This window comes from Haliotis rufescens, unplaced genomic scaffold (assembly GCF_023055435.1).
Source record: "Haliotis rufescens isolate VD_foot unplaced genomic scaffold, xgHalRufe1.0.p SCAF_6, whole genome shotgun sequence".
Taxonomy (NCBI): domain Eukaryota; kingdom Metazoa; phylum Mollusca; class Gastropoda; order Lepetellida; family Haliotidae; genus Haliotis; species Haliotis rufescens.
The window spans coordinates 48,181,290-48,324,948 of NW_025964334.1; the positions used below are offsets into that span (position 1 = coordinate 48,181,290).

The 143,659-nt window shown below is 41.8% G+C and overlaps 9 protein-coding genes and 1 pseudogene across 13 annotated transcripts in view; 4 read left to right on the forward strand and 6 right to left on the reverse strand.

Annotated features, from left to right (window-relative positions):
* The window catches only part of LOC124112918, a 17,380-nt gene extending 15,700 nt beyond the window's left edge, over positions 1 to 1,680 (forward strand). For both annotated transcript variants that reach the window (XM_046473111.2, XM_046473112.2), the window contains exon 11: positions 1 to 1,680. This exon is cut by the window's left edge. The gene's annotated coding sequence lies outside the window, so the exon portion shown is untranslated.
* Positions 1,681 to 8,672: 6,992 nt separating this feature from the next.
* Positions 8,673 to 22,738, reverse strand: LOC124112917 (ADP-ribosylation factor-like protein 1). Its single transcript, XM_046473110.2, has 6 exons — positions 22,636 to 22,738; positions 19,375 to 19,509; positions 18,080 to 18,161; positions 14,234 to 14,345; positions 12,988 to 13,166; positions 8,673 to 11,979 (listed from the first exon to the last, which is right to left on the reverse strand). Exons 1-6 carry the CDS (start codon positions 22,637 to 22,639, stop codon positions 11,949 to 11,951), a joined length of 543 nt encoding a protein of 180 aa, XP_046329066.1. The 5' UTR covers positions 22,640 to 22,738; the 3' UTR covers positions 8,673 to 11,948.
* Positions 22,739 to 24,614: 1,876 nt separating this feature from the next.
* On the forward strand, positions 24,615 to 40,908 carry LOC124112916 (serine/arginine-rich splicing factor 7-like). 2 transcript variants are annotated; one of them, XM_046473109.2, is made up of 7 exons: positions 24,615 to 24,771; positions 28,835 to 28,846; positions 29,583 to 29,623; positions 33,093 to 33,179; positions 37,151 to 37,284; positions 38,395 to 38,574; positions 39,872 to 40,908. In XM_046473109.2, the coding sequence occupies exons 1-7, from the start codon at positions 24,651 to 24,653 to the stop codon at positions 40,053 to 40,055; spliced, it is 759 nt and encodes a 252-aa protein (XP_046329065.1). In that variant the 5' UTR covers positions 24,615 to 24,650; the 3' UTR covers positions 40,056 to 40,908. The 2 variants fall into 2 exon arrangements, with proteins under 2 accessions (XP_046329065.1, XP_046329063.1); XM_046473107.2 differs by having other exon boundaries at positions 24,616 to 24,771; positions 33,093 to 33,233.
* Positions 40,909 to 47,868: 6,960 nt separating this feature from the next.
* On the reverse strand, positions 47,869 to 94,148 carry LOC124112904. Its single transcript, XM_048386535.1, has 9 exons — positions 93,953 to 94,148; positions 84,110 to 88,945; positions 83,683 to 83,766; positions 79,889 to 82,912; positions 72,348 to 72,518; positions 62,874 to 63,719; positions 62,429 to 62,512; positions 58,760 to 61,634; positions 47,869 to 50,228 (listed from the first exon to the last, which is right to left on the reverse strand). Exons 2-9 carry the CDS (start codon positions 88,884 to 88,886, stop codon positions 49,406 to 49,408), a joined length of 12,684 nt encoding a protein of 4,227 aa, XP_048242492.1. The 5' UTR covers positions 88,887 to 88,945; positions 93,953 to 94,148; the 3' UTR covers positions 47,869 to 49,405.
* On the forward strand, positions 91,773 to 92,600 carry LOC125374856 (uncharacterized protein DDB_G0271670-like; the record flags this gene model as incomplete). Its single annotated transcript, XM_048386536.1, has 2 exons — positions 91,773 to 91,909; positions 92,087 to 92,600. Coding segments are annotated over 2 exons (651 nt in total), but the record flags the coding sequence as incomplete, so codon positions are not given.
* A 3,201-nt stretch (positions 94,149 to 97,349) lies between the features above and the next one.
* LOC124127498 (ankyrin repeat domain-containing protein 17-like) lies at positions 97,350 to 100,361 on the reverse strand. The gene is made up of 2 exons (XM_048386443.1): positions 99,513 to 100,361; positions 97,350 to 99,311 (listed from the first exon to the last, which is right to left on the reverse strand). Exons 1-2 carry the CDS (start codon positions 100,359 to 100,361, stop codon positions 98,454 to 98,456), a joined length of 1,707 nt encoding a protein of 568 aa, XP_048242400.1. The 3' UTR covers positions 97,350 to 98,453.
* LOC124112908 lies at positions 97,350 to 113,155 on the reverse strand. The gene is made up of 4 exons (XM_048386442.1): positions 112,999 to 113,155; positions 102,753 to 103,679; positions 102,309 to 102,392; positions 97,350 to 101,544 (listed from the first exon to the last, which is right to left on the reverse strand). The coding sequence occupies exons 2-4, from the start codon at positions 103,618 to 103,620 to the stop codon at positions 100,454 to 100,456; spliced, it is 2,043 nt and encodes a 680-aa protein (XP_048242399.1). The 5' UTR covers positions 103,621 to 103,679; positions 112,999 to 113,155; the 3' UTR covers positions 97,350 to 100,453.
* LOC125374857 (cell wall protein DAN4-like) lies at positions 105,812 to 114,260 on the reverse strand. The gene is made up of 6 exons (XM_048386537.1): positions 114,248 to 114,260; positions 107,400 to 107,562; positions 107,131 to 107,234; positions 106,958 to 107,060; positions 106,422 to 106,750; positions 105,812 to 105,978 (listed from the first exon to the last, which is right to left on the reverse strand). Exons 1-6 carry the CDS (start codon positions 114,258 to 114,260, stop codon positions 105,812 to 105,814), a joined length of 879 nt encoding a protein of 292 aa, XP_048242494.1.
* Positions 114,261 to 116,156: 1,896 nt separating this feature from the next.
* LOC124127497 (serine/threonine-protein phosphatase 6 regulatory ankyrin repeat subunit C-like) overlaps positions 116,157 to 143,659 on the reverse strand; it is a 27,872-nt gene continuing 369 nt past the window's right edge. The window contains exons 1-5 of one of the 3 annotated variants that reach the window (XM_048386434.1): positions 126,572 to 126,674; positions 123,080 to 123,182; positions 122,529 to 122,986; positions 122,091 to 122,174; positions 116,157 to 121,310 (exon numbers count right to left, since the gene is read on the reverse strand). In XM_048386434.1, coding sequence (XP_048242391.1) covers positions 117,814 to 121,310; positions 122,091 to 122,174; positions 122,529 to 122,986; positions 123,080 to 123,123 — 4,083 coding nt within the window. In that variant the 5' untranslated portion in view covers positions 123,124 to 123,182; positions 126,572 to 126,674 and the 3' untranslated portion in view covers positions 116,157 to 117,813. Of the gene's footprint in view, positions 121,311 to 122,090; positions 122,175 to 122,528; positions 123,183 to 126,571; positions 126,675 to 137,911; positions 138,089 to 143,659 lie in introns of those variants that run through there. The other 2 variants (XM_048386432.1, XM_048386433.1) reach the window with 2 other exon arrangements.
* LOC125374858 overlaps positions 142,115 to 143,659 on the forward strand; it is a 1,658-nt pseudogene continuing 113 nt past the window's right edge.

The window sequence follows — 143,659 nt, forward strand, 5'->3', positions numbered from 1 at the left end:
TTATGCTTGCTGTCATACTGTCTATTTCAGCACAATCAAGTTACAATCACAAGCCCTGACTAAGAATTGGTGGTGTCCAATGGTTAGGAACAACCTTATGAATGATCTTCATCCTGTGAATGCCAGGAATGGTACCTGTGTCATTGATTTCATTTTTTATTTTTACAAATTGTTTGACATGGATGTGTACATCTCAACCACCATATGTAGATTTGACCAACACAGTGATAACAAGGCTTCCTTATACACTTTATTGTGTGTTTTTGTGTTTGTTGCAGTGTTTACTGTGACTAATCCTGCTTATTGCAAACCAATCTTCTTTAAGTATTTATTGACTTGCTTATGGGGCAGTGGGGTAGCTAGTGGTTAAAGCGTTTGTTCGTCACACTGAAGGCCCGCGTTTGATTCCCCAAACGGGTACAATGTGTCAAGCACATTTCAGGTGTCCCTGCTGTGATAGTGCTGGAATATGCTAAAAGCAGCAAAAACCATATTCACTCACTCACTAACTGACTGATATGCTTTGATGATGATTAGAATATAGTGCTAGATTTGAATGTCAACTTGTTTTGGCTGCGCTGAAACCACATGTCTACCGTAACGAAAACATTCAATTCTTAATTTCTGTTGTTTTTGTATTGACAGTGTGTAATATGTGCCTAAAATTTCTGTCATATTTAGAAACATATTTGCTGAACATTTATCAAGACATTACATATTGCAGTATTTACTTGTTTTTTTCTACATTATCATGTCATTTCTTCTTATATTCTATTCCATATAATTCAAGATGTGATATATATTTGAATGACCCACAGGCATGACATGATATAGATTGGGAAAAAAAGAATCACATACATATGATATTTTCATATAGTGTGCCATGTCTTGTATTATTCATTATCAGTTGTCAGGAGGACATTGTCAATCCCTAACCAGCATGTAAATATTGTTACCAATGGGTCATCAAATCGTTGATGTAAATATCCGGAGTATAGATCTGATATTGGGAAAGATCTTCAGGAAATCAGCATTGCAGTAAGAGCCAAATCTTCTGGTAGCCATGGTTACATGGTTTCGATTTTTGATCAAACTTGTTATTGTTGTTACTCTGAGCTGTGCTCAGCAACCTTGTATACAAGGCTTTGAATGTGTAATGGTGTTGTCAGTTTCAGTGTTTTAATAAGTATGGTGAATTCAACATTAACACGTATATACAGTCTGTGCCAAGAGCTGTTGAGTCTTCTAGCCCTGAACATGTATTTTGGCGTTATTTTCAGTAGATTTTAGTCTTACTATATGGACTAGTACAAGCTGATCTTGCTAGACATATGAAATTTTACTTGACACAGGTTTCAGGCTAGTGGATAAAAGTGCAGACTATATATATATATACATATGTGTAACAGAGTGTAACAATGTATTTGACCCCAGTAGTTGAGATGTGTCAAATGATTAATTGTCATAGAACAGGTTTATATCTGCAGCTATATCAAACTGTTGAAAGGTTTTGTTTTAGCCAGTGACAGCAGCTCACAGTTGTGTTTTAGTGCATATGGATAACCAGATACTGTGTAGATACATAAAAACATGTTTTAGAGGACATATGGTTATGACATGTGATTAATATGGTTGATGATATTTCACAATTTACTTAAATAAACCCTACTCACAAATTTAGTTTTTCTTGTATAATCTTTTGCTGCAATGATGAATTGATGTCTGGTGATGTTTCATTCAGTAAACTGAAACATCAAGACCACAGGAAGTGCTTGTCCAGCCATCCATACTGGGTTGACAGGGATGAAACCTTAATCTCAGCCAGGGTTGACTGGGATTAAACCTTAATCTCAGCCAGGGTTGACTGGGATTAAACCTTAAACTCAGCGAGGGTTGACTGGGATTAAACCTTAAACTCAGCCAGGGTTGACTGGGATGAAAACTTTAACTCAGCCAGGGTTGACTGGGATGAAACCTTAAACTCAGCCTGTGCCAAAAACTTTGAGTCGGTAGCCCGAACATGGTTCTTTACATCATTTTAGCGTTAAATGGGCTGTTGTTATCTGAGCTTACTAGACAGAAGAGAACTTTACAAGACTCTCGGGCATTTGGACTAGTGGCTCGAGTTTCTTTGAGGTGTCTGGGTCAGAATAGGACCCTAGCACCTCATGTTTGTTGACAGAGCAGACTAAATTGGGTGGTTAGGCTCTAGAGCTGGGACGAGTTTACAACCCAGGTACTCAACCCCTATTACCCATCAGTACCCAGGTACCCACTGTAGGTCTCAAGAGTTGGTACATCATGGCCAACTGGGAATTGTTTTACCTGAAGCCCTGGCAAATGCTATTTACTTACACATATAAAACGATCAGATCATGCATACACTGAAGTCGATTGAAGTTATATCTTTACTCAAATGTATAAAAGTCAGAAACAATGCATGCATTACCAGTAAGAAATGCATCCATAAGTGACTTTTGTTGTTACTGTATTGAAACAATATATTACCTGACTAAACCCTGGTCCAGGTAGTCATGTGAGTACCCGGATCCTACTCAGAGCCAACAGGCCCGAGCACCCAAGTTTCCGATCCCAGCAATATTAGGCTCTTTCACTGGGTTGATTTGAGATGACCTAACTCTGATATAATAGATTGTTGCTTGTGTTTTCAGTGAATGTTTTGCCTGATCCAGACTGTTACTAAATTGTACTTGATATATCGTATTTGACGTAATAAGCGCCCAGGGCGCTCTCAAAATTAGAAATAGGGGGCTCTTATTAGAATATAGTTTTGGTGAGAGAAAAAACAGATTTGAAAGATCATAAATTTAGTGGTTTATGCTGACAGCCTGAAATGATACAAAAGAAACATCTGTGCGTATTATACACGACAGATATATTTTCCAGAATTTAATTGCCCACAATATACGAATAAATAAATCTTGTGTACATTGATCAATCGGAAGGGGTGCTAATTGGGATTGTTCACTAGCCAATATATTAGCAAATATCGCCATGGGTGCTTATTGGAGCAGGGCGCTTATTACGTCGAATACGGTAGGTGGTATTTCTGTTATGGATAACTTGGCATTAAGTTTATTGCCATATTCACTCGCCAAGATGAGGTCACATGTTATTTGACAGAAACACATATTAGACATTATTTTATGGCAGTTTTCATATCATACCCCATATCAGACTCCATATCAGCCTTTTTATCATATACCATAACATCAAATTGTAAAATGTATCCATTCAAAAACAACTATAAATTCTGTATATGTCTGTGAAAAACAGTAAGAAGAAAAAATCACCTTTTTTGAAAGACATTGTCACGGGAAAGCTAGCCGAGCAGACAACACACCAAGGGACCTAACTCTAAATCCTTACCACCTGGGCTGATATTGATTGCCTATTCAAAACGCATTGATAAGCCATATCAGCCCGGCAGGGGGCATGACACGGGCCTGGTTATTACACCCCCGGTGATATGACCGTCTCCATGTTGGCTCTATCGCATATGCAAAATGCCTCCTATCATTGATGGGTATATGATAATTTATGGTATTGACTTGAGTTAAGAAACTTAGAATGAGATTTACCCACAATTGGTATTCCCCAAACAATCAGATGCTTCTTGGAACCTCCTAACATTATTGTAGCTAAAATAGTTTGATATGTTGAATCTGCTGTTGTCTTTCTATTATATAATAAAACAATTATAGACTTAATGTTTCCATGTTTATAATTTGTGAAACTTCATATTGATAATAGAGACTTTTATACAAGCATGTGTGTCATACTGATTTCACGAAAAGAGTTTCAGAATTCTTGTATTTCCTGAGCAGGGGTTATTCTTACACGAGTTGTGTAAGACTAGAATGATACACGTGATGATGATTACAGTGTAATGATTTCTTTGCCTAATAGCTCCCTTTAGGAAAAATGCTCGGGTAACAAGCACCTTCTTAGAAAACCACAATTGCAATGATGTCAATAATCTTCGTCTATGACACTGTTTCTAGTGAGACGTCATTTCGACCTAAGGTCGGGGGCACGGGTGGCCCAGTCGTCTAAGGCGCCGCGATTCGCTGTGCAGAGTTGCGTCCCTTGGGCACGCCAGAAACCTATGATTGTGGGTTCGAATCCCGGTTCGCCCCAATTATATTTCTAGGTTTGTCAGCACCTTACCCGTGCTCGTGGGTTTCACCGAAGTGCTAAACGTCTGAGACCTGCATCACTTCGGGCTTTCCTCCCACATTAAGCTGACACGCCGCGATATAACTGGAATAATGTTAAAAGCGGCGTTAAACCCAACTCACTCACTCACTCGACCTAAGGTCACAATAAGATTTGAATGACAAGTGCCGTCCGGATGATGTTACAATACACTGGTGTGATATTTGCACTAGTGCACATATGATTTTTGTGAACTGGGTATTTCTAACCCTCTGGTTAATAAAGAGTGTTAGCATCTCATTAGTTTCTTAGGGTGGGGTCGTGTAGCCTAGTGGTTAAAGCGTTCACTCGTCACGCCGAAGACCCGGGTTCGATTCCCGACATGGGTACTATGTGTGAAGCCCATTTCTGGTGTCCCCCGCCGTGATATTGCTGGAATATTGCTAAAAGCGGCGTAAAACCATACTCACTCACTCACTCATTAGTTTCCTGATGAAAAAAACTGTCATAAATAATTGTCAATTTCGTAGCACTGATTATCAACATGAATATAAGTGCAAATCTGCACAAACCTGTAGTGGGAAATACACCAAATGAAAGTAGTAGGGTCAAATACAGTATCATTTATGATGAAAGCAGATATAGTTGTGTGGTAAAAGATGTGCTGGCTGAATGCAATGAACGCAACTGGCAGGTGCTGTTGGACTGAATATTTGCAAATTCTAGTTGTACTGAAACACAAGTACTGCAAAAAAAATTATGGAATGTCATTATTTTATTTATTTTGGTTTCCCATTTCCATTTTTGGTACAAGTGAATTCAACCACAGAGACTTTCTGTCACCGATCACTACAGTATTACCCTATCTCTACCAACCTGAAACAATAATGCCACTACACTGTACCCCTGTAGAACAAAGAATTCTCCTCAGTGTTAAATATTTCTGAGCGTGTTTCCTGCACATGCTCTGCTATGACTGGTTTGTCTCCTATTTTATTATTTGTGTCAGCTGAAAAGGTACACAAACATTAATTTCATGAGTTTTTAAAAAATATGATTAATCTTTGTATGAAATTGATCTGATTTTGCAGTATTGCTTCAGTGGTCGATAAAGAAAACAGATTACTGTTTTTGTTATTCTCATTATCAAATATAACAAAGGTAAGATATGTGGTTGCGTGAATGTCTTGTATGAGATTACGGAGACATGGATCTTATCGAGACAGTGTTGTAGTATAGGATACAAATCTAAAGAAATATCTACAAACAGTTGACTGTCATCAAATATGTATTGGGAGAGGGCGGGATGCCAGGTCCAAAATGCCCCTTAATTTTGAATACTGTCTCTTCTTCAAATTAGAGTCAACTGTTTGTTGATATTTCATCTTAAAAATTGCTTTTAAATTTTATTGGGGTTAAAAGATTTCTGATAGTTTAAGATTTTTCCAAATGCTTCATTGGATCAAAAGTAAACGGTACAATGGATGGTAATGAACAAGACAATGAAGGTCAAAGATGACGATCAAAGAAATGTTGGATTTCAATATTCTAGGTCATAGAATGTTTGGTCAACTTCATTATCTAGTTTCAGGGTTTGCTGTGAGGGTCTTTTACTCTGATTGGGGGCAAGGCTGTGCAAAGTTGCGCCCCATAGTCTTGTCTGGATACGTTGTTAGTAGGGCTGGGACGGGTAACTCGGGTACTCAGGTTGGGTTGGGTTGGTCCTGAGTAGGACCCGGGTACCCACAGTACTACCCCGACCCGTGATATATTGTTTAATAGCAAAAATTATCTAGAACTTCCACGGTTGCACTATAAGTGACTAATGTTCGCATTTCTTTCTGACTATGCACGCATTCCTTCTGACTTTATATGTTTGAATAGAGATAAAACTTCAGTCAACTTCAGTGTATGCATGACCAGATCGTTTTATAGGGCTACATTTTGCCAGGGCTACGGTCAAACTATTCCCAATCGGACATTTGTACCTATCTCTTGAGACCAACAGCGGGTACCCGCGTAGGGTCGGGTAATAGTGGGGTGGGTACCCGGGGAGTAAATTTGGACTCGTCCCAGCCCTAGTTAGTAGAATCCCTGTGCTCGCTTTCACCCGGAGTTAAGCTGACATGTTGTGATAGAACTGAAACACGGTTCAATGCGTGCAGCATCAAGCCATACTCATCACACATACATGATGGCTTACTCTAGACTCAAGGGGGCACGGGTAGCCCAGTCGTCGTGATTCGCTGTGCAGAGTTGCATCCATTGGGCATGCCAGGAACCCAAGATTGTGGGTTCGAATCCCGGTTCTCCCCGATTATGTTTCTAGGTTTGTCAGCACCATACCCGTGCTCGTGGAATTCACCAAAGCGGTCAACGTCTGAGACCTGCATCACTTCGGGCTTTCCACCCATATTAAGCGGACACACTGTGATATAACTGGAATACTGTTAAAAGCGGCGTTAAACCCAACTCACTCACTCACTCTAGACCCAAATGCAGGAATGGTGGGTCTGGTAAAGGCCTCTTGGACTCGTCTTGTTCTATGATATGGTATTATTCAACATACAACTGTTTTATCATTTTTGTACTAACTACCGGTAAACTTACTTATATTACATGTCAGTCTTGTATTCAAACTTTTAGCTGCAACGTCATGTTTTGAGCTTTGATGTTCCATTTCATGCTGCACATGCTGCTGTTTTTGTAGTGCAAAATAGTTTCTGTATACTGGTATATGGTCTCAGAAAAAACTCACCTACATGAAATGCTTTTATTTCTAAAAGTAAAATTCATGAAGCCCGTGTAACACTTTTCTATAGTACAATATTCATTAGTCCAGCCTAATAAGCAACAAACGATTTCTTCATGTTGTTTCAGCATGACCCTCCTGAAAGATGCGTGTGCCCCTCTGCCAGTTGTGTGGGGTCATCCACACCATCATCTTCACCATCCACGATGTGGATACATTTACTCAGGATAGGGCTCCACGTGGGCAAGCATTGTATCTTCAGTTGTTGGATAGTACTAGTTACCTTGGTGGGCCCGAGTGTCCCAGTGGTCTAGTGTTGTAGAAATCCCCTGGACAGGATCTGTGAGTGGCTTCATATCCCAGATTTACCAAGATTATAGTCCTGCAGTGTGGAATATCTTCATTTAATCAACTCAAAACCAATCTAGATTAATAAAACTCATGACCCTTTGAAAGACCACACAATTTGAACTGGGGAATGGCAGTGCAAGCAGCCTGAGGATGTTCTGGAGGGCATGTGGTTATAGATGTTGCTTCTGTCAGTGTTTTTGGTAGATCCACTGCAGACGTGTGGCTAGTGGTGCATCTGTTAATGTCTATTTTGTACAGTAACCAAGTTGAATTAAAGTAAACCTCAGGTTTTTCAACAATTATATGTCTTATGTTGTTATTGTTGTTGAAAGATGACTAAAACTTGATAAAAATAAGTCAACTAATCATGGACAATTGTGGTTGATCATCAATACGATGTGAGATCTTGATCCATTCCTGCCGGCATGAAAGGGAAAAAGAACAAGACATATTCTTCCTTTGTTACACGATTCATATGGTAGTTATGTACATTAAAACATACTACAATCTTTGTTAGGGAAAGCAACATCAGGTCAAAAGCCTTCAAGATGAAATTGGCAAACATGACAAAACAGTCGTTTTCAAGGGAATCAAGATAGCAATTAAAAGTAAAGTCATTTACTTTTGAGTGAGTATTTTTTACGCCACTTTTAGCAATATTCCAGCAATATCATGGCGGGGGACACCAGAAATGGGCTTTACACTACTTTTGAGTGATAATGTGGCTGTTGATGACGTTTCAAAAGTAATAAATCTCAAACTTTAAAAGTTGTTGCAAGTAGGTGGCTGCAGTACATTACATTAATGCTGGCATTCCAGGACTCTGTTGATACAACCCTGTCAATACATGACAGTCATACATGTTGATTTATACAGCCAGTAGATGAACAACGATTTGGCCCTTCAGAATATTTCCAGTTATATCACAACCTATCTGTTTGATGTAGGAGGAAAGCCTGAAGTGTTGCAGGTCTAAAACAAATACCATATTGCTGAACAAAGTAGACACAATTTATGGATAACTTCTTTAATACTGTAAAGGCACCATTTAGGTATAGATCAATATATCGTTGTCAAGCAAGATTTGTTGTTATCCATTAATTGTCTACTTTGTCATCCCACTAAGTAATGCCTGTCAAACAATTGATATTGGTGAAACCAACAAACATTGGCACGGTGCTGACAAACCTACAAGCAATCCTGGCTGAATCTGAGATTCGAACTCGTGATCATAGGTTTCTGTCACGACCAAAGGACACATCTCTGCAAAGCAAATTGTAGCACCTTAGACAATGGTTGGGCCTATGATGTCGACAGATTCATTTGTGTACAGAGGTTGTCTTACCACAACAACCTATAAATGTTGGCAGAAAACTGATAACAAATAATCGATCGAAGAAAGAGAATTGACTTTATTTACAAATATGAATCCCACTGTAGAACATCTCTGTACAAATCAGCCAGACTGGCCATACTGATAATATACACAGACAAACAACCTCTGACCTGTATGTGATGCTGTGCAGGATGGAGATGAGGGAGGTGCAACACAAAACATCTTGGATTACAAGCATAACTTGAACATAAACTTTACATCCGTCACTCCCAGGACCAGTCATAATCATTTTAGAATATTTCAGTCCAAACATTAAAACGGTACATGACGCATTGACTACAGCCCTTGTCATTGTATGGGCACCCACCTAACAGTGTTCGAAATTTAATGAGGCTCTAAATCACTAAGGTCTTAATATACACAGCAGGGCTACATACAGCCTCTAGTCCAACAACTAGCAGCAATCTGTAAAAAACACCTGTTTTCTTCCCACATTTAGTCTGAAATGAGCTGTGGACAAGTTGAGTTACTCACACTCTCCACCTCTGTGAAGTATCAAAATCTTTCATTTCCACACCATTATTTAATGTCAAGTACTCAGACTTTCATCCAGAATTTCGAACACTGCCATATTGGCCTATCAATACACTATTTATGGAAAGACTTAGCTGACAAAATTAACATTATCAACATGGAAGATTGAGTTTCAACTCAGACCTACTCTTTGATACAGATGACATTTTGGGACAATATCTCATCTTGAAAATCACAGGTGGAGAAGATCATTTGTCAAATAATAATAAATAAATATACACATTCTCTATATAGGGATATTTTGAAACACTTATGTTTTGAGAATGATGATCCAAGAAATTGGTATAGCATTTATTATCCCAGGTCAAATATCCCAATTAAACCACACATTAATAATATTAATGAATACTGGCGAATAACATCAATACCCAACATTCAAACTCATCTAAAACAAAACAGGATTGTATGACATGATTTTGGAATTTTCATACACAATACAATACCAAGGCTCATAATGTATTTGTCTTAAAATATTTTATTCAATTTTATCTGGTCCATTTAAGTTTTCAAGTTTTAAAAAATAAAATGTGATTTTGATATCCTCTGCTAATGTATAATTTCCGCTTCAATAAGCAAGACACTTCATTGGACAAAATGTGCTTTATTATTTTCATGCTGTGTTTGGAATGACATGTATTTGGGCAATACCAAAAATACATGCTTAGAATGAATATGAGGACAGGTTTAAAAAGACATTACTACTATGAATGATGCAAAGTACATATTTGATTCCTTACATCATAAGTAACAGTAAAATACCGAAGAAGAAATCCAGACCCAACCCTGAAACAAATATAACCAATATACAGCCCATGCAAGTCTAGCAGGCCTGGATTACTGCAGTGTCAGAAAATGAACATTCCCTGGGCTCCTTTTTCTTATATTTTAAGATAACTTACAATTGTTTTTTCTGTAAAATACTTCATTTCAGAGACTGGATGTTAGACTACCACTAGCTTTGCTCCTATCTCAACAAAACCTATCAGTTATGGTAGCAAGATAACTTGACACACCCAGATGTGGATTAACAAAATATCCAGATATGAAAGGGACGTTTCAAAATTAATTTTATCTAAATTCAGATCACTGGTTGTAACAACAATCACTTAGAATCACAAAAGTTGATGAGTTCGATGATATATGGATATTCATGCATGAATTAGATTTCAAAATGATCAAAATATGTAAACAAACTTTCTCAAGCACTATAATAAATTAATACATGTGCTCACAACACAACAGAGTCAGCAACAGTTACATGAACATATGAAATCAGCTCATCTTATATTGTACCCACAAAGCAAGCAGAGGACATAGCCTCAATGATGGAGAGGAAAAATACTACAGTGTGCTAAACATCGCACTCATATATTAAACATGTGCTGTGACTCTACAATGAACATCTTATTCCATCAACAGCTCAGATATATGTGATAATTAACCACCTTAATATATTTTGATCACATGGTACCAATTGAGTTTGAAGTTGAACACTCAGAACACTTCGTATAGTGGCTGATTTATCAGTCATTTAGTTGGGGATATTAATATTTAATGTGGCATAATTCTCACCTCAGGAATAAGGTAAGTAACAATCAAACCGTCTTTTTTGTCAACTAGCTTCAAGCTTACCTTAAATTAATCTATCATAAAAAATCTGTTATATTTAATAAAAATCGAAGTTTCTGCAAAGAAATTATAAGAAACTTTTTCATAAAATGCGGTCTATTTTTGGAGTTACCACATACAACCTAGCATAACAGGTATTTGTATGGCCACTCAAAACAATACAGGCAAGGAGCCACACTTTCCCTGGCTCAAACTCGTCAATTCCCATCATGAAACAAAGGATCCAACAATGGAGTATATATACCTTATCATGTTAATTACCTAAAATAAATAACTAATCCAAGTCAGAATGGAGAATTTCCTACACAGGGAATATCCCGTACTTAGAAATAATGATTTATCTGAGAACTAGAATTCCAGTGACAACAAACAATCTTTTAACATGCATGAGAGTAATGATGAATACCACATTAATACCCAGTATGTTTAACCAATGGCCAAGATAATCTGGCTGTATAGGTACATAGTCCCTGCACTTATTCTTCACAATTTAAACATGCCAAAGCCAGTTCTTGTTTTCAATTCAACCACAAGAAGACTTAGAGGTCATACATTTGTAGTTACTGCACATTCTGTCTTCCTAACAATGTCGTTCTACAAGAGTTGTTGTTCTCAAGTCTTGTATTGTCAGCGACATACTTTCTGGATCTGTGCACCTAAAACCCCCTTTTTGGATGGCAACAGCACCAGAGGTAATAACTTGTTCGGTCTATCTCATACATAAATAGCTTTCTAAAGCTTAATGAGTAATGTATCATTATTCCAAATGTCTTGAACTTGAAAACTGAACTTGAACCCCCAAATGTGGTTAATCCAGTCAGTATTAACTCCTCTTGGAGTTCCCCCTGTTGTATGTTTAATGATGAAGATGAAGCAATCTGTTACTTTGTCATACTCCAAACATATCCCAGGCTATGAATCCATATCCCATAGCTTGACATTAGCTACGACAGTCATATTCCCTAAAGTTAATGACAGGATTCTGATGCCTGCAGAACCAGTATCATAGTGATGGTGAAGATGACACAGTTGCATCCCCTCAATGTATCCATACTTGCGTTCCTCTTCATTCACCACATTTATACAATTTCATGCCAATGTCCAATGCTACTTCTGGTTTGTAACCGTAGTTGCCAACCTGAAAATAAAAGAGTCACCATGGAATCAATCATAGTTTATGTTAATTCAATAATTGTATGAAGCACCTTGAAGCCTGAGCTCTTGCATGGCTTATGCTAATTGTATGAAGCACCTTGATCCCTGAGCTATTGCATGGCTAATGCTAATTGTATGAAGCATCTTGATCACTAAGATCATTCATGGCTTATGCTAATTGTATGAAGCACCTTGATCCCTGAGCTATTGCATGGCTAATGCTAATTGTATGAAGCATCTTGATCACTAAGATCTTTCATGGCTAATGCTAATTGTATGAAGCACCTTGATCACTAAGATCTTTCATGGCTTATGCTCATTGTATGAAGCACCTTGATCATTAAGATTTTTCACGGCTAATGCTAATTGTATGAAGCACCTTGATCACTAAGATCTTTCACGGCTTATGCTAATTGTATGAAGCACCTTGATCACTAAGATCTTTCACTGCTTATGCTAATTGTATGAAGCACCTTGATCACTAAGATCTTTCATGGCTTATGCTAATTGTATGAAGCACCTTGATCACTAAGATCTTTCATGGCTAATGCTAATTGTATGAAACACCTTGATCACTGAGCTCTCTCACGGCTTATGCCCATTGTATGAAGCACCTTGATCACTAAGATCTTTCATGGCTTATGCTCATTGTATGAAGCACCTTGATCACTAAGATCTTTCATGGTTTATGCTAACTGTATGAAGCACCTTGATCACTGAGCTCTCTCACGGCTTATGCTCATTGTCTGAAGCATGAAGCAGTATTGTAAGCCCAATGTGGTCATAACACGAAGACTTTGATGAAACCCATATAGTATGGTGTTACAGGCCAAAGATCATGAGGAAGGATCCCCAAACCTATGGATCCTGGCATGACAAAGGGACACAACTCTGCACAGAGAAATGCAGCATCATAGACAACATGGCCAGGTGTCATGTCATGTCATGCAGAAAGAAAAAGACAAAAACAAAAAGACAATCAAGATCTTACCATTCCATGGCTTCATTCAGACCCTCTCCTTGGATTGCAGACGTTTTGAATATCTGATACTTTCTATTTTTCAAGTTACTGAGTCCTAGTGCATTGGCCACCTCTGCCACTGTCATGGCACCCTCTATGTCCTGCTTGTTGGCAAACACCACCAGCGCTGCCTTCTTCAACTCATCCTCCTGCACACAGATGTAGCATTCAAATCAAAATCTATCGTTAAAATACAAATACTGAACTGATTCATAATGGAAAATGTCGAACATCTCTTCGCTATAATTTGGGTGAATATGTGATTCAAACCCTTGAATGATCCCGGCACGATCAACAGCGCTGAAATTGGCAATTATAGACCATGCTGCAATTCGACAGAGAGGACATTACAACATTTTCATGATTTTATCAACTTTTGATAAGACATCCTTCCATCAGCATGATGGTCTATATCATTAACAAATAAATCTTCAGGTCATTTTGAAGAAACAAATGAACCAATCAAGAACCCTGTCACATCCATCTTAGTTATCATGGTAATGCCTAAGATTGCTTATTCAACATTTTCCCTTAAAGAATAAGAAAGACAATTTCAACTCAACTGGAGTAATGAAATTGCTCGTACCAACAACTGAACACAATCATGACAATAATATTTCTTTTTGCAAAATTATTCAAATGAATCGTCACATCTGCTTCCAGTAAGGAAGAAATAGCCGTGCTAGCAATTAAGAGTGAAACAATACACTTTGATACGTGGCCTTTGATATATGGTACGTAAGAGAATTATCACGATACATGACAATACAAAATACATATTTTTTACTTCCTCAATGAAAGAATAACCCTATTGAAGCTGTGTGCTGGAAGGAGTTGGAAAGGCTTTGTCACTTACTATTACCAGTGCCTGGCCTTTGTGTTGCTATCATAATGCTGGCGTATCGAGATATGTATCGTATCACGACCACATGACTTTTTTTATCATTGCACTATTATTAGCACCTGTTTCGATCACTGAAGTTCTTGTTTATTTCTTTATCATGTTTACAATTACTTTCTTCTAACCATGCCTAGCATCAAAGTTTGTTTATTGTTTATTTGTTGTTTCACGCCGCACTCAGCAATATTCCAGCTATATGACAACAGTCTGTAAATATTGAGTCTGGGAGTCTCTGAAGGTAGTTGATGAACTTGCTTAGTTTTTTAACAAGTCTAAAACACTGACATGTGCCAGAGTAAAGAAGGCACCAGTTACCTCCAACATGGATACGAGTTCCTGTTTGGAGATCCCGATACGGTCGCGATCCATACTGTCCACCACGTAGATGATAGCGTCGGTGTTTGAGTAGTAACAGCGCCAGTAAGGTCTAAAAATTAATGAAGTAAGTGAGAAAATGTTTTTTTATGTGCAGTCATCAATATTCATGTCAGCCTTTAAATGATAATCAAGGCTTGGCCAAAGACACCAGCAGCTACATACATGAACAAGCCTTGTGTTGAGGACCCAGTAAGCCAGGTGACAAACTAAAACATCCTGGTCCATTTTCTAAAACATGAAATATTCCATTTTCGGACCATCGTGATTGTAATCAGAGGCCATGAAATACACATCCTTCAAGATCAATAACCAGTCTTTGTCTGAAATGGGTTGATGATGACACATTGAGGGTAGACAACATAAGCAGTAGTCAACTAGTCCATAGTTCAGTTCACACTATATGTAACAAAGAAATTACAAAACCAGTATAATCTACATAGTTTTTTTATATTTGTATACTTATCCTGCATTACTCCTTATGCATTTACTGCTTACTTTTGACAAACGAAGCTGTGATGGGTCCAGCTGATGAGGAAAAGGTTGTTCCCTTATAGCAACTGCTCGACCAATCGTGTCCGCAGAAAGGAACGAGAGTATGAGGACGTCCAGGCAAACAAACAGGAAGACAATAGCATGCACTAGGGTCTACAAACTGGATTACCTAGCCACTGGTGGTAACAGAATAATAAGAATCAAGCATGCGAACACTGCACGAGTTGGGTAAGGCTGGCTTAAGGCTTTTAATGGCTTCACAGATTGGAGACCTGCTGGGCAAATGACCTTAACGTCGTCTAAGGCCTCGTCCCTCAGGTAGTGGCCGGACCTCCAAAAGCATCCTTCCATGATGGCTTTAATAAAACATTAATGTGTGGAGCAATTGTTGAGACAACCACCAGAATCTCGTGAGGTTTGTTAGCTCTCGATGGATCGAGGTTTGCGATCTTGAATGCCTGAAGAATGATGGCATGCAACCAGAGGGATATGTCAGGTGCTGAGCTGATGTGAGCAGTCCCAGGAGCACTTGCCATTGGTAAGGGAGCAATTTAGATAAGGCTCTCTACAAGACTGTAAAGTTGAAAAGTCAACTTCAAGAGGGTTTCTGATTGTGTCATGCCTTGACGATACATGGAAAATTGTGTTCGTCCGCGAACCAATGCCAGATCCCATGTAGACTAAATAAATGCGCTCCCCAACTGATCGCCGAGGCACAACGTAACTGTTGTAGGAAGAATGATATATTCCATGCTGTGTCCAGTAGATAAAGCTGAAAATATATAACTCATTGGTCTGAAAGATCATACCATACAAAGTAAGGTGATCATTTCTAACCCCTGGTTGTCGTATAAGCGCTCCCATTCTGTTATTGAGGTGAAGATGAAGGGAGGTGCCTCGTTACTCTGCGTGTTATCATCGGTGGTCAAAGTTACGGTTGTGGGAAGAATGATAAAATCAACGCTTATCTAGTAGCTGAATATATATAATTCGTTGGTCTGAAAGATCATACTGTACGTGGTAAGGTAATCGTTTCCTTCCCCTGAGCGTTGCATAAGCACTCCCATTCTCATATCGAGGTAACGATGAAGGGTGGTGCCTCATTGCTCAGCATGTAGACATCAGAGGCCTACTGAAATTAGAGTGATCGGGTGGTTGCAGCATTACGTGCAAGTAAGCCTGCTGACCAATGTTTAAATACACTGCACGGCTAGCGTCAGATCATATGACCTGATTCCGGTAAAGTCTGGTATGTTTACAGTCAGCGAGTTCTTGACACGTGACATTTAAATCACCCTGCGCAGTAACCACGAATCTGGCATCTTGCCGGAAATGAGGTTCAAGCTCTACACACAGACAATGCACTGTGAACTGTGTGTTAGACAGACAAGTGGTGTTTCCGAGTTCTGTGTAGAATATGTGATACAGCCTGTGTAGGAGGAAGTTGATCTCCATGATATTTGTGACACCTGGTCATGTCCTTTGAACGATGATTCCGCAACATGGGTACCCAGGTGGCACATGACAATTCTGTCAAATGTATAATCGATCATGAATTTGTGATGACCTTCAGGTTTTGGTACAGATCATGTCTACCAGCAGCCACATGAAACAAATTCTACAAGAGTACTTAGGCCCTCTCCAATGAATTGTTCACAGAACAGAACTTTCACAGAACCCTCACCATGAGTCCAGGCGCTGCCAAAGGTGCGACGGAGCTTCGGACCTCTGTTGTATGAAAGCCAATTGTGTGTCTGGTATCTGGATAATTACTGGCCTCAACGACCCCACTTAGGCCTCCCTCAAAGCACAGATCGGAACTCTTAAACTTGGGTGCCCTGAAAGCTGGAATAAGGATCAAGTGAGGAGTCCTCGTCCAGTACCCTGACTATGTCCTTAAGCAGGGATCAGATGGGATGGAAGTGGGGGGAGACAACGCGGTCTGCCATCCAATCTGGCACCTGGGCAAGGACGGGGTGAGTATCCCACTCTGATGGGTTGTCCAGTGATTCAACTAACGACTAAGGAGTTTGGTAGTGCTCTGATAGGCGTACAGAACAACGGCTCCTGGAACATCGCTGGGATGATCGTCTGAAAGACGTGCCGGGAGATACTGACTAACACAGTCGCCAAGGCCTAGTGAGCAGGAGGCGCTGCAAGTGCTGGGGTTGCTGTATTAACCTGGGGCACAAGCGGTACGTAAGGTGCCAAAGGCACCAGTGTAGACTGCTGGTAGGCAGGCGCAGGCATGTACAAAAGGGGCGATGTAGCACCTTCTGTAACATGGGTGAGGATGAGGATCTTTAGTAGATTTTTTACCACAGCAATTAGAACAAGCAAGCATAAATTCAAACCCACTTTAAGTTAAGTTTTAAATAGATTGATTACCCAATTATAGAGAACAAGTTTTTGATTAAAAAAAATAATACGCCATAATATAGGAATTGTATTACACTTTAACGACAGATTAAATGGCTTGAGTGCAAGCAGCTAGTATCAATTTACAGTGAAGTTGCAACGAGTATGATACCCAATTATTGAGAACAAAGTTTAAATTAAAAATAATGGATATACAGCATATCATAATATGTGTTTTACACTATAAACGCCAATAGACGGCTAAAGGAATATATGCAGAAAGCTCATACTGGGCCGACACGTAAATACAGAAAGTGTATCTCGAAAGTAACATTGGCCATGATGGCAATTTAAGATGGCAGAATGGAACAACAACATTTGAAACATGTGACAAACTGTCACCTTCATGAGCTAATATAAATAAATATAATATACAACATCAAACCCAGAGGCCACCTGTCACAGGAAGGAATAGACTTTGTTGAATGCAAACACGCAGACCACGGGTACAGCCAAAAACACCCCAAAACTGGGGACCACTTTATTGGTACAACTTAAAGCAAAAAGTAAAAACTGAGATTCCGTTATGTCACCACTACTGGTATGACAAGGCAGCTGGTGATTAAGGCCCTGCTGCTGTAGCGGAACAACTATTTTATCATCGGCTGGACCCATCACAGCTTCGTGTCTCAAAAGTAAGCAGTTAATACATAAAGGAGTAATGCAGGATAAGTTAAAAAATGTACAGTTTACCAGAAACCAACTAGTCATTCCACATTTTCACTAGTCTCAGACAAAGACTGGCAGCCACTGTATATTCCTGCACATTTAAAACATGATTGCAAGTACTGATATTTGTGTACTCGCTGGACTCCTGCTTCATGAGAAACCTGTAAGGACAGGCGGACATACTCAACACCATACCACACTTACCTTATACTTGTCTGGCCTCCCAGATCCCAAACTTGAAATTTCAAATTCTTGTAAGTAACTGTTTCGACATTAAATCCAATTGCTGAAAATGAAAAAGACAAAATAAAGATACAGGGATGAGACAGGGTTTTTTTCATAAAGTTAGCCGGGCCTCTTGGGACCACCATCATTTATGAGAATACTGTAATGGCAAGTATCACAATAATGACCCTTGACCATGTTGACGCAACAAATTCTGCAGGTCTGTGTAAATTCTCATCCCTGAGGATGTCCTGCCACTTCACAGAAGTCAGTGAGTTGGGTATTTTTCAACAGTATTTCAGTCATGCCCTTGTTACCCGGTCATCATCCAAAGAGCAATATTTGCTTCCAAATCAGCCTGATACCTGATAAGTTGTAGTTACAAAGTTCAGACTCAAAATACTGAATATAATCAATGAATCAAAAGGGATGCCTGTCGCTGTAATCAATTTCTTCCAAAACACTATTTGGAAAACATTGAGAGCTACTGAGCAGCCAATTTTATTACCCACTGCTGAAAGTTCTGGTCTAACTAATCCGTCTCGAACATGCTAAACCTGTTATTGTGCCACATATCGCCGTCCAAAAAGGGACCCTCCTATAAGGTGACCCCCACTGTAAAAGCCTTCCAAATCGAACTTCCAACACTGAAGTGAGAGCAACCAAATAGGTAGTAATGTTGATGCCTTTCCCTTGGTACGCAGATAAGGGAGGTATTCAGCCAAGAATTGAGGCGACTCAGTAGTGGGTTTCCTGATCCTTTCCTTTACAAAAGGCTCCACAGGAAAGCCACGTATCATCATAAAGGACTCGAGTCTAGGACAATGTGCCATAGCAATGGCCGTAAAGGGTGTGGTAACCTGCTCTGCAGATAGATGAGTAGGTTGGACCATCCTGGTAGAGGTAGAGGATCATTTCCTACAAGACTTCTGAGGTCTCTCACCAGTTACCAAGGTACCATGAAGAGCTAGGCCCTTGGTTGCCCTGATCTTCTGCATCACCCAGGGAAGAAATACTGGCGGCAGCTAAGCGTACATTCTTAGCCCTTCTCATGCTGAATGAAAGAACCAGGACATGTCGAAGGAGTGAGTGAGAGTGATTCGTCCCCTGATTGTGTAGGCATCAGGCCACATGGAGGTTGTAAGTGGAGATGGTGAGGGGAGTCTTTTAAAGAAAACATATTTGATTAAAAAGACCTACCCACCCTGACCTCATACAAATATATTTGTGTTGGGGGCCTAAAAATGTTAAGCTTTAAACAGACAGTGACCTACTTGGAATTGTAGTGACAACTTCGCCCACTTGAAGCCTGTATAAAATTGTTGTCTTTCCAGCTCCATCCAGGCCAAGGATGAGGATGCGGCGTTCTCGGGTCCCGAACAGACCTGACAAGAGGCTGAATATTCCTCCTGAAAACAAACAAATTCTCTGTCAATGACACATCAGTCACTTAGTACATTGTGTTCCTTAAACTGTTAATGTTTTGAACAGTCAGTTGTTATAAATATGGTAATATCATTCCATTGTTTGCTTCATTTGTTTGTTGTTTAGCACCACATTCAGCAATATTCCAGCTATATGACGTCGGCCTTTACATAATTGAGTCTGTACCAGACAATCCAGTGATTAACATCATGAGCATCGATCTACACAATTGGGATATGATGCATGCATAAAGTCAGCGAGTCTGACCACACGATCAGGTTAGTCTGACTGTCACCTCTTACGACAAGTATGTCTTGCTGAAGACCAATTCTAACATAGATCTTCACCATGTTCACAGGGGCGTAATATCATATACGAGTGAGTACCGGGGTCCTTTAGGTGTGCTTCTGTAGTATTTGAATCCAGAAACACTCTAAATTGATTCTTTTTACCGTATTTTCTAGAGTACAGTGCGCACCCATGTATAATGCGCTACCCCCTCTAGCGGATTCAGTATTTTGGAGGAAAAAAATTGAATATCAAGCGCAGAAAAAAGTAACACCATAGATCTACCCCTTTAGCGAATTCCAGTAAACGAACGGGTGATGAGAAATTTGGTCAGTACAAATTCGAAATTGGAGATACCCCGATAAAAAATCACCAGACATTTTGATTAACCGTTAAACATCAAAACTCAATATTTCTACCATGTTCTACATAGCTGTGTTTTTTTGGGGAAAAAAGTGCTCACTATACTAAAGAAAATATGGTAATCATGTTTATGGTTAACCAAACTGTTTAACAATATCATGGTTATCCTTGTTCGTTTCTAACCACTGAATTTCCATTTCAGGAATATTTCAAATGTTCCACAATAGTCAGAGCAGGTGTTAATATCAATCTTCAAAATAATACAGCATGGCTCATGGATGAAATTGCTATAGGCAACTAAAGCTTTTTTATTTGTACAGCGGGTCGTGCTCTCTTTGGTCTTACTTGAACATGTTGAAAACAAAAATACTGTCACTGTTAACATCTTGAATGTTGTATTGAGACGAATCAGATGACTTCTTCCTTATCCTATTCAGAGCAGACAGTTACTGTTATCACTTTTATGGCCCAGTAGTGTACATTGAGTAAGTTATCAAGTTACGGTTTAAAGAAGTTACACAGTCAACTGAAAATCATATCAATAATAAAGCAAAGAGGGTTTGTTTTTTCTCAATTAGAGAATTGTACATAAAATTGTGCACAGGTTTCGATGAGGTGTCCTTCCTATCTGTATTGACTACAGATCTGATAGGAAGAATACATGACAAACTGTACAGCCTTCATGCAGTGACTTTTACCACTGAGTCTATTAACCTTTCTATACAGATTTAATAACACGAACAAAACCATTATTTTTCAATTTTGAATTCTTATTCAAAGTTCCTTTTTGATGAAAATAATCATACATATCTGGAGGTAAGCACATCATTATTGAAGAGACTGGTGAGTAGATCATAAAAGAAAAGATTATGATTTGTAGTCAATCAGATATGTAGAAGTGTGCTGTAATTATCCCTGGATTGTCTGGTCCAGACTTGATTGTTTACAGACTGCCGTCATATAGCTGGAAAATTGCTGAGTGCGGCGTAAAACAACAAACCAACCAACAACCAACTTTTCTTTCAGGTCAATCCATGCCACCAGTAAAAACATAAACCATGAATGAATGGAGGATACAGGCTGAAGGGGTTGCGGGTACGAGTTCTACAAATATATAGCCCTGGTACCTTTTAGTTTCAGTTACACAAATTTACCCTAGCTAAACTCAGAATACAGAGCAGTACCCAGTACACTAAACAGCGGACATGTCCATATTACTCAACCTGACATACGGAAAATGCTGTGCATTGCGGAACATAAGAGTACTGAACGCAAAGGTATGCACACCACTGTGAATATCGGTTTATATAAAGCAGCTGTAGAAACTAACAGTTTTCGTCCACTAGTCCTTATAAAGATAACATATAGCAAAACCCATAAAAAGGGCTGATTTCTACTAGTCCTAGTGATACCTTAACCATTCGGCAGTTTGGCAAGGACGATAGGACTAGTGCCAATTAACGCTGAATAAAGCACGCCTTAGTGCACCTCATACAACAGCATGTCAGATCCGATCCAGAAACTGAGGAAAGTCTTCTTTGTTCAGAGTCAAGGAAATGGTTAGTGAACTGTGCAATGCACAATGAGTGAGTGAGTGAGTTGGGTTTAACGCCACTTTTAACAGTATTCCAGTCATATCACGGCGTGTCAGCTTAATGTAGGAGGAAAGCCCCAAGTGATGCAGGTCTCAGACGTTTACCACTTCGGTGAAACCCACGAGCATGGGTATGGTGCTGACAAACCTAGAAACATAATCAGGGTGAACCCACAATCATAGGTTTCTGGCATGCCCAAGGGACGCAACTCTGCACAGCGAATCGCGGCGCCTTAGACGACTGGGCCACCCGTGCCCCCCAATGCACAATTAACTCATCCTGGCATACCATTCTGTATTCTGATTTTGTCTACATACAGAAACATACTTGGGGCACATATCTGTAGTACCTACTTGTGCCAACGACCACTTCAGCGTAAATTAGACGCAACTAAGAGATATATAGCAGACTCAAGCCAAGATTAAAACATTATCTGCATTGACATCATTACAATATATGCATAGTGGAACAAGGCATCCTCATCCTGCAACACAGATTCTTGAATTGTTATGAGTGTATGAGTCATCATCATCTGCATATTGCCTACACACAATAAGCCATAAGCAAAGAGACAATGGTAGGTTGTCACCACATGTGACAGATCACTTCCATAGTTCAAGTTCATGTCAGTTCATATATGCTTCAAATGATGTGACTGACAAGTCCGAATATATCCTTCCCAAACCCCCTGATCGTTGTATAGAAGTAATGGGATCCTGTCATAACAGCGAGTTCAACAACTCCGGTTTCAGTGGTTCCAGGTCACAAAAGAGGGAAATCATTGGCCTATTTCATTGTGCATGAATACTTATGCCCAATGTGCAAAATAGTAAATCATTTACTCAACAAGAAAAACAAACTAACCCATAGTGTGTTGCTGATAATCTGTGTTATTCACCGATTTCCTCAATAGGCCGGTAGATACGTCTGTTCAGACGACGTGTCTTGTGTTTATGCGCATGCGAATGATATTCCCCATTGACTATTTATATAAGCTACATATTCTTGCATGCGTCTGCCGGAGCTCCATGACAAAGTGTAATGCGTGTGGCTGGTTATTTATATATGAGGGTGTGGTAAGTGCGGTTAATGGTTTGGGACGAAAAGGAATCAAGGGAGGCTCACACAAAAAGCACAAGGGATAGGTAATTATTTTCAGTAAATTAGAGCACACAAACAACTCTGACACACACCCGTATTAAATTACCTAACCTGAATGTTCTTTATCAAAAGGACAGAGGGTGTAGGTTAGGTGAGTGAGTGAGTGAGTGAGTGAGTCACTGAGTGCGTGGGTGGGTGAGTGAGTGAGTGAGTGAGTGAGTGAGTGAGTGAGTGAGTGAGTGAGTGAGTGAGTGAGTGAGTGAGTGGGTGGGTGGGTGGGTGGGTGAGTGAGTGAGTGAGTGAGTGAGTGAGTGAGTGAGGTTTTCACTGAAACACCTATCACTTTGGTTAACCTATGAGCACGGGTATACTGCAGACACGCTTCCATTATTAATCGGCATCGTAAGAGATTAGACCCCGCGATCGGCAACTTTTCATTTGATCCCAATTTGAAATTATATTTCCGTCCGTTCGTTGCTTAACAATGCACTGAGCAATATTCCGGCTATATGACAGCAATCTGTAAATATCAAGGCTGGACCAGACAATCCAGTGATTGATATTATGAGCAGCGATCTCAGCAATTGACTGAGTGAGTATGGTTATACGCCTCCTTATCAATATTCCAGAAATATCACAACGCCCGGGGGAACACCAGAAATGGTCTTCACACATTCGTGAACAAGACGGAAATGTTATGGCACAAGGGTAGGGGAGAAAATGGCACGAAATGGTCACACATTGCAATGAAAATGGCTACACATGGCAGTGAAAATGGCTACATATTGCAGTGAAAATGGCTACAAATTTTAGTGAGAATGGCCAAAAACAATTGAGACACGAAACTAGCACAAATCTGTTGTGACTTATTTCATTTATTGTTTATACTTTAGCATATTCTGGAATCTCACAATGTCACATGATTTCCAAGTCTATCTCCAACTCCAACTCAAACTCCAACTCCATCTGTTTTTTTGTTGTTGTTGTTGTTTTGTTTGTTTTTGGTTTTTTTGTTTTTTGGGGGGGGGTGTAAACAGAATGGTATTCATTGACTACAAAAACTAAAACGAGGGATTGAAATTAAAAAATAAAAATCTATATCAGAGATATGTACATTTAAGACGAAAATATATACCCAAAAAGTTTTACCTGTACCCCTCCACATATACGTTTAATATCTTAATGGCATCAAATAATGTAATAATCATTCAAAATCTATGCGTATTTATTTACAAAGCAATGAAACTACGTCTTGTGTAAATCACCTAAAATTTTGTATTATAATGTTTCTCTCAAACTGTATACTCTCTAATGTATAATGAGCCTGTGGCCTACAATACATAATGAATAAGTAATATATATATATCAGATATCAAAAGGAATGAATCGGTAATAGTCGATTTACAGCTGATTTAAGCTATTGGGAAAGAATAGTCTTTCCACCACGAGTTTATGCATCTCGCGAATACCATGTTATACGTCGTTCTGATAATAGTATGTAACAACGAGCCTAATTTATGTTTCGAATGTGTATAGCCTTTATTTCATCATTCGAAATCAAGAAAGACATACCATTTATTTTACTGATACACCGTGAGCGTGTCTGTCTCTATTTATGAAAAAATGAAAATGATACGAAACAAATACGGATATTCATTATAGCCATGTCAATCGGACTCACCATCTCAAATCTCGTTTATCTCGAAGACGTCAATACACCACCGGGCGGCGGCGTAGTCACCCGATTTCATTCGACTGCACACATTTGTGCAGCAGCCATGTCGAGACGAGCGGAAGGCCAGCTCTTTGTGGGTCGTCTCAGCAAGAGCACTCGAGTGCGAGATCTCGAGGATTTATTTGAGCCTTATGGCAGACTGTTAAGATGTGATGTTAAATATGGTAATATCTAGTTTAATGTTGCACGAGTTTTAGAACACAACAGTGACCCATTTTTGTGACAACACTATGCCACGAATTCAGTTTTCGATCACCCTTGACGCATTGACAGCTGTGACGGCTATGAATATCACATTCACAACGAAATAACATATTGTGGTTAGGTTAGGCCTAATGCAATTAACCGGGAGCAGCAGCGTGCAATAACTCACTCTTCACTGATATTTGTACTGTCAGTAATAATTTTATCATAGACATGTTGAATTGAACCTGCTAAAATGTCAACCATTTGATACAAGCTCTTTTTTATTATCCTTTCAAAAGTTGAAGTGAAGTGATCAGATCCATGTTCAAAGGGTTTTGTGTCATTTTCAAATGATTTTGTATCCTGATTGTTTCGTATACCAATATTTTGGTTACTCTAATATCATTTAGTTAATCTGATTACATGAATTCATTGGAGCCAAGTTCAGTGTTAAAACATGAAAAGTTCCTACTAAAAGTTTCTGCTTTCGCAGGCATGATATATGCACAGTCTGCGACACAAGCCACAAGTCCGAACCCCGTTTGTAATACTGTTCTGTGTAGTAAAATCAGCTAATAAACACCATACGAGAACAGTAAAATTTACTGAAAATAAAGGAGAGACAAGTTTGCACTAGTGGACTCAAAAAGGTTTTGGCTCAGACATGATACTGTTCCAACGTTTGCTTATGTTTAATGTTGCGATTATGTGATCCACATGTTATATTCTACAAGAACTGTAACCAATTTCTGACATAGAAAAAGTTGCACTAAATACATGACAGAAAAGGATACAAAATAACCCACAAATAGGAACCATTCTGGTTACAAAATGGCATTATGGATACAGAGCTAATGTGTCACGAAACAACCTGGATACTAAATGACCTGTTCAAAGTGTAATAAGGATTTTTTCAAGCGATCCTTGAAGTGTTACAAATCTAGGAATCTCCTAAAACTTTCATTTATAATATTATGGTTATGACAAGAACAGATTGACTTGCATGCCTAATTTATAACACTGCAACATGTCAATTAGCTGACACTTGCTAACGTCTTCAGCAACCCATACTTGCCTTAAAAGGCGACTATGCTTGTCGTAAAAGGCGACTAACGGGATCGGGTGGTCGGGCTCGCTGACTTGGTTGCTGCATGTCATTGATCCCAATTGCGTGGATCGATGCTCATGATATCAATCACTGGATTGCCTGGTCCAGTCTCGATTATTTACAGACCGCCGTCATATAGCTGTAATATTGCTGAGTGCGGCGTTAAACAACAAACCAACCAAGACACTTGCTAACATCACATGCTTATATAAACATTAAAATATAGCTCACAATTAGCAGAATATATGTGTCTGTGCATTTATGTCATTTATTTTGCTTGATATGATCACATTTCCTGATTATAAATCAAGCATTGCATAACTTGATAAGCATGGAAAAGTTATGGAGAATAGATCAACTTTATTATTGACACAGATCCAACATATGTGGTTTCCCTTTACTTTGCCCTACCAACTCCCTCATTACAACCGCAGGGCAGTCGGGTAGCCTAGTGGATAAAGACCCGGGTTCGATTCCCGACATGGGTACAATGTGTGAAGCCCATTTCTGGTGTCCCCCGCCGTGATATTGCTGGAATATTGCTAAACCGGCGTAAAACCATACTTAGTCAGTCAGTCATTACAACCGACCAAGAGCTTGAGATACAGGGTTAGAACTAAACTCAGAAGCTTGACTAGCCCGGGTATAGACAAAATGTCTTTTGTCAGGGGTGAGGATCTTCCGCGGATCCGCAAATTTCCATGAATTTTATTGACCACAAACTTCTTAAACATCCCCAATTATGGACCATGCTCCATTGAAAAGAAGTTTCAGCTGAAAAGGAAAATATTAGGCCTGGGACGAGTCCAAATTTACTACCCCATTACCCATCCCTACCCGGGTCCCGTTGTAGATATTCAGAGATAGGTACAAACTGTCCGATTTGGAAACATTTGACTGTAGCCCTAGCAAAATGTATTTAGATATACGTATAAAACGATCTGGTCATGCATACACTGAAGTTTACTGCAAGAAGTTTTATCTTTATTCAAACATATAAAAGTCATAAGGAATGGGTGCATTGTCAGAAAGAAATGGGAACATTAGTGACTTGTAGTGTGACCATAGAGTTTTAGATAATTTTTGTCATTAAACAATATATCACGTGACTAACCATGGCTCCGGGTAGTCCTGCGGGTACCCAAGTCCTACTCAGGACCCACCCGAGTTACCTGTACCGGCCCTAGTAAATATTCATACTCATCTCTGCTTTGTAAGGATAAAACAGTGGGGACGTTTGTACTAGCCCGCAGGGATTTGTACAAGCCTCAGGCTAGCAGGCTAGTGTTAAGTTCTAACGCTGCAGATATGCTGCTCATTTGTGTAAAATATGCAGACTAAGTCGTTATAACCCAGTTAATTTTGGGTTGATTGTGTACAAATACACATGAAGAAATTTGATAACCAACTTGTATAACAACACTGTTCAAAATTACCCAATGTGGCGTTTTCAACTTGCGTACAATTATGACTGTATCAGTATGCAGGCGTCACATATACCGTATTCGACGTAATTAGCGCCTCGCTCTAATAAGCGCCCACGGCAATATTTGCTAAACAATTGGCTAGTGAACAATCCAAATTAGCACCCCTTTCGATTGATCATTGTATCACAATTGATCAATGTAATATGTGTGTTATATGCACCCTTAATGATGGGACATTAAATTCTGGAAAAAATATATCTTTCGTATATAAACATTTCAGGCTGTCAACATAAACCACGAAATTTACGATCTTTGTTTTTCACCAAAATAATATTCTAGTAAGAGCCCCCTATTTCTAACTTTGAGAGCACCCTGGGCGCTTATTATATCGAATACGGTACATGCACTCTGTCATGTGTCTATTGCAGTGTATAACAGATGTGCAATTACCTGGCTCATGTGCAGTGTCGATGCAGTTTCAACGTTGCATGGGTCCTTATGGCGTGCAGTATTTATTTGTCACAATAGGCTGCAGTTTTTTAAATAAGGGCCAGAAGAGTTTAGTCTGGGCCTGCAGGGTCTGAAGACTGGGTCTTCATGGCAGCGTGGCATCTGTTTGTATTTTAAACACTGCTTATGTGACATGTGACTCACTTGGAGCAGCACATGAACACATGCTAATGAAAACTTACCTGAGACAGCAGAGATGAAGATCTTATTTTAAAAAGGTTGTCTTATCGGTTTACACAGCCCGTTAACTGGATCCAAGAGAGTAAAAATTATTGAATACACCCACCCCAAACAAACAAAACAAAACAAAAACACTATGAACACCCAATGTGATTAATAACATGTGAATAAATATTCTGATAAAAAAGGATTACAGGCAGGAAAGAGACCTTTTTTCTTAATAAACAAACATTTTGTATACACAGTGCAATGGAACAGGATCAATGTGTAACATACTTCATTTCATAATCATTTTGTCCATGACACAATTTTGTTGTCATTTCTTTTAAACTGCAACATTTGTCATTAAATGAAATACCTGTGGGTCTCTGGTTAAGAATTGGTGCCCAGCAAGCGATGCTCGCATAGAGGCGACTTAATGGATGAGTCATCAGGCTCGGTACCTTGGTTGATTTTGTCCTCATCTCTCAATTGTTTAGACCATTTCTGGTGTCCCTGCCGTGATATTGCTGGAATATTGCTTAAAGCGCCGTAAAACCATGCTCACTCAATTGCTGAGATCGCTGCTCATGATATCAATCACTGGATTGTCTGATATTTACAGATTGCTGTCATATGGCTGGAATACTCCTCAGTGCATTGTTAAGCAACACCCAAATGGAAATAAAAATTCAAATTGGGATCAAATGAAAAGTTGCTTATGACTTGTGAGGAACAGGCACTGATCATTTTAGTGTACACAAAAGTCTTCATGTACTGCATTTCAGTCTTTGTTGATGAGATCAAACTTAACACTTAAACTTTTTATATTTTCAGGTGCTGAAATGGGTGAGAATTACTCTGTTTTGAATTAACTAACAGGAAAGCATTTAGATTATTTACTGTACAGTTCTTCAACATGTAGCAATACTGGTAAGACTAAATCTACTAACGGCCTGTGAAGATCTTGGTTGGAATTGGTCTTCAGCAACCCATGATTGTCGTAAGAGGCGACTATGGTTGTCGTAAAAGTGAGTCAGTTAAAATTTAACGCTGCATAGTCATTATTTCAGCCAAATAGCAACTTGTCGTAAAATGCAACTATCGGGATCGGGTGGTCAGGCGCGCTGATTTGGTTGATGGATGTTTTCATATCCCAATTGCATAGATCGATGCTTGTGATATTAATCATAGGACTGTCTGCTCCAGGCTTGATATATTAACAGGCCTCAGTCATATACCTTGAATATTCCTGAGTTAGAAGAGACCTAACTTGTAATAGTACAATAGGTCTTCAGCAACCCATGCTTGCCATAAAAGGCGACTATGCTTGTCTAGGCGACTAACAGGATCTGGTGGTCAGACTCGCTGACTTGGTTGATGCATGTCATCATATCTCAATTACGTGGATCGATGCTCGTGATATCAATCACTGGATTGCCTGGTCCAGACTGACAATTTTACATATGGCTGGAATATTGTTGAGTGCAGCGTTAATAACAAACAAACCTACCTTTTGCGTAGTATATTTTATGTAGTCATGTATGTGTGAAGATTAATTCCAACATGCACACCTGTGTTTCAGCTTATGCATTTATTGATTTTGAAGACCGTCGAGATGGAGAGGTAAATACAAACAACAGTCAGTTTAAAACACTAATTTCCAAGAGAAGTAATTAAGTTTAATGACTATCTGCAGGTTACGATTTCTGTAGTTTCATCATCAGTACATTCCAATATTAATGTTCATCATTAGGACCACTATGACAGTAATGATAATCTGTAATGAATATCTCCAGTTACACCATTCTGGTTCATTATAACTTTGTAACAGTAATAAGAAATGTGTTCTTTATATATCCAGACAGTTATAATCAGATAAGTTTTTCACCTAGTTTCTTGCTTTTAATGTACTCCATTTTCGATCTATTTCAAAGTGATGAATAATTCTGTATATTTGAATAAATTTCCAAACTGATATGATGACTAATATTGAATGCAATATACTATATAGCTACCCACCAAGCCAGCTCCCCCTGATCCTGTCACGGCAAAGCATGACCTTTAGCAAGGCAGCAATGACCATGACCTTTAGCCAGGCTCCAATGACCTAGACCTTGACCTTGAGCCAGGCCAGTTCCTCCGCTGGCCTTAGCCATAGTTCCCTGGGTACAACCCTTCCGCCAGAATCGTTCCTACCCCGATCATGTGACCAAATCTCTGACCATGAGACCTTGCCGTGGTTCTACACTTGCCGGCTTCTCGCGCCAACATCTAGGCCTTGCCGCACCCAGGCGGCTTGCCCTTGTTACCATGGTTACCAGTATGTGTATAAACAACAATTTGTATCTTCTTCTTACACTTTCCTGTTAGGTTAGCATTGTTTATGAAGGGTCAGGCGGCCAGGAAGCATGTCCTGAAGAATCTTGAAATGTGAAGATATAACACTCATGTGAGAATGATGAGACACAATGTATTATATGCTGTTATTGATTGAATAATTGGTCAAGTGATCAAATGATTTGTTGTGATGTTTAATTGATATTGAATAACATGTTTATGAAACTGTATAACAATGTAATACATCTGATACATGTTTTTCTTCAAGACCCATGAAGATCCAAGGTAGAATAGGTCTTCAGCAACCCATGCTTGCCGTAAAAGGCAGCTATGCTTGTAGTAAGAGGCGACTAACGGGATCGGGTGGTTAGGCTTGCTGACTTGGTTGATGCATGTCATCATATCCCAATTGGATCAATGATCATGATGTCAATCACTGGATTGTCTGGTCCAGAATTGATTATTTACAGACCGCCGTCATATAGCTGGAATATTGCAGAGTGTGGCGTTAAACAACAAACAAACAATCATCAGTAGAAAGATTTAATGTAATTGTTTCAAAACATGCACAAGGGAAATGAAGCTATCAAGTGTTGATCAATGTTGGACATGTCAGAGCCCCAGTTATCTATGTTCAGACTGAAGAACAGCGCTAGATAGTACATTGTGTCTCTTGGCCAATTTCCATGATGGCAACTTTTTGCAACAAAAGTAGCATTTTAGAACTTCAATATATATACTTAGACACTGTAAAAACGGATATTCAACTTTTGTAATATTTGGCAGAATGGCCTCCCAAATCATTAAGTTCTGGGTATATGGACATAAGATACTCAAATGCAACAGTGTTGCTGTACGTGTTCGAATCTCATTTGATGTGTATGGAAAAAGACTTGAGCACAAAAACACATCTTTTCTCATTTCAAGATAAAGTTGAATATGTGTTTTCTCAGTGTCTCAGTCTAGGTTCATCGTAAATGATTCCACCCTTGTCCATTATGAACTCTTATCATCTTCCTGGCCCCAGACCTGAAGTATATTTGCCATTCGTTACCATGTTGATGTTGACTGTTGATAGTACTTTCTTTCTTTTCTCACTTGTTTTCAATGTTCTATGTTTGTGTAATGTTTTCCGATTTGTTCGTCTGACTTAAGGACAAACTATTTGGTTGTAGGATCTTCATGTGTTCTCTTGTATCCTTAAGTCTCTCGTGGGTGTGTGGGGCAGCAGCGGCTTTGTTAGATTCTGTAGTGTCAGTTTTCATCTTTAAGTACTACATGTATGTTGCTCTAAGGCCAAGATAAATTAATCATTAGATTTTCATCCGGGTATTTAAAAAATGTTCTGTGTGATTCATTATTTTTTTTAAAACAAACTGTAGACATCTGGGCCCCGTTCCACAAAGCGATCTTAGCGCTACGATCATCGTAAGCCTATGTTAAAGTATGGGAGTTACGATCATCTTAGCGCTAATACCGCTTTGTGGAACGGGGCCCTGTTCACTTAGCTGTTGATGGGTATGGTAGCATACCTGTGAAGATCTGGGTTGGAATTGGTCTTGCGTGCTCGGGTAGCCTCGTGGTTACAGCGTTCGCTCGTCACGCCCAAGACCTGGGTTCGATTCCCGAAATGGGTACAATGTGTGAAGCCCATTTGTGGTGTCCCCCACCGTGATATTGATGGGATATTGCTAAAAGTGGTGAAAAACCATACTCACTCACTCAACTTCAGCAACCCATGCTTGTCGTAAGCGATTGTGTTGTCACACTTGTTGACTTGGTTGATGCATGTCACCGTATCCCAATTGCATAGATCGGTGCCCATGATGTCAATCACTGAATTGTCTGGTCCAGACTTGAATATTTACAGTCTGCCCAAATAGCTGGGAAATTGCTGAGTGGGTGTTAAACAACAAACACATTGCAACATGTTCTGTTGGTAGAACTTTGCATAGGGTATAGTTCGACACATAAATAAGGGCCTTTTTGTTTGTATGTATGTACTCGGGGAAATATTTAACTGTAAGATGGTGTTTTTGGTAGTGAGGTGAAAGAGGGTGAAACACTGATAATTAATTTATGATGGCCTTGTGTTAATTATGCTATCACTGCCACAATTATTCTTTGTTTCCGGGATTGAAATGTAGAGAGGTTTATTTTTTTGTAGAGCCAACTGCTTGTGGATTATTTCATGAAATATCTTTGACTATTTATATGCTTACATGTATGCATGATGTGTAGTTAAGCTTGAAAACAGGAAAACTTTGAAGGGCTTTGTTCACATATCTTAAACTGATGTTGATGTTGACAAGTTTCCTTAATGATGTCACTGTTAAGTGCTTGAATTTCTTTTTAGGAATAAGATACTTAAGAAAGTTTTATCACGTAAACTTTCTCAAATCAACCATTTCTCTGCATCCTTCATCAACTGAATATGACCACAGTGTTAACCCAGTTTAAGATATGTGATATTAGGCTAGAGTTGATACTACACCTGTCAACATTTCAACTTTAATTTTCGAATTTGAACTTTTAAGATTACAAGGTTAAGATTTTAAAGAAAGGTTGACAGGTTGTGGCTATGCCTCTACAGTAAATATGCTGAGGGTCTTAGTTGCGGAGACAATTTGAAGGTTGTGGAGATAGGCAAGGGGATGTGTCGACTTAAATCAGGCATGTTATTTGTATGCTGTTTGTGATCCTGTTGTGGCTTGATTGGACGAGGAGAGTGCCTCACACATGGAACTAATTTCAGGATGCTGTCAAGTATGAGAATGGGCGTGAACTTTGTGGCTCCAGCATTATAGTGGAGTGGGCTAAGGGCAACCCAAGGCGACCTTTGGTAAGACAGCCATTCAACTGGGATGTAGAGAAGCCGGTCCGTAGGGCGGATAATGTAAGAATTGATCGGTCCACACCTCTTACATTTCTATATCGTTTTTGTTGTCAGATTATACAAGACTGACAACAGCTTTCATCTTTCAATGTTTTGTATCATTTTGTACCTTTGATTCATTGCACTTATGTTTGAGATGGGTGCCCAGTGGTTTAAGGTGCCACACTTTGCTGTGCAGAGTTGTGTCCCTTAGGATCCGATGATCATGGGTTTGAATCCCAGATTTGCCCTGATTATGATTCTTGGGTTTTGTTAGCACCAATCCCATGGTTGTGGGTTTTCTAAGGTTGTACTTGGTTGACGCATGTCATTGTATCCCAATTGTGTGGATCCATGTTCATGATGTCAATCACTGGATTGTCTGGTCCAGACTCGATTGTTTACAGACCGCCGTCATATGGCTGGAATATTGCTGAGTGCGGCGTTAAACAGCAAATCTAAGGTTGTAACGGGGGCATGAGTGGTCCAGTTGTCTAAGGTGCTTCAAGTTAGCTGTGCATATTTGCACCCTTCGGCACGCTAGAAACCTATGATCGTGGGTTTGAATCCCAGTTCGCCCTGATTATGTTTCTAGCTTTGTCAGCACCATACCCGTTCTCGTGGGTTTCACTGAAGTGGTAAATGTCAGACCTGCATCACTTCAGGTTTTCCTCCCACATGAACGTCCATATAACTGGAATACTGTTAAAAAAGTGTTGTTAAACCCCACTCACTCACTCACTCCGAGGTAGTACGTCTCGGACAAGAATTACGTGGATTTCCTCCATTATTCGGCTGAGACTTCGTGATAACTAACATACAGTTCAAAGTGGCATTAAACTCATCTCATTATGTTTTAAATGTACATATGTATGTAGGTCATGGTACATGTAGTTACATCCATATTGAACTAGTTTTTCTGAGAAATATTTCGTAATTTTTAGCTTGTGAATGTCAATGTTAAAGTTATGTTATGTTATGCAAAATTATAAAGATATTCAGACTGTATTGTGATATCGTTGAACAATAGCAGTTCCTAGTTCGTCTGGTTAAGACTCGATTATTTTCTATGATTTGGCTGGAGTATTGCATAAAACAAGAAACAAACATCACAAACATTTTGGTCCATTTGGGCCTCCCTGTGGCAAGTTTCCCCTTATTCTTACAAGTACTTCTACTGCTACCATGACTACTATCATGTACATTCTATGAAAGTATCTTTGGCCATTATATTGATGTAACATATATAAAACAGTGGCCATGTTTGTTTTTAGCTCACCTTGACATCATCAAAATGAGCTAATGTCATTGTCTTCGTTGTCTGTCTGTCCATTATTGCTGTCCTGTAAGCTCTTCTATTTTCAAACTACTGAACAAGTGCAGTTCCCTTGTCATGATATACATGTCCCTATGTTCCAAACAATGAAAAATGGCAACAATTTTGGATATTTTGCTTTCAAAGGGTTGGAGAATGTTCTTATTATTCTGCTATGCAATGAACAATCTCATTAAAATCAGACCTTAGTACTCGCTACCGCTCAACAAAGATCTGAAGACATCCCATTAGGGGTCATGTCAGAACGACCTTTCATCCGACCAATCAGAGCGTCGCTTACCAGATCATGAAAGTGACAGTCGGAATGTGATTTCTAATCATACAACCTCAAAAACTTTAACACAGGGTATTCCGAATGATAGTTACGGGTTTAAAGACTGAATCCATACAATCTAGACCATCTATTAGCCATTCCAGAATGTTCTTTTGTTTAGGTTTCAAATTTGCAATCAAGAATTTTTCAAAATATGTTGCGTAGACGCCAATTTGAAATTAGTGCCGTAAAGCACGAGAAAGCTGCCTTCTGATTGGTCATTCAATTGGTCAGTCAAAGTTCGCGCAAGGTCGGTCTGATGTGACCCGTAATGGGATGTCCTCAGATCTTTGTTTAGCGGTAGCGAGAACTAAGGTCTGATTTCATTGAGATTGTGCAATGAAAAATATCAGATTAATGTACAAAAAATTGTCACACTAACAATTCGAGATAATCACCACCAATTTTTTTTGTGGTTTTCATGACTTCTAAGACTGCAGGTAGACTTTTGTGACAGGACAGGGTCATCAAGAGAGCAAAAGTGCAATTATCAGACATGATGTTTTAGAAAATGAGCACGGTTTTACATGCTTAAGATAAGAACGTGTGTATAACTCTATATTGACCCGGCAGGAGTTTGTGTTAGAATTGGTCCCTAGCATGGTGGTTGTAAGAGACAATTGGGTTGGGTGGCCAGACTTTGCTCACCATGATCACTGGATTGTCTGGTCCATACTCGATTATTTACAGACTGTTGTCATTTAGCTGGAATATGGCAGTGTTAAACAGTTAAACAAAAAATGCATGCAAATAAAAGCCTTCATCATTTTCATGCATGTCTGTGGAAACTCAAAAGATGCTGTTTTTAAATGATAGAAGGCATTAATTAATCAGACCATCCTTAAATGATCCATAAAACTGATGACATCGCTTGTGCTTTGTATGAGTACTACCCACGAAGATGTGGGTTAGAATTGGTCTTCAGCAACCCATGCTTGTCTTAAGAGGCGACTATGCTTGTTGTATGTGGTAAATAACGGGATCAGGTGGTCAAGCCTGCTGACGTGGTTGATGCATGTCATTGAGTCCCAGTTGCGTAGTTTGATGCTCATGATGTCAATCACAGGATTGTCTTGTCCTGACATGATTATTTCTAGACCGCCATTAAAGCTGGAGTATTGCCGAGTATGACGTTAAACAAACAAACAAACAAACAACAAACATTGTTTGAATACAGAAGTTGTGTGCAACTGCTTTAGTTCAGAGCTGTTATTCGTATTTGTTCAGCATGTATCTGTTCAGCACCTCCTCAGTTTTGTACCAATGCTTGAAGGTGAGCTACTGTACCTCTTGTACTCTGATTGTACCAGGATACATGCTTAGTTGTACTATTTTTGTATTTTTGTGACACTGTTGTTTTCCTCTTTGTATCTTTGTATTCTGAATTCTATGCTTTAAATCTGTTAAAAGACCCGTGAAGATCCGGGGTAGAATAGGTCTTCAGCAACCCCTGCTTGCTGTTAAAGGCGACTATGCTTGTTGTAAAAGGCGACTAACGGGATCGGGTGGTCAGGCTCGATGACTTGGATGATGCATGTCATCGGTCTCAATTGCGTGGATCAATGCTCATGATGTCAATCACTGGATTGTCTGGTCCAGCCTCGATTATTTACAGACCGTTGGCATATAGCTGGAATATTGCTGAGTGCGGCGCTAAACAACAAACAAACAAATATCTTAAAACAAGACCACACTGTGGCCCATGTATTACATTTGTTCGTAATCTGTGCAGAACCTGCATATTGATGGCTTTGAAACTCCTATCGTTGACTAGTGGCTACTGAGAGGCACATGTAAAACTTCTTGTATTGAGCACTGGTGTTCTTGTTTCTATTACTTGGTTTGTGGATCTGATGACCCTAAGAATCAGTGATGTGGACCGACATTGTATTGTCCACTAGCTTCCCTATTGCTGTTCCCTGACTGAGTAAGACTAGTAGTAATACAGCCCTGGTAATACATGCGAAACAACGATGAGATGTTCGCTCAAATACGTTTCATTGCTCTACAAAAACAGGGTGTGGCTTTGTTCTGATTTAAATAAATAAGGTGCCTCAAACGCTGAGTAAACGTTGCCAAATTGTTTAAAAAGAACATTCTTCCTCGCTTCACTTTCTTTTTTCGCAAAAACAAAATTTATGTGTCAAAGTTTATTTTTATTTAACCACTGACCAATGGTTTGAGAAATCAAAGTCTGTACAGTGACTTGAAAGAAAAGGCCTCATTGTATTTTACATTCCTCAATTTTGTTGACATGTAACATATAGTTATTTGATGATTTCTTGCCAGGGATATGATGAGTGCTATCGCTGCCACCGTCCAGGGCACTGGGCCCGAGATTGTCCAGATGACCGGTCTTTCGGTCCCCGGAGGTCGAGCAGAAGCAGTCGATACAGATCTCAATCACCAAGGAGAAGGGGGAGGTAACTCCAGACATTATACTTTTTGTGTTCTGTCAGGTGTCAGTGGCTCAGATTGACCCCTGAAAAGTACATGACTCTCTATTCCCGTGAAATATGGGTCCCCTGACGCCACATCGGTTGCCTGACCCAACATTTACACAGGTAATTGGTCTGGACCCATGTGTTTCCACCTGAACGACTATAGTGTCTTCATTGAGTTCAGGGGGGCACGGGTGGCCCAGTCGTCTAAGGCGCCGCGATTCGCTGTGCAGAGTTGCGTCCCTTGGACACGCCAGAAACCTATGATTTTGGGTTCGAATCCCGGTTCGCCCCGATTATGTTTCTAGGTTTGTCAGTTTGTTTCACTGAAGTGGTAAACGTCTGAGGCCTGCATGACTTTGGGCTTTCCTTCCACATTAAGCTGACACGCCGCGATATAACTGGAATACTGTTAAAAGCGGCGTTAAACCCAACTCACTCAATCATTGAGTTCATCATTGTGTTGGAATTTTGGGAACTTTGGCTTGTACAGAGACCCATTGGCCACTTATCCTCAACAATCCAGTATATTACATCTCAATTCTATTGTGCATAATTATGCTTGACTAATAATGGTTTTGCAAGCATGGTTTCATTCGCAAAATGAATCCGGGTTAGAATTGGTCTTCATCATCCCATGCTTGTCTTAAGAGGTGACTATGCTTGTTGTAACATGGTCAGGATAGATTGCATAGATTGATGCTCATGATGTCAATCACTGGTTTGTCTGGTCCAGACATGATTATTTATAGGCCACCTTTTGTAGCTGGAATATTGCTGTGTGGCTTTAAACAGCAAGACAACAGTTAGAAACTGCAGGTGGAATATTGCTGAGGTTTTACGTTTAAACAACAAACAAACAAACTGAGATTTGTCCTGTGAAAGATTCTTTTTCTGGCAGAACCGTCATGTGTTATTGGAATTGATCAAAGTAATAATTGTTCACTTCACTTTTGGTTTCTTCCCTCACGACTGAAATAATATTCAAAAATGCGGTAAGCCCATCTCTGTCGCTGCAGTGTTGATGTCATCTGTGTGCACAAGCTGTGAGAAGTTGAAGTGAGTGAGTGACTCCATTATTTCCCCTTACAGCTACCGATCCCGATCTAGATCCCGATCTCGAAGAAGTCGGAGCCGAGAAAGGAGGAAGAGGAGCCGAAGTCGCAGCCGAAGCCGTGACAGACATAGTAAACGTAGTCGCCACAGCAGCAGAAGCAGAAGCCGTAGCAGGGACAAGAAGAAGAGAGCATCTCGGAGTCGATCTCGAAGCAGGTCAGCAAACTTTGTTTACGTTCATAACAACAGACACTCGGCATCATGTCATGCCCCGTGGAATTCTGGGTTCGATTATGTCATTTTCACAAGTAATTAGTGTTTGGTGTAACATTTATTAAAGAATATTTTTATGGAAAAAATCAATACTTTTTACTTAGAGTGTGATTGTAATAGATACTTGTATCAAGAAGTAAAAAAATGTGATCCACTGATATATCGGTGTATCGTCCAATTACTAGTTCATGGACAAGTGTGAATTTGGAGGGATGTATTGTACACTTCTTGTGTCAAGTCTTGTGTCATGTCTTGTGTCAAGTCTTGTGTCAAGTCTTGTGTCATGTCTTGTGTCATGTGTCATGTCTTGTGTCAAGTCTTTTGTCATGTCTTGTGTCATGTCTTGTGTCAAGTCTTGTGTCATGTCTTGTGTCAAGTCTTGTGTCATGTCTTGTGTCAAGTCTTTTGTCATGTCTTGTGTCAAGTCTTGTGTCAAGTCTTGTGTCAAGTCTTGTGTCATGTCTTGTGTCAAGTCTTGTGTCAAGTCTTGTGTCAAGTCTTGTGTCATGTCTTGTGTCATGTCTTGTGTCAAGTCTTGTGTCAAGTCTTGTGTCATGTCTTGTGTCATGTCTTGTGTCTTTTGTCAAGTCTTGTGTCATGTCTTGTGTCATGTCTTGTGTCTTTTGTCAAGTCTTGTGTCAAGTCTTGTGTCAAGTCTTGTGTCATGTCTTGTGTCAAGTCTTGTGTCATGTCTTGTGTCATGTCTTGTGTCAAGTCTTTTGTCATGTCTTGTGTCATGTCTTGTGTCAAGTCTTGTGTCATGTCTTGTGTCAAGTCTTGTGTCAAGTCTTGTGTCATGTCTTGTGTCTTTTGTCAAGTCTTGTGTCAAGTCTTGTGTCAAGTCTTGTGTCATGTCTTGTGTCAAGTCTTGTGTCAAGTCTTGTGTCAAGTCTTGTGTCAAGTCCTGTGTCATGTCTTGTGTCAAGTCTTGTGTCATGTCTTGTGTCATGTCTTGTGTCAAGTCTTGTGTCAAGTCTTGTGTCATGTCTTGTGTCAAGTCTTTTGTCATGTCTTGTGTCAAGTCTTGTGTCAAGTCTTGTGTCATGTCTTGTGTCAAGTCTTTTGTCATGTCTTGTGTCATGTCTTGTGTCAAGTCTTGTGTCATGTCTTGTGTCATGTCTTGTGTCATGTCTTGTGTATATATGCCAGTTTGGATTATTATTGCTGTTATTCCCACTGTTTGGACATTGGTAAATTAATGCTGACAACATGAATAAGAAGGTACCAATTATATTTCCAGGTCTGAAAAGAAATCTGTCAGCAAGTCTAAAAGTCGCTCCAAATCCAGAAGTCGTTCCAAAAGTATATCGGTGGAAAAAACGAATGGTGAGCAGGAAGAACATGATGAGTCTGACGCCTCTAGAACCTCATCTCCTGCAAGAAGCAATGAAAGGAGCCCTTCTCCAAGTCCTGCTGATGACTGAGTTTTCCCCGAGTCCATGCCTGCTTTGTCCCAACCCTCCCACTGTGAAGGGAACGGACACTTGGCAGAAGTGGATAGTTCCTACAGGTCATGACAGTCAACACGAGTCATTTCTTTTGACATGATGCCATCCATTTCCTAACCTCTTTGTTGGTTTTACCATAGATTGTATTTTTGCATCAAAGATAATTGAGAAATGTTTTAATTCCTTACCCTAGGTGTCCTAGAATTTGAGAAAGCAGCATTTATCCCCAGAAAACAGCATTTACCCCTAGAAAACAGGATTTTGATAAGGTGTTGTTTGAATTACTGTTGTTTTCATGGTTGTTGTTGCTTGCAGTAGGCGGAATACATAATGGCAATGTTTGACGGTGCAGGCACTGTATTTCTGACGGTGGCTAGCTGTAGGCCCAGGGCTGATGAGATCTTTTTTCCTGTTTTTGCATGCTAAATGACAAGACAAATATGAAGTTTTATAACTTTTATGCTAGTGTATAAACTAACAAGATACACATTTAATTTGTGTTCTGGTCTGCATGTCCGATATATTAAGCTCACCTGTCGACTAAACCCATGTCAGCTTGCATCACAACCTGTTTGTCTGCCATCTCCTATGAAAGCTATGGATTGGTGAACACACAACTAAGCATATGTGTACCCACTAATCATGGTAGTATGCTGCAGATATTGATAACAATATTCTTGTTAATATGCAACATGTATCTTTCAATGAATACCCGATACTTAAGTATTGATCTTGACAAGTATCATGCCTTACCTTATGAATATATTACCAGGTGAGCTTCAGTGAGTTGGTATTTGTATGTTGGAGTTGGTGTGTTTGAAAGGGCATGTAATTAAGAACTTTATTTTAATGTCATAACCTACTTCAGATTTGACGAGCGGCGGGGTAGCCTGGTGGTTAAAGCGTTTGCTGGTCACACTGAAGGCCCAAAATGGATTCCCCACATGGGTACAACGTGTGAATCCCATTTCTGGTGACCCCAGACATGATATTGCTGGAATATTGCTAAAAGCGGCATAAAACCATACTCACTCACTGCTTTAGATTTGTATTTTTCAATAAGTAAAGATATCTGCTGATTTTTTGTGAACAATGATTAGTTTACTGCTTATTTTACTTTACGTTTGAGTTTCCAAAATGTTGTTAAAATCATATGAAAAAAATTGTTTCCCACTGTCTGTATGTTTGATGTGTTCAGATGTGTAGTTTATATCATCTTTTGTTTGTGTGCTTATACCATGTAAACCCAAGTTTCAACAAAGTGTCAAGAATCTGTTTGTGGCTGCTTTCACCCAAGACATGACACAACTGAAATACCGTTCTAAGTGGCATTAAATCCAACTCCTCCATAGAGAGATACATGTATATCTAAGATATGTCATTATTTTTGTTTTGTCACTGGTGTGTTTTATCCTTACATGTACTTAATTCGAGCTTCTTAGTGGCATTTGTGACATGTTCAAACTTGATTGGTTGTGGAGTATTACGTGTCATATGTTCTGTAACATTGATCATGTGTTTCATTATAACATTGTATGTCGCTTGATATCATGACATAGGCCTGCGTTAAAACAATGTACTGAATGCAGTATATGACATGGAAAATATGTCATGACAGTAGGGCTGGGACAAGTCCAAATTTCCTACCCGGGTACCCTACCCCCTGTTACCCGACCCTACCCAGGTACCCGCTGTAGGGCTCAAGGGAGAGGTACAAAATGTCTGATTGGGAAACGTTTGACCGTACACCTGTCAAAATAAATTTAGATACACGTATAATCCGAAGTTGACTGAAGTTATATCATTATGCAAACATATAAAGTCAGAAGGAATGTGTGACTTGTATTGTCACTATAGAGTTCTAAATATTTTTTGCCATTAAACAATATAATCATGTGACTAACCACGGGTCCGGGTAGTCCTGTGGGCACCCAGGTCCTACTCAGTACCCACCCAACCCGAGTACCCGAGTTACCCATTCCAGCCCTTCTTGACAGATCATGCATGCATCACCTCATGTGTTATGTAACATTAGTCATGTGTCATGTCATAACATTGTATAATGTCTTTGACCCTTATCAGGTGTTATGTCACATTAGTCATGTGTCATGTCATAACATTGTATAATGTCTCTGACCCTTATCAGGTGTTATATGTGTTATGTAACACTAGTCATGTGTCATGTCATATCATTGTATAATGTCTCTGACCCTTATCAGGTGTTATATGTGTTATGTAACATTAGTCATGTGTCACGTCATAACATTGTATAATGTCTCTGACCCTTATCAGGTGTTATATGTGTTATCTCACATGAGTCATGTGTCATAACATAACATTGTATGTCACATCAAGTCGTCATGCAATGTGTCTGACCATGTTACATGTCCTGTCATATGACTTGGAGAATGTGTTTTGACAAAGTGTCTTGTCATGACACTCCAATGTGTCATGTAACACTTCTTCCACAGCTGTAACATTAACTACATGTTAATTACAGAAAGGGTGGCCACAGGTGGCCCAGTCGTCTAAGGCGCCGCGATTCGCTGGGCAGAGTTGCGTCCCTTGGACACACCAGAAACCTATAATTGTGGGTTCGAATCCCGGTTCACCCCGATTATGTTTCTAGGTTTGTCAGCACCATACCCGTGCCTGTGGGTTTCACCGAAGTGGTAAGCATCTTAGACCTGCATCACTTCGGGCTTTCCTCCCACATTAAGCTGACACGCCGTGATATAACTGGAATACTATTAAAAGCGGCGTTAAGCCCAACTCAATCACTCACTAATTACAGAATGGCATGCATTATATCATCTTGTCTTGTGACACATCAGAAATCACCATGATGTGGCACTGCTTCCAGTGTGAGAACACCATGTGTTAAAACTGACAGTCCAGTGTGTGATATAACACGGCTTCCAGTTTTATTACATTTATTTTATGTGAAATCATTGCACCATGTGCTAAAACAATGCACACTAGTTATTCATTTGTACTCAGTTGTTTGTTCAAATGTAAGTCATTACATCATGTGCTTTACGTAACACTGTGTCTCTGTTGTCGTTGGCAACTCTCCAACGTTCTCTCGAAAATATCCACCACCCTCCATAAATGATTCCTTTGATGAAAGTTACTGATCACTGCCGCATTCTACAACTATTCACTCACTCATTCATCTGGAACAAAGATGTCATACCAGCATCCCATGCTTGTTGTTTGTTGTTCTGTGTAGTTAGGATTTCGTTAATGGATGTTATGATGAAAATAGAAGTCCTATATTCTTACATCTTCATGTTTAGAGAGGTTCAATGTGTTGACAACTTTTCCACAATTTATTTAGTGATATGAATTATATGATGGGGGTAAGGTTGATGGAACATTTGGCATTTGTGGGTGTGCTGCTTGGAAACCTGTCCAAGTTGTAGACATGGTAGATTGCTTAATTACAGTCAGCATCTTGAATGTATCAGTCCAGGAACAAGGTATTGATGGGTTTGAGGACAGGAAAATGTCAAATAATTTGTCTCACTTTAGTCTGTATGTCGTCACTGATGGTTTTTTTTCATTTGTATCACTAATTTAAATCTCCACAAATTTCTGTTTTGTGGCAGTGATATCGATGTTAGATCTTTTCCCTCAATTGTAAAAATGGAAGATGGTCCCTATAAACTGCTTGAAATATTTCATTTTCTGTGTTTTGTTACTTAAGAAAAATCAAGCTTGATATAACATTCTGAAATAATTAAATTCATTTCACAAAATGCCAGTTTGTTTTAGTGAAGTCGAAACGAGGTGCTTATCTCATGTCATTGATATTTTATCAACAGTGCTTTTCAGTCAGTTTTATTACAAGATGTTGTTGTGAATAAAAGAGAAGAAAAGAAGTCTTTGTCTTTGTGTTAATGTCACAGGATTCACAGAAGTGGGAGACGCATGTGCTCTGGTCTACTTGAGGATTCACAGAAGTGGGAGACGCATGTGCTCTGGTCTACTTGAGGATTCACAGAAGTGGGAGACGCATGTGCTCTGGTCTACTTGAGGATTCACAGAAGTGGGAGACGCATGTGCTCTGGTCTACTTGAGGACTCACAGAAGTGGGAGACGCATGTGCTCTGGTCTACTTGAGGACTCACAGAAGTGGGAGACGCATGTGCTCTTGTCTACTTGAGGACTCACAGAAGTGGGAGACGCATGTGCTCTGGTCTACTTGAGGACTCACAGAAGTGGGAGACGCATGTGCTCTGGTCTACTTGAGGACTCACAGAAGTGGGAGACGCATGTGCTCTGGTCTACTTGAGGATTTCATCCCACATGCTGCATCTTCCCGAAGCAAGAGAGTAAACTGACTATAAAAGTCCAGTTTCCACCCTTGCCGAACTTGGCTAGAATTACTGGGCTCGATCATAGTGCCACCAGTGGCTATTACCAGTCATGTCCCCTCTAAGCCTCTCCTATGGACCAATGAGATTCCACCTCTCGTATCATTTGCGTTTGTTTCACCCAAAATGGTGGCGCCAGTCAGGACAATCTGCTCGATAATCAAGATCTATATTGTGATAAAACGGGTCTTACATCGCGAAATACATCAAATCACATGAGCACCTTGATTAAAAACATGAAAAGATTTGGAAAATATCTGCTGACGAGTTGGCGGTGCACATGTTTTGCAAATCCTGCAATCGACTGAAGTCTGCACGACAGTTAACGAACTGGATTTCGATTTCAGTGCGCGATTTTGATTGGACTATGCATAGACTCGTTAGTCCACCCAATTGTCATGTGGGGCACGGATACCTTACTCATGACTTCCATTGTCATGTGGGGCACGGATCCTATACTCATGACTTCCATTGTCATGTGGGGCAAGGATACCTTACTCATGACTTCCTTTGTCAGTAGGGGCACGGATACCTTACTCATGACTTCCATTGTCATGTGGGGCAAGGATACCTTACTCACAACTTCAATTGTCATGTGGGGCACGGATACCTTACTCATGACTTCCATTGTCATGTGGGGCAAGGATACCTTACTCATGACATTCATTGTCATGTGGGGCACGGATACCTTACTCATGACTTCAATTGTCATGTGGGGCACGGATACCTTACTCATGACTTTCATTGTCACGTGGGGCACGGATACCATACTCATGACTTCCATTGTCACGTGGGGCACGGATACCTTACTCATGACTTCCATTGTCATGTAGGGGCACGGATACCTTACTCATGACTTCCATTGTCATGTGGGGCACGGATACCTTACTCATGACTTCCATTGTCATGTGGGGCACGGATACCTTACTCATGACTTTCATTGTCATGTGGGGCACAGATACCTTACTCATGACTTTCATTGTCATGTGGGGCAAAGGTACCTTACTTATGACTTCCATTGTCATGTGGGGCACGGATACCTTACTTATGACTTCCATTGTCATGTGAGACATGGATACCTTACTCATGACTTCCATTGTCATGTGGGGCACGGATACCTTACTCATGACTTCCATTGTCATGTGGGGCACAGATACCTTACTCATGACTTTCATTGTCATGTCGGTCACGGATACCTTACTCATGACTTCCATTGTCATGTGGGGCACGGATACCTTACTCATGACTTCCATTGTCATGTGGGGCACAGATACCTTACTCATGACTTTCATTGTCATGTCGGTCACGGATACCTTACTCATGACTTCCATTGTCATGTGGGGCACGGATACCTTACTCATGACTACCATTGTCATGTGGGGCACGGATACCTTACTCATGACTTCCATTGTCATGTGGGGCACGGATACCTTACTCATGACTGTCATTGTCATGTGGGGCACAGATGCCTTACTCATGACTTCCATTGTCATGTGGGGCACGGATATCTTACTCATGACTGTCATTGTCATGTGGGGCACGGATATCTTACTCATGACTGTCATTGTCATGTGGGGCACGGATACCTTACTTATGACTTCCATTGTCATGTGTGGCACAGATGCCTTACTCATGACTGTCATTGTCATGTGGGGCACGGATACCTTACTTATGACTTCCATTGTCATGTGTGGCACAGATGCCTTACTCATGACTGTCATTGTCATGTGGGGCACGGATACCTTACTTATGACTTCCATTGTCATGTGTGGCACAGATGCCTTACTCATGACTGTCATTGTCATGTGGGGCACGGATACCTTACTTATGACTTCCATTGTCATGTGTGGCACAGATGCCTTACTCATGACTGTCATTGTCATGTGGGGCACGGATATCTTACTCATGACTGTCATTGTCATGTGGGGCACAGATGCCTTACTCATGACTGTCATTGTCATGTGGGGCACGGATATCTTACTCATGACTGTCATTGTCATGTGGGGCACAGATACCTTACTCATGACTTCCATTGTCATGTGGGGCACAGATACCTTACTCATGACTTCCATTGTCATGTGGGGCACGGATACCTAACTCATGACTTCCATTGTCATGTGGGGCACAGATACCTTACTCATGACTTCCATTGTCATGTGGGGCACGGATACCTAACTCATGACTGTCATTGTCATGTGGGGCACAGATGCCTTACTCATGACTTCCATTGTCATGTGGGGCACAGATACCTTACTCATGACTTCCATTGTCATGTGGGGCACGGATACCTAACTCATGACTGTCATTGTCATGTGGGGCACAGATGCCTTACTCATGACTTCCATTGTCATGTGTGGCACAGATGCCTTACTCATGACTGTCATTGTCATGTGGGGCACGAATACCTTACTCATGACTTCCATTGTCATGTGGGGCACGGATATCTTACTCATGACTGTCATTGTCATGTGGGGCACGGATATCTTACTCATGACTGTCATTGTCATGTGGGGCACGGATACCTTACTCATTACCACTAATTCGTTAATCCAGGTATTGTTAATACAGACAAAAAAGCAACCCATGCTTGCCGTAAAAGGTGATTGTGTTTGTCGTACAAGGCGACTAACGGGATCGGGTGGTCAGGCTCGCTGACTTGGTTGATGCATGTCATCGTATCCCAATTGCGTGGATTGATGCTCATGAAATCAATCACTGGATTGGCTGGTCCAGACCCGATTATTTACAGACCGCCCTCATATAGCTGTAATATTGCTGAGAGCGGCGTTAAACAACAAACCAACCAACCAACAAATACAGACAAAAATGTTTTCGTGAATGTTGCATCCAAAACAAGCATGAAATACTCACATCCCCCGCTAATATGACATGTCGGGTGTGTGCAATGCATAAGCTCCTGTGAACTATGTTCACTGGGCCTGTTTGTAAATGGCCTAATTGCAGCACTAAGAAAAGTTATTACTGGCATTGTTTTGCCATCTGCAGTTTATGATAGAATATGTAACTGTATTTGTAATGATAAAGGATGAGACATATGGACGAACAACTTCTTTATTACAATTAGGAGCGATGGTTTTGGTGTAGGTTCTAACACCGTTATAAAGCAAGTGAAGTACAGAGTATGGTTGACAAGAATATATACAGGATAGGAGGCAGTGTTTATACAGGTGAGTAGGTTTAAGATCAGTTACACTGTTGTATTTGTAATGAGTTGTGTTCCTGCACGAAATTAGTCAGTGAATGCAACAACTGTGTCCATGACACTTTTGGAGGAACATTCACTCAAGCAATGCAGAACTTACCAACAAGAATACTGTGATATGACATTATGTGCCAAGTTTGGTGAAGAAATATGGTACGGTTTTCAAGATCTGAGACTATCGCCATTATCTATGTAAAAGTCGTTGCCATGGAAACTTGAATTTTTTTTTTTTTTTTTAAATTCCAAACTATCAAAAGGCACCAGTTCACCACTAGACCTATCTATGTGCCAAGTTTGTTGAAGAAGTACAGAACATTTTTGAAGATCTGTTCCGGAAACGAAATGTGACAGACAGACGGACGGACAGCACCCATTCCTATATCCCCCTTCCACTTTGTGGCGGAGAATAATAATAGGGTTTCGCTGTACCTATTAAATTATTGTAATTTTCAACAAAATTGTGTAAGCTCTGGATACAAATGGTATTGTAATGTAGTCAAATTCATTGCCAGTTGGCACAAAAGGCATCATTTGAAAATCAAGTTTGGGATAATATCCATGCTTGGATGATTCAATTACACGATTCTATTCAGATAGGGATCCTTGATTTGACAGCACCACACTCATAATCATGGGATTCATGAAAACGGTAGATGTCTACGATCTGCGTGGAGACAGATTTCTCCATAAAGCCACCATGATACAGCTGGAATATTGCAGACTGGCGACAAACAACAAACACAATCGCCGAAACACAGCAGCATGACATGCACATGCAACATCACTTGTTGGGCTATAAACACGTTGGGTTTTCATTTGCATGTGAACATTTCCCAGGCCACAATTCAGGATCTGATTGTTTCCATGGGAAGACGATGCCAGTCAGTTCTAGACTCTAATGGTGGCCATACAAGATATTGAGAACAGATCACCTTCTGACAATCTCCTGGAATGCCACTGGGCCTGCTGAGCAAGACATGAGACCTCCTGATAACTGTGAAAGCTTGAAAGGGCGTACAATAATCACACATCAAATCAATAGTACAAATATGTGCATAATTAAGGCAACGTCGGTGAGGATGTGTTAAAGATTTTTAATCAAGGCAACTGATACCATGAGCAATCATAAATTGAACCTGAAGACAGAATGATCCGAGATTATCCAAGTTAATGGAATAAACACAAAGTGTAATTTAGATTAAACAGTACAATAAGAAAGTGTAAAACACTTGAAAGGTATTTGAGCCTAAATGAATTTAACATGTAACATGACCACGCCACACTGAAAGACATATGCCACGAAAACACGTAAAGAAAGTCAAAATGGTGGATTGGAACAACAAGAAGGCACCAAAGACAGAAAATCACACTGGATGATTTACTGAAGCAACATGTCTGTCCTGTGACAAGCAGTAATGTGCAGTTGTTTGACATCATCGCGTCCGGGGCCACCAGGGTACTGCGCTTTGGTCCTGCATCAGGTTGGTTGGAACAACTTTTTCTCTTTGCCTGGACCACACACAGCTCGCTTCTGTCAAATGTCAGCAGGTATTGCATTTAGTAGTAATGCAGGATAAGATAAAAGATAACAGGTTAAAGTCTGGAGTACATACAGATCAGGAGGTTTTCTGCAACCATACCTGACGTTTCATTCTCAATTCCCCATCTTTATGTCAAACATTTTCAATGGTTAGAGGTTCTTTTATACAGGTAGGTGATCTCCATTACTTGTTAACACCAGATAGATCAGCTCCCTCTGACGCAAGTACATCATGAACATCAGAGTATCCGGCTTTAGCTGCTATCATGACTGGTGTACTCCCAAACCTATCTCTCCTGTTGATGTTGAATGTTTTCAAGGACAGGAGGTGCTTAACTATAGACATGTCACCTCCCTCACATGCATACATCAGACAGTCTCTGTCCCTGTCATCAGTAAGTGAGAGATCAGCTCCCTCTGACACAAGAAGGTGATAAACATCCGAATGTCCGGCTTCAGCTGCCATCATGACTGGTGTACTCCCAAACCTATCTCTCCTGTTGATGTTGAATGTTTTCAAGGACAGGAGGAGCTTAACTATAGACATTTTACCTCCCTCACATGCCAACATCAGACAGTCTATGTCCCTGTAATGAGTAAGTGAGAGATCAGCTCCCTCTGACACAAGAAGGTGATAAACATCAGAATGTCCGGCTTTAGCTGCCATCATGACTGGTGTACGGTTCAACCTATCTCTCCTGTTGATGTTGAATCTTTTCAAGGACAGGAGGTGCTTAACTATAGACATTTTACCTCCTTCACATGCCAACATCAGACAGTCTCTGTCCCTGTCATCAGTAAGTGAGAGATCAGCTCTCTTTGACCCAAGAAGGTGATAAACATCAGAGTGTCCGGCTTTAGCTGCCATCATGACTGGTGTACTCCCCAACCTATCTCTCCTGTTGATGTTGAATGTTTTCAAGGACAGGAGGTGCTTAACTATAGACATTTTTCCTCCCTCACATGCCAACATCAGAAAGTCTCTGTCCCTGTCATCAGTAAGTGAAATATCATGGGATAACATTTATACTAAGTTATCTTATAATAATTAGATCTACATCAAGTGCTTTTATGAGTTATCATGGCGTAATATTTATACATCCTTTCATATAATTATAGTTTAGCAAGTAATAATTATCATTAGGTAAAATGCATATATAAAATATCAGTAGTTTCAGTTAAAGCTTTTTAGATGGTTGCTAGCCTAAGGTAATGGGAGCGCGTCTTCTAGACATACTATTCAATAAGACAAGAGTTACGTCTACATAGTTTAATTGATTTGAAGCTTTTAGATAAATGCTAGCCAAAGGTATCAAGATCCCATCTCCCAGACAAAGGATATTTATTTAAGTATATCTGTCATCACCTACCGGGGTATATTAGAATAACATTACTTCAATTAAGACTCATTAAGGATTAGCCCCCATACAAGCTCGTCTATAGTGCATTAAGGATTAGCCCCCATACAAGCTCATCTATAGTGACACCCTAATTTCTTTCAAAGCATCCAGTAAATATGTCAACAAGATTAGTGCCAGTCCAACAGGATAAACAGGATTTAGTATTCCCCTCTGTCTAGCCATCCATTTAGCTTAGGACACAACCAATCGTGTATCATCCAATCACATTCCATTTTATTGTTTAAATTTTTGTTAAATACATACTGTAGGCAGGTTTTAGGCAGAGAAGGGGTTTGACTCTCTTACCAAGCAGACCTCTCTCCCACAGCCCAGAGTGTGTACCGACTCTCTGTGGCACCCTAAGTTATATTCTAAGATATTGTAAATTGTTAATTGTTCTTGAAAATAAAATTGTGATTAGTCTCCTGTGACTCTGGCTCTTTGCTGACTAATTCCCCAAGAAAACCAGCACGTCATTTTGAAGGTATTGTTCACCCAGAACAGTTCTGTGATAATTTGGCGGAGAATCATCGTTTTCGGAACCACAGAGTCCAGGAACTAACTACGACCAGCTACAAGAACCCATTGGAGGACATGTCCAACTGTGATCATCTGATGGAATAACAAGCAAGCTGCATCAACCTCTGACCTCAACACTGGATTAAAGACAACCAACTCCTCCAAAGACACCAACAAAGGAAGAAAAAGTCTTCAAATATTGTAAGTAATACATTGTTGATTTCTTGTCATCCTTTAATTTAGTACGGTACATACTAATAGGTGTCATGGCAAATATGGAGTCTGGTATGGAAAGTAACTTTGAAAGTGAAATTCCAACAGTGTCTTTAGTTACGCCCCTTGCCAAAAGTGTAATTCAGGCAAAATTTGGCACAACAACAACAAATTGTTTAGTAGACACAGGGGCATCCATTTGTTGTATTTCGTCTGCTTTTCTGAGCACAGCTTTTGAAAACCTTACTCTTGGAAACTCACCCTTTCCACAGGTAAAAGGTGTTGGCGGCGAATTAAAGTGTTAGGTTCAGTTGTGTTAGATTTTGTCATTGAGGATCAGGAATTTTCTCAAAGATTCTATGTACTGCCTACACTGCCGAAGGCAGTGATACTAGGTGAGAACTTCCTTGATGACAATGATGCAGTCTTAGATTATAGCTGTCATTTCTTGATACTCAACAACAGCACCTCAGATAGGCAATATATCAATTTCATAGCCAATTCAGTGCGTGAGATTAGTGGATTAGCAAAAACAATAGATCAGATTTACATCCCCCCTCAGAGTGAAATTCATTTCAAGGTCAGACTATCAGAGACCAAAGAGGATTCCCTCATCCTCATTGAACCCATTGCTTCCCTCACTGCTCATTCTAATGTAGCAGGCGGTAGAACTCTTTCTAAATCAAAAAGCAAGACTGCTACATTTAGGCTTATGAATCCCTCCCAAGAAGAAAAGGTTCTTGACAAGGGTACAGTTGTAGGCAAATTTAGTTACATTGACAAAGACTCTGTTTTTGAAATCGGCTCTGACCAACCATTCATCAGTACCATTAACACCGACAATGAGAAGAGAGACAATGACACCAGGGATTATGTCAAAATTGCACAGGAGTTGGGATTTGATTTGACCAATACACAACTGACTCCAGACCAACGACACAGACTACTTAGATTTTTGGGACAAAATAGAAACATGTTTTCAACAAGTCTTGCAGATTTAGGTAAGACTGACCTGCACCATCATACCATTAACACTGGCAACCACCCACCCGTTAAGAGTAGACCATATCGTCAATCTCCTCATCTCCAAAAAGTCACTGAAGAACTTATAGATGATTTTCTGAAGTATGATTTGATCGAGGAGTCAACTTCTATGTATTCAGCTCCAATTATCCTAGTCAAGAAACGTGATGGCTCATATAGATTTGTTTGTGACTACAGAAAGTTGAATTCTGTCACTTTACCAATGTCATGGCCTCTTCCTGTTTTTGATGATGTTGTTGATAACATCGCCAATGCACAAGCTAAGATCTTCTCAACTTTAGACCTTGCTAATGGCTTCTTCCAAGTGCCATTACATGAAGATTCAAAGCATAAAACTGCTTTCGTCACCCATCAAGGCCTTTATCAATTCAAACGATTGCCCCAAGGTTTGACAAATTCTCCACTTTGTTTTCAACAGCTCATGAGCAAAGTGCTACGAAAATTGCTTTTTAAGGTTGCGCTGATCTACATTGATGATTTGATAATTTACAGCAAAAACTTTGAAGAGCATCTTCAACATTTGGAGCAAGTATTTTACTATCTGAAACAGGCAAAATTAACACTAAAGCCATCCAAATGCAATTTTGCAACGGACAAAGTATCTTTTCTGGGTCATGTTTTATCATGTGGAGGTGTTCAAGTTGATGACAAAAAGATTGAAGCAATTAGAACCTTTCCAGTGCCCAAGTCACAAAAGCAGATTCGCTCCTTCTTAGGTCTCACAAACTTCTACAGGAAGTATGTGAAAAATTACGCTCACATAGCGCTTCCACTGAATGCCTTGCTAAAGAAGCATTCAGAGGCAGAAGTAGGAAAGAAACCAAAGTTCCAATGGTCACTTGAGTGTGATCAGGCATTCAACACACTCAAACATGCTATGAGCAATACACCTGTTCTGGTTTATCCAAATTTTGACAAAGAATTTCTTCTCGCAACTGATGCCAGTGATATGAGCATAGGTTTTGTTTTGAGTCAAAAAGACGAGAAGAATAATGAACATCCAATAGCTTTTGGTGGTAGAGCTCTTCATGGCAGCGAAAAGAACTGGAGCATTACAGAAAAGGAAGGCTTAGCTCTAGTTGAAGCCATTAGATCCTTTCGTCCATACCTTGCAAATTCCAAATTCACAGTCTACACTGATCATATAGCATTGAAGTGGCTGAAATCCATCAAGGATGCCACAGGTAGGTTAGGACGATGGTCTTTGGAACTTTCTACCTACACTTTTGACATTGTTCACCGCAGCGGCAAAGCCAATGGGAATGCCGATGCTCTCTCACGTAGGGAATATGAGGAAAATATTAACTGTAATGATCAGACAGAAGAAGATGCTGAGAAAACAGTCTTCTCAGTAACTTCAACTCAGCAAAGCAAATCAACTAGCAGTACCACAATCTTGCCAAACACCCATTCATCCACACAAGTCACACAGACAACTCAGACTGAGGATATTTGCACACCTATTGTCAATCACTTAGAATCAGACACACAGACAACACATTGGTCAGTCACCTTTGAATATGAAGAGGATTATCAGTCAGTACCAGTTAATGTTGTCGCAGCATTACATGCTACAAATGCTGATGTTACCCAAGACACATTGGTTGAAGTAAGTATAAAAGAACATCCAAATTTACGTCACCTACAAAGGATTTGTCCAGATTTCATCCAAATCTTTGACTACAAAGAGGATGAAGTCCTTCCACAAAATGAAAAGGATCGTCAAAAGATTCTTATTGAAGCCAATACTTTTGAAATTGATGAAGGCATCCTATACCGATTCGTTCCACAAAGACAGAAAGGCCACGCAGACAAGTTCATTAAACAGCTGGCAGTCCCAAGAACCCTCAGAAATCAAGTCCTGCAATCCTATCATGACTCAGAGTTTGGTGGTTGCCATCATGGGAAAGAAAGGATGCACAACACCATGAGACCTAAGTACTACTGGCCCAAAATGTACAGCGATATTGCTACTTATGTCCAGACATGTGAGGTATGTCAACAGACCAAGAGGCACTACCATGGCAAGAAGGCACCACTTCGTCCACTACCTGTAGAAGAGGTCTTCACCCGATGGCACGTTGACATTCTCGGTCCCCTGCCAACAACACCAGATAAGTACAAATACATTTTGGTCATCACAGATGCATCATCTAGATGGTGTGAAGCCTTTCCACTTCGGACCCAAGAAGCCAAAGAAGTAGCAGATGTTCTCGTCAGAGAAATATTTTGTCGGTATGGCGCTCCAAGGACCTTAATTTCAGACAGAGGTCAGAACTTCATGTCCAAACTTATCAAAGCAATTTGTGAACTTTTGGCAATTAAATTTACCCATACCAGCCCATACCATCCTCAAACTAACAGCTGTGTAGAAAGGCTCAACTCTTATATCAATCAATCACTAAGAGCCTACTGTAACAAGTCTCAAAATGATTGGCCCCGTTTCATTCCTGGCATCATGATGGCCTATCGGATGGCTCCAAATTCATCAACTCAAAAATCCCCATATGTTATGCTTTTCGGCCGGGAAATGAGAGCTCCACAAGATGTATCATTAATTCCAAAAGAAAATTTAGGCCACAATAACAAAAGTTATCTTTCCAATTTGCTTGAGGAGCTTGAAATCACTAGAACAATCGCAGCTGAAAACACTGCTCGGGCTAAGGAGGTGTATTCAGAACAATATAATAGAAATGCTAAAGAACCAGAATTCGCCCCAGGTCAAAGAGTTTGGCTTTACTGTCAAAAAGTTGAAAAAGGCCTTTCCAACAAATTAACCAAAAAGTGGTATGGTAGCTATTATATCATCCATACAGGTCCAAATTATACCTACAAACTGCGCCGAAGTTCTGATGACAAAATACACAAACCACTGGTCCATGCCAACCGTCTGAAGCCATATTTTGATCCTGCTGATCGTCCGCAGTATCCTCCAGAACCATACCTCAATAACCCCAGTGACATAGATTCAGGAGTCATGGATGACAACGAGGAACCAGTCAATGATACTCAGTTTGACAGCAACAATTCCCCATCAACAAGTTCAACTTACCAGGCTACTGATCAATCACCTCCACAACAGAAAGGTAAGAAGGTCAATTCCAAAACAAAGGCAGGTACTTCCAGCAACAAGAGTCAGAAGCAAAAGACCCCAACAAAGAAGAAAAACCCTGCTTCAAGTACAACAGAAAAACCTACCAGTCCCACGGCAACCATGAAGGAAAATCATGCCACACCAGGTCCTAGTGCTCCAACCAAGGTAAATGAAAAGGTAAATAAAGGGAAAAGAGGAGTGAATAGTAAGCATCACCAGCCCAAATCCAGAAAACAACCCGACGACAGCCAGGTACAACCTCCAAGTCCAACATCAGGTTATCAAACCAAGGACATCCCTCAGGTCTTCAATCCAGAGGACATCCACTCAATTGTTAGTTCCAAGAGAGCTAATGGCAAAATCTACTACAGAGTAAAATGGAAGGATCCAGAAAGAGGAAACACATGGGAGTATGGCAGCAGCATTCCAGACTCCATTCGGAGAGAATTTCACCTCAAAAGAAGTATGTCAGGAAAACGACGAAAACGTCCACTGAAGAATCATAAGTTTTTCGACCAAAAGGAATCAGCACTAGACAATAAATCAGTCAATGTTCTGTCAGGGAATACAATGTCAGGAAATGTCAAGCAAGACAACACCAAACCATGCATAGAATTAAATGTCAAACCACATCCGTTTTTTCCCAAACACCTACGAAGAGTAGAACATAAAATAGAAAGAGTTCTGGGCATTGAAATTATTCAAGGAGACTGCTATGTCAAGGTCTCATATAAAGAACATCCTGATACTGTCCACACATGCTATTTTGAAAGTGTTCCTCCCCACCTCATACAGCGCTACCTTGATGATAGCTGGCAGGATCTCCGAAATTGGTCCTGTCTAGAAGATAATCCTCCATACGATCCAGAGGAAGCACCAATTTATAAATCCAAAAGGGGTATTTTTCCACATAAAGACTTTGGAAATATCAACACCTTTTTCTACCGTGAATCATATCTGAATTACACAGAATGTGGTACCACTCAACCATACGGTGATCTACTCCCCATATATTCTGATATCTGCCAATTGCACATATTCTTGATCAAAATACAAAATCTCCTGAATAAACGGTGCAAATCACGAAACAGCTATTAGCTGTATCTTGTTATGTTTTCTTGTGTCCAGTCTTTTCACTATGGGTCGCCAGTTGAGAACAAATGGCATCAGCCTGATCATCTGAGTTATTTGTATCACAACAAATTTTGAGCATTGACCTGATCAACCAATCTCAAAAGCGAAGTGAAATGACACAAACCAAACCATACTGGGAATCGAACCCAAACCGTACCTAAGCGAACCCAAACCGTACCGAAGTGAAATGACACAAACCAAACCATACTGGGAATCGAACCCAAACCGTACCGAAGCGAACCCAAACCGTACCGAAGTGAAATGACACGAACCCAAACCGTACCGAAGCGAACCAAACCATACCGAAGCGAACCAAACCATACTGGGAAGCGAACCCAAACCGTACCGAAGCGAACCAAACCATACTGGGAAGCGAACCCAAACCGTACCGAAGCGAACCAAACCATACTGGGAATCGAACCCAAACCGTACCGAAGCGAACCAAACCATACTGGGAATCGAACCCAAACCATACCGAAGCAAAATAAACCAAACCCTATCGCATTGAACCGAAGGAAAATCAAAGCGAAACAAACCAAATTCAAATAAAGCAAACTTAACAACCGAAATGAACCAAAACAAAGAAAAGGCAAACCAAATAGTTACGAAAACTAACAATGATATACACCTTTTGTATACCGTATTAATGTAACAAATCAATGCACTTGTTATATGCACATGCACATATAATGTGTCTAATGATTGTATCCAAAAGTAGAAGGATATTACTATTTTTTTCATGATAAACCTTTGTAATTTGCCGCCAATACATTCTTCCTGGTCATGACACCGTTTAGTAATAATTATGCACTGATCTTTTACATCATAATTATCATATTTGTTTTATTTTCTAGTTATTACAGACAAACTGAGGAAGTATTTATATATGACATATTATTTGAACATGCTAACTCTCTTTTCTTTGTTTCCATGTAAAACCTCCATGGACACAGCCTAGTACCTTACAACCCCAATCCAGGATGTGGAACTCAAGGCCTCCTACATCACCCATAAAACCACCAGTACAGAGTGCCAAGACAAGCCAGCTCCACATCCAGAACCCCTTATGACAGCATTTTTATATTATGTTTCCTTATATCAAAGAGACTCTATAATAATTATTATTCACTACTACCAGTTTAACTTTATACATTGTCCATCTAAGCCTTAATTATTTTTATTTTTACACGTTTGGGGTCCAAACTTTTTCAGACGGAGGGGAAGTTATCATGGGATAACATTTATACTAAGTTATCTTATAATAATTAGATCTACATCAAGTGCTTTTATGAGTTATCATGGCGTAATATTTATACATCCTTTCATATAATTATAGTTTAGCAAGTAATAATTATCATTAGGTAAAATGCATATATAAAATATCAGTAGTTTCAGTTAAAGCTTTTTAGATGGTTGCTAGCCTAAGGTAATGGGAGCGCGTCTTCTAGACATACTATTCAATAAGACAAGAGTTACGTCTACATAGTTTAATTGATTTGAAGCTTTTAGATAAATGCTAGCCAAAGGTATCAAGATCCCATCTCCCAGACAAAGGATATTTATTTAAGTATATCTGTCATCACCTACCGGGGTATATTAGAATAACATTACTTCAATTAAGACTCATTAAGGATTAGCCCCCATACAAGCTCGTCTATAGTGCATTAAGGATTAGCCCCCATACAAGCTCATCTATAGTGACACCCTAATTTCTTTCAAAGCATCCAGTAAATATGTCAACAAGATTAGTGCCAGTCCAACAGGATAAACAGGATTTAGTATTCCCCTCTGTCTAGCCATCCATTTAGCTTAGGACACAACCAATCGTGTATCATCCAATCACATTCCATTTTATTGTTTAAATTTTTGTTAAATACATACTGTAGGCAGGTTTTAGGCAGAGAAGGGGTTTGACTCTCTTACCAAGCAGACCTCTCTCCCACAGCCCAGAGTGTGTACCGACTCTCTGTGGCACCCTAAGTTATATTCTAAGATATTGTAAATTGTTAATTGTTCTTGAAAATAAAATTGTGATTAGTCTCCTGTGACTCTGGCTCTTTGCTGACTAATTCCCCAAGAAAACCAGCACGTCATTTTGAAGGTATTGTTCACCCAGAACAGTTCCGTGATAGAAAGATCAGCTCTCTTTGACACAAGAAGGTGATAAACATCAGAATGTCCGGCTTTAGCTGCCATCATGACTGGTGTACTCCCCAACCTGTCTCTCCTGTTGATGTTGAATTTTTTCAAGGACAGGAGGTGCTTAACTATAGACATTTTTCCTCCCTCACATGCCAACATCAGAAAGTCTCTGTCCCTGTCATCAGTAAGTGAGAGATCAGCTCTCTTTGACACAAGAAGGTGATAAACATCAGAATGTCCGGCTTTAGCTGCCATCATGACTGGTGTACTCCCCAACCTATCTCTCCTGTTGATGTTGAATGTTTTCAAGGACAGGAGGTGCTTAACTATAGACATTTTTCCTCCCTCACATGCCAACATCAGAAAGTCTCTGTCCCTGTCATCAGTAAGTGAAAGATCAGCTCTCTTTGACACAAGAAGGTGATAAACATCAGAATGTCCGGCTTTAGCTGCCATCATGACTGGTGTACTCCCCAACCTATCTCTCCTGTTGATGTTGAATTTTTTCAAGGACAGGAGGTGCTTAACTATAGACATTTTTCCTCCCTCACATGCCAACATCAGAAAGTCTCTGTCCCTGTCATCAGTAAGTGAAAGATCAGCTCTCTTTGACACAAGAAGGTGATAAACATCAGAATGTCCGGCTTTAGCTGCCATCATGACTGGTGTACTCCCCAACCTATCTCTCCTGTTGATGTTGAATGTTTTCAAGGACAGGAGGTGCTTAACTATAGACATTTTTCCTCCCTTACATGCCAACATCAGACAGTCATTGTGCATGATGTCAGTAAGTGAGAGATCAGCTCCCTCTGACACAAGATGGTCATAAACATCAGAGTGTCCGGCTTCAGCTGCCATCATGACTTGTGTCTGTTGATATATTGTTCTTTTATTAATGTTGATATCTTCATAAGACAACAATTGTCTGACGATTGATCTATGACCTCTTGCACATGCCATATGTGAATACCTATAACCTCGCCCTTTCAGATCAGCACCGTGTGACACCAGGACCTTCAGGATCTCTTCGTGTCCTGACATCACACACAACATTGCAGATGTGTTTCCCAGTCCATCAGGATCATCAGTCATATCTGGAAACTTCTCAACAACAACTTCGACAATATCTTTGTTTCCAGATTGACATGCATGATGAAGGCAGTTGTTTCCTTTCCTGTCCCTCATTGAAACATTTGCTCCTTCTTGCAATAGAAAGTTGAACACATCCAAGTGTCCAGCCTCTGCAGCAATGATGAGCTGTGTTTTGTTTGTCTGCATCCTTCTGTCTACATCAAATTCCCCATGCTTCTTTAGCACCACAACAATGTGTTGCAGGTTCCTCACAATGCCAGCTTTCACGCAACCTATGGCACTGTCATTCAGGTCTATCACACTTTCATGTGAAAGATTTCCATTCTTAATTATTAGTAAGAGTGACCTTTGGAACAACAAATCATTATTTGACAGGGAAACCCAATATAGAAAACATTCACCAGATGTCTTGTCCTTTTGGTGCACTATATGAGGCAAGTCATTGGCCAGTTCCGTCATCAGCGAGGATGCTAACTGATCGTTTCTGAATACAGGGTGGCCTACTGTCCATCTAAAGCATCCTTCCCGGATACCCTCCACCAGCCTGCTGATCAGTAATGGGTAAAGACGGGAAGTGATCTGGATCATGTTTGTAACATCATCAGTTTGGGTTGTCTGCAGAGAATCAGTCTTGCTCAGTCGAACTCTTTCGTATAAAAACTGCAGAGAACAATGCTTTACTAATAACACAATGTTGAGATTGCCCAGGGCACAAGATGCTGCATCGTGGATGGATGGATGTGAGAAGGAGGCTAGATGATTTTCCATTATGCAGTAGGTGCCGGTAAAGTTGCTGATCTCTCTGCTGATGTCTGCATCAGTGCATGATGCTACCTTCTCCTTTACAACGTGGAGCAGATCTCTGACCTTCTCGTCTGTCCCCATCATCAAGGAAATAAGGTCCAACTTCCCTCCACACAGGACGAGGAGAACCAGAGCTGCCGATCTACTGCTGCCTTCACGAACAATGGTGTCAAGGTCACCTCTCAGGTAGGTCAACGGTTTCAGGAAGAAGTCCACAAGTCTGTGCATCTGTAACCCTGGGTTGGTGAAGTACAGCTTACACATCAACGGATATCCAAACATGCTGTCTTTTAACTGAGTAATGGTTTTCATGTCCTTACTGGAGATATCGCACATTTGACTACTCCTGAACAATGCCATGATACGTTTCTTTTCGTCACTGGTTAAACAGGTCTTGATCATATCAACCATGGCTTCCGGCTTAAACAGATTAACTTTGAACTGATGTAGTCTTGCACATCCTTCATTCCAGTTGTAGCTTCTGGATGTGAATATAAAGCGAAGCTTGTAGTTACAGATTGGTGTCTTTTCATCTTCACATTGCTTCTCATCTTCCTTCTTCATGCTTTTGTTATGTTTCTTCTTGGTTTGTTTTTCTTCGGCTGTCAGTTCCTTGTCTCTTGCAAAGCGCAGTAAAACATCAACCAAGGCATTGAATACTCTGTGTATCTTCTCCAAGCTGCTTGGAAATGTAACAGAACCAAACACATCGTCAAACACAACCAGCATGTCAAATTTTCGTTCAATGATAACATCACTGTCAAACTCTTCAATACTTTCAACAAACAATACTTGATACTTTTTCTTCATATATGCTTCACAGATCCTGAGAGCTGCAGTAGTTTTCCCGTCTCCAGGGGCTCCACAGATGGCCACGTGGTTGTGTCTTTTCAGAAGTTCTTGTGCTTTGTCAAGAGCATGGGTTTCCACAAACATATCACTGAGCTGGTTGATCCTGACACTCAGACACCCTGGAAACAATGAGAACAAACATAATGGCTACCGGTATATGAACATTATATTTTGTTATTCTCTTTCAAAAATAAAAATTGTAATTCAGTGTTTGCTAAAACTCGGATTATTTTGCTGCAAGCATAATTCTAAACATTAGTTATGTAAATCTATGTACTAGAGATATATTCTATTACTCCAAATAACAAACAACCAAGGGTCAAAAACCCAGAAGGTCATTTAAACACAAAAGGTTACATTACTTTCAGGGGTCGATTTTACTACTGGCCCGTTGGCCCGTGGCCAGTTAAAGTTACCTAGGCTTGCTGACGTGTACATTAGATGGCACGTCTGGCTAGTCAATATTTCATCCATTCTCTCTGTATATTTACTTTATTCAATTGGACACTGCTCGTGACTCATGTAATGTTGATGAGAAAATATATAGGGGGAAAGAAAAAAATGATATATCCAGATCATCTTGGTAGAAAGACCGGCCACCATTCTGTAATGACGTGTACAACAACAACAACACCAATATTTGGTCACAATTTGCCATGAAATGAGGCGAATGGAAGCGGAGTTTACATCTGAGAGTGCAGGAAAAGATGTTTTAGGGGTGAGGAGTTCTAAAACTTTCGGAGTCCTCCTGGGAAACTCAGTCACTTTGTGAACTCAGGTTCGGCTGCTTTACGGCCTCCATCATTTAGTTGTAGGACAGGTAATTTGGAAAAGGACCAGTAACTTTTGAAAGGAGCAAGCCCTGCTGGCTATATACAAATTTGTTGATAAATCTAAGACTGACAATTCCTACCTTGAGATATACAGCCTTGGTGTTTGCTATCCCCGACTGCCATGCCAGGAGAGTTGGACACGTCAAAATGTGAAACTTTACAATCTGGAGTGAAGAGGGAATGAAGTTAGGATATATTCCACTGAAATTAAACATCTTCTAGTCAGATTCCTGGTTTTGTCTATGTGTGGCTGGCTCTCCACTGAAGTGAGTGAGTGAGTGAGTTACGGATGTCAGCTAAATGAGGGAAATGATGCAAGTCTTAGATGATTACCACTTTGGGGAAACCCAAAATACAGTTCTGATTCTGTAAAATTTGAACTGGAACCCACAATCATAGGGTTCTCCAACAACCATGGGATGATACTCTACACAGTGAATTATGGTGCCTTGATGACCCCCCCCCCCCCCCCCTTTTGCTATCCTCAAAAAGGAAAACTAAGGCAAAGTCTGCATACAGCCTCACCTATGTAGTTGTGGGTGGTTGTTGAAATGGATTGTGCCCCCTGCTGCTGACTTCCCTCTGTGGCAGCTACAGTATCTGTGGAAGGTCTAGCCACAGCGCCATCTGGTGATGATGTTGTAGTGGGTTGTCTCCCCTGCTGCTGACTTCCCTCTGTGGCAGCTACAGTATCTGTAGAAGGTCTAGCCATAGCGCCATCTGGTGTTGATGTTGTAGTGGGTTGTTCCCCCTGCTGCTGTCTTCCCTCTGTGGCAGCTATAGTATCTGTGGAAGGCCTAGCCACAGCGCCATCTTGTGTTGATGTTGTAGTGGGTTGTCCTCCCTGATGCTGACTTCCTTCTGTGGCAGCTACAGTATCTGTAGAAGGCCTAGCCACAGCGCCATCTGGTGTTGATGTTGTAGTGGGTTGTCCCCCCTGCTGCTGACTTCCCTCTGTGGCAGCTACAGTATCTGTAGAAGGCCTAGCCACAGCGCCATCTTGTGTTGATGTTGTAGTGGGTTGTCTCCCCTGCTGCTGACTTCCCTCTGTGGCAGCTACAGTATCTGTAGAAGGTCTAGCCACAGCGCCATCTTGTGTTGATGTTGTAGTGGGTTGTTCCCCCTGCTGCTCTCTTCCCTCTGTGGCAGCTATAGTATCTGTGGAAGGCCTAGCCACAGCGCCATCTGGTGTTGATGTTGTAGTGGGTTGTCCTCCCTGATGCTGACTTCCTTCTGTGGCAGCTACAGTATCTGTAGAAGGCCTAGCCACGGCGCCATCTGGTGTTGATGTTGTAGTGGGTTGTCCCCCCTGCTGCTGACTTCCCTCTGTGGCAGCTACAGTATCTGTAGAAGGCCTAGCCACAGCACCATCTTGTGGCACGTTGTCGTCAGTTTCCATCCTTCAACTGCTCATTTAGCTTGTTCGATGCATGCATTTCAGATTCCAAGAAGGGGACTCTGAAACATGTATTTCTGAAACAAACAAACAAACCAGATTAATTAGTTCCCCAGCATTCTATTACTCGTCTGTGTAGGGCAGAGCTCATTTAAACCTGTGGCCTGAATGGTTTCTTCCGGGTTATGAATTACATTTAGTATACTCATAAATAACAATTACCCAAGTTGTATTTCAAGTTGCAATAGTAGTAGTAGTGGTAGTAGTAGTGGTAGTAGTAGTAGTAGTAGTAGCAGCAGAAGGAATTGTAGCTTGTGGTAGCAGTAGTGGAAGTTGTAGTAGTTGTAGCAGCAATAGTAGAAGTACTAGTAAAGGTAGGAACAGCAGCAATAGTGGTAGTGGCAGTGGTAGTAGTAGTAGTAGTAGTAGTAGTAGCAAGTAGTCAAGTTTTGAGTCAATCTAAACTGTATTGTAATACATATGTACAATATGTTATCTACTTAAATACTGCATGGTCAGTGTACACTTTACTAAACTAAATTATTACTTAAACATTTTCAAAACCTAAAACTGTATGAATGCGGTATGGCACTCATCAGTCAGCTTCATCCTATGTACCACCCTGTCAGTGTAACCAACATCTGTATCCCCAGTTGAGAAGATGTCCAAGTGCTGTCTGATAACATCTTTGCCTCTGACCAGTTCATCAGGAGTCACAGTCCATCTTCTCAATCACTAGTCCATCACTAGTGGCAGGTGTCTTGGTATGTCTTCAATGGCCACTGGCTGTACTTGACAAAGTATTGCATTTGGTGGTGTAGAAACGGTCCTGGTGGTGACATTACAGATGTAGACATCAACTCCCATCTTCTGTTTACTGTTGTAGGAGACTAGACTTGGGGCAATGTCAAGGTCATCTGGTATTGTGGAAGTCTTTGTAGAGTATAGTACAGCACAAGTGGAGTGATAATCAAGAGGTTTATCCAGATATCCATGAATCTTTACTTCACTATTAGGTGGGATGATAAATCTCTTGAACTCAGCGCTCTTCACTACAGCTGACCTATTCTGGCGCTTGACTAACTCCTTCTCCCTAAGTACAAGACATCTGAAGGCAAGGTACCAGGGGCTAAATAGATTAGCACGCTGTAACAATATGTTCCCATGACCATAAGCACATGCAAAATGTTTGTGCCAATAAGAACAGGTGCGTTCTCGTTGTTGTCACTGTCGGGAACAACAAGAAATAAACCTTGCTGGTCAGCTGGTGACATACTGGTTACCTAAGTGGTGTCTCTACATCTCCGGAATATGGTAATGGCTTACCATCAGCACACTGTACATGCAGGATACCTTTAAGTGGCTGTATAGGGAGGTGGGACAGGGGATCTCGATGGAAGGACTCGCTCATGGTTGAAACTGTAGCTCTGGTATCCAGTACGGCTTTTGTGTTCACCCCATAAACGGCAACTTCCACTTCTGATGCAGTACCCACAAGGCCAGTTATATCACCATCTTTGGGACCCTGTACACTGAAATCCATAACTTGTCCCACATTATGGATTCTCCTCAGTTTAACAGGTTCCAGCTCTGGTCCATCCTAACTGTACACTTGTAGCTGACGTGTCCAGCTTGTCCACAGCGGTAGCAGATGGGAATTGGCTGTCCATAGGCATCAGTTGTCTATCCTGCCTTGGCCGAACTTTCCTTGGGTGAAAGGCTTGCTGCATTGTTCCGAGCCTGAATAAAAGCACATCCTCCTAAGTTTAACGGGTTCAAGCTGTGGTCCATCCTAACTGTACACTTGTAGCTGACGTGTCCAGCTTGTCCACAATGGTAGAAGATGGGAGTAGGCTGTCCATATGCATCAGTTGTCCATCCTGCCTTGGCCGAACTGTCCTTGGGTGAAAGGCTTGCTGTCCCCGTGCATTCTTCCGAGCCTGAATAGAAGCAGGGGATGAAAACCGAACTGGAGGACCTTGAGGTTGCCATGGCATCTCATGGACTGCCCGAAAAGGTGGATACTATGCACCTCGAATTCAACTGAGGGTTGTGTCTGTGCTTGAGAGGGTTGTCGTACTTCTTCTCAGCCATTTTACCTGAAAGTTTTCTGATCATCCCCTTGACCTCTGCCAATTCCTTGATTTCCTTGGAGACAGCCGCCATACCAGGAATAGGATTCTTCTTAGTAACAGTAGAAGTGGGAGTAGTAGACAGGGGCTCTTCAGTGTCTTTAATTCCTGTTCTACTTTTCTGAGGCTGATTGGACGATCACTGAAGGTGAGGCTCTGGTCGTACTTGTGGCTGGAAATGTCCTTTAAGTTAGGCAAAAAGTCTTGTCCATAGCAAGGATCTAAGCATCCGGTCTTACTTGTGAGATTCTACTTCTCCTGCATCTATGGCCTGTCCCAAAAGATCATCCAGACGCACGGCCCAGGTAGCTACTGACTCAGTCTCGGTCTGTTTGGCAGAATAGAACTTGGCTAAGAGTGTCTCCGTCGCATCCACATCGCCAAAGTCGCTGTCCATCTTGGCTAAAATAGAGATTCCATCAACTTGTGGGCCTAACCTAAATAACACTCTGGCAGCAGGTCCCTTAAGTGATCTCCTGATAGCTTGCTTGATGTTGTCCTACGAATGTAGCTTATCCTGGAACTAGTAACAGTAGGGGTAGTAGTAGTAGTAGTAGTAGTAGCAGTAGTGGTAGTAGTAGTGGTAGTGGTAGTGGTAGTAGCAACAGTAGTAGTGGTAGTGGTAGAGGTAGTAGAAGTAGTAGTAACAGTAGTGGTAGTAGTAGTAGTAGTAGTAGTAGTAGTAGCAGTAGTGGTAGTAGTAGTAGTAGTGGTAGTGGTAGTAGTAGTAGTAGTAGTTGCAGCAACATTAGTAGTGGTAGTAGTGGTAGAGGTAGTGGTGGTAGTAGCAGTAGCAGTGTCAGTAGTAGTAGTATTAGTAGTAGTAGTATTAGTGGCAGTGGTAGTAGTAGAAGTAGTAGTAGTAGTTATAGTAACAGCAGTGGTAGTAGCAGTAGTAGTAGTAGTAGTAGTAGTAGCAGCAACAGTAGTAGTGGTAGTGGTAGAGGTAGTGGTGGTAGTAGCAGCAGCAGTGGCAGTAGTAGTAGTAGTAGTAGTAGTGGCAGTGGTAGTAGTAGAAGTAGTAGTAGTAGTTATAGTAACAGAAGTGTTAGTAGCAATAGTAGTGGTAGCAGTAGTAGTAGTAGCAGCAACAGTAGTAGGGGTAGTGGGAGAGGGGGTGGTGGTAGTAGCAGCAGCAGTGGTAGTAGTAGTAGTAGTAGTAGTAGTAGCAGTAGCAATAGTAGTAGTGGTAGTGACAGTGGTAGTAGTAGAAGTAGTAGTAGTAGGAGCAGCAGCAATATTAGTAGTAGCAGTAGCAGCAATAGTGATGTAGTAGTAGTAGTAGCAGTAGTGGTAGTAGTAGTAGCAGCAGCAATAGTAGTAGTAGCAGTAGCAGCAGTAGTAGCAATAGTAGTAGTAGTAGTAGTAGGACTAGTTGTAGTAGTAGTAGTAGCATCAGCAGCAATAGTAGTAGTGGTAGTGACAGTAGTAGTAGTAGTAGAAGTAGTAGTAGCTGTAGTAGTAGTAGCAGCAGCAATAGTAGTAGTAGCAGTAGCAGCAGTAGTAGCAATAGTAGTATTAGTAGTAGTAGGAGTAGTTGTAGTATCAGCAGCTGTTGTAGCAGTAGTGGTAGTAGTAGTAGTAGTAGTAGTAGTAGTAGCAGCAGCAATAGTTGAAGTGGTAGTGACAGTGGTAGTAGTAGAAGAAGTAGTAGTAGTAGCAGTAGTAGTAGCAGCAGCAATAGTAGTAGTAGCAGTAGCAGCAGTAGTAGCAATAGTAGTAGTAAAAGTAGTAGTAGCAGCAATACTAGTAGTGGTAGTGACAGTGGTAGTAGTAGTAGCACCAGCAGCAATAGTAGTACTGGTAATGACAGTGGTAGTAGTAGTTGTAGTAGTAGTAGTAGTAGTAGCAGCAGCAATAGTAGTAGTGGTAGTGACAGTAGTAGTAGGAGTAGTAGTAGTAGTAGTAGTAGTAGCATCAGCAGCAATAGTAGTAGTGGTAGTGAAAGTAGTAGTAGGAGTAGTAGTAGTAGTAGTAGTAGTAGTAGTAGCATCAGCAGCAATAGTAGTAGTGGTAGTGACAGTAGTAGTAGGAGTAGTAGTAGTAGTAGCATCAGCAGCAATAGTAGTACTGGTAATGACAGTGGTAGTAGTAGTAGAAGTAGTAGTAGCAGCAGCAATGGTAGTAGTGGTAGTGACAATAGCAGTAGTAGCAGCAGCAATAGAAGTAGTAGTAGTGACAGTAGTACTAGGAGTAGTTATAGTAGCATCAGCAGCAATAGTAGTACAGGTAGTGACAGTGGTAGTAGGAGTAGTAGGAGTAGTAGTAGTAGTAGTAGAAGCATCAGCAGCAATAGTAGTAGTGGTAGTGACAGTAGTAGTAGGAGTAGTTATAGTAGCATCAGCAGCAATAGTAGTACAGGTTGTGACAGTGGTAGTAGGAGTAGTAGGAGTAGTAGTAGTAGTAGTAGCAGCTGCAATAGTAGTAGTGGTAGTAGGGGTAGTAGTAGTAGTAGTAGTAGCAGCAGCAGCAATAGTAGTAGTGGTAGTGACAGTAGTAGTAGTAGTAGTAGCATCATCAGCAGCAATAGTAGTAGTGGTAGTGGCAGTAGTAGTACTATCAGTAGTTTGGTAGTAGTGCTAGTAGTAGTAGTAGAAGTGGCAGTATAACTAGTAGTAGTAGTGGCAGTGGTAGTAGTAGAAGTAGTAGTTATAGTAACAACATTGGTTTTAGTAGCATCAGCAATAGTAGTAGTTGTAGTAGTAGTAGTAGTAGCAGTGGTAGTAGTAGTAGTAGTGGTAGCAGTAGTTGTAGTATCAGTAGTGGTACCAGTAGCAGCAGCAGTAGTAGTAGAAGTAATAATAGTAGCAGCAGCAATAGTAGTAGTAGTGGTAGTAGCAGCAATAGCAGTAGTGGTAGTAACAGTGGTAGTAGTAGAAGGAGTAGTGGCAGTGGTGGTAGTAGAAATAGTAGAAGTAATCGTTATGGTAACAACAGCAGTAGTAGTAGTAGTAGCAGTAGTAGTAGTAGTAGCAGCAATTGTAGTAGTAGCAGTAGCAGCAGCAGTAGTAGCAGTAGTAGTAGTAGCAGTAGCAGTAGTGGTGGTAGTAGATGTAGGAGTAGTAGTAGTAGCAGCAGCAATAGTAGTAGTAGTAGTAGTAACAGCAGCAATAGTAGTAGTGGTAGTGGCAGTAGTAGAAGTAGTAGTTAAAGTAACAGCAGTGGAAGTAGTTCATCACCAATAGTAGTAGTTGTAGTAGTAGTAGTAGTAGTAGTAGTAGTAGTACTAGTAGTGGCAGTGGCAATATTACTAGTAGTAGTAGTGGCAGTGCTAGTAGTTGAAGTAGTAGTTATAGTAACAGCAGTGGAAGTAGTAGCATCACCAATAGTAGTAGTTGTAGTAGTAGTGGCATCAGTGGTAGTAATACTAGTACTAGCAGCAACAGCAGCAATAGTAGTAGTAGTAGCAGCAGTGGTAGTAGTTGTAGTAGTGGTAGAAATAGTAGTAGTACTAGTACTGGTAGCAATAGTAGTAGTACTAGCAGCAATAGTAGTAGTTTAGTAGTAGTAGTAGTGGTAGTAGTAGTGGTAGCAGTAGTAGTAGCATCAGTAGTAGTACTAGTACTGGTAGCAATGGTAGTAGTGGTAGTAGTAGTAATATTGGTGGTAGTATTAGTAGTAGAAGTAGTAGCATTAGTAGTAGTAGTAGTAGTAGTAGTAGTAGAAGCAGTAGTTGTAGTCAAACCAGTGGTAGTAGTAGCAGCAACAATAGTAGTAGTGGTAGTGACAGTAGTAGTAGGAGTAGTAGTAGTAGTAGCATCAGCAGCAATAGTAGTACTGGTAATGACAGTGGTAGTAGTAGTAGAAGTAGTAGTAGCAGCAGCAATGGTAGTAGTGGTAGTGACAATAGCAGTAGTAGCAGCAGCAATAGAAGTAGTAGTAGTGACAGTAGTACTAGGAGTAGTTATAGTAGCATCAGCAGCAATAGTAGTACAGGTAGTGACAGTGGTAGTAGGAGTAGTAGGAGTAGTAGTAGTAGTAGTAGAAGCATCAGCAGCAATAGTAGTAGTGGTAGTGACAGTAGTAGTAGGAGTAGTTATAGTAGCATCAGCAGCAATAGTAGTACAGGTTGTGACAGTGGTAGTAGGAGTAGTAGGAGTAGTAGTAGTAGTAGTAGCAGCTGCAATAGTAGTAGTGGTAGTAGGGGTAGTAGTAGTAGTAGTAGTAGTAGCAGCAGCAGCAATAGTAGTAGTGGTAGTGACAGTAGTAGTAGTAGTAGTAGCATCATCAGCAGCAATAGTAGTAGTGGTAGTGGCAGTAGTAGTACTATCAGTAGTTTGGTAGTAGTGCTAGTAGTAGTAGTAGAAGTGGCAGTGGTAGTAGTAGAAGTAGTAGTTATAGTAACAACATTGGTTTTAGTAGCATCAGCAATAGTAGTAGTTGTAGTAGTAGTAGTAGTAGCAGTGGTAGTAGTAGTAGTAGTGGTAGCAGTAGTTGTAGTATCAGTAGTGGTACCAGTAGCAGCAGCAGTAGTAGTAGAAGTAATAATAGTAGCAGCAGCAATAGTAGTAGTAGTGGTAGTAGCAGCAATAGCAGTAGTGGTAGTAACAGTGGTAGTAGTAGAAGGAGTAGTGGCAGTGGTGGTAGTAGAAATAGTAGAAGTAATCGTTATGGTAACAACAGCAGTAGTAGTAGTAGTAGCAGTAGTAGTAGTAGTAGCAGCAATTGTAGTAGTAGCAGTAGCAGCAGCAGTAGTAGCAGTAGTAGTAGTAGCAGTAGCAGTAGTGGTGGTAGTAGATGTAGGAGTAGTAGTAGTAGCAGCAGCAATAGTAGTAGTAGTAGTAGTAACAGCAGCAATAGTAGTAGTGGTAGTGGCAGTAGTAGAAGTAGTAGTTAAAGTAACAGCAGTGGAAGTAGTTCATCACCAATAGTAGTAGTTGTAGTAGTAGTAGTAGTAGTAGTAGTAGTAGTACTAGTAGTGGCAGTGGCAATATTACTAGTAGTAGTAGTGGCAGTGCTAGTAGTTGAAGTAGTAGTTATAGTAACAGCAGTGGAAGTAGTAGCATCACCAATAGTAGTAGTTGTAGTAGTAGTGGCATCAGTGGTAGTAATACTAGTACTAGCAGCAACAGCAGCAATAGTAGTAGTAGTAGCAGCAGTGGTAGTAGTTGTAGTAGTGGTAGAAATAGTAGTAGTACTAGTACTGGTAGCAATAGTAGTAGTACTAGCAGCAATAGTAGTAGTTTAGTAGTAGTAGTAGTGGTAGTAGTAGTGGTAGCAGTAGTAGTAGCATCAGTAGTAGTACTAGTACTGGTAGCAATGGTAGTAGTGGTAGTAGTAGTAATATTGGTGGTAGTATTAGTAGTAGAAGTAGTAGCATTAGTAGTAGTAGTAGTAGTAGTAGTAGAAGCAGTAGTTGTAGTCAAACCAGTGGTAGTAGTAGCAGCAACAATAGTAGTAGTGGCAGTGGCAGTAGTAGTACTATCAGTAGTGTGGCGGTAGTGCTAGTAGTAGTAGTAGTAGTAGTACTAGTAGTAGCAGTGGCAATATTACTAGTTGTAGTAGTGGCAGTGGTAGTAGTAGAAGTAGTAGTTATAGTAACAGCAGTGGAAGTAGTAGCATCACCAATAGTTTAGTTGTAGTAGTGGCATCAGTGGTAGTAATACTAGTACTAGCAGCAACAGCAGCAATAGTAGTAGTAGTAGTAGTAGTAGTAGCAACAGTGGTAGTAGTTGTAGTAGTGGTAGAAATAGTAGAAGCATCAGTAGTAGTACTAGTAGCAACAGCAATAGTAGTAGTTTAGTAGTAGTAGTAGTGGTAGTAGTGGTGGAGTAGTAGTGGTAGCAGTAGTAGTAGCATCAGTAGTAGTACTAGTACTGGTAGCAATAGTAGTAGTGGTAGTAGTAGTAATATTGGTGGTTGTATTAGTAGTAGAAGTAGTAGCAGTAGTAGTAGTAGTAGTAGTAGTAGCAGTAGCAGCAGCAATAGTAGTAGTAGTAATAATAGTTGCATCAGCAATAGTAGTAGTGGTAGTAGTAGCAGTAGTTGTAGTCAAACCAGTGGTAGGAGTAGCAGCAAAAATAGTTGTAGTAGCTGTAGTAGTAGTAGTAGTAGTAGTAGTAGTAGTAGTAGTAGCAGCAATAGTAGTAGTGGTAGTGACAATGGTAGTAGAAGTAGTAGTAGTAGCATCAGTAGTAGTACTAGTACTAGTAGCAACAGCAGCAATAGTAGTAGTGGTAGTGGTAGTAGTAGTAGTAGTAGTAGTAGTAGTAGTAGCAGAAGCAATAGTAGTACTCGTAGTGACAGTGGTACCAGTAGTAATAGTAGTAGTAGCAGTAGCAACAGTAGCAGTAGTAGTAGCAGTAGTAGTGTCAGCAGCAACAGTAGTAGTAATAGGAACAGTAGTAGTAGCAGTAGCAGCAATAGTAGTATGTACAGATTTTATTTCAATTTGTGTCTGTATTTACTAAACAGAAAAGTGAGTAAATGAAGGTTGTTTGTGCAAAAATCAGCTCTATTTGTATTGTTTACCTGGTAAAACGTGAAGAACGAGCAGATGGAATGCCTCTGGCCTGCCCACGTAACAGGTAAATCCTACTTTCTGTTCATTCCATTCGTGACCAACTCGTGTTATTCCGGGACAAGCCGAATGAAGATTCGCCCCCAACCCACCATTCGTCACCACTCGCCCCTTTCCGTGACCTGCAAGAAGACGCTATTCGACTTGTCCCGGAATAACACGAGTTTGTCACGAATGGAATGCCACCCAACTACTTCAAACAAGAACGATAACTCTTATTCTTACCACATCGTATAGTAAAATTGATGGTTGGCGGTATAACAGCGCTCGCTTATTCCTGTTGTAAAAGTATTGACCTCTCTGATATAAATACTCGTATAATCTTTTGTACAAAAGTATATTTGGCAAGCCATTCAACTCATTCATTCTCAGCTGTTCATCTTTTATTTGTAAATTATTATTTTTTAAATGAGATATTAAAATTAGTTGAGGAAAACTGACAAGAGGAAGGTGTTTTAAGTATTTTCAGCGATGAATTTCTCTGCCATATTCAGTTAAGGTAGCCAATTTGACATTGCCCTTTCAATGCTTGAAACGTCATTTTTAAAACTAATTTATTTCATGTTTGTTTGTTTGTTTATTTGTTGTTTAACGCCGCACTCAGCAACATTCCATCTATATGAAGGCGGTCTGTAAATAATCGAGTCTGGACCAGACAATCCAGTGATTGACATCATGAGCATCGATCCACGCAATTGGGATACGATGACATGCATCAACCAAGTCAGCGAGCCTGACCACCTGATCCCGTTAGTCGCCTATTACGACAAGCATAGTCGCCTTTTACGACAAGCATGGGTTGCTGAAGACCTATTCTACCCTGGATCTTCACTGGTGAATTTATTTCATGATTGAATCTGTCCATGCATATCATGGACGGCGTTCACAAATAGGACACACATTTTATTTGAATTAATTACAATAAAATTATGAAGGAATGCCATATCCACCATGTCTAAGAGATGTATTAAAGTATTTCTAAACACATATCAACAACATAGTGAGACTACGTTGATATTCAAACTACTACTACTACTACTACTACTACTACTACTATTCAAACCCCGTGAGGATTCCCAAGTAGCGCAATGCTTGTCATACGAGATGGCCTAATGGATGGGTTGGTCACACTTGTTTGTAACTTGGTTGGCCCGTGCTATCGTACCTCGACCGCGTGGATCGTTGCTTACAATGTTAATTACTGGTTCACCTGTTGATGTCTCGATTATATACGAGCAGCCGTCATATAGGCGGAATATTGCTTAGTTTAACAACAAACAAGTTTTGATATTCAAAGCTCGTTCACATTTAAGATCTGACATCACACAGAGGTGTTTGTGTAGGGGTAGCTTAGAAACCAAATACTCACACAAATATTTAATTATACGAAGTATATCCGTTCACAATATATAAAACAACCCTAAATTTTATATTTATAATCCATCTACACGACATTGATCGAAGTACCCATATCCTGACGCGCCTTCTGATTGGCTTGCGCCGTTTCGACGCATGGCGGCCTTCGAGACGGGGCCTTGTTGTTGGTTACGGATGTCCCCTCTAAGCCTCTCCTATGGACCAATGAGATTCCACCTCTCGTATCACTTGCGTTTGTTTCACCCAACATGGTGGCGCCCAGTCAGGACGATCTGCTCGATAATCAAGATCTATATTGTGATAAAACGGGTCTTACATCGCGAAATACATCAAATCACGTGAGCACATTGATTAAAAACATGAAAAGATTTGGAAAATATCTGCTGACGAGTTGGCGGTGCACATGTTTTGCAAATCCTGCAATCGACCGAAGTCTGCACGACAGTTAACGAACTTGATTTCGATTTCAGTGCGCGATTTTGATTGGACTATCCACCCAAACTGTAACTCCATAATACCAGTCAGTTCGGTAAGGGTGGAAACTGAACTTTTATAGTCTGTTAACTCACTTGCCTCGGGAAGATGACAGCTGAGGAATACACACATTTAATAGCCTTACTCATGACTTCCATTGTCATGTGGGGCAAGGATACCTCACTCATGACTTCCATTGTCATGTGGGGCAGGGATACCTTTCTCATGACTTTTATTGTCATGTGGGGAATGTATACCTTAGTCATGACTTCCATTGTCATGTAGGGCACGGATACCTAACTCATGACTTCCATTGTCATGTGGGGCACGGATACCTTACTCATGGCTTCCATTGTCATGTGGGGCACGGATACCTTACTCAGGACTTCCATTGTCATGTGGGGCACGGATACCTTACTCATGACTTTCATTGTCATGTGGGACATGGATACCTTACTCATGACTTCCATTGTCATGTGGGGCACGGATACCTTACTCATGACTTCCATTGTCATGTGGGATATGGATACCTTACTCATGACATCCATTGTCATGTGGGGCACGGATACCTTACTCATGACTTCCATTGTCATGTGGGACATGGATACCTTACTCATGACTTCCATTGTCATGTGGGGCACGGATACCTTACTCACGACTTCCATTGTCATGTGGGGCACGAATACCTTACTCACGACATTCATAGCCACGTGGGGCACGAATACCTTACTCATGACTTCCATTGTCATGTGGGGCACGGATACCTTACTCAGGACTTCCATTGTCATGTGGGGCACGGATACCTTACTCATGACTTTCATTGTCATGTGGGACATGGATACCTTACTCATGACTTTCATTGTCATGTGGGGCACGGATACCTTACTCATGACTTCCATTGTCATGTGGGATATGGATACCTTCCTCATGACTTCCATTGTCATGTGGGGCACGGATACCTTACTAAAGACTTCCATTTTCATGTGGGGCACGGATACCTTACTTAGGACTTCCATTGTCATGTGGGGCACGGGAACCTTACTAATGACTTTCATTGTCATGTGGGGCATGGATACCTTACTCATGACTTCCATTGTCATGTGGGACAAGGCTACCCTACTCATGACTGTCATTGTCATGTGGGGCACGGATACCTTACTCATGACTTCTATTGTCATGTGGGACAAGGCTACCCTACTCATGACTGTCATTGTCATGTGGGGCACGGATACCTTACTCATGACTTTCATTGTCATGTGGGGCACGGATACCTTACTCATGACTTTCATTGTCATGTGGGGCACGGATACCTTACTCATGACTTCCATTGTCATGTGGGACAAGGCTACCCTACTCATGACTGTCATTGTCATGTGGGGCAAGGATACCTTACTCATGACTTTCATTGTCATGTGGGACACGGATACCTTACTCATGACTTCCATTGTCATGTGGGATATGGATACCTTACTCATGACTTCCATTGTCATGTGGGGCACGGATACCTTACTCATGACTTCCATTCTCATGTGGGGCACGGATACCTTACTCATGACTTCTATTGTCATGTGGGACATGGATACCTTACTCATGACTTCCATTGTCACGTGGGGCACGGATACCTTACTCATGACTTCCATTGTCATGTGGGGCACGGATACCTTACTCATGACTTTCATTGTTATGTGGGACATGGATACCTTAGTCATGACTTACATTGTCACGTGGGGCACGGATACCTTACTCATGACTTCCATTGTCATGTGGGGCACGGATCCCATACTCATGACTTCCATTGTCATGTGGGGCACGGATCCCATACTCATGACTTCCATTGTCATGTGGGGCACGGATACCTTACTCATGACTTCCATTGTCATGTGGGGCACGGATACCTTACTCATGACTTCCATTGTCATGTGGGGCACGGATCCCTTACTCATGACTTCCATTGTCATGTGGGGCACGGATACCTTACTCACGACTTTCATAGCCACGTGGGGCACGAATACCTTACTCATGACTTCCATCGTCATGTGGGATATGGATACCTTACTCATGACTTCCATTGTCATGTGGGATATGGATACCTTCCTCATGACTTCCATTGTCATGTGGGGCACGGATACCTTACTAAAGACTTCCATTTTCATGTGGGGCACGGATACCTTACTTAGGACTTCCATTGTCATGTGGGGCACGGGAACCTTACTAATGACTTTCATTGTCATGTGGGGCATGGATACCTTACTCATGACTTCCATTGTCATGTGGGACAAGGCTACCCTACTCATGACTGTCATTGTCATGTGGGGCACGGATACCTTACTCATGACTTCTATTGTCATGTGGGACAAGGCTACCCTACTCATGACTGTCATTGTCATGTGGGGCACGGATACCTTACTCATGACTTTCATTGTCATGTGGGGCACGGATACCTTACTCATGACTTTCATTGTCATGTGGGGCATGGATACCTTACTCATGACTTCCATTGTCATGTGGGACAAGGCTACCCTACTCATGACTGTCATTGTCATGTGGGGCAAGGATACCTTACTCATGACTTTCATTGTCATGTGGGACACGGATACCTTACTCATGACTTCCATTGTCATGTGGGATATGGATACCTTACTCATGACTTCCATTGTCATGTGGGGCACGGATACCTTACTCATGACTTCCATTCTCATGTGGGGCACGGATACCTTACTCATGACTTCTATTGTCATGTGGGACATGGATACCTTACTCATGACTTCCATTGTCACGTGGGGCAAGGATACCTTACTCATGACTTCCATTGTCATGTGGGGCACGGATACCTTACTCATGACTTTCATTGTTATGTGGGACATGGATACCTTAGTCATGACTTACATTGTCACGTGGGGCACGGATACCTTACTCATGACTTCCATTGTCATGTGGGGCACGGATCCCATACTCATGACTTCCATTGTCATGTGGGGCACGGATCCCATACTCATGACTTCCATTGTCATGTGGGGCACGGATACCTTACTCATGACTTCCATTGTCATGTGGGGCACGGATACCTTACTCATGACTTCCATTGTCATGTGGGGCACGGATCCCTTACTCATGACTTCCATTGTCATGTGGGGCACGGATACCTTACTCACGACTTTCATAGCCACGTGGGGCACGAATACCTTACTCATGACTTCCATCGTCATGTGGGATATGGATACCTTACTCATGACTTCCATTGTCATGTAGGACATGGATACCTTACTCATGACTTCTAGTGTCATGTGGGGCACGGATACCTTACTCATGACTTCCATTGTCATGTGGGGCACGGATACCTTACTCATGACTTCCATTGTCATGTTGGGCACGGATACCTTACTCATGACTTCCATTGTCATGTGGGGCAAGGATACCTTACTCATGACTTCCATTTTTATGTGGGGCACGGATACCTTACTCATGACTTCCATTGTCATGTGGGGCAAGGATACCCTACTCATGACTTCCATTGTCATGTGGGTCACGGATACCTTACTCATGACTTCCATTTTCATGTGGGGCAAGGATACCTTACTCATGACTTCTATTGTCATGTGGGGAACGGATACCTTACTCATTACCACTATTTCGTTAATCCAGGTATTGATTAATACAGACAAAAATGTTTTTGTGAATGTTGCATCCAAAACAAGCATGAAATACTCTTATCCCCCGCTAATATGACATGTCTGGTTGTTTGCAATGCATTAGCTCCTGTGAACTATGTTCACTGGGCCTTTTTGTAAATGGCCTAATTGCAGCACTAAGAAAAGTTATTACTGGCATTGTTTTGCCATCTGTAGTTTATGATGGATGTGTAACTGTATTTGTAATGAGTAAGGATGAGACATATGGACGAACAACTTCTTTATTACAATTAGGAGCGATGGTTTCGGTGTAGGTTCTAACACCGTTATAAAGCAAGTGAAGTACAGAGTATGGTTGACAAGAATATATACAGGATAGGAGGCAGTGTTTATACAGGTGAGTAGGTTTAACATCAGTTACACTGTTGTATTTGTAATGCGTTGTGTTTCTGCATGAAATTAGTCAGTGAATGCAACAACTGTGTCCATGACACTTTTGGAGTAACATACACTCAAGCAATGCAGAACTTACCAACAAGAATACTGTGATAAGACATTAAGTGAAGTCAAAGTCGTTGTCATGGCAACTCGAATTTTTTTTTTTTTTAAATCCCAAACTATCAAAAGGCACCAGTTCACCAATAGACCTATCTATTTGCCAAGTTTGGTGAAGATATATGGAACATATTTCAAGATCTCCGGAAACGAAATGTGACAGAAGGACGTCACCCATTCCTTTGTGGCAGGGGATAACAGTAGGGTTTTGCTGTACCTATTAAATTATTGTAATTTTCAACAAAATTGTGTAAACTCTGGATACAAATGGTATTGAAATGTAGTCAAATTCAATGCCAGTTGGCACAAAAGGCATCATTCGAAAATCAAGTTTGGGGTAATATCCATGCTTGGATGATTCAATTACACGATTCAATTCAGATAGTGATCCTTAATTTGACAGCGCCACACTCATAATCATGGAAATGGTAGATGTCTACGATCTGCGTGGAGACAGATTTCCCCATAAAGCCACCATGATACAGCTGGAATATTGCAGACTGGCGACAAACAACAAACACAATCGCCGAAACACAGCAGCATGACATGCACATGCAACATCACTTGTTGGGCTATAAACACGTTAGGTTTTCATTTGCATGTGTACATTCTCCAGGCCACAATTCGGAAACTGATTGTTTCCATGGGAAGACAATGCCAGTCAGTTCTAGACTCTAATGGTGGCCATACAAGATATTGTGAACAGATCACCTTCTGACAGTCTCCTGGAATGCCACTGGGCCTGCTGAGCAAGACATGAGACCTCCTGACACCTGTGAAAGCTTGAAAGGGCGTACAATAATCACACATCAATCAATAGTACAAATATGCGCATAATTAAGGCAACGTGGGTGAGGATGTGTTAAAGATTTTTTATCAAGGCAACTGATACCATGAACAATCATAAATTGAACCTGAAGACAGAATGATCCGGGATTATCCAAGTAAATGGAATAAAGATTAAACAGTACAATAAGAAAGTGTAAAACACTTGAAAGGTATTTGAGCCTAAGTGAATTTAACATGTAACAATACCAAGCCACACTGAACGACATATGCCACGAAAATACGTAAAGAAAGTCAAAATGGTGGATTGAAACAACAAAGCTTACTGAAGCAACATGTCTGTCCTGTGACAAGCAGTAATGTGAAGTTGTTTGACATCATGGCTTCCGGGGCCACCAGGGTACTGCGCTTTGGTCCTGAATCAGGTTAATTGGAACAACTTTTTCTCTTCAGCTGGACCACACACAGCTTCGCTTCTGTCAAAAGTCAGCAGGTATTGCATTAAGTAGTAATGCAGGATAAGTTAAAAGATATAAGGATAAAGTCTAGAGTACATACACATCAGGAGGTTTTCTGCAACCATACCTGACGTTTCATTCTCAATTCCCCATCTTTATGTCAAACATTTTCAACGACAAGAGGTTCTTTTATACAGGTAGGTGATCTCCATTACTTGTGAACACCAGATAAATCAGCTCCCTCTGACACAAGAAGGTGATAAACATCAGAGTGTTCAGCTTCAGCTGCAATCATGAGAGGTGTACTCCCAAAGCTATCTCTCCTGTTGATGTTAAATTTGTTCAAAGACAGGAGGTGCTTAACTAAAGACATGTTACCTCCCTCACATGCCAACATCAGACAGTCTCTGTCCCTCTCATCAGTAAGTGAGAGATCAGCTCCCTCTGACACAAGAAGATTATAAACATCAGAGTGTCTGGCTTTAGCTGCCATCATGACTGGTGTACAGTTAAAGCTATCTCTCCTGTTGATGTTGGATGTTTTCAAGGACAGGAGGTGCTGAACTATAGACATGTTACCTCCCTCACATGCATACATCAGACAGTCTCTGTCCCCTATCACAGTAAGTGAGAGATCAGCTCCCTCTGACACAAGAAGGTGATAAACATCAGAATGTCCGGCTTTAGCTGCCATCATGACTGGTGTACGGTTCAACCTATCTTTCCTTTTGATGTTGAAAGTTTTCAAAGACAGAAGGTGCTTAACTATAGATATGTCACCTCCCTCACATGCCAACATCAGACAGTCTCTGTCCCTGTAATCAGTAAGTGAGAGATCAGCTCCCTCTGACACAAGAAGGTGATAAACATCATAGTGTCCGGCTTCAGCTGCCACCATGACTGTTGTACAGTTGTACAAATCTATCCTGTTGATGTTGAATGTGTTCAAAGAAAGGAGATGATTAACTATAGACATGTCACCTCCCTCACATGCCAACATCAGACAGTCTCTTTGCATGATGTCAGTAAGTGACAGATCAGCTCCCTCTGACACAAGAAGGTGATAAACATCAGAGCGTCCGGCTTCAGCTGCCACCATGACTGTTGTACAGTTGTACAAATCTCTCCTGTTGATGTTGAATGTGTTCAAAGAAAGGAGATGATTAACTATAGACATTTTTCCTCCCTTACATGCCAACATCAGACAGTCTCTGTGCATGGTGTCAGTAAGTGAGAGATCAGCTCCCTCTGACACAAGATGGTCATAAACATCAGAGTGTCCGGCTTCAGCTGCCACCATGACTGGTGTCTGTTGATATATTGTTCTTTCGTTAATGTTGATATCTTCATAAGACAACAAATATCTAACAATTGATATATGACATCTTCCACATGCCTTATGTAAATAACAATAACCTCGCCCTTTCAGATCAGCACCGTGTGACACCAGGACCTTGAGGATCTCTTCGTGTCCTGACATCACACACAACATTGCAGATGTGTTTCCCAGTCTATCAGGATCATCAGTCATATCTGGAAACTTCTCAACAACAACTTCGACAATATCTTTGTTTCCAGATTGACATGCATGATGAAGGCAGTTGTATCCTTCCCTGTCCCTCATTGAAACATTTGCTCCTTCTTGCAATAGAAAGTTGAACACATCCAAGTGTCCAGCCTCTGCAGCAATGATGAGCTGTGTTTTGTTTGTCTGCATCCTTCTGTCTACATCAAATTCCCCATGCTTCTTCAGCACCACAACAATGTGTTGCAGGTTCCTCACAATGCCAGCTTTCACGCAACCTATGGCACTGTCATTCAAATCTATCACAATTTCAGGTGAAAGATTTCCATTCTTACTTATTAGTAAGAGTGACCTTTTGAACAACATATCATTATTTGACAGGGAAACCCAATATAGAAAACATTCACCAGATGTCTTGTCCTTTTGGTGAACTATGTGAGGCAAGTCATTGGCCAGTTCCGTCATCAGCGAGGATGCTAATTGATCGTTTCTGAATACAGGGTGGCCTACTGTCCATCTAAAGCATCCTTCCCGGATACCCTCCACCAGCCTGCTGATCAGTAATGGGTAAAGACGGGAAGTGATCGTGATCATGATTGTAACATCATCAGTTTGGGTTGTATTGGTCAGTCGAACTCTCTCGTATAAAAACTGCAGAGAACAATGCTTTACTAATAACACAATGTTGAGATTGCCCAGGGCACAAGATGCTGCATCGTGGATGGATGGATGTGAGAAGGAGGCTAGATGATTTTCCACTATGCAGTAGGTGCCGGTAAAGTTGCTGATCTCTCTGCTGATGTCTGCATCAGTGCATGATGCTACCTTCTCCTTTACAACGTGGAGCAGATCTCTGACTTTCTCGTCTGTCCCCATCATGAAGGAAACAAGGTCCAACTTCCCTCCACACAGGACGAGGAGAACCAGAGCTGCCGATCTACTGCTGCCTTCACGAACAATGGTGTCAAGGTCACCTCTCAGGTAGGTCAATGGTTTCAGGAAGAAGTCCACAAGACTGTGCATCTGGAACATTGGGTTGGTGAAGTACAGCTTACACGTCAACGGATATCCAAACATGCTGTCTTTTAACTGAGTAATGGTTTTCATGTTCTTACTGGAGATATCGCACATTTGGCTTCTGAACAATGCCATGATACGTTTCTTTTCGTCACTGGTTAAACAGGTCTTGATCATATCAACCATGGCTTCCGGCTTAAACAGATTTACTTTGAACTGATGTAGTCTTGCACATCCTTCATTCCAGTTGTAGCTTCTGGATGTGAATATAAAGCGAAGCTTGTAGTTATTTTTGTTATGTTTCTTCTTGGTTTGTTTTTCTTTGGCTGTCATTTCCTTGTCTCTTGCAAAGCGCAGTAAAACATCAACCAAGGCATTGAATACTCTGTGTATCTTCTCCAAGCTGCTTGGAAATGTAACAGGACCAAACACATCGTCAAACACAACCAGCATGTCACATTTTCGTTCAATGACAACATCACTGTCAAACTCTTCAATACTTTCAACAAACAATACTTGATACTTTTTCTTCATATATGCTTCACAGACCCTGAGAGCTGCACTAGTTTTCCCGTCTCCAGGGGCTCCACAGATGGCCACGTGGTTGTGTCTTTTCAGAAGTTCTTGTGCTTTGTCAAGAGCATGGGTTTCCACAAACATATCACTGAGCTTGTTGATCCTGACACTCAGACACCCTGGAAACAATGAGAACAAACATAATGGCTATATGAACATTATATTTTGTTATTCTCTTTCAAAAATAAAAATTGTAATTCAGTGTTTGCAAGCATAATTCTAAACAACATAAGTTATGTAAATCTATGTACTAGAGATATATTCTTTAACTCCAAACAACAAACAACCAGGGTCAAAAAGCCAGTAGCACAGCAGGTCATTTAAACACAAAAGGTTGTTTCATAACTTACAGGGGTCGATTTTAATACTGGCCCGTTGGCCCGTGGCCAGTTAAAATTACCTAGGCTTGCTGACGTGTACATTAGATGGCACGTCTGGCTAGTCAATATTTCATCCATTCTCTCTGTATATTTACTTTTTTCAATTGGACACTGCTCGTGACTCATGTTATGTTGATGAGAAAATATATAGGGGGAAAGAAAAAAATGATATATCCAGATCATCTTGGTAGAAAGACACAACCGGCGACCATTCTGTAATGACGTGTACAACAGCACCCATATTTGCTCACAATTCGCCATGAAATGAGGCAAATGGAAGCAGAGTTTAAATCTGAGAGTGCAGGAAAAGAGGGGTGAGGAGTTCTAAAACTTTCGGAGTCCTCCTGGGAAACTCAGTTGCTATGTGAACTCAGGTTCGGCTGCTTTACGGCCTCCATCATTTAGTTGTAGGACAGGTAATTTGGAAAAGGACCAGTAACTTTTGAAAGGAGCAAGCCCTGCTGGCTATATACAAATTTGTTGATAAATCTACCCTTGGCAATTCCTACCTTGAGATATACAGCCTTGGTGTTTGCTATCCCCGACTGCCATGCCAGGAGAGTTGGACACGTCATAATGTGACACTGTACAATCTGGAGTGAAGAGGGAATGAATTTAGGATATATTCCACTGAAATTAAACATCTTCTAGTCAGATTCCTGGTTTTGTCTATGTGTGGCTGGCTCTCCACTGAAGTGAGTGAGTGAGTTACGGATGTCAGCTAAATGAGGGAAATGATGCAAGTCTTAGATGATTACCACTTTGGGGAAACCCAAAATACAGTTCTGATTCTGTAAAATTTGAACTGGAACCCACAATCATAGGGTTCTCCAACAACCATGGGATGATACCCCCCCCCCCCCCCCCCCCCCCCCCCGGCCCCCTTTTGCTATCCTTAAAAAGGAAGACTAAGACAGAGTCTGCATACAGCCTCACCTATGTAAGTGGGGGTTGTTGAAATGGGTTGTCCCCCCTGCTGCTGTCTTCCCTCTGTGGCAGCTACAGTATCTGTGGAAGGTCTACCCACAGCGCCATCTGGTGTTGATGGTATAGTGGGTTGTCCCCCCTGCTGCTGTCTTCCCTCTGTGGCAGCTACAGTATCTGTGGAATGCCTAGCCACAGCGCCATCTGGTGTTGATGTTGTAGTGGGTTGTCCCCCCTGCTTCTGTCTTCCCTCTGTGGCAGCTACAGTATCTGTGGAAGGCCTAGCCACAGCGCCATTTGGTGTTGATGTTGTAATGGGTTGTTCCCCCTGCTGCTGTCTTCCCTCTGTGGCAGCTACAGTATCTGTGTAATGCCTAGCCACAGCGCCATCTGGTGTTAATGTTGTAGTGGGTTGTCCCCCCTGCTTCTGTCTTCCCTCTGTGGCAGCTACAGTATCTGTGGAAGGCCTAGCCACAGCGCCATTTGGTGTTGATGTTGTAATGGGTTGTCCCCCCTGCTGCTGTCTTCCCTCTGTGGCAGCTACAGTATCTGTGGAAGGTCTAGCCACAGCGCCATCTGGTGTTGATGTTGTAGTGGGTTGTCCCCCCTGCTGCTGTCTTCCCTCTGTGGCAGCTACAGTATCTGTGGAAGGCCTAGCCACAGCGCCATTTGGTGTTGATGTTGTAATGGGTTGTCCCCCCTGCTGCTGTCTTCCCTCTGTGGCAGCTACAGTATCTGTGGAAGGCCTAGCCACAGCGCCATTTGGTGTTGATGTTGTAATGGGTTGTCCCCCCTGCTGCTGTCTTCCCTCTGTGGCAGCTACAGTATCTGTGTAATGCCTAGCCACAGCGCCATCTGGTGTTGATGTTGTAATGGGTTGTCTCCCCTTCTGCTGTCTTCCCTCTGTGGCAGCTACAGTATCCGTGGAAGGTCTAGCCACAGCGCCATCTGTTGTTGATGTTGTAGTGGGTTGTCCCCCCTGCTGCTGTCTTCCCTCTGTTGCAGCTACAGTATCTGTGGAATGCCTAGCCACAGCGCCATCTGGTGTTGATGTTGTAGTGGGTTGTCCTCCCTGCTTCTCTCTTCCCTCTGTGGCAGCTACAGCATCTGTGAAAGGTCTAGCCACAGCGCCATCTGGTGTTGATGTTGTAATGGGTTGTCCCCCCTGCTGCTGTCTTCCCTCTGTGGCAGCTACAGTATCTGTGGAAGGCCTAGCCACAGCGCCATTTGGTGTTGATGTTGTAATGGGTTGTCCCCCCTGCTGCTGTCTTCCCTCTGTGGCAGCTACAGTATCTGTGTAATGCCTAGCCACAGCGCCATCTGGTGTTGATGTTGTAATGGGTTGTCTCCCCTTCTGCTGTCTTCCCTCTGTGGCAGCTACAGTATCCGTGGAAGGTCTAGCCACAGCGCCATCTGTTGTTGATGTTGTAGTGGGTTGTCCCCCCTGCTGCTGTCTTCCCTCTGTTGCAGCTACAGTATCTGTGGAATGCCTAGCCACAGCGCCATCTGGTGTTGATGTTGTAGTGGGTTGTCCTCCCTGCTTCTCTCTTCCCTCTGTGGCAGCTACAGCATCTGTGAAAGGTCTAGCCACAGCGCCATCTGGTGTTGATGTTGTAATGGGTTGTCCCCCCTGCTGCTGTCTTCCTTCTGTGGCAGCTACAGTATCTGTGGAAGGTCTACCCACAGCGCCATCTGGTGTTGATGTTATAGTGGGTTGTCCCCCCTGCTGCTGTCTTCCCTCTGTGGCAGCTACAGTATCTGTGGAAGGCCTAGCCACAGCGCCATCTGGTGTTGATGTTGTAGTGGGTTGTCCCCCCTGCAGCTGTCTTCCCTCTGTGGCAGCTACAGTATATGTGGAATGCCTAGCCACAGCGCCATCTGGCGTTGATGTTGTAGTTGGTTGTCCCCCTTGCTTCTGTCTTCCCTCTGTGGCAGCTACAGTAGCTGTGCAAGGCCTAGCCACAGCGCCATTTTGTGTTGATGTTGTAATGGGTTGTCCCCCCTGCTGCTGTCTTCCCTCTGTGGCAGCTACAGTATCTGTGGAAGGCCTAGCCACAGCGCCATCTGGTGTTAATGTTGTAATGGGTTGTCTCCCCTTCTGCTGTCTTCCCTCTGTGGCAGCTACAGTATCTGTGGAAGGTCTAGCCACAGCGCCATCTGGTGTTGATGTTGTAGTGGGTTGTCCCCCCTGCTGCTGTCTTCCCTCTGTGGCAGCTACAGTATCTGTGGAATGCCTAGCCACAGCGCCATCTGGTGTTAATGTTGTAGTGGGTTGTCCCCCCTGCTTCTGTCTTCCCTCTGTGGCAGCTACAGTATCTGTGGAAGGCCTAGCCACAGCGCCATTTGGTGTTGATGTTGTAATGGGTTGTCCCCCCTGCTGCTGTCTTCCCTCTGTGGCAGCTACAGTATCTGTGTAATGCCTAGCCACAGCGCCATCTGGTGTTGATGTTGTAATGGGTTGTCTCCCCTTCTGCTGTCTTCCCTCTGTGGCAGCTACAGTATCTGTGGAAGGTCTAGCCACAGCGCCATCTGTTGTTGATGTTGTAGTGGGTTGTCCCCCCTGCTGCTGTCTTCCCTCTGTTGCAGCTACAGTATCTGTGGAATGCCTAGCCACAGCGCCATCTGGTGTTGATGTTGTAGTGGGTTGTCCTCCCTGCTTCTCTCTTCCCTCTGTGGCAGCTACAGCATCTGTGAAAGGTCTAGCCACAGCGCCATCTGGTGTTGATGTTGTAATGGGTTGTCCCCCCTGCTGCTGTCTTCCTTCTGTGGCAGCTACAGTATCTGTGGAAGGTCTACCCACAGCGCCATCTGGTGTTGATGTTATAGTGGGTTGTCCCCCCTGCTGCTGTCTTCCCTCTGTGGCAGCTACAGTATCTGTGGAATGCCTAGCCACAGCGCCATCTGGTGTTGATGTTGTAGTGGGTTGTCCCCCCTGCAGCTGTCTTCCCTCTGTGGCAGCTACAGTATATGTGGAATGCCTAGCCACAGCGCCATCTGGCGTTGATGTTGTAGTTGGTTGTCCCCCTTGCTTCTGTCTTCCCTCTGTGGCAGCTACAGTATCTGTGCAAGGCCTAGCCACAGCGCCATTTGGTGTTGATGTTGTAATGGGTTGTCCCCCCTGCTGCTGTCTTCCCTCTGTGGCAGCTACAGTATCTGTGGAAGGCCTAGCCACAGCGCCATCTGGTGTTGATGTTGTAATGGGTTGTCCCCCCTGCTGCTGTCTTCCCTCTGTGGCAGCTACAGTATCTGTGGAAGGTCTACCCACAGCGCCATCTGGTGTTGATGTTGTAGTTGGTTGTCCCCCCTGCTGCTGTCTTCCCTCCGTGGCAGCTACAGTATCTGTGGAAGGTCTACCCACAGCGCCATCTGGTGTTGATGTTGTAGTGGGTTGTCCCCCCTGCTGCTGTCTTCCCTCTGTGGCAGCTACAGTATCTGTGGAATGCCTAGCCACAGCGCCATCTGGTGTTGATGTTGTAGTTGGTTGTCCCCCCTGCTTCTGTCTTCCCTCTGTGGCAGCTACAGTATCTGTGGAAGGCCTAGCCACAGCGCCATTTGGTGTTGATGTTGTAATGGGTTGTTCCCTCTGCTGCTGTCTTCCCTCTGTGGCAGCTACAGTATCTGTGTAATGCCTAGCCACAGCGCCATCTGGTGTTGATGTTGTAATGGGTTGTCTCCCCTTCTGCTGTCTTCCCTCTGTGGCAGCTACAGTATCTGTGGAAGGTCTAGCCACAGCGCCATCTTGTGTTGATGTTGTAGTGGGTTGTCCCCCCTGCAGCTGTCTTCCCTCTGTGGCAGCTACAGTATCTGTGTAATGCCTAGCCACAGCGCCATCTGGTGTTGATGTTGTAGTGGGTTGTCCTCCCTGCTTCTGTCTTCCCTCTGTGGCAGCTACAGTATCTGTGAAAGGACTAGCCACAGCGCCATCTGGTGTTGATGTTGTAATGGGTTGTCCCCCCTGCTGCTGTCTTCCGTCTGTGGCAGCTACAGTATCTGTGGAATGTCTAGCCACAGCGCCATCTGGTGTTGATGTTATAGTGGGTTGTCCCCCCTGCTGCTGTCTTCCCTCTGTGGCAGCTACAGTATCTGTGGAATGCCTAGCCACAGCGCCATCTGGTGTTGATGTTGTAGTGGGTTGTCCCCCTTGCAGCTGTCTTCCCTCTGTGGCAGCTACAGTATCTGTAGAATGCCTAGCCACAGCGCCATCTGGTGTTGATGTTGTAGTTGGTTGTCCCCCTTGCTTCTGTCTTCCCTCTGTGGCAGCTACAGTATCTGTGGAAGGCCTAGCCACAGCGCCATTTGGTGTTGATGTTGTAATGGGTTGTCCCCCCTGCTGCTGTCTTCCCTCTGTGGCAGCTACAGTATCTGTGGAAGGTCTAGCCACAGGGCCATCTGGTGTTGATGTTGTAATGGGTTGTCCCCCCTGCTGCTGTCTTCCCTCTGTGGCAGCTAGAGTATCTGTGGAATGCCTAGCCACAGCGCCATTTGGTGTTGATGTTGTAGTTGGTTGTCCCCCCTGCTGCTGTCTTCCCTCTGTGGCAGCTACAGTATCTGTGGAAGGCCTAGCCACAGCGCCATTTGGTGTTGATGTTGTAGTGGGTTGTCCCCCCTGCTGCTGTCTTCCCTCTGTGGCAGCTACAGTATCTGTGGAATGCCTAGCCACAGCGCCATCTAGTGTTGATGTTGTAGTTGGTTGTCCCCCCTGCTGCTGTCTTCCCTCTGTGGCAGCTACAGTATCTGTGGAAGACCTAGCCACAGCGCCATCTTGTGGCACGTTGTCGTCAGTTTCCATCCTTCAACTGCTCATTTAGTTTGTTCGATGCATGCATTTCAGATTCCAAGAAGGGGACTCTGGAACAAGCAAACAAACAATCCATGCCTTTGGAGATTAATTGGTATCAGGCAAGTCTTTGTAGGGACTGAATAGTTCCCCAGTATTGTATTACTCAGTGTGGGGCAGAGCTCATATAAACCTGTGGCCTGAGGGTTTCTTCCGGGTTATGAATTACATTTAGTATACTAATAATTAACAATTACTCAAGTTGTACTTCAAGTTGCAATAGTAGTAGTAGTGGTAGTAGTAGTAGTAGTAGTAGTAGTAGTAGTAGTAGTAGTAGTAGTAGTAGCAGCAGCAGCAGAAGGAATTGTAGCTTGTGGTAGCAGTGGTGGAAGTAGTAGTAGTTGTAGCAGCAATGGTAGAAGTACTAGTAAAGGTAGGAACAGCAGCAATAGTGGTAGTGGCAGTGGTAGTAGTAGTAGTAGTAGTAGTAGTAGTAGTAGTAGTAGTAGCAAGTAGTCAAGTTTTGAGTCAATCTAAACTGTATTGTAATACATCTATACAATATGTTATCTACTTAACTACTGCATGGTCAGTATACACTTTACTAAACTAAATTATTATTTAAACATTTTCAAAACCTATAACTGTATGAATGCGGTATGGCACTCATCAGTCAGCTTAATCCTATGTACCACCCGCAGTGTAACCAACATCTGTATCCCCAGTTGAGAAGATGTCCAAGTGCTGTCTGATAACATCTTTGCCTCTGGCCAGTTCATCAGGAGTCACAACCGCTTCTTCAAAGTCCATCTTCTCAATCACTGGTCCATCACTAGTGGCAGGTGTCTGGGGTATGTCTTCAATGGCCACTGGCTGTACTTGACAAAGTATTGCATTGGGTGGTATAGAAACGGTCCTGGTGGTGACATTACAGATGTAAACATCAACTCCCATCTTCTGTTTACTTCTGTAGGAGACTAGACTTGGGGCAATGTCTAGGCCATCTGGTATTGTGGAAGTCTTAGTAGCCTGCAGTACAGCACAAGTGGAGTGATAATCAAGAGGTTTATCCATATATCCATGAATCTTTACTTCACTACTAGGTGGGATGATAAATCTCTTGAACTCGGCGCTCTTCACTGCAGCTGACCTATTCTGGCGCTTGACTAACTCCTTCTCCCTAAGTACAAGACATCTGAAGGCAAGGTACCCCAGGCTAAATAGATTAGCACGCTGTAAAAATCTGTTCCCATGACCATAAGCACATGCAAAATGTGTGTGCCAATAAGAACAGGTGCGTTCTCGTTATAGTCACTGTAAGGGACAACAAGAAATAAACCTTGCTGGTCAGCTGGTGACATACCGGTTACCTAAGTGGTATCTCTACATCTCCAGAATATGGCAGTGGCTTACCATCAGCACACTGTACATTCAGGATACCTTTAAGTGGCTGTATAGGGAGGTGGAACAGGGGATCTTAATGGAAGGACTCGATCATGGTTGAAACTGTAGCTCTGGTATCCAGTACGGCTTTAGTGTTCACACCATGAACGGCAACTTCCACTTCTGATGCAGTACCCACAAGGCCAGTTATATCATCATCTTTGGGACCCTGTACACTGAAATCCATAACTTGTCCCACATTATGGATCCTCCTCAGTTTAACAGGTTCCAGCTCTGGTCCATCCTAACTGTACACTTGTAGCTGACGTGTCCAGCTTGTCCACAGCGGTAGCAGATGGGAATTGGCTGTCCATAGGCATCAGTTGTCTATCCTGCCTTGGCCGAACTTTCCTTGGGTGAAAGGCTTGCTGCATTGTTCCGAGCCTGAATAAAAGCAGGGGATGAAAACCGAGCTCGAGGACTCTGAGGTTGCCATGGCATCTCATGGACTGCCCGAAAAGGTGGATACTATGCACCTCGAATTCAACTGAGGGTTGTGTCTGTGTTTGAGAGGATTGTCGTACTTCTTCTCAGCCATTTTACCTGAAAGTTTTCTGATCATCCCCTTGACCTCTGCCAATTCCTTGTTTTCCTTGGAGACAGCCGCCATACCAGGAATAGGATTCTTCTTAGTAACAGTGGAAGTAAGAGTAGTAGACAGGGGCTCTTCAGTGTCTTTAATTCCTGTTCTACTTTTCTGATGCTGATTGGAAGATCACTGAAGGTGCGGCTCTGGTTGTACTTGTACTAGCTACTGACTCAGTCTCGGTCTGTTTGGCAGGATAGAACTTGGCTAGGAGTGTCTCCGTCGCATCCACATCGCCAAAGAGGCTGTCCATCTTGGCTAAAATAGAGATTCCATCAACTTGTGGGCCTAACCTAAATAACACTCTGGCAGCAGGTCATTTAAGTGATCTCCTGATGGCTTGCTTGATGTTGTCCTACGAATGTAGCTTATCCTGGAACTAGTTATAGTAACAGTAGTGGTAGCAGTAGTAGTAGTAGTAGTAGTAGTAGTAGTAGTAGTAGTAGAAGTAGTAGCAGTAGTGGTAGTAGTAGTAGTAGTAGTAGTAGTAGTAGCAGCAGCAACAGTAGTAGTGGCAGTAGTGGTAGAGGTAGTGGTGGTAGTAGCAGTAACAGTGTCAGTAGTAGTAGTAGTAGTAGTAGTAGTGGCAGTGGTAGTAGTAGAATTAGTAGTAGTAGTTATAGTAAGAGCAGTGATATTTGCAGTAGTAGTAGTTGTAGCAGCAGCAACAGTAGTAGGGGTACTGGTAGAGGTAGTGGTGGTACTAGCAGCAGCAGTGGCAGTAGTAGCAGTAGTAGTAGCAGTAGCAATACTAGTAGTGGTAGTGACAGTAGTAGTAGGAGTAGAGTAGTAGTAGTAGAAGTAGAAGTAGTAGTAGTGGCAGCAGCAATAGTAGTAGTGGTAATGACAGTAGTAGTTGTAGCAGCAGCAATAGTAGTAGTAGTAGTAGTAGTAGTAGTAGCAGCAATACTAGTAGTGGTAGTGACAGTGGTAGTAGTAGGAGTAATAGTAGTAGTAGCAGCAGCAATAGTAGTAGTAGCAGTAGTAGTAGTAGTAGCAGTAGTGAGTGAGTGAGTGAGTATGGTTTTACGCCGCTTTTAGCAATATTCCAGCAATATCACGGCGGGGGACACCAGAAATGGGCTTCACACATTGTACCCATGTCGGGAATCGAACCCGGGTCTTCGGCGTGACGAGCGAACGCTTTAACCACTAGGCTACCCGACCGCCCCAATAGCAGTAGCAGTAGTGGTAGTAGTAGTAGTAGTAGCAGTAGTAGCAGCAGCAATAGTAGTAGTGGTAGTGACAGTAGTAGTAGGAGTAGCAGCAGCAATAGTAGTAGTATTAGTAGTAGTAGTAGTAGTAGCAGCAGCAATAGTAGTAGTGGTAGTAACAGTGGTAGTAGTAGAAGTAGTAGTGGCAGTGGTGGTAGTAGAAATAGTAGTAGTAATCGTTATAGTAACAGCAGCAGTAGTAGTAGTAGTAGCAGTAGTAGTAGTAGTAGCAGTACTGTTAGTAGTAGTAGGTGTAGTAGTGGTAGTAGTAGTAGTAGCAGCAGCAATAGTAGCAGTGGTAGTGACAGTAGTAGTAGGAGTAGTAGTAGTAGTAGCAGCAATAGTAGTAGTGGTAGTGACAGTAGTAGTAGTAGTAGCAACAGCAATAGTAGTAGTAATAGTAGTAGTAGTAAGAGCAGCAATATCAGTAGTGGTAGTGGCAGTAGTAGTGCTATCAGTAGTGTGGCAGTAGTGTGGCAGTAGTGTTAGTAGTAGTAGTAGTAGTAGTAGTAGCAGTGGCAATATTACTAGTAGTAGTAGTGGCAGTGGTAGTAGTAGTAGAAGTAGTAGTTATAGTAACAGCAGTGGAAGTAGTAGCATCAGCAATTGTAGTAGTTGTAGTAGTAGTAGCATCAGTGGTAGTAATACAAGTACTAGCAGCAACAGCAGCAATAGTAGTAGTAGTAGTAGTAGTAGTAGTAGTAGTAGTAGTAGTAGCAGCAGCAGTGGTAGTAGTTGTAGTAATGGTAGAAATAGTAGTAGCATCAGTAGTAGTACTAGTACTAGCAGCAATAGTAGTAGTTGTAGTAGTAGTAGTAGTAATGGTTGTAGAGGTGTAGTAGTAGTGGTAGCAGTAGTAGTAGCATCAGTAGTAGTACTAGTACTGGTAGCAATAGTAGTAGTGGTAGTAGTAGTAATATTGGTGGACGTATTAGTAGTAGAAGTAGTAGGATTATTAGTAGTAGTAGTAGTAGCAGCAGCAATAGTAGTAGTAGTAATAATAGTTGCAGCAGTAGTAGCAGTAGTAGTACTGTGGTATTAGTGCTAGTAGTAGTGGTTCTAGTAGTAGTAGTTGTAGTAGTAGAAGTAGCAGTAGTTGTAGTCAAACCAGTGGTAGTAGTAGCAGCAACAATAGTTGTAGTACCTGTAGTAGTAGTAGTAGCAGCAGCAATAGTAGTAGTGGTAGTGACAATGGTAGTATTAGTAGTATTAGTACTAGTAGTAGTAGTAGTAGTAGCATCAGTAGTAGTACTAGTACCAGTAGCAACAGCAGCAATAGTAGTAGTGGTAGCAGTAGTAGTAGTAGTAGTAGTAGAAGTAGTAGTAGTAGTAGCAATTGTAGTACTGGTAGTGACAGTGGTACCAGAGTAGTAGTAGTAGTAATAGTAGTAGTAGTAGTAGTAATAGTAGTAGTAGTAGCAGAAGTAGAAGTAGTAGAAGCAGAAGCAGTAGTAGTAGTAGTAAGTGTGTGTAGTAGTATCAGTGTCAGTAGTGTGGTAGTAGTAGTAATAGTAGTAGTGGTAGTGACAATGGTAGTAGTAGTAATAGTAGTAGTAGCAGCAGTAGTGTTGTAGTATGGTTATAGCAAAGGCGTATATCTATATTCATCTTTGGTTATATCTAAAATCAGTGTGAACTGTGTTATTTGTTTTTTAGATTGTCAAGTAGAATCCTTATGTATAAGAATGAAGAGTGGCATCGCCTGTTTCTAAGTGTGAACCCTTCAATATCCTTTTGAAGAGATTTTATTTCAATTTGTGTCTGTATTAAATAAACAGAAAAGTGAGTAAATGAAGGTTGTTTGTGCAAAAATTAGCACTATTTGTATTGTTTACCTGGTAAAACGTGAAGAACGAGCAGATGGAATGCCTCTGGCCTGCCCACGTAACAGGTAAATCCTACTTTCTGTTCATTCCATTCGTGACCAACTCGTGTTATTCCGGGACAAGCCGAATGAAGATTCGTCCCCCACCCCACCAATCATCATCACTCGCCCCTTTCCGTGACCTGCAAGAAGACGCTATTCGGCTTGTCCCGGAATAACACGAGTTGGTCACGGATGGAATGCCACCCAACTACTTCAAACAAGAACGATAACTCTTATTCTTACCACATCGTATAGTAAAATTGATGGTTGGCGGTAAAGCAGCACTCGCTTATTCCTGTTGTAAAAGTATTGACCTCTCTGATATAAATACTCGTATAATCTTTTGTACAAAAGTATATTTGGCAAACCATTCAACTCATTCATTCTCAGCTGTTCATCTATTATTTGTAAATTATTATTTTTTAACAAAGACCATCTATTTTATGGTCTCTGCTTTTAAATGAGATATTAAAATTAGTTGAGGAAAACTGACAAGAGGAAGGTGTTTTAAGTATTTTCAGGGATGAATTTCTCTGACATATTCAGTTAAGGTAGCCAATTTGACATGCTTGAAACGACATTTTTAAACCTAATTTATTTCATGTTTGTTTGTTTGTTTATTTGTTGTTTAACGCCGCACTCAGCAACATTCCATCTATATGAAGGCGGTCTGTAAATAATCGAGTCTGAACCAGACAATCCAGTGATTGACATAATGAGCATGGATCCACACAATTGGGATATGATGACATCCATCAACCAGCGAGCCTGACCACCTGATCCCGTTAGTCGCCTTTTATGACAAGCATAGTCGCCTTTTACGACAAGAATGGGTTGCTGAAGACCTATTCTACCCTGGATCTTCACGGGTGAATTTATTTCATGATTGAATCTGTCCATGCATATCATGGGCAGCGTTCACAAATACTACACACATTTTATTTGAATTAAGTACAATAAAATTATGAAGGAATGCCATATCCACCATGTCTAAGAGATGTATTGAAGTATTTCTGAACACATACCAGCAACAGAGACTACGTTGATATTCAAACCCCGTGAGGATTCCCAAGTAGCGCAATGCTTGTCATACGAGGTGGCTTAATAGATGGGTTGGTCACACTTGTTTGTAACTTGGTTGACCCGTGCCATCGTACCTCGACCGCGTGGATCGTTGCTTACAATGTTAGTTACTGGTTCACCTGGTGATGTCTCGATTATATACCAGCAGCCGTCATATAGGCGGAATATTGCTTAGTTTAACAACAAACAAGTTTTGATATTCAAATTTCGTTCAAATTTAAGATCTGACATCACACAGAGGCTTTTGTGTAGGGGTATCTTAGAAACCAAATACTCACACAAATATTTAATTATACGAAGTATATCCGTTCACAATATATAAAACAACCCTAAATTTTATATTTATAATCCATCTACACGACCTAAGAAGTCTTCGGCAATCACAGGATACAGCATGTTGATTTTTTCTGACATTCTTCTCGCATGCCACACATCGAAAGGCCATTGTGAATAATTGTGATCTGACAGCACCATGTTTGGTCTCTTAAATACAGTTTTAGCTTAAATTGAGTAAAGGTGGTGAGCTGAGGTGGTGAAATGGGGTTTAACGTCGCGTCCAAGATTATTCACTTATATAGCGACGTGCATGCACGTGTGTGTGGCTGCTTGTACTAGTCCGGACTGATTCCGATTTATAGTGCTAGCACACTGAGATACCATGCCGCAGTTTAACATGAATACCCCACTCAGACACAGTATACTGACTCCGAGCCGACTAGTCCTTGTCCTTGTTTTAGCCCCTTAATGCCGAGCGCCAGACAGGGTACCAACGTATTGTTAATCTCTTGGAAACCATCGAAATGGATATTACACCGAATGTAGTTTTGGTCATGTGGGGCAGGGATACCTTACTCATGACTTCTATGTCTTCGGTCAAAAAATACAAAGTTGAAAAAAGGACAAAAGTACGCAATTAAAGTCAAATATCATGAATTAAGAACTAAATGTTATAACTAAAGATGAACATACAAAACAATCAGACACCAGTTAAACAAAGACAAAGTTGAAATAAATGTCAAAAGTATGCAGCATCAATAGTCAAATGTTATGAAAAGATGTCGTAAGAAACGAAAGAACAATGTGTATGAAAGAACGTCAGTGAGCACGAAAGGACGTTTAAGGACGCTTGAAATACTCATATCCCCCGCCAATATGACATGTCCGGTTGTGTGCAATGCATTAGCTCCTGTAAACTATGTTCACTGGGCCTTTTTGTAAATGGCCTAATTGCAGCACTTAGAAAAGTTATTACTGGTGTCGTTTTGCCATCTGCAGTTTATGATAGAATATGTAACTGTATTTGTAATGATATAGGATGAGACATATGGACGAACAACTTCTTTATTACAATTAGGGGCGATGGTTTCAGTGTAGGTTCTAACACCGTTATCAAGCAAGTGAAGCACAGAGTATGGTTGACAAGAATATATACAGGATAGGAGGCTTATACAGTTGAGTAGGTTTAAGATCAATTACACGTTGTGTTTCTGCATGAAATTAGTCAGTGAATGCAACAACTGTGTCCATGACACTTTTGGAGTAACATACACTCACGCAATGCAGAACTTACCAACAAGAAAGGAAATATATTCAATACTGCGATATGACATTATGTGCCAAGTTTGGTGAAGAAATATGGTACGGTTTTCAAGATCTGCTCCGGAAACGAGGACTATGGCCATTATCTCTCTATGTCAAAGACGTTGCCATGGAAACTCGAAATTATTTTTTTTTAAAATCCCAAACTATCAAAAGGCACCAGCTCACCACTAGACCTATCGATGTGCCAAGTTTGGTGAAGAAATATGGAACGGTTTTCAAGATCTGCTCCGGAAACGAAATGTGACGAAAGGACGGCACCCATTCCTATATCCCCCTTCCACTTTGTGGCGAGAGATAATAATAGCGTTTCGCTGTACCTATTAAATTATTGTAATTTACTACAAAATGGTATTGTAATGTAGTCAAATTCATTGCCAGTTGGCACAAAAGGCATCATTTGAAAATCAAGTTTGGGGTAATATCCATGCTTGGATGATTCAATTACACGATTCAATTCAGATAGTGATCCTTGATTTGACAGCACCACACTCATAATCATGGGATTCATGGAAACGGTGGATGTCTACGATCTGCGTGGAGACAGATTTCCCCATAAAGCCACCATGATACAGCTGGAATATTGCAGACTGGCGACAAACACCAAACACAATCGCCGAAACACGGCAGCATGACATGCACATGCAACATCACTTGTTGGGCTATAAACACGTTAGGTTTTCATTTGCATGTGAACATTCCCCAGGCCACAATTCGGGATCTGATTGTTTCCATGGGAAGATGATACCAGTCAGTTCTAGACTCTAATGGTGGCCATACAAGATATTGAGAACAGATCACCTTCTGACAATCTCCTGGAATGCCACTGGGCCTGCTGAGCAAGACATGAGACCTCCTGATACCTGTGAAAGCTTGAAAGGGCGTACCGAAATCACACATCAAATCAATAGTACAAATATGCGCATACTTAAGGCAATGTGGGTGAGGATGTGTTAAAGATTCTTTACCAAGGCAACTGATACCATGAGCAATCATAAATTGAACCTGAAGACAGAATGATCCGAGATTATCCAAGTTAATGGAATAAACACAAAGTGTAATATAGATTAAACAGTACAATAAGAAAGTGTAAAACACGGTATTTGAGCCTAAATGAATTTAACATGTAACAATACCAAGCCACACTGAGAGACATATGCCACGAAAACACGTAAAGAAAGTCAAAATGGTGGATTGGAACAACAAGAAGGCACCAAAGACAAAAGATCACACTGGACGATTTACTGAAGCAACATGTCTGTCCTGTGACAAGCAGTAATGTGCAGTTGTTTGACATCATCGCGTCCGGGGCCACCAGGGTACTGCGCTTTGGTCCTGCATCAGGTTGGTTGGAACAACTTTTTCTCTTTGGCTGGACCACACACACAGCTTCACTTCTGTCAAATGTAAGCAGGTATTGCATTAAGTAGTAATGCAGGATAAGTTAAAAGATATAAGGTTAAAGTCTAGAGAACATACAGATCAGTAGGTTTTCTGCAACCATACCTGACATTTCATTCTCAATTCCCCATCTTTATGTCAAACATTTTCAATGCTTAGAGGTTCTTTTATACACGTAGGTGATCTCCATTACAGGTAGATCAGCTCCCTCTGACACAAGAAGGTGATAAACATCAGAGTGTTCGGCTTCAGCTGCAATCATGAGAGGTGTATTCCCAAAGCTATCTCTCCTGTTGATGTTGAATGTTTTCAAGGACAGGAGGTGCTTAACTATAGACATGTCACCTCTCTCACATGCCAACATCAGACAGTCTCTGTCCCTGTCATCAGTCATCAGTAAGTGAGAGATCAGCTCCCTCTGACACAAGAAGGTCATAAACATCAGAGTGTTCGGCTTCAGCTGCCATCATGAGAGGTGTACTCCCAAAGCTATCTCTCCTGTTGATGTTGAATGTTTTCAAGGACAGGAGGTGCTTAACTATAGACATGTCACCTCTCCCACATGCCAACATCAGACAGTCTCTGTCCCTGTCATCAGTAAGTGAGAGATCAGCTCCCTCTGACACAAGAAGGTCATAAACATCAGAGTGTCCGGCTTCAGCTGCAATCATGAGAGGTGTACTCCCAAAGCTATCTCTCCTGTTGATGTTGAATGTTTTCAAGGACAGGAGGTGCTTAACTATAGACATGTCACCTCTCTCACATGCCAACATCAGACAGTCTCTGTCCCTGTCATCAGTAAGTGAGAGATCAGCTCCCTCTGACACAAGAAGGTCATAAACATCAGAGTGTTCGGCTTCAGCTGCAATCATGAGAGGTGTACTCCCAAAGCTATCTCTCCTGTTGATGTTGAATGTTTTCAAGGACAGGAGGTGCTTAACAATAGACATGTTACCTCCCTCACATGCCAACATCAGACAGTCTCTGTCCATGTAATCAGTAAATGACAGATCGGCTCCCTCTGACACAAGAAGGTGATAAACATCAGAATGTCCGGCTTCAGCTGCCATCATGACTGGTGTACTCTCCGAACTATCTCTCCTGTTGATGTTGAATGTTTTCAAGGACAGGAGGTGCTTAACTATAGACATGTTACCTCCCTCACATGCCAACATCAGACAGTCTCCGTCCATGTAATCAGTAAGTGAGAGATCAGCTCCCTCTGACACAAGAAGGTGATAAACATCAGAGTGTCCGGATTCAGCTGCCAACATGACTGGTGTACGGTTCAACCTATCTTTCCTGTTGATGTTGAATGTATTCAAGGACAGGAGTTGCTTAACTATAGACATGTTACCTCCCTTACATGCCAACATCAGACAGTCTCTGTCACTGTCATCAGTAAATGACAGATCAGCTCCCTCTGACACAAGATGGTCATAAACATCAGAGTGTCCGGCTTCAGCTGCCATCATGACTGGTGTCTCTTCATATATTGTTCTTTCATTAATGTTGATATCTTCATAAGACAACAAATATCTGACGATTGATATATGACCTCTTGCACATGCCTTATGTAAATACCTATAACCTCGCCCTTTCAGATCAGCACCGTGTGACACCAGGACCTTGAGGATCTCTTTGTGTCCTGACATCACACACAACATTGCAGATGTGTTTCCCAGTCTATCAGGATCATCAGTCATACCTGGAAACTTCTCAACAACAACTTCGACAATATCTTTGTTTCCACATTGACATGCATGATGAAGGCAGTTGTTTCCTTCCCTGTCCCTCATTGAAACATTTGCTCCTTCTTGCAATAGAAAGTTGAACACATCCAAGTGTCCAGCCTCTGCAGCAATGATGAGCTGTGTTTTGTTTGTCTGAATCTTTCTGTCTACATCAAATTCCCCATGCTTCTTTAGCACCACAACAATGTGTTGCAGGTTCCTCACAATGCCAGCCTTCACGCAACCTATGGCACTGTCATTCAGGTCTATCACACTTTCAGGTGAAAGATTTCCATTCTTACTTATTAGTAAGAGTGACCTTTTGAACAACAAATCATTATTTGACAGGGAAACCCAATATAGAAAACATTCACCAGATGTCCTGTCGTTTTGGTGAACTATATGAGGCAAGTCATTGGCCAGTTTCGTCATCAGTAATAATGCGAATTCATCGTTTCTGAATACAGGGTGGCCTACTGTCCATCTAAAGCATCCTTCCCGGATACCCTCCACCAGCCTGCTGATCAGTAATGGGTTAAGATGGGAAGTGATCTGGATCATGTTTGTAACATCATCAGTTTGGGTTGTCTGCAGAGAATCAGTCTTGCTCAGGCGAACTCTTTCGTATAAAAACTGCAGAGAACAATGCTTTACTAATAACACAATGTTGAGATTGCCCAGGGCACAAGATGCTGCATCGTGGATGGATGGATGTGAGAAGGAGGCTGATGATTTTCCACTATGCAGTAGGTGCCGGTAAAGTTGCTGATCTCTCTGCTGATGTCTGCATCAGTGCATGATGCTACCTTCTCCTTTACAATGTGGAGCAGATTTCTGACCTTCTCGTCTGTCCCCATCATCAAAGAAACAAGGTCCAACTTCCCTCCACACAGGACGAGGAGAACCAGACCTGCCGATCTACTGCTGCCTTCACGAACAATGGTGTCAAGGTCACCTCTCAGGTAGGTCAATGGTTTCAGGAAAAAGTCCACAATACTGTGCATCTGTAACCCTGAGTTGGTGAAGTACAGCTTACACATCAACGGATATCCAAACATGCTGTCTTTTAACTGAGTAATGGTTTTCATATCCTTACTTGAGATATCGCACATTTGGCTTCTGAACAATGCCATGATACGTTTCTTTTCGTCACTGGTTAAACAGGTCTTGATCATATCAACAATGGCTTCCCGCTTAAACAGATTAACTTTGAACTGATGCAGTCTTGCACATCCTTCATTCCAGTTGTAGCTTCTCGATGTGAATATAAAGCGAAGCTTGTAGTTACACACTGGTGTCTTTTCATCTTCACATTGCTTCTCATCTTCCTTCTTCATACTTTTGTCATGTTTCTTCTTGGTTTGTTTTTCTTTGGCTGTCAGTTCCTTGTCTCTTGCAAAGCGCAGTAAAACATCAACCAAGGTATTGAATACTCTGTGTATCTTCTCCAAGCTGCTTGGAAATGTAACAGAACCAAACACATCGTCAAACACAACCAGCATGTCACATTTTCGTTCAATGACAACATCACTGTCAAACTCTTCAATACTTTCAACAAACAATACTTGATATTTTTTCTTCATATATGCTTCACAGATTCTGAGAGCTGCACTAGTTTTCCCGTCTCCAGGGGCTCCGCAGATGGCCACGTGGTTGTGTCTTTTCAGAAGTTCTTGTGCTTTGTCAAGAGCATGGGTTTCCACAAACATATCACTGAGCTGGTTGATCCTGACACTCAGACACCCTGGAAACAATGAGAACAAACATAATGGCTACCGGTAAAATTGTAATTCAGTGTTTGCTAAAACTCGGATTATTTTGCCGGAAGCATAATTCTAAACATTAGTTATGTAAATCTATGTACTGGAGATATATTCTATAACTCCAAATAACAAACAACCAAGGGTCAAAAACTCAGAAGTACAGCAGGTCATTTAAACACAAAAGGTTACATTACTTTCAGGGGTCGATCTTACTACTGGCCCGTTGGCCCGTGGCCAGTTAAAGTTACCTAGGCTTGCTGACATGTACATTAGATGGCACGTCTGGCTAGTCATTATTTCATCTATTCTCTCTGTATATTGACTTTATTCAATTGGACACTGCTCGTGACTCATGTAATGTTGATGAGAAAATATATAGGGGGAAAGAAAAAATTGATATATCCAGATCATCTTGGTAGAAAGACCGGCCACCATTCTGTAATGACGTGTACAACAACAACAACACCAATATTTGCTCACAATTTGCCATGAAATGAGGCAAATGGAAGCAGAGTTTACATCTGAGAGTGCAGGAAAAGATGTTTTAGGGGAGAGGAGTTCTAAAACTTTCGGAGTCCTCCTGGGAAACTCAGTCGCTCTGTGAACTCAGGTTCGGCTGCTTTACGGCCTCCATCATTTAGTTGTAGGACAGGTAATTTGGAAAAGGACCAGTAACTTTTGAAAGGAGCAAGCCCTGCTGGCTATATACAAATTTGTTGATAAATCTACGACTGACAATTCCTACCTTGAGATATACAGCCTTGGTGTTTGCTATCCCCGACTGCCATGCCAGGAGAGTTGGACACGTCAAAATGTGAAACTTTACAATCTGGAGTGAAGAGGGAATGAAGTTAGGATATATTCCACTGAAATTAAACATCTTCTAGTCAGATTCCTGGTTTTGTCTATGTGTGGCTGGCTCTCCACTGAAGTGAGTGAGTGAGTGAGTTACGGATGTCAGCTAAATGAGGGAAATGATGCAAGTCTTAGATGATTACCACTTTGGGGAAACCCAAAATACAGTTCTGATTCTGTAAAATTTGAACTGGAACTCACAATCATAGGGTTCTCCAACAACCATGGGATGATTCTCTACACAGTGGATTATGGTGCCTAGATGACCCCCCACCAACCCCCTTTGGGTATCCTCAAAAAGGAAGACTAAGACAGAGTCTGCATACAGCCTCACCTATGTAGTTGTGGGTGGTTGTTGAAATGGATTGTGGCCCCTGCGGTCTTCCCTCTGTGGCAGCTATAGTATCTGTGGAAGGTCTAGCCACAGCGCCATCTTGTGTTGATGTTGTAATGGGTTGTCCCCCCTGCTGCTGTCTTCCCTCTGTGGCAGCTACAGTATCTGTAGAAGGCCTAGCCACAGCGCCATCTGGTGTTGCTGTTGTAGTGAGTTGTCCCCCCTGCTGCTGTCTTCCCTCTGTGACAGCTGCAGTATCTGTAGAAGGCCTAGCCACAGCGCCATCTGGTGTTGATGTTGTAGTGGGTTGTCCCCCCTGCTGCTGTCTTCCCTCTGTGGCAGCTACAGTATCTGTAGAAGGCCTAGCCACAACGCCATCTTGTGTTGATGTTGTAGTGGGTTGTCTTCCCTGCTGACTTCCCTCTGTGGCAGCTACAGTATCTGTAGAAGGCCTAGCCACAGCGCCTTTTGGTGTTGATGTTGTAGTGGGTTGTCCCCCCTGCTGCTGTCTTCCCTCTGTGGCAGGTACAGTATATGTAGAAGGCCTAGCCACAGCGCAATCTTGTGTTGATGTTGTAGTGGGTTGTCTCCCCTGCTGCTGACTTCCCTCTGTGGCAGCTACAGTATCTGTAGAAGGCCTAGCCACAGCGCCTCTTGGTGTTGATGTTGTAGTGGGTTGTCTCCCCTGCTGCTGACTTCCCTCTGTGGCAGGTACAGTATATGTAGAAGGCCTAGCCACAGCGCCATCTTGTGTTGATGTTGTAGTGGGTTGTCTCCCCTGCTGCTGACTTCCCTCTGTGTAAGCTACAGTATCTGTAGAAGGCCTAGCCACAGCGCCATCTTGTGGCACGTTGTCGTCAGTTTCCATCCTTCAACTGCTCATTTAGATTGTTCGATGCATGCATTTCAGATTCCAAGAAGGAGACTCTGAAACAAACAAACAAACAAACCATGCCTTGAGAGATTAATTAGTATCAGGCAAGTCCCAGTGGGGACTGACTAGTTCCCCAGCATTCTATTACTCGTCAGTGTGGGGCAGAGCTCATTTAAACCTGTGGCCTGAATGGTTTCTTCCAGTTTATGAATTACATTTAGTATACTCATAAATAACAATTACCCAAGTTGTATTTCAAATTGCAATAGTAGTAGTAGTAGTAGTAGTAGTAGTAGCAGTAGTAGTAGTAGTAGTAGTAGCAGAAGGAATTGTAGCTTGTGGTAGCAGTAGTGGAAGTTGTAGTAGTTGTAGCAGCAATAGTAGAAATACTAGTAAAGGTAGGAACAGCAGCAATAGTGGTAGTGGCAGTGGTAGTAGTAGTAGTAGTAGTAGCAAGTAGTCAAGTTTTGAGTCAATCTAAACTGCATTGTAATACATCTGTACAATATGTTATCTACTTAAATACTGCATGGTCAATGTACACTTTACTAAACTAAATTATTACTTAAACATTTTCAAAACCTAAAACTGTATGAATGCGGTATGGCACTCATCAGTCAGCTTCATCCTATGTACCAGCCTGTCAGTGCAACCAACATCTGTATCCCCAGTTGAGAAGATGTCCAAGTGCTGTCTGATAACATCTTTGCCTCTGACCAGTTCATCAGGAGTCACAGCCGCTTCTTTAAAGTCCATCTTCTCAATCACTGGTCCATCACTAGTGGCAGGTGTCTTGGTATGTCTTCAATGGTCACTGGCTGTACTTGACAAAGTATTGCATTGGGTGGTATAGAAACAGTCCTGGTGGTGACATTACAGATGTAAACATCAACTCCCATCTTCTGTTTACTGTTGTAGGAGACTAGACTTGGGGCAATGTCTAGGTCGTCTGGCATTGTGGAAGTCTTATTAGCTTGCAGTACACCACAAGTGGAGTGATAATCAAGAGGTTTATCCAGATATCCATGAATCTTTACTTCACTATTAGGTGGGATGATAAATCTCTTGAACTCGGCTCTCTTCACTACAGCTGACCTATTCTGGCGCTTGACTAACTCCTTCTCCCTAAGTACAAGACATCTGAAGGCAAGGTACCACAGACTAAATAGATTAGCACGCTGTAAAAATCTGTTCCCATGACCATAAACACATGCAAAATGTGTGTGCCAATAAGAACAGGTGCGTTCTCGTTGTTGTCACTGTCAGGAACAACAAGAAATAAACCTTGCTGGTCAGCTGGTGACATACCTAAGTGGTATCTCTACATCTCCAGAATATGGTAGTGGCTTACCATCAGCACACTGTACATGCAGTATACCTTTAAGTGGCTGTATAGGGAGGTGGAACAGGGGATCTCAATGGAAGGACTCGCTCATGGTTGATACTGTAGCTCTGGTATCCAGTAGGGCTTTAGTGTTCACTCCATGAACGGCAACTTTCACTTCTGATGCAGTACCCACAAGGCCAGTTATATCATCATCTTTGGGACCCTGTACACTGAAATCCATAACTTGTCCCACATCCTCCTAAGTTTAACGGGTTCCAGCTGTGATCCATCCTAACTGTACACTTGCAGCTGACGTGTCCAGGTTGTCCACAGCGGTAGCAGATGGGAGTAGGCTGTCCATAGGCATCAGTTGTCCATCCCTGCCTTGGCCGAACTGTCCTTGGGTGAAAGGCTTGCTGCATTGTTCCGAGCCTGAATAGAAGCAGGGGATGAAAACCGAGCTCGAAGACTCTGAGTTGCCATGGCATCTCATGGACTTCCCGAAAAGGTGGATACCATGCACCTCGAATTCAACTGAGGGTTGTGTCTGTGCTTGAGAAGGTTGTCGTACTTCTTCTTAGCCATTTTTCCTGAAAGTTTTCTGATCATCCCCTTGACCTCTGCCAATTCCTTGTTTTCCTTGGAGACAGCCGCCATACCAGGAATAGGATTCTTCTTAGTAACAGTGGAAGTAAGAGTAGTAGACAGGGGCTCTTCACGTGTCTTTAATTCCTGTTCTACTTTTCTGAGGCTGATTGGAAGATTACTGAAGGTGAGGCTCTGGTCGTACTTGTGGCCGGAAATGTCCTTTAAGTTAGGCAAAAGTCCTGTCCATAGCAAGGATCTAAGCATCCAGTCTTACTTGTGAGATTCCACTTCTCCTGTATCTATGGCCTGTCCCAAAAGATCATCCAGACGCACGGCCCAGGTAGCTACTGACTCAGTCTCGGTCTGTTTGGCAGGATAGAACTTGGCTAGGAGTGTCTCCGTCGCATCCACATCGCCAGAGACGCTGTCCATCTTGGCTAAAATAGAGATTCCATCAACATGTGGGCCTAACCTAAATAACACTCTGGCAGCAGGTCCCTTAAGTGATCTCCTGATGGCTTGCTTGATGTTGTCCTACGAATGTAGCTTAACTTGGAACTAGTACTAGTAACAGTAGTGGTAGCAGTAGGAGTATTAGTAGTAGTAGTAGTAGTGGTAGTAGTAGTGGTAGTAGTAGTAGTAGTAGTAGTAGTAGCGGCAGCAGCAACAGTAGTAGTGGTAGTAGTAGAGGTAGTGGTGGTAGTAACAGTAGTAGTAGTAGTAGCATCAACAGTAGTAGTGGTAGTGGTAGAGGTAGTGGTGGTAGTAGCAGCAGCAGTGGCAATAGTAGTATTAGTAGTAGTAGTAGCGGCAGTGGTAGAAGTAGAAGTAGTAGTCCATCTTGGCTAAAATAGAGATTCCATCAACATGTGGGCCTAACCTAAATAACACTCTGGCAGCAGGTCCCTTAAGTGATCTCCTGATGGCTTGCTTGATGTTGTCCTACGAATGTAGCGTATCCTGGAACTAGTTATAGTAACAGTAGTGGTAGTAGTAGTAGTAGTAGTAGTAGCAGTAGTGGTAGTAGTAGTGGTAGTGGTAGTAGTAGTAGTAGTAGTAGTAGTAGTAGTAGTAACAGTAGTGGTAGTAGTAGTGGTAGTGGTAGTAGTAGTGGTAGTGGTAGTAGTAGTAGTAGTAGCAGTAGTAGCAGTAGCAATAGTAGTAGTGGTAGTAGTGGTGGTAGTAGTAGAAGTAGTAGTAGTAGTTATACTAACAGCAGTGATATTTGCAGTTGTAGTAGCAGCAACAATAGTAGTGGTTGTGTTTGAGGTAGTGGTGGTAGTAGCAGCAGCAGTGGCAGTAGTAGTAGTAGTAGTAGCAGTAGTAGTAGTAGCTTCACACATTGTACCCATGTCGGGAATCAAGCCCGGGTCTTCGGCGTGACGAGCGAACGCTTTAACCATTAGGCTACCCGACCGCCCTGTAGTGGTAGTAGTAATAGTAGCAGTAGTAGTAGTAGTAGTAGCAGTAGTGGTAGTAGTAGTGGTAGTGGTAGTAGTAGCAGTAGTAGTAGTAGTAGCAGCAACAGTAGTAGTAGTAGCAGCAGCAGCAGCAACAGTAGTAGTGGTAGTAACGGTAGAGGTAGTGGGTAGAGGTAGTGGTGGTAGTAGCAGTAGCAGTGTCAGTAGTAGTAGTAGTAGTAGTAGTAGTAGTAGTAGTGGCAGTGGTAGTAGTAGAAGTAGTAGTAGTAGTTATACTAACAGCAGTGATATTTGCAGTTGTAGTAGCAGCAACAATAGTAGTGGTTGTGTTTGAGGTAGTGGTGGTAGTAGCAGCAGCAGTGGCAGTAGTAGTAGTAGTAGTAGCAGTAGTAGTAGTAGCAGCAGCAGCAATAGTAGTAGTAGCTGTAGCAGCATTAGTAGTAGTAGTAGTAGTAGTAGTAGTAGCAGCAGCAGCTGTAGTAGCAGTAGTGGTAGAAGGGGTAGTAGTAGCAGTAGTAGTAGAAGTAGTAGTAGTAGAAGTAGAAGTAGTAGTAGTAGAAGTAGCAGTAGTAGTAGTAGCAGCAGCAATAGTAGTAGTATCTGTAGCAGCATTAGTAGCAATAGTAGTAGTAGTAGTAGTAGTAGTAGCAGCAGCAGCTGTAGTAGCAGTAGTGGTAGTAGTAGTAGTAGTAGTAGTAGCAGCAGCAATAGTAGTAGTGGTAGTGACAGTGGTAGTAGTAGAAGTAGTAGTAGTGGTAGCAGTAGTAGTATTAGCAGCAGCAATAGTAGTAGTAGCAGTAGCAGCAGCAGTAGTAGCAATAGTAGTAGTAGTAGTAGTAGTAGTAGCAGCAATACTAGTAGTGGTAGTGAAAGTGGTAGCAGTAGTAGTAGAAGTAGTAGTAGTAGTAGTAGTAACAGCAATAGTAGTAGTGGTAGTGACAGTGGTAGTAGTAGAAGTAGTAGTAGTGGTAGCAGTAGTAGTATTAGCAGCAGCAATAGTAGTAGTAGCAGTAGCAGCAGCAGTAGTAGCAATAGTAGTAGTAGTAGTAGTAGTAGTAGCAGCAATACTAGTAGTGGTAGTGAAAGTGGTAGCAGTAGTAGTAGTAGTAGTAGTAGTAGTAGTAGTAGAAGTAGTAGTAGTAGTAGTAGTAGCACCAGAAGCAATAATAGTACTGGTAGTGACAGTGGTAGTAGGAGTAGTAGTAGTAGTAGTAGAAGTAGTAGTAGTAGTAGTAGTAACAGCAATAGTAGTAGTGGTAGTGACAGTGGTAGTAGTAGTACCAGCAGCAGTAGTACCAGCAGCAATAGTAGTAGTAGTAGTAGTAGTAGCAGCGATACTGTTAGTGGTAGTGACAGTGGTAGTAGTAGTAGTAGTAGTAGCATCAGCAGCAATAGTAGTAGTGGTAGTGACAGTAGTAGAAATAGTAGTAGTAATCGTTATAGTAACAGCAGCAGTAGTAGTAGTAGTAGTAGTAGTAGTAGTAGTAGTAGCAGCAATAGTAGTAGTAGCAGTAGCAGCAGCAGTAGTAGCAGTAGTAGTAGTAGTAGTAGCGGTAGCGGTAGTGGTAGTGGTAGTGGTAGTAGTAGTAGTAGTAGTAGTAGTAGCAGCAGCAATAATAGTAGTGGTAGTGACAGTAGTAGTTGGAGTAGCAGCAGCAATAGTAGTAGTGGTAGTGACAGTGGTAGTAGTAGTAGCAGCAATAGTAGTAGTGGTAGTAACAGTGGTAGTAGTAGAAGTAGTAGTGGCAGTGGTGGTAGTAGAAATAGTAGTAGTAATCGTTATAGTAACAGCAGCAGTAGTAGTAGTAAGAGTAGTAGTAGTAGTAGCAGTAGTAGGAGTAGTAGTGGTAGTAGTAGCAGGAGTAGTAGTAGTAGTAGTAGTAGCAGCAGCAATAGTCGAAGTGGTAGTGACCGTCGTAGTAGGAGTAGTAGTAGTAGAAGCAGCAATAGTAGTAGTGGTAGTGACAGTAGTAGTAGTAGCAGCAGCAATAGTAGTAGTAATAGTAGTACTAGTAACAGCAGCAATAGTAGTAGTGGCAGTGGCAGTAGTAGTACTATCAGTCGTGTGGCAGTAGTGCTAGTAGTAGCAGTAGTAGTAGTAGTAGTAGCAGTGGCAATATTACTAGTAGTAGTAGTGGCAGTGGTAGTAATAGAAGTAGTAGTTGTAGTAGTGGTAGAAATAGTAGTAGCATCAGTAGTAGTACTAGTACTAGCAGCAATAGTAGTAGTTGTAGTAGTAGTAGTAGTGGTAGTAGAGGTTGAGTAGTAGTGTTAGCAGTAGTAGTAGCATCAGTAGTAGTACTAGTACTGGTAGCAATAGTAGTAGTGGTAGTAGTAGTAATATCGGTGGTAGTATTAGTAGTAGAAGTAGTAGCATTAGTAGTAGTAGTAGTAGTAGTAGTAGTAATAATAGTTGGAGCATAGTAGCAGTAGTAGTACTATCAGTAGTGTGGTAGTAGTGCTAGTAGTAGTGGTTCTAGTAGTAGTAGTAGCAGTAGCAATAGTAGTAGTAGTAGTAGTTGTAGTAGTAGTAGTAGCAGTAGTTGTAGTCAAACCAGTTGTAGTAGTAGCAGCAACAATAGTTGTAGTAGCTGTAGTAGTAGCAGCAGCAATAGTAGAAGTGGAAGTGACAATGGTAGTAGTAGTAGTAGAAGTAGTAGTAGTACTAGTAGTAATAGTAGTAGCATCAGTAGTAGTACTATTACTAGTAGCAACAGCAGCAATAGTAGTAGTTGTAGCAGTAGTAGTAGTAGTAGTGGTAGTAGTAGCAGGAGTAGTAGTAGTAGTAGTAATAGTAGTAGTAGCAGCAGCAATAGTAGTAGTGGTAGTGACCGTAGTAGTAGGAGTAGTAGTAGTAGTAGCAGCAATAGTAGTAGTGGTAGTGATAGTAGTAGTAGTAGCAGCAGCAATAGTAGTAGTAATAGTAGTACTAGTAACAGCAGCAATAGTAGTAGTGGCAGTGGCAGTAGTAGTACTATCAGTCGTGTGGCAGTAGTGCTAGTAGTAGCAGTAGTAGTAGTAGTAGTAGCAGTGGCAATATTACTAGTAGTAGTAGTGGCAGTGGTAGTAATAGAAGTAGTAGTTGTAGTAGTGGTAGAAATAGTAGTAGCATCAGTAGTAGTACTAGTACTAGCAGCAATAGTAGTAGTTGTAGTAGTAGTAGTAGTAGTGGTAGTAGAGGTTGAGTAGTAGTGTTAGCAGTAGTAGTAGCATCAGTAGTAGTACTAGTACTGGTAGCAATAGTAGTAGTGGTAGTAGTAGTAATATCGGTGGTAGTATTAGTAGTAGAAGTAGTAGCATTAGTAGTAGTAGTAGTAGTAGTAATAATAGTTGGAGCATAGTAGCAGTAGTAGTACTATCAGTAGTGTGGTAGTAGTGCTAGTAGTAGTGGTTCTAGTAGTAGTAGTAGCAGTAGCAATAGTAGTAGTAGTAGTAGTTGTAGTAGTAGTAGTAGCAGTAGTTGTAGTTGTAGAAGTAGTAGTAGCAGTAGTTGTAGTCAAACCAGTTGTAGTAGTACCAGCAACAATAGTTGTAGTAGCTGTAGTAGTAGCAGCAGCAATAGTAGTAGTGGAAGTGGCAATGGTAGTAGTAGTAGTAGAAGTAGTAGTAGTACTAGTAGTAATAGTAGTAGCATCAGTAGTAGTACTATTACTAGTAGCAACAGCAGCAATAGTAGTAGTTGTAGCAGTAGTAGTTGTAATAGTAGTAGTAGCAGAAGCAATAGTAGTACTGGTAGTGACAGTGGTACCAGTAGTAATAGTAGTAGTATCAGCAGCAACAGTAGTAGTAATAGGAACAGTAGTAGTAGCAGTAGCAGCAATAGTAGTAGTAGTAGTAGTAGCAGTTGCAGTGTTAGTAATAGTAGAAGCAGAAGTAGTAGTAGTAGTAGTAGTAGTAGTAGTAGTAGTAGTAGTGGTAGTAGTAATTGTGTGTAGTAGTATCAGTATCAGTATCAGTATACTGTAGTGTGGTAGTATTAGTAATAGTAGTAGTGGTAGTGATAATGGTAGTAGTAGTAGTAGTAGTAGTAGTAGTAGTAGTAGTAGTAGTAGTAGTAGTAGCAGCAGCAGTAGTGAATGAAGAGTGGCATCGCCTGTTTCTAAGTGTTAATCCTTCAATATCCTTTTGTAGAGATTTTATTTCAATTTTGTGTCTGTATTAAATAAACAGAAAAGTGAGTAAATGAAGGTTGTTTGTGCAAAAATCAGCACTATTTGTATTGTTTACCTGCTAAAACGTGAAGAACGAGCAGATGAAATGCCTCTGGCCTGCCCACGTAACAAGTAAATCCTACTTTCTGTTCATTCCATTCGTGACCAACTCGTGTTATTCCGGGACAAGCCGAATGAAGATTCTCCCCCTACCCCACCAATCGTCATCACTCGCCCCTTTCCGTGACCTGCAAGAAGACGCTATTCGGCTTGTTCCGGAATAACACGAGTTTGTCACGAATGGAATGCCACCCAACTACTTCAAACAAGAACGATAACTCTTATTCTTACCACATCGTATAGTAAAATTGATGGTTGGCGGTATAGCAGCACTCGCTTATTCCTGTTGTAAAAGTATTGACCTCTCTGATATAAATACTCGTATAATCTTTTGTACAAAGGTATATTTGGCAAACCATTCATCTCATTCATTCTCAGCTGTTCATCTTTTATTTGTAAATTATTATTTTTTAACAAAAACCATCTATTTTATGGTCTCTGCTTTCAAATGAGATATTAAAATTAGTTGAGGAAAACTGACAAGAGGAAGGTGTTTTAAGTATTTTCAGCGATGAATTTCTCTGATATATTCAGTTAAGGTAACCAATTTGACATTGCCCTTTCAATGCTTGAAACGACATTTTTAAACCTAATTTATTTCATGTTTGTTTGTTTGTTTATTTGTTGTTTAACGCCGCACCCAGCAACATTTCATCTATATGAAGGCGGTCTGTAAATAATCGAGTCTGAACCAGACAATCCAGTGATTGACATCATGAGCATCGATCCACACAATTGGGATATGATGACATCCATCAACCAGCGAGCCTGACCACCTCATCCCGTTAGTCGCCTTTTATGATAAGCATAGTCGCCTTTTACGACAAGAATGGGTTGCTAAAGACCTATTCTACCCTGGATCTTCACGGGTGAATTTATTTCATGATTGAATCTGTCCATGCATATCATGGGCAGCGTTCACAAATAGTACACACATTTTATTTGAATTAAGTACAATAAAATTATGAAGGAATGCCATATCCACCATGTCTAAGAGATGTATTGAAGTATTTCTAAACACATACCATCAACATAGTGAGACTACGTTGATATTCAAACTCCTACTAGTAGTAGTAGTAGTAGTATTAGTAGTAGTAGTTGTAGTAGCAACAATAGTAATATTCGTGGTACCGGTAATAGAAGCAACAACAGCAACAGTATTAGTGTTAGTGGCAGTGGTAGTTGCAGTGGTAGTAGTAGTAGCAGTAGTAGTAGTAGCAGCAGCAGCAGTTGTAGTAGCAGTTCTAGTAATAGTAGCAACAACAGCAACAGTATTAATTGCAGTGGTAGTAGTAGCAGTAGTAGTAGCAGTAGTGGTAGCAGTAGCAGCAGCAGTAGTAGTAGTCGTAGCAGTAGTAGTAGTAGCAGTAATAGCAGTAATAGTAGTAGTAGTAGCAGCAGCAACAGTAGTGGTAGTAGTAGTAGTAGTAGCAACAGTAGTAGTAGTCGTAACAGTAGTAGAAGTATCAATTGTGTGCAGTAGTAGTAGTAGTATCAGTATCAGTAGTGTGGTGGTGGTAGTAATAGTAGCAGTAGTAGTAGTAGTAGTAGTAGCAGTAGTGTTGTAGTAGCAGTAGTAGTAGTAGCAGTAGTAGTAGTAGTAGTAGTAGTAGTAGTAGTAGTAGTAGTAGTAGTAGTAGTAGCAGTAGTGTTGTAGTATGATTATAGCAAAGGCGTATATCTAATTGTGTCTGTATTTACTAAACAGAAAAGTGAGTTAATGAAGGTTGTTTGTGCAAAAATCAGCACTATTTGTATTGTTTACCTGGTAAAACGTGAAGAACGAGCAGATGGAATGCCTCTGGCCTGCCCACGTAACAAGTAAATCCTACTTTCTGTTCATTCCATTCGTGACCAACTCGTGTTATTCCGGGACAAGCCGAATGAAGATTCGTCCCACGCCCAACCAATCGTCACCACTCGCCCCTTTCCGTGACCTGCACGAAGACGCTATTCGGTTTGTCCCGGAATAACACGAGTTGGTCACGAATGGAATGCCACCCAACTACTTCAAACAAGAACGATAACTCTTATTCTTACCACATCGTATAGTAAAATTGATGGTTGGCGATATAGCAGCGCTCGCTTATTCCTGTTGTAAAAGAATTGACCTCTGATATAAATACTCGAATAATCTTTTGTACAAAAGTATATTTGGCAAACCATTCAACTCATTCATTCTCAGCTGTTCATCTTTTATTTGTAAATTATTATTTTTTAAATGAGATATTAAAATTAGTTGAGGAAAACTGACAAGACGAAGGTGTTTTAAGTATTTTCAGCGATGAATTTCTCTGCCATATTCAGTTAAGGTAGCCAATTTGACATTGCTTGAAACGACATTTTTAAACCTAATACCTTTACTTCATGTTTGTTTGTTTGTTTATTTGTTGTTTAACGCCGCACCCAGCAACATTCCATCTATATGAAGGCGGTCTGTAAATAATCGAGTCTGGACCAGACAATCCAGTGATTGACATCATGAGCATCGATGCACACAATTGGGATACGATGACATCCATCAACCAGCGAGCCCGACCACCTGATCCCGTTAGTCGCCTAATTATGACAAGCATAGTCGCCTTTTACGGCAAGCATGGGTTGCTGAAGACCTATTCTACCCTGGATCTTCACGGGTGAATTTATTTCATGATTGAATCTGTCCATGCATATCATGGACAGCGTTCACAAATAGAACACACATTTTATTTGAATTAATTACAATAAATTTATGAAGGAATGCCATATCCACCATGTCTAAGAGATGTATTGAAGTATTTCTAAACACATATCAACAACATAGTGAGACTACGTTGATATTCAAACTACTACTACTATTCAAACCCCGTGAGGATTCCCAGGTAGCGCAATGCTTGTCATACGAGTTGGCTTAATAGATGGGTTGGTCACACATGTTTGTAACTTGGTTGGCCCGTGCCATCGTACCTCGACCGCGTGGATCGTTGCTTACAATGTTAATTACTGGTTCACCTGGTGATGTCTCGAGTATATACCAGCAGCCGTCATATAGGCGGAATATTGCTTAGTTTAACAACAAACAAGTTTTGATATTCAAAGCTCGTTCAAATTTAAGATCTGACATCACACGTACAGAGGTGTTTGTGTAGGTAGGGGTAGCTTAGAAACCGTATACTCACACAAATATTTAATTATACCAAGTATATCCGTTCACAATATATAAAACAACCCTAAATTTTATATTTATAATCCATCTACACGACCCCCCTACCCCCTCCTAGTTTATATGCTAATAAAACACAGTTAAAGATCATTGTTAAAGCACTAGTTATGGAAGTGGACTGTCTCAATATATGTCACTGCTAGCTGGTACACATTAAATTTTAATATCCCAGAGCAGCAACATAATATATTAGTACAACATATATATTTGTAATCGAAAGTGAAAATTCCTTCTATTTTTTGTTCTTGTCTTTATTGAAGGGGTGCAGGCTGAAACGCCACCTCAGCAAAACGTCACCGATTTCTCTGGCGAAAACGACACAGCATTTGGCGAAAACGGCTACTATGTGTCGGGCGTAAACGGTACCTCTATTTTTAGTAATGATAAAAACGAATTTTGTAGTCATATATATGGTTTATTTACATGGTATTTGATGTATTTACATGTTATTGGATGTCTGTGATGTATTTACACGGACAGGTAAGAAGTCCTCGGCAATCACAGTTATCACAGGATACATCATGTTGTTTTTTTCCGACATTCTTCTCGCATGCAACACATCGAAAGGCCATTGTGAATAATTGTAATCTGACAACACCATGTTTGGTCTCTTAAATACAGTTTCAGCTTAAATTGAGTAAAGGTGGTGAGGTGAGGTGAAATGGGGTTTAACGTCGCGTCCAAGAATTATTCACTTATATAGCGACGTGCATGCACGTGTATGTGGCTGCTTCTACTAGTCTGGACTGATGCCGATTTATAGTGCTAGCTCACTGAGATACCATGCCGCAGTTTAACATGAATACCCCACTCAGACACAGTATACTGACTCCGAGCGGACCAGTCCTTGTTTTAGCCCCTTAATGCCGAGCGCCAGACAGGGTAACAACGTATTGTTAATCTCTTGGTATACCATCGAAATGGATATTACACCGAATGTAGTTTTGGTCATGTGGGGCAGGGATACCTTACTCATGACTTCTATGGGCGGCCATTCGGTCAAAAAATATAAAGTTGAAAAAAAGGACAAAAGTACGCAATTGAGGTCAAATATTATGAATAAAGAACTAAATGTTACTACTAAAGGTCAACATACAAAACAAACAGGCGCCGGTTAAACATACAAAGTTGAAATAATGTCAAAAGTATGCAAGACTAATAGTCAAATGTTACGAAAAGACGACATAAGAAACGAAAGCACAATGTGTACAAAAGAACGTCATTGAGCACGAAAGGACGTTTTCAATAAAGAACGTCAGTGAGCACGAAAGGACGTTTAGGACGCTTGAAATACTCATATCCCCCGCTAATATGACATGTCCAGTTGTGTGCAATGCATTAGCTCCTGTGAACTATGTTCACTGGGCCTTTTTGTAAATGGCCTAATTGCAGCACTAAGAAAAGTTATTACTGGCATTGTTTTGCCATCTGCAGTTTATGATAGAATATGTAACTATATTTGTAATGATAAAGGATGAGACATATGGACGAACAACTTCTTTATTACAATTAGGAGCGATGGTTTCGGTGTAGGTTCTAACACTGTTATCAAGCAAGTGAAGTACAGAGTATGGTTGACAAGAATATATACAGGATAGGAGGCTTATACATTTGAGTAGGTTTAAGATCAATTACACTGTTGTATTTGTAATGCGTTGTGTTTCTGCATGAAATTAGTCAGTGAATGCAACAACTGTGTCGATGACACTTTTGGAGTAACATACACTCAAGCAATGCAGAACTTACCAACAAGAAAGGAAATGTATTCAATACTGCGATATGACATTATGTGCCAAGTTTGGAGAAGAAATATGGTACGGTTTTCAAGATCTGCTCTGGAAACGAGGACTATCGCCACCATCTGTCTATGTCAAAGTCATTGCCATGGAAACTCGAACAAAATTATTTTTTTTAAATCCCAAACTATCAAAAGGCACCAGTTCACCACTAGACCTATCGATGTGCAAAGTTTGGTGAAGAAATATGGAACATTTTTCAAGATCTGCTCCGGAAACGAAATGTGACAGAAGGACGGCACCCATTCCTATATCCCCCTTCCACTTTGTGGCATAGGGTTTTGCTGTACCTATTAAATTATTGTAATTTTCAACAAAATTGTGTAAGCTCTGGATACATATGGTATTGTAATGTAGTCAAATTCATTGCCAGTTGGCACAAAAGGCAGCATTTGAAAATCAAGTTTGGGATAATATCCATGCTTGGATGATTCAATTACACGATTCAATTCAGATAGTGATCCTTGATTTGACAGCGCCACACTCATAATCATGGGATTCATGGAAACGGTAGATGTCTACGATCTGCTAGGAGACAGACTTCCCCATAAAGGCACCGTGATACAGCTGGAATATTGCAGACTGGCGACAAACAACAAACACAATCGCCGAAACACAGCAGCATGACATGCACACGCAACATGACTTGTTGGGCTATAAACACGTTGGGTTTTCATTTGCATGTGAACATTCTCCAGGCCACAATTCGGGATCTGATTGTTTCCATGGGAAGACGATGTCAGTCAGTTCTAGACTCTAATGGTGGCCATACAAGATAGGAAGAATAGATCACCTTCTGACAATCTCCTGGAATGCCACTGGGCCTGCTGAGCAAGACATTAGACCTCCTGTCATCTGTGAAAGCTTGAAAGGGCGTACAATAATCACACATCAATCAATAGTACAAATATGCGCATAATTAAGGCAACGTGGGTGAGGATGTGTTAAAGATTCTTTACCAAGGCAACTGATACCATGAGCAATCATAAATTGAACCTGAAGACAGAATGATCCGAGATTATCCAAGTTAATGGAATAAACACAAAGTGTAATTTAGATTAAACAGTATAATAAGAAAGTGTAAAACACTTGAAAGGTATTTGAGCATGTAACAAGACCACGCCACACGCCACACGCCACACTGAAAGACATATGCCACGAAAACACGTAAAGAAAGTCAAAATGGTGGATCGGAACAACAAGAAGGCACCAAACACAAGATCACACTGGACGATTTACTGAAGCAACATGTCTGTCCTGTGACAAGCAGTAACGTGAGGTTGTTTGACATCATCGCTTCCGGGGCCACCAGGGTACTGCGCTTTGGTCCTGCATCAGGTTAGTTGGAACAACTTTTTCTCTTCACCTGGACCACACACAGCTTCGCTTCTGTCAAATGTAAGCAGGTATTGCATTAAGTAGTAATGCAGGATAAGTTAAAAGATATAAGGTTAAAGTCTGGAGTACATACAGATCAGGAGGTTTTCTGCAACCATACCTGACGTTTCATTCTCAATTCCCCATCTTTATGTCAAACATTTTCAACGCTAAGAGGTTCTTTTATACAGGTAGGTGATCTCCATTACTTGTGAACACCAGATAGATCAGCTCCCTCTGACACAAGTAGATTATGAACACCAGAGTGTCTGGAATCAGCTGCCATCATGACTGGTGTAATCCCCAACCTATCTCTCCTGTTGATGTTGAATGTTTTCAAGGACAGGAGGTGCTTAACTATTGATTTGTTACCTCCCTCACATGCATACATTAGACAGTCTCTGTCCCTGTCATCAGTAAGTGAGAGATCAGCTCTCTCTGACACAAGAAGGTGGTAAACATCAGAATGTCCGGCTTCAGCTGCCATCATGACTGATGTACTCCCAATCATATCTCCCCTGTTGATGTTGAATTTTTTCAAAGATAGTAGGTGCATAACTATAGACTTGTTACCTCCCTCACATGCCAATACCAGACAGTCTCTGTCCCTGCAATCAATTAATGACAGATCAGCTCCCTCTGACACAAGAAGGTGATAAACATCAGAATGTCCGGCTTTAGCTGCCATCATGACTGGTGTACGGTTCAAACTATCTCTCCTGTTGATGTTGAATGTTTTCAGAGATAGTAGGTGCTTAACTATAGACATATTACCTCCCTCACATGCCAACATCAGACAGTCTCTGTCATTGTAATCAGTAAGTGATAGATAAGCCCCCTCTGACACAAGAAGGTGAAAAACATCAGAATGTCCAGCTGCAGCTGCCATCATGACTGGTGTACGGTTGAACCAATATCTCATGTTGATGTTGAATTTTTTCAGAGATAGTAGGTGCTTAACTATAGACATGTTACCTCCCTCACATGCCAACATCAGACAGTCTCTGTCATCGTAATCAGTAAGTGAGGGATCAGCTCCCTCTGACACAAGAAGGTGATAAACATCACAGTGTCCGGCTTTAGCTGCCATCATGACTGGTGTTCTCCCCAACCAATCTCTCCTGTTGATGTTGAATGTTTTCAAGGACAGGAGATTCTTAACTATAGATATGTTACCTCCCTCACATGCCAACATCAGACAGTCTCTGCCCCTGTTATCAGTAAGTGAGAGATCAGCTCCCTCTGACACAAGAAGGTGATAAACATCATAGTGTCTGGCTTCAGCTGCCATCATGACTGGTGTACTCCCCAACCAATCTCTCCTGTTGATGTTGAATGTTTTCAAGGACAGGAGGTGCTCAACTATAGATATGTTACCTCCCTTACACGCCAACATCAGACAGTCTCTGCCCCTGTTATCAGTAAGTGAGAGATCAGCTCCCTCTGACACAAGAAGGTGATAAACATCAGAATGTCCGGCTTCAGCTGCCATCATGACTGGTGTACTCCCCAACCAATCTCTCCTGTTGATGTTGAATGTTTTCAAGGACAGGAGGTGCTCAACTATAGATATGTTACCTCCCTTACACGCCAACATCAGACAGTCTCTGCCCCTGTTAGCAGTAAGTGAGAGATCAGCTCCCTCTGACACAAGAAGGTGATAAACATCAGAATGTCCGGCTTCAGCTGCCACCATGACTGGTGACTGTTCATATACTGTTCTTTCATTAATGTTGATATCTTCATAAGACAACAAATATCTGATGATTGATATATGACATCTTGCACATGCCATATGTAAATAACAATAATCTCGCCATTTCAGATCAGCACCGTGTGACACCAGGACCTTCAGGATCTCTTCGTGTCCTGACATCACACACAACATTGCAGATGTGTTTCCCAGTCCATCAGGATCATCAGTCATATCTGGAAACTTCTCAACAACAACTTTGACAATATCTTTGTTTCCAGATTGACATGCATGATGAAGGCATTTGTTTCCGTCCCTGTCCCTCATTGAAACATTTGCTCCTTCTTGCAGTAGAAAGTTGAACACATCCAAGTGTCCAGCCTCTGCAGCAATGATGAGCTGTGTTTTGTTTGTCTGCATCCTTCTGTCTACATCAAATTCCCCATGCTTCTTCAGCAACACAACGATGTGTTGCAGGTTCCTCACAATTCCAGCCTTCACGCAACCTGTGGCACTGTCATTCAGGTCTATCACACTTTCATGTGAAAGATTTCCATTCTTACTTATTAGTATGAGTGACCTTCTGAACAACAAATCATTATTTGACAGGGAAACCCAATATAGAAAACATTCACCAGATGTCCTGTCCTTTTGGTGAACTTTATGAGGCAAGTCATTGGCCAGTTCCGTCATCAGTGAGGATGCTAATTGATCGTTTCTGAATACAGGGTGGCCTACTGTCCATCTAAAGCATTCTTCCCGGATACCCTCCACCAGCCTGCTGATCAGTAATGGGTAAAGACGGGAAGTGATCTGGATCATGTTTGTAACATCATCAGTTTGGGTTGTCTGCAGAGAATCAGTCTTGCTCAGTCGAACTCTTTCGTATAAAAACTGCAGAGAACAATACTTTACTAATAACACAATGTTGAGATTGCCCAGGGCACAAGATGCAGCATCGTGGATGGATGGATGTGAGAAGGAGACTAGATGATTTTCCACTATGCAGTAGGTGCCGGTAAAGTTGCTGATCTCCCTGCTGATGTCTGCATCAGTGCATGATGCTACCTTCTCCTTTACAACGCGGAGCAGATCTCTGACCTTCTCGTCTGTCCCCATCATCAAGGAAACAAGGTCCAACTTCCCTCCACACAGGACGAGGAGAACCAGAGCTGCCGATCTACTGCTGCCTTCACGAACAATGGTGTCAAGGTCACATCTCAGGTAGGTCAATGGTTTCAGGAAAAAGTCCACAATACTGTGCATCTGGAACACTGGGTTGGTGAAGTAGAGCTTACAGGTCAACGGATATCCAAACATGCTGTCTTTTAACTGAGTAATGGTTTTCATGTCCTTACTTGAGATATCGCACATTTGACTTCTCCTGAACAATGCCATGATACGTTTCTTTTCGTCACTGGTTAAACAGGTCTTGATCATATCAACAATGGCTTCCGGCTTAAACAGATTTACTTTGAACTGATGTAGTCTTTCACATCCTTCATTCCAGTTGTAGCTTCTGGATGTGAATATAAAGCGAAGCTTGTAGTTACAGATTGGTGTCTTTTCATCTTCACATTGCTTCTCATCTTCCTTCTTCATACTTTTGTCATGTTTCTTCTTGGTTTGTTTTTCTTTGGCTGTCAGTTCCTTGTCTCTTGCAAAGCGCAGTAAAACATCAACCAAGGCATTGAATACTCTGTGTATCTTCTCCAAGCTGCTTGGAAATGTAACAGAACCAAACACATCGTCAAACACAACCAGCATGTCACATTTTCGTTCAATGACAACATCACTGTCAAACTCTTCAATACTTTCAACAAACAATACTTGATACTTTTTCTTCATATATGCTTCACAGATCCTGAGAGCTGCAGTAGTTTTCCCGTCTCCAGGGGCTCCGCAGATGGCCACGTGTTTGTGTCTTTTCAGAAGTTCTTGTGCTTTGTCAAGAGCATGGGTTTCCACAAACATATCACTGAGCTGGTTGATCCTGACACTCAGACACCCTGGAAACAATGAGAACAAACATAATGGCTATATGAACATTATATTTTGTTATTCTCTTTCAAAAATAAAAATTGTAATTCAGTGTTTGCAAGCATAAATCTAAACAACATAAGTTATGTAAATCTATGTACTAGAGATATATTCTTTAACTTCAAACAACAAACAACCAGGGTCAAAAAGCCAGTAGTACAGCAGGTCATTTAAACACAAAAGGTTGTTTCATAACTTACAGGGGTCGATTTTACTACTGGCCCGTTGGCCCGTGTCCAGTTAAAATTACCTAGGCTTGCTGACATGTACATTAGATGGCACGTCTGGCTAGTCAATATTTCATCCATTCTCTCTGTATATTTACTTTTTTCAATTGGACACTGCTCGTGACTCATGTAATGTTGATGAGAAAATATATAGGGGGAAAGAAAAAAATGATATATCCAGATCATCTTGGTAGAAAGACACAACCGGCGACCATTCTGTAATGACGTGTACAACAACACCCATATTTGCTCACATTCGCCATGAAATGAGGCAAATGGAAGCGGAGTTTAAATCTGAGAGTGCAGGAAAAGATGTGTTAGGGGTGAGGAGTTCTACAACTTTCTGAGTCCTCCTGGGAAACTCAGTCGCTCTGTGAACTCAGGTTCGGCTGCTTTACAGCCTCCATCATTTAGTTGTAAGACAGGTAATTTGGAAAAGGGCCAGTATAAAACTTTTGAAAGGAGCAAGCCCTGCTGGCTATATACAAATTTATTGATAAATCTACGACTGACAATTCCTACCTTGAGATATACAGCCTTGGTGTTTGCTATCCCCGACTGCCATGCCAGGAGAGTTGGACACGTCAAAATGTGAAACTTTACAATCTGGAGTGAAGAGGGAATGAAGTTAGGATATATTCCACTGAAATTAAACATCTTCTAGTCAGATTCCTGGTTTTGTCTATGTGTGGCTGGCTCTCCACTGAAGTGAGTGAGTGAGTGAGTTACGGATGTCAGCTAAATGAGGGAAGTGATGCAAGTCTTAGATGATTACCACTTTGGGGAAACCCAAAATACAGTTCTGATTCTGTAAAATTTGAACTGGAACTCACAATCATAGGGTTCTCCAACAACCATGGGATTATACTCTACACAGTGAATTATGGTGCCTAGATGACCTCCCCCCCTTTTGGTATCCTCAAAAAGGAAGACTAAGACAGAGTCTGCATACAGCCTCACCTATGTAGTTGTGGGTGGTTGTTGAAATGGATTGTGCCCCCTGTTGCTGACTTCCCTCTGTGGCAGCTATAGTATCTGTGGAACGCCTAGCCACAGCGCCATCTGGTGTTGATGTTGTAGTGGGTTGTCCCCCCTGCTGCTGACTTCCCTCTGTGGCAGCTACAGTATCTGTGGAAGGCCTAGCCACAGCGCCATCTGGTGTCGATGTTGTAGGGGGTTGTCCCCCCTGCTGCTGTCTTCCCTCTTTGGCAGCTACAGTATCTGTGGAAGGACTAGCCACAGCGCCATCTGGTGTCGATGTTGTAGGGGGTTGTCCCCCCTGCTGCTGTCTTCCCTCTGTGGCAGCTACAGTATCTGTGGAAGGACTAGCCACAGCGCCATCTGGTGTCGATGTTGTAGGGGGTTGTCCCCCCTGCTGCTGTCTTCCCTCTGTGGCAGCTACAGTATCTGTGGAAGGACTAGCCACAGCGCCATCTGGTGTTGATGTTGTAGTGGGTTGTCTCCCCTGCTGCTGACTTCCCTCTGTGACAGCTACAGTATCTGTAGAAGGCCTAGCCACAGCGCCATCTTGTGGCACGTTGTCGTCAGTTTCCATCCTTCAACTGCTCATTTAGATTGTTCGATGCATGCATTTCAGATTCCAAGAAGGGGACTCTGAAACATACAAACAAACAAACCATGCCTTGAGAGATTAATTAGTATCAGGCAAGTCCCAGTGGGGACTGACTAGTTTCCCACCATTCTATTACTCGTCAGTGTGGGGCAGAGCTCATTTAAACCTGTGGCCTGAGGGTTTCTTCCGGGTTATGAATTACATTTAGTATACTCATAATTAACAATTACTCAAGTTGTACTTCAAGTTGCAATAGTAGTAGTAGTGGTAGAAGTAGTAGTAGTAGTAGTAGTAGTAGTAGTAGCAGCAGCAGCAGAAGGAATTGTAGCTTGTGGTAGCAGTGGTGGAAGTAGTAGTAGTTGTAGCAGCAATGGTAGAAGTACTAGTAAAGGTAGGAACAGCAGCAATAGTGGTAGTGGCAGTGGTAGTAGTAGTAGTAGTAGTAGTAGTAGTAGTAGTAGTAGTAGCAAGTAGTCAAGTTTTGAGTCAATCTAAACTGTATGGTAATACATCTATACAATATGTTATCTACTTAAATACTGCATGGTCAGTATACACTTCACTAAACTGTTGTAGGAGACTAGACTTGGGGCATTGCCTAGGTCATCTGGTATTGTGGAAGTCTTAGTAGCTTGCAGTGCAACACAAGTGGAGTGATAATCAAGAGGTTTATCCAGATATCCATGAATCTTTACTTCACTATTAGGTGGGATGATAAATCTCTTGAACTCAGCGCTCTTCACTACAGCTGACCTATTCTGGCGCTTGACTAACTCCTTCTCCCTAAGTACAAGACATCTGAAGGCAAGGTACCAGGGGCTAAATAGATTAGCACGCTGTAACAATATGTTCCCATGACCATAAGCACATGCAAAATGTTTGTGCCAATAAGAACAGGTGCGTTCTCGTTGTTGTCACTGTCAGGAACAACAAGAAATAAACCTTGCTGGTCAGCTGTAGACATACTGGTTACCTAAGTGGTGTCTCTACATCTCCGGAATATGGTAATGGCTTACCATCAGCACACTGTACATGCAGGATACCTTTAAGTGGCTGTATAGGGAGGTGGGACAGGGGATCTCGATGGAAGGACTCGCTCATGGTTGAAACTGTAGCTCTGGTATCCAGTACGGCTTTTGTGTTCACCCCATAAACGGCAACTTCCACTTCTGATGCAGTACCCACAAGGCCAGTTATATCACCATCTTTGGGACCCTGTACACTGAAATCCATAACTTGTCCCACATTTAGATTCTCCTCAGTTTCACGGGTTCAAGCTGTGGTCCATCCTAACTGTACACTTGTAGCTGACGTGTCCAGGTTGTCCACAACGGTAGAAGATGGGAGTAGGCTGTCCATATGCATCAGTTGTCCATCCTGCCTTGGCCGAACTGTCCTTGGGTGAAAGGCTTGCTGTCCCCGTGCATTGTTCCGAGCCTGAATAGAAGCAGGGGATGAAAACCGAACTGGAGGACCTTGAGGTTGCCATGGCATCTCATGGACTGCCCGAAAAGGTGGATACCATGCACCTCGAATTCAACTGAGGGTTGTGTCTGTGCTTGAGAGGGTTGTCGTACTTCTTCTCAGCCATTTTACCTGAAAGTTTTCTGATCATCCCCTTGACCTCTGCCAATTCCTTGTTTTCCTTGGAGACAGCCGCCATACCAGGAATAGGATTCTTCTTAGTAACAGTAGAAGTAAGAGTAGTAGACAGGGGCTCTTCAGTGTCTTTAATTCCTGTTCTACTTTTCTGAGGCTGATTGGAAGATCACTGAAGGTGAGGCTCTGGTCGTACTTGTGGCCAGAAATGTCCTTTAAGTTAGGCAAAAGTCCTGTCCATAGCAAGGATCTAAGCATCCGGTCTTACTTGTGAGATTCCACTTCTCCTGTATCTATGGCCTGTCCCAAAAGATCATCCAGACGCACGGCCCAGGTAGCTACTGACTCAGTCTCGGTCTGTTTGGCAGGATAGAACTTGGCTAAGAGTGTCTCCGTCGCATCCACATCGCCAAAGACGCTGTCCATCTTGGCTAAAATAGAGATTCCATCAACATGTGGGCCTAACCTAAATAACACTCTGGCAGCAGGTCCCTTAAGTGATCTCCTGATGGCTTGCTTGATGTTGTCCTACGAATGTAGCTTATCCTGGAACTAGTTATAGTAACAGTAGTGGTAGTAGTAGTAGTAGCAGTAGTGGTAGTAGTGGTAGTAGTAGTAGTAGTAGTAGCAGCAGCAGCAACAGTAGTAGTGGTAGTAGTAGGAGTATTAGTAGTAGCAGTAGTGGTAGTAGTAGTGGTAGTAGTAGTAGTAGTAGTAGTAGTAGTAGCAGTAGTGGTAGTAGTGGTAGTAGTAGTAGTAGTAGCAGCAGCAGCAACAGTAGTAGTGGTAGTAGTAGGAGTATTAGTAGTAACAGTAGTGGTAGTAGTAGTGGTAGTAGTAGTAGTAGTAGTAGTAGTAGTAGTAGCAGTAGTGGTAGTTGTAGTAGTAGTGGTAGTGGTAGTAGTAGTAGTAGTGGTTGCAGCAACATTAGTAGTGGTAGTAGTGGTAGAGGTAGTGGTGGTAGTAGCAGTAGCAGTGTCAGTAGTAGTAGTAGTAGTAGTAGTAGTAGTAGTAGTAGTGGCAGTAGTAGCAGAAGCAATAGTAGTACTGGTAGTGACAGTGGTACCAGTAGTAATAGTAGTAGTAGCAGTAGCAGCAGTAGTAGCAATAGTAGTAGTAGTAGTAGTAGTAGGAGTAGTTGTAGTATCAGCAGCTGTAGTAGCAGTAGTGGTAGTAGTGGTAGTAGTAGTAGTAGTAGTAGTAGTAGTAGTAGCAGCAGCAATAGTAGAAGTGGTAGCGACAGTAGTAGTAGGAGTAGTAGTAGTAGTAGTAGTAGCATCAGCAGCAATAGTAGTAGTGGTAGTGACAGTAGTAGTAGGAGTAGTAGTAGTAGTAGCATCAGCAGCAATAGTAGTACTGGTAATGACAGTGGTAGTAGTAGTAGTAGTAGTAGTAGTAGCAGCAGCAATAGTAGTAGTGGTAGTGACAATAGTAGTAGTAGTAGCAGGAGCAATAGTAGCTGTAGTAGTAGTAGTAGAAGTAGTAGTAGTAGTAGTAGTAGTAGTAGTAGTAGCAACAGCAGCAATAGTAGTAGTGGTAGTGGTAGTAGTAGTAGTAGTAGTAGTAGTAGTAGTAGCAGAAGCAATAGTAGTACTGGTAGTGACAGTGGTACCAGTAGTAATAGTAGTAGTAGCAGTAGCAACAGTAGCAGTAGTAGTAGCAGTAGTAGTGTCAGCAGCAACAGTAGTAGTAATAGGAACAGTAGTAGTAGCAGTAGCAGCAATAGTAGTATGTAGAGATTTTATTTCAATTTGTGTCTGTATTTACTAAACAGAAAAGTGAGTAAATGAAGGTTGTTTGTGCAAAAATCAGCTCTATTTGTATTGTTTACCTGGTAAAACGTGAAGAACGAGCAGATGGAATGCCTCTGGCCTGCCCACGTAACAAGTAAATCCTACTTTCTGTTCATTCCATTCGTGACCAACTCGTGTTATTCCGGGACAAGCCGAATGAGGATTCGTCCCCCACCCGACCAATCGTCACCACTCGCCCATTTCCGTGACCTGCAAGAAGACGCTATTCGACTTGTCCCGGAATAACACGAGTTTGTCACGAATGGAAAGCCACCCAACTACTTCAAACAAGAACGATAACTCTTATTCTTACCACATCGTATAGTAAAATTGATGGTTGGCGGTATAGCAGCGCTCGCTTATTCCTGTTGTAAAAGTATTGACCTCTCTGATATAAATACTCGTATAATCTTTTGTACAAAAGTATATTTGGCAAGCCATTCAACTCATTCATTCTCAGCTGTTCATCTTTTATTTGTAAATTATTATTTTTTTAATGAGATATTAAAATTAGTTGAGGAAAACTGACAAGACGAAGGTGTTTTAAGTATTTTCAGCGATGAATTTCTCTGCCATATTCAGTTAAGGTAGCCAATTTGACATTACCCTTTCAATGCTTGAAACGACATTTTTAAACCTAATTTATTTCATGTTTGTTTGTTTGTATATTTGTTGTTTAACGCCGCACTCAGCAACATTCCATCTATATGAAGGCGGTCTGTAAATAATCGAGTCTGGACCAGACAATCCAGTGATTGACATCATGAGCATCGATCCACGCAATTGGGATACGATGACATGCATCAACCAAGTCAGCGAGTCTGACCACCTGATCCCGTTAGTCGCCTATTACGACAAGCATAGTCGCCTTTTACGATAAGCATGGGTTGCTGAAGACCTATTCTACCCTGGATCTTCACTGGTGAATTTATTTCATGATTGAATCTGTCCATGCATATCATGGACGGCGTTCACAAATAGTACACACATTTTATTTGAATTAATTACAATAAAATTATGAAGGAATGCCATATCCACCATGTCTAAGAGATGTATTAAAGTATTTCTAAACACATATCAACAACATAGTGAGACTACGTTGATATTCAAACTACTACTACTACTACTACTACTACTATTCAAACCCCGTGAGGATTCCCAAGTAGCGCAATGCTTGTCATACGAGGTGGCTTAATGGATGGGTTGGTCACACTTGTTTGTAACTTGGTTGACCCGTGCCATCGTACCTCGACCGCGTGGATCGTTGCTTACAATGTTAGTTACTGGTTCACCTGGTGATGTCTCGATTATATACCAGCAGCCGTCATATAGGCGGAATATTGCTTAGTTTAACAACAAACAAGTTTTGATATTCAAAGCTCGTTCACATTTAAGATCTGACATCACACAGAGGTGTTTGTGTAGGGGTAGCTTAGAAACCAAATACTCACACAAATATTTAATTATACCAAGTATATCTGTTCACAATATATAAAACAACCCTAAATTATATATTTATAATCCATCTTCACGACCTCCACTCCCACACACATATATAGCGACGTGCATGCACGTGCATGTGGTTGCTTGTACTAGTCCAGACTGATGCCGATTTATAGTGCTAGCACACTGAGATACCATGCCGCAGTTTAACATGAATACCCCACTCAGACACAGTATACTGACTCCGAGCGGACCAGTTCTTGTTTTAGCCCCTTAATGCCGAGCGCCAGCAGGGTAACAACGTATTGTTAATCTCTTGGTATACCATCGAAATGGATATCACACCGAATGTAGTTTTAGTCATGTGGGGCACCTTACTCATGACTTCCATTGTCATGTGGGGCACGGATACCTTACTCATGACTTCCATTGTCATGTGGGGCACAGATACCTTACTCATGACTTTCATTGTCATGTGGGGCACCTTACTCATGACTTCCATTGTCATGTGGGGCACGGATACCTTACTCATGACTTCCATTGTCATGTGGGGCACGGATACCTTACTCATGACTTCCATTGTCATGTGGGGCACGGATATCTTACTCATGACTTCCATTGTCATGTGGGGCACGGATACCTTACTCATGACTTCCATTGTCATGTGGGGCACAGATACCTTACTCATGACTTCCATTGTCATGTGGGGCACCTTACTCATGACTTCCATTGTCATGTGGGGCACGGATACCTTACTCATGACTTCCATTGTCATGTGGGGCACGGATACCTTACTCATGACTTTCATTGTCATGTGGGGCACGGATACCTTACTCGTGACTTCCATTGTCATGTGGGGCACGGATACCTTACTCATGACTTCCATTGTCATGTGGGGCACGGATACCTTACTCATTACTTCCATTGTCATGTGGGGCACGGATACCTTACTCATGACTTCCATTGTCATGTGGGGCACGGATACCTTACTCATGACTTCCATTGTCATGTGGGGCATGGATACCTTACTCATGACTTCTATTGTCATGTGGGGCACGGATACCTTACTCAAGACTTCCATTGTCATGTGGGGCAAGGATACCTTACTCAGGACTTCCATTGTCATGTGGGGCACGGATACCTTCCTCAGGACTTCCATTGTCATGTCGGGCACGGATACCTTACTCATGACTTCCATTGTCATGTGGGGCATGGATACCTAATGGCTGTCATTGTCATGTAGGGCACGGATACCTTACTCATTACCACTAATTCGTTAATCCAGGTATTGATTGATACAGACAAATATGTTTTTTGTGAATGTTGCATCCAAAACAAGCATGAAATACTCATATCCCCCACCAATATGACATGTCCGGTTGTGTGCAATGCATTAGCTCCTGTGAACTATGTTCACTGGGCCTTTTTGTAAATGGCCTAATTGCAGCACTAAGAAAAGTTATTACTGGCAGTTTATGATAGAATATGTAACTATATTTGTAATGATAAAGGATGAGACATATGGACGAACAACTTCTTTATTACAATTAGGAGCGATGGTTTCGGTGTAGGTTCTAACACCGTTATCAAGCAAGTGAAGTACAGAGTATGGTTGACAAGAATATATACAGTTGATTAGGTTTAAGATCAATTACACTGTTGTATTTGTAATGCGTTGTGTTTCTGCATGAAATTAGTCAGTGAATGCAACAACTGTGTCCATGACACTTTTGGAGTAACCTACACTCAAGCAATCCAGAACTTACCAACAAGAAAGGAAATGTATTCAATGCTGTGAGATGACATTATGTGCCAAGTTTGGTGAAGAAATATGGCACTTTGTGGCAGGGGATAACAATAGGGTTTTGCTGTACCTATTAAATTATTGTAATTTTCAACAAAATTGTGTAACCTCTGGATACAAATGGTATTGTAATGCAGTCAAATTCATTGCCAGTTGGCACAAAGGGCATCATTTAAAAATCAAGTTTGGGATAATATCCATGCTTGGATGATTCAATTACACAATTCTATTCAGATAGTGATCCTTAATTTGACAGCGCCACACTCATAATCATGGGATTCATGGAAACGGTAGATGTCTACGATCTGCTAGGAGACAGATTTCCCCATAAAGCCACCATGATACAGCTGGAATATTGCAGACTGGCGACAAACAACAAACACAATCGCCGAAACACAGCAGCATGACATGCACATGCAACATCACTTGTTGGGCTATAAACACGTTGGGTTTTCATTTGCATGTGAACATTCCCCAGGCCACAATTCGGGATCTGATTGTTTCCATGGGAAGACGATGCCAGTCAGTTCTAGACTCTAATGTTGGCCATACAGGATATTGAGAACAGATCACCTTCTGACAATCTCCTGGAATGCCACTGGGCCTGCTGAGCAAGACATGAGACCTCCTGATACCTGTGAAAGCTTGAAAGGGCGTACAAAAATCACACATCAAATCAATAGTACAAATATGCGCATAATTAAGGCAACGTGGGTGAGGATGTGTTAAAGATTTTTTACCAAGACAACTGATACCATGAGCAATCATAAATTGAACCTGAAGACAGAATGATCCGAGATTATCCAAGTTAATGGAATAAACACAAAGTGTAATTTAGATTAAATAGTATAATAAGAAAGTGTAAAACACTTAAAAGTTATTTTGAGCCTAAATGAATTTAGCATGTAACAATACCAAGCCTCACTAAAAGACAAATGCCACGAAAACACGTAAAGAAAGTCAAAATGGTGGATTGGAAGCAACATGTCTGTCCTGTGACATTCAGTAATATGAAGGTGTTTGGCATCATCGCTTCCGGGGCCACCAGGGTACTGCGCTTTGGTCCTGCATCAGGTTAGTTGGAACAACTTTTTCTCTTCAGCTGGACCACACACAGCTTCGCTTCTGTCAAATGTAAGCAGGTATTGCATTAAGTAGTAATGCAGGATAAGTTAAAAGATATAAGGTTAAAGTCTAGAGTACATACAGATCAGGAGGTTTTCTGCAGCCATACCTGACGTTTCATTCTCAATTCCCCATCTTTATGTCAAACATTTTCAACGCCAAGAGATTCTTTTATACAGGTAGGTGATCTCCATTACTTGTGAACACCAGATAATTCAGCTCCCTCTGATGCAAGTAGATTATGAACATCAGAGTGTCTTCCATCAATTGCAATCATGACTGGTGTACTCCCCAACTTATCTCTCCTGTTGATGTTAAATTTGTTCAAAGACAGGAGGTGCTTAACTAAAGACATGTTACCTCCCTCACATGCCAACATCAGACAGTCTCTGTCCCTGTCATCAGTAAGTGAGAGATCAGCTCCCTCTGACACAAGAAGGTGATAAACATCAGAGTGTCCAGCTTTAGCTGCCATCATGACTGGTGTACTCCCCAACCTATCTCTCCTGTTGATGTTGGATGTTTTCAAGGACAGGAGGTGCTGAACTTTAGATATGTCACCTCCCTCACATGCCAACATCAGACAGTCTCTGTCCCTGTCATCAGTAAGTGAGAGATCAGTGAGTGAGTGAGGTTTTACGCCGCTTTTAGCAATATTCCAGCAATATCACGGCGGGGGACACCAGAAATGGGCTTCACACATTGTACCCATGTCGGGAATCGAACCCGGGTCTTCGGCGTGACGAGCGAACGCTTTAACCACTAGGCTACCCGACCGCCCCAAGTGAGAGATCAGCTCCTACTGACACAAGAAGGTGATAAACATCAGAGTGTCCAGCTTTAGCTGCCATCATGACTGGTGTACTCCCCAACCTATCTCTCCTGTTGATGTTGGATGTTTTCAAAGACAGAAGGTGCTTAACTATAGACATGTCACCTCCCTCACATGCAAACATCAGACAGTCTCTGTCCCAGTCATCAGTAAGTGACAGATCAGCTCCCTCTGACACAAGAAGGTGATAAACATCAGAGTGTCTGGCTTTAGCTGCCATCATGACTGGTGTAATCCCCAACCTATCTCTCCTGTTGATGTTGGATGTTTTCAAGGACAGGAGGTGCTTAACTATAGACATGTTACCTCCCTCACATGCCAACATCAGACAGTCTCTGTCCCCTATCACAGTAAGTGAGAGATCAGTTCCCTCTGACACAAGAAGGTGATAAACATCAGAGTGTCCGGCTTCAGCTGCCATCATGACTGGTGTACGGTCGTTTCCATCTTTCCTTTTGATGTTGAAAGTTTTCAAAGACAGAAGGTGCTTAACTATAGATATGTCACCTCCCTCACATGCCAACATCAGACAGTCTCTGTTCATGTAATCAGTAAGTGAGAGATCAGCTCCCTCTGACACAAGAAGGCGATAAACATCACAGTGTCCGGCTTTAGCTGCCATCATGACTGGTGTATGGTCCTTTCCATCTTTCCTGTTGATGTTGAATGTGTTCAAAGAAAAGAGATGATTAACTATAGACATGTCACCTCCCTCACATGCCAACATCAGACAGTCTCTTTGCATGATGTCAGTAGGTGAGAGATCAGCTCCCTCTGACACAAGAAGGTGATAAACATCAGAGCGTCCGGCTTCAGCTGCCACCATGACTGGTGTACACATGTACAAATCTTTCCTGTTGATGTTGAATGTGTTCAAAGAAAGGAGATGATTAACTATAGACATGTCACCTCCCTCACATGCCAACATCAGACAGTCTCTGTGCATTGTGTCAGTAAGTGACAGATCAGCTCCCTCTGACACAAGAAGGTGATAAACATCAGAGTGTCCGGCTTCAGCTGCCACCATGACTGGTGTCTGTTGATATATTGTTCTTTCATTAATGTTGATATCTTCATAAGACAACAAATATCTAACAATTGATATATGACATCTTGCACATGCCTTATGTAAATACCTATAACCTCGCCCTTTCAGATCAGCACCGTGTGACACCAGGACCTTGAGGATCTCTTCGTGTCCTGACATCACACACAACATTGCAGATGTGTTTCCCAGTCCATCAGGATCATCAGTCATATCTGGAAACTTCTCAACAACAACTTCGACAATATCTTTGTTTCCAGATTGACATGCATGATGAAGGCAGTTGTTTCCTTCCCTGTCCCTCATTGAAACATTTGCTCCTTCTTGCAATAGAAAGTTGAACACATCCAAGTGTCCAGCCTCTGCAGCAATGATGAGCTGTGTTTTGTTTGTCTGCATCCTTCTGTCTACATCAAATTCCCCATGCTTCTTTAGCACCACAACAATGTGTTGCAGGTTCCTCACAATGCCAGCCTTCACGCAACCTATGGCACTGTCATTCAGGTCTATCACAATTTCATGTGAAAGATTTCCATTCTTACTTATTAGTATGAGTGACCTTTGGAACAACAAATCATTATTTGACAGGGAAACCCAATATAGAAAACATTCACCAGATGTCTTGTCCTTTTGGTGAACTATATGAGGCAAGTCATTGGCCAGTTCCGTCATCAGTGAGGATGCTAAATGATCGTTTCTGAATACAGGGTGGCCTACTGTCCATCTAAAGCATCCTTCCCGGATACCCCCCACCAGCCTGCTGATCAGTAATGGGTAAAGATGGGAAGTGATCTGGATCATGTTTGTAACATCATCAGTTTGGGTTGTCTGCAGAGAATCAGTCTTGCTCAGTCGAACTTTTTCGTATAAAAACTGCAGAGAACAATGCTTTACTAATAACACAATGTTGAGATTGCCCAGTGCACAAGATGCTGCATCGTGGATTGATGGATGTGAGAAGGAGGCTAGATGATTTTCCACTATGCAGTAGGTGCCAGTAAAGTTGCTGATCTCTCTGCTGATGTCTGCATCAGTGCATGATGCTACCTTCTCCTTTACAACATGGAGCAGATCTCTGACCTTCTCGTCTGTCCCCATCATCAAGGAAACAAGGTCCAACTTCCCTCCACACAGGACGAGGAGAACCAGAGCTGCCGATCTACTGCTGCCTTCACGAACAATGGTGTCAAGGTCACATCTCAGGTAGGTCAATGGTTTCAGGAAGAAGTCCACAAGACTGTGCACCTGGAACACTGGGTTGGTGAAGTACAGCTTACACGTCAACGGATATCCAAACATGCTGTCTTTTAACTGAGTAATGGTGTTCATGTCCTTACTGGAGATATCGCACATTTGACTACTCCTGAACAATGCCATGATACGTTTCTTTTCGTCACTGGTTAAACAGGTCTTGATCATATCAACAATGGCTTCCGGCTTAAACAGATTTACTTTGAACTGATGCAGTCTTGCACATCCTTCATTCCAGTTGTAGCTTCTGGATGTGAATATAAAGCGAAGCTTGTAGTTACACACTGGTGTCTTTTCATCTTCACATTGCTTCTCATCTTCCTTCTTCATACTTTTGTCATGTTTCTTCTTGGTTTGTTTTTCTTTGGCTGTCAGTTCCTTGTCTCTTGCAAAGCGCAGTAAAATATCAACCAAGGTATTGAATACTCTGTGTATCTTCTCCAAGCTGCTTGGAAATGTAACAGAACCAAACACATCGTCAAACACAACCAGCATGTCACATTTTCGTTCAATGACAACATCACTGTCAAACTCTTCAATACTTTCAACAAACAATACTTGATACTTTTTCTTCATATATGCTTCACAGATCCTGAGAGCTGCACTAGTTTTCCCGTCTCCAGGGGCTCAACAGATGGCCACGTGGTTGTGTCTTTTCAGAAGTTCTTGTGCTTTGTCAAGAGCATGGGTTTCCACAAACATATAACTGAGCTGGTTGATCCTGACACTCAGACACCCTGGAAACAATGAGAACGAACATAATGGCTATATGAACATTATAGTTCGTTTTCTCTTTCAAAAATAAAAATTGTAATTCAGTGTTTGCTAAAACTCGGATTATTTTGCTGCAAGCATAATTCTAAACATTAGTTATGTAAATCTATGTACTAGAGATATATTCTATAACTCCAAATAACAAACAACCAAGGGTCAAAAACCCAGAAGTACAGCAGGTCATTTAAACACAAAAGGTTACATTACTTTCAGGGGTCGATTTTACTACTGGCCCGTTGGCCCGTGGCCAGTTAAAGTTACCTAGGCTTGCTGACGTGTACATTAGATGGCACGTCTGGCTAGTCAATATTTCATCCATTCTCTCTGTATATTTACTTTATTCAATTGGACACTGCTCGTGACTCGGGAAAGAAAAAAATGATATATCCAGATCATCTTGGTAGAAAGACCGGCCACCATTCTGTAATGACGTGTACAACAACAACAACAACACCAATATTTGGTCACAATTTGCCATGAAATGAGGCGAATGGAAGCGGAGTTTACATCTGAGAGTGCAGGAAAAGATGGTTTATGGGTGAGGAGTTCTAAAACTTTCGGAGTCCTCCTGGGAAACTCAGTCGCTATGTGAACTCAGGTTCGGCTGCTTTACGGCCTCCATCATTTAGTTGTAGGACAGGTAGTTTGGAAAAGGGTCAGTAACTTTTGAAAGGAGCAAGCCCTGCTGGCTATATACAAATTTGTTGATAAATTTACGACTGACAATTCCTACCTTGAGATATACAGCCTTGGTGTTTGCTATCCCCGACTGCCATGCCAGGAGAGTTGGACACGTCATAATGTGAAACTTTACAATCTGGAGTGAAGAGGGAATGAAGTTAGGATATATTCCACTGAAATTAAACATCTTCTAGTCAGATTCCTGGTTTTGTCTATGTGTGGCTGGATCTCCACTGAAGTGAGTGAGTGAGTGAGTTACGGATGTCAGCTAAATGAGGGAAATGATGATTACCACTTTTGGGAAACCCAAAATACAGTTCTGATTCTGTAAAATTTGAACAGGAACCCACAATCACAGGGTTCATACTCTACACAGTGAATTATGGTGCCAAGATGCCCCCCCCCCCACACACACACACACACACCACCACCCCACCCCACCCCACCCCACCCCGCCCACATTTGGTATCCTCAAAAAGGAAAACTAAGTCAGAGAGAGAGTCTGCATACAGCCTCACCTATGTAGTTGTGGGTGGTTGTTGAATTGGATTGTGCCCCCTGCTGACTTCCCTCTGTGGCAGCTACAGTATCTGTGGAAGGTCTAGCCACAGCGCCATCTGGTGTTGATGTTGTAGTGGGTTGTCTCCCCTGCTGCTGACTTCCCTCTGTGGCAACTACAGTATCTGTAGGCCTAGCCACAGCGCCATCTTGTGTTGATGTTGTAGTGGGTTGTCTCCCCTGCTGCTGACTTCCCTCTGTGGCAGCTACAGTATCTGTAGAAGGCCTAGCCACAGCGCCATCTGGTGTTGATGTTGTAGTGGGTTGTCCCCCCTGCTGCTGTCTTCCCTCTGTGGCAGCTACAGTATCTGTAGAAGGCCTAGCCACAGCGCCATCTTGTGTTGATGTTGTAGTGGGTTGTCCCCCCTGCTGCTGTCTTCCCTCTGTGGCAGCTACAGTATCTGTGGAAGGCCTAGCCACAGCGCCATCTGGTGATGATGTTGTAGTGGGTAGAAGTAGTGGTAGTGGTAGTTGTTGTAGCAGCAATAGCAGTAGTACTAGTAATAGTAGCAACAGCAGCAATAGTGGCAGTGGTAGTAGTAGTAGTAGTAGTAGTAGTAGTAGTAGTAGTAGTAGTAGTAGTATAGTAGTAGTATTAGTTGTATAGTAGTGGTAGTAGTAGTAGTAGTCTGTGGAAGGCCTAGCCACAGCGCTATCTGGTGTTGATGTTGTAGTGGGTTGTCTCCCCTGCTGCTGACTTCCCTCTGTGGCAGCTAAAGTATCTGTAGAAGGCCTAGCCACAGCGCCATCTGGTGTTGATGTTGTAGTAGGTTGTCTCCCCTGCTGTTGTCTTCCCTCTGTGGCAGCTACAGTATCTGTAGAAGGCCTAGCCACAGCGCCATCTTGTGTTGATGTTGTAGTGGGTTGTCCTCCCTGATGCTGACTTCCCTCTGTGGCAGCTACAGTATCTGTAGAGGGCCTAGCCACAGCGCCATCTGGTGTTGATGTTGTAGTGGGTTGTCCCCCCTGCTGCTGTTCTCCCTCTGTGGCAGCTACAGTATCTGTGGAAGGCCTAGCCACAGCGCCATCTGGTGTTGATGTTGTAGTGGGTTGTCCTCCCTGATGGTGACTTCCCTCTGTGGCAGCTAAAGTATCTGTAGAAGGCCTAGCCACAGCGCCATCTGGTGTCGATGTTGTAGTGGGTTGTCCCCCCTGCTGCTGTCTTCCCTCTGTAGCAGCTACAGTATCGGTGGAAGGCCTAGCCACAGCGCCATCTGGTGTTGATGTTGTAGTGGGTTGTCCTCCCTGATGCTGACTTCCCTCTGTGGCAGCTATAGTATCTGTAGAAGGCCTAGCCACAGCGCCATCTGGTGTTGATGTTGTAATGGGTTGTTCCCCCTGCTGCTGACTTCCCTCTGTGGCAGCTACAGTATCTGTGGAAGGCCTAGCCACACCGCCATCTGGTGTTGATGTTGTAGTGGGTTGTCTCCCCTGCTGCTGACTTCCCTCTGTGGCAGCTACAGTATCTGTGGACGGCCTAGCCACAGCGCCATCTGGTGTTGATGTTGTAGTGGGTTGTCCCCCCTGCTGCTGACTTCCCTCTGTGGCAGCTATAGTATCTGTAGAAGGCCTAGCCACAGCGCCATCTTGTGTTGATGTTGTAGTGGGTTGTCTCCCCTGCTGCTGACTTCCCTCTGTGGCAGCTACAGTATCTGTGGAAGGTCTAGCCACAGCGCCATCTGGTGTTGATGTTGTAATGGGTTGTCCCCCCTGCTTCTGTCTTCCCTCTGTGGCAGCTACAGTATCTGTGGAAGGCCTAGCCACAGCGCCATCTGGTGTTGATGTTGTAGTGGGTTGTCCCCCCTGCTTCTGTCTTCCCTCTGTGGCAGCTACAGTATCTGTGGAACGCCTAGCCACAGCGCCATCTGGTGTTGATGTTGTAGTGGGTTGTCCCCCCTGCTGACTTCCCTCTGTGGAAGCTACAGTATCTGTGGAACGTCTAGCCACAGCGCCATCTTGTGGCACGTTGTCGTCAGTTTCCATCCTTCAACTGCTCATTTAGTTTGTTCGATTCATGCATTTCAGATTCCAAGAAGGGGACTCTGAAACAAACAAATAAACAATCAATGCCTTGGGCGATTAATTGGTATCAGGCAAGTCCTAGTAGGGACTGAATAGTTCCCCAGTATTGTATTACTCGTCAGTGTGGGGCAGAGCTCATTTAAACGTGTGGCCTGAATAGTTTCTTCCGGGTTATGAATTACATTTAGTCAGAGACCATATAATAGACTCTATTATATGGTCTCTGATTTAGTATACTCATAAATAACAATTACCCAAGTTGTATTTCAAGTTGCAATAGTAATAGTAGTGGTAGTAGTAGTAGTAGTAGTAGTAGTAGTAGTAGCAGCAGAAGGAATTGTAGCTTGTGGTAGCAGTAGTGGAAGTTGTAGTAGTTGTAGCAGCAATAGAAGAAGTACTAGTAAAGCTAGGAACAGCAGCAATAGTGGTAGTGGCAGTGGTAGTAGTAGTAGGAGTAGTAGTAGTAGTAGTTGTAGTAGTAGTAGTAGTAGTAGTAGTAGCAAGTAGTCAAGTTTTGAGTCAATCTAAACTGTATTGTAATACATCTGTACAATATGTTATCTACTTAAATACTGCATGGTCAGTGTACACTTTACTAAACTAAATTATTACTTAAACATTTTCAAAACCTAAAACTGTATGAATGCGGTATGGCACTCATCAGTCAGTTTCATCCTATGTACCACCCTGTCAGTGTAACCAACATCTGTATCCCCAGTTGAGAAGATGTCCAAGTGCTGTCTGATAACATCTTTGCCTCTGGCCAGTTCATCAGGAGTCACAGCCGCTTCTTCAAAGTCCATCTTCTCAATCACTGGTCCATCACTAGTGGCAGCAATAGTAGTAGTGGTAGAAGTTGTGCTAGTAGTAGTAGTAGTAGTAGTAGTAGTAGTAGTAGTAGTAGTAGTAGTAGTAGTGCTGTCTGATAACATCTTTGCCTCTGGCCAGTTCATCAGGAGTCACAGCCGCTTCTTCAAAGTCCATCTTCTCAATCACTGGTCCATCACTAGTGGCAGGTGTCTGGGTATGTCTTCAATGGTCACTGGCTGTACTTGACAAAGTATTGCATTGGGTGGTATAGAAACGGTCCTGGTGGTGACATTACAGATGTAAACATCAACTCCCATCTTCTGTTTACTGTTGTAGGAGACTAGACTTGGGGCAATGTCTAGGTCGTCTGGTATTGTGGAAGTCTTATTAGCCTGCAGTACAGCACAAGTGGAGTGATAATCAAGAGGTTTATCCAGATATCCATGAATCTTTACTTCACTATTAGGTGGGATGATACATCTCTTGAACTCGGCGCTCTTCACTACAGCTGACCTATTCTGGCGCTTGACTAACTCCTTCTCCCTAAGTACAAGACATCTGAAGGCAAGGTACCACAGACTAAATAGATTAGCACGCTGTAAACATCTGTTCCCATGACCATAAGCACATGCAAAATGTGTGTGCCAATAAGAACAGGTGCGTTCTCGTTGTTGTCACTGTCAGGAACAACAAGAAATAAACCTTGCTGGTCAGCTGTAGACATACCGGTTTCCTAAGTGGTGTCTCTACATCTCCAGAATATGGTAGTGGCTTACCATCAGCACACTCTACATGCAGGATATCTTTAAGTGGCTGTATGGGGATGTGGGACAGGTGATCTCGATGGAAGGACTCGCTCATGGTTGATACTGTAGCTCCGGTATCCAGTAGGGCTTTAGTGTTCACCCCATAAACGGCAACTTCCACTTCTGATGCAGTACCCACAAGGCCAGTTATATCATCATCTTTGGGACCCTGTACACTGAAATCCATAACTTGTCCCACATTAAGGATCCTCCTAAGTTTACCGGGTTCCAGCTGTGGTCCATCCTAACTGTACACTTGTAGCTGACGTGTCCAGGTTGTCCACAGTGGTAGCAGATGGGAGTAGGCTGTCCATATGCATCAGTTGTCCATCCTACCTTGGCCGAACTGTCCTTGGGTGAAAGGCTTGCTGCATTGTTCTGAGCCTGAATAGAAGCAGGGGATGAAAACCGAGCTCGAGGACTCTGAGGTTGCCATGGCATCTCATGGACTGCCCGAAAAGGTGGATACCATGCACCTCGAATTCAACTGAGGGTTGTGTCTGTGCTTGAGAGGGTTGTCGTACTTCTTCTCAGCCATTTTACCTGAAAGTTTTCTGATCATCCCCTTGACCTCTGCCAATTCCTTGTTTTCCTTGGAGACAGCCGCCATACCAGGAATAGGATTCTTCTTAGTAACAGTGGAAGTAAGAGTAGTAGACAGGGGCTCTTCACGTGTCTTTAATTCCTGTTCTACTTTTCTGAGGCTGATTGGAAGATCACTGAAGGTGAGGCTCTGGTCGTACTTGTGGCCGGAAATGTCCTTTAAGTTAGGCAAAAGTCCTGTCCATAGCAAGGATCTAAGCATCCGGTCTTACTTGTGAGATTCCACTTCTCCTGTATCTATGGCCTGTCCCAAAAGATCATCCAGAAGCACGGCCCAGGTAGCTACTGACTCAGTCTCGGTCTGTTTGGCAGAATAGAACTTGGCTAAGAGTGTCTCCGTCGCATCCACATCGCCAAAGACGCTGTCCATCTTGGCTAAAATAGAGATTCCATCAACATGTGGGCCTAACCTAAATAACACTCTGGCAGCAGGTCCCTTAAGTGATCTCCTGATGGCTTGCTTGATGTTGTCCTACGAATGTAGCTTATCCTGGAATTAGTTATAGTAACAGTAGTGGTAGTAGTAGTAGTAGTAGTGGTAGTAGTAGTGGTAGTGGTATTAGTAGCAGCAAAAGTAGTAGTGGTAGTAGTGGTAGAGGTAGTGGTGGTAGAAGCAGTAGCAGTGTCAGTAGTAGTTGTAGTAGTAGTGGTAGTAGTAGAAATAGTAGTAGTAGTTATAGTAACAGCAGTGGTAGTAGTAGTAGTAGTAGTGGTAGTAGTAGTAGTAGTAGTAGTAGTAGTAGTAGTAGTAGCAGTAGTGGTAGTGGTAGTAGTAGTAGCAGTAGTGGTAGCAGTAGTGGTAGTGGTAGTAGTAGTAGTAGTAGTAGTAGTAGCAGTAGTGGTAGTGGTAGTAGTAGCAGCAACAGTAGTATTGGTACTAGTGGTAGAGGTAGTGGTGGTAGTAGCAGTAGCAGTGTCAGTAGTAGTAGTAGTAGTAGTGGTAGTAGTAGAAATAGTAGTAGTAGCAGTAGTAGTAGTAGTAGTAGTAGTAGCAGCAACAGTAGTATTGGTAGTAGTGGTAGAGGTAGTGGTGGTAGTAGCAGTAGCAGTGTCAGTAGTAGTAGTAGTAGTAGTGGTAGTAGTAGAAATAGTAGTAGTAGTTATACTAACAGAAGTGGTAGTAGTAATAGTAGTAGTAGCAGCAACAGTAGCAGGGGTAGTGGCAGTAGTAGTAGTAGTAGTAGTAGCAGCAGTAGTAGTAGTAGCAGCAGCAATAGTAGTAGTAGCAGTAGGAGCAGTAGTAGAAGCAATAGTTCTAGTAGTAGTAGTAGCAGCAGCAGTAGTAGCAGTAGTGGTAGTGGTGGTAGTAGTAGTAGTAGCAGCAAAAGTAGTAGTGGTAGTGACAGTGACAGTGGTAGTAGTAGAAGTAGTAGTAGTAGTAGCAGTAGTAGTAGTAGCAGCAATATTAGTACTAGCAGTAGCATCAGTAGTAGTAGTAATAGTAGTAGTAGCACCAGCAGCAATAGTAGTACTGGTAGTGACAGTGGTAGTAGTAGTAGTAGTAGTAGTAGTAGTAGTAGTAGTAGTAGTAGTAATAGTAGTAGTAGAAGCAGCAGCAATAGTAGTAGTGGTAGTGACAGTTGTGGCAGCAGTAGTGCTAGTAGTAGTAGTAGTAGTAGCAGAGGCAGTATAACTAGTAGTAGTAGTGGCAGTGGTAGTAGAAGAAGTAGTAGTTATAGTAACAGCAGTGGTTTAAGTAGCATCAGCAATAGTAGTACTTGTAGTAGCATCAGTGGTAGAAGTAGTAGTCCTAGCAGCAACAGCAGCAATAGTAGTAGTAGTAGTTGTAGCAGTAGTAGTAGCATCAGAAGTAGTAGTAGTAGTAGTAGCATCAGTAGTAGTACCAGTAACAGCAGCAATAGTAGTAGTAGGAATCATAGTTGCAGCAGCAATAGCAGTAGTGGTAGTGACACTGGCAGTAGTAGTGCTAGTAGTAGTGGTTCTAGTAGTAGTAGCAGCAGCAATAGTAATAGTAGTAGCAGCAGCAGCAATAGTAGTAGTAGCAGTAGCAGCAGCAATAGTAGCAGTAGTTATAGTAACATCAGTGGTAGTAGTAGAAGAAGTAGTAGCAGCAGAAGTAGTAGCAGTAGTAGTAGTAGTAGTAGTAGTAGCAGTAGCGGCAGCCGCAATACTAGTAGTGGTACTGACAGTGGTAGTAGTAGTAGCAACAGCAGCAATAGTAGTAGTGGTAGTGAAAGTAGTAGTAGTAGGAGTAGTAGTAGTAGAAGTAGTAGTAGTAGTAACAGCAGCAATAGTAGTAGTGGTAGCAGTGCAGTGGCAATATCACTAGTACTAGTAGTGGCAGTGATAGTAGTAGAAGTAGTAACAGCAGTGGTGGTAGTAGCATCAGCAATAGTAGTAGTTATAGTAGTAGTAGCATCAGTGGTAGTAATACTAGTACTAGCAGCAACAGCAGCAATAGTAGTAGTATTAGTAGTAGTAGTAGTAGTAGTAGCAGCAGCAGTAGTAGTAGTAGCAGTAGTAGTAGTAACAGCAATAGAAGTAGTGGTAGTGACAGTAGTAGTAGTAGCAGCAGTAGTAGTAGTAGTAACAGCAGCAATAGTAGTAGTAGTAGTAGCAGCAATAGTAGTAGTAGTAGTAGAAGTTGTTGTAGGAGCAATACTAGTAGTGGTACTGACAGTGGTAGTAGTACTAGCAACAGCAGCAATAGTAGTAGTAGTAGTGACAGTAGTAGTAGTAGGAGTAGTAGTAGTAGTAGCAGCAGCAATAGTAGTAGTGGTAGTGACAGTAGTAGTAATAGCAGCAGGAATAGTAGTAGTAGTAGTAGTAGTAGTAGTAGTAGTAGTAGTAGCAGTAGTTGTAGTAGCTGTAGTAGCAGTAGTAGCAGCAGCAGCAGCAATAGTAGTAGTGGTAGTGACAATGGTAGTAGTAGTAGTAGTAGTATTAGTAGTAGTAGAATCAGTAGTAGTACTAGTACTAGTAGCAACAGCAGGAATAGTAGTAGTGGTAGTGGTAGTAGTAGTAGTAGTTGTATTGGTGGTGGTGGTAGTAGTAGTAGTAGTAGTAGTAGCAGAAGCAATAGTAGTACTGGTAATGACAGTGGTACCAGTAGTCATAGTAGTAGTAGCAGTAGCAACAGTAGCAGTAGTAGTGTCAGCAGCAACAGTAGTAGTAATAGGAACAGTAGCAGTAGCAGGAATAGTAGTAGTAGTAGTAGTTGCAGTGTTAATAGTAGAAGCAGCAGCAGTAGTAGTAGTAGTAGTAGTAGCAGCAGTAGTAGTAGTAGTAATTGTGTGTAGTAGTATCAGTATCAGTAGTGTGGTAGTAGTAGTAATAGTAGTAGTGGTAGTAGTAGTAGTAGTAGTTTTAGTAGCAGTAGTGTTGTAGTATTGTTATAGCAAAGGCGTATAT

Bases quoted from the DNA above. Each gene is read 5' to 3' on its own strand.
- LOC124112917 (XM_046473110.2), bottom strand. The intron at 13,167-14,233 runs GTAACTGGTGCC...ATCTGTGTGCAG, and splicing joins AACTCGTATCCATGTTGGAG to GAGGATGAGTTGAAGAAGGC. The intron at 11,980-12,987 runs GTAAGATCTTGA...TTTTATTTTCAG, and splicing joins CTGAATGAAGCCATGGAATG to GTTGGCAACTACGGTTACAA.
- LOC124112916 (XM_046473107.2), top strand. From the start codon at position 24,651: ATGTCGAGACGAGCGGAAGGCCAGCTCTTTGTGGGTCGTCTCAGCAAG. The intron at 29,624-33,092 runs GTAAATACAAAC...AACTAATTTCAG, and splicing joins AAGACCGTCGAGATGGAGAG to GATGCTGTCAAGTATGAGAA. The intron at 37,285-38,394 runs GTAACTCCAGAC...TTCCCCTTACAG, and splicing joins TCACCAAGGAGAAGGGGGAG to CTACCGATCCCGATCTAGAT.
- LOC124112904 (XM_048386535.1), bottom strand. From the start codon at position 88,886: ATGGAAACTGACGACAACGTGCCACAAGATGGCGCTGTGGCTAGGTCT. The intron at 72,519-79,888 runs AATGGAGATCAC...GTCTTCTTGCAG, and splicing joins TTTATCTGGTGTTCACAAGT to GTCACGGAAAGGGGCGAGTG. The intron at 62,513-62,873 runs GTGAGGCTGTAT...TCTTCACTCCAG, and splicing joins AACCACCCACAACTACATAG to ATTGTAAAGTTTCACATTTT.
- LOC124127498 (XM_048386443.1), bottom strand. From the start codon at position 100,361: ATGATCCAGATCACTTCCCATCTTAACCCATTACTGATCAGCAGGCTG. The intron at 99,312-99,512 runs GTTTATGACCAT...GGACACTCTGAT, and splicing joins CTGAAGCCGGACACTCTGAT to GTTTATCACCTTCTTGTGTC.
- LOC124112908 (XM_048386442.1), bottom strand. From the start codon at position 103,620: ATGGAAACTGACGACAACGTGCCACAAGATGGCGCTGTGGCTAGGCCT. The intron at 102,393-102,752 runs GTGAGGCTGTAT...TCTTCACTCCAG, and splicing joins AACCACCCACAACTACATAG to ATTGTAAAGTTTCACATTTT. The intron at 101,545-102,308 runs GTAGGAATTGTC...CATTGTTTCCAG, and splicing joins CCAAGGCTGTATATCTCAAG to GGTGTCTGAGTGTCAGGATC.
- LOC125374857 (XM_048386537.1), bottom strand. The intron at 107,235-107,399 runs TAATGCTGCTAC...TGCTGTTAGTAT, and splicing joins ACTACTACTACTACTACTAC to AACTACTACTACTACTTCTA. The intron at 106,751-106,957 runs GTCGGGTAGCCT...CACTGCTGTTAG, and splicing joins ACTACTACCACTACAGGGCG to TATAACTACTACTACTACTT.